At 41.0% G+C, this 144,179-nt stretch overlaps 1 protein-coding gene, 1 non-coding gene and 1 pseudogene across 2 annotated transcripts; all 3 read left to right on the top strand.

Moving 5' to 3' along the window:
• The first annotated feature begins 26,721 nt into the window (after nt 1-26,721).
• On the top strand, nt 26,722-38,560 carry LOC125919099 (dual specificity protein phosphatase 5-like; annotated as a pseudogene).
• An 8,019-nt stretch (nt 38,561-46,579) lies between these two features.
• Nucleotides 46,580-100,642, top strand: SLC28A3 (solute carrier family 28 member 3). Its single transcript, XM_049652742.1, has 18 exons — nt 46,580-47,372; nt 67,985-68,068; nt 72,880-72,962; nt 76,088-76,179; nt 77,592-77,781; nt 78,870-79,014; nt 80,249-80,362; nt 81,426-81,503; nt 83,667-83,747; nt 85,172-85,252; nt 87,202-87,327; nt 88,974-89,104; nt 90,263-90,431; nt 90,810-91,007; nt 97,395-97,476; nt 98,434-98,532; nt 98,772-98,892; nt 99,726-100,642. The coding sequence occupies exons 1-18, from the start codon at nt 47,295-47,297 to the stop codon at nt 99,850-99,852; spliced, it is 2,079 nt and encodes a 692-aa protein (XP_049508699.1). The 5' UTR covers nt 46,580-47,294; the 3' UTR covers nt 99,853-100,642.
• Nucleotides 69,876-69,980, top strand: LOC125928035 (U6 spliceosomal RNA). Its single transcript, XR_007459538.1, has one exon. It is a non-coding gene; the product is annotated as a U6 spliceosomal RNA (small nuclear RNA).
• Nucleotides 100,643-144,179: the final 43,537 nt, after the last annotated feature.

Here is a 144,179-nt window from a genome sequence, read left to right as displayed (position 1 = left end):
GAGAATGCTGAGTATTCCATGCCAAGGGATTGGCTTATAGGTGTTTATTTTATATTACATCTCATAACACACATGGTATTTTATTTATTCTTTTGGAGGTATAAAATATTTCATGATCTCCAAATGAAGTTAGCAAGACTTAAATGATTTAGAGGAGAAAGCATATCTCCCTTTCCCTCTGCGCCCCAATCCCCAGAGGACACCACTTCCAGAGACATGCTGTGCATATACAATTATAAATGCACATATGTACATATGGTACCATGGTACATGCAGCCTTCTGTATCCTGGAGTAGACTGTTCCATTATAATGTATTAGACTGTCTCATTCTACAGCCATTTTGTTTTCCTATTTAGTTGTTGAGTTCTTTCTCATTTATTTGTAAGAACTCCTTTTATTTTTTTTCAATAGCTTTTTCATCTGCAAATGCATTTTCCTCAGCTTGTCTTTTATCTCTCGATTTTGTTGATATTTTTCCACAGAAAACTTTTACCTTTTAATATTGCAAACTCATCAGACTCTTTCTGGGTTTGTTTGTGGTTTTCTTCATGCTTACAAAGGCCTTTCCCTGTTCAAACTTTTAATTCCCATATTTTCTTCTGACACTTTTATGGATTCATTTTTAACATTAATATTTTTTATCACTGCAATTTCTTGTGGTGTATTAAAAAACAAAACAAGGGGCACCTGGATGGCTCAGTCGGTTGAGCGTCCAGCTTTGGCTCAGGTCATGATCTCACAGTTTGTGAGTTCGAGCCCCGCGTTGGACTCTGTGCTGACAGTTCAGAGCCTGGAGCCTGTTTCAGATTCTGTGTCTCCCTCTCTCTCTGCTCCTCCCCCACTCGTGCTCTGTCTCTCTCTCTCTCTTTCAAAAATAAATAAACATTTAAAATAATTTTTAAAACAATTCAACCAGGTAGATTTAAAGATCTAATTGATTTTATTTGATGATTCATGAGTCAGACAGCATCCCACCTAGCAAGTAAAAAAGGAGCTCCAAGGAGTTATACAAAATGGAAGGATTTTATACGCAAGATGGATCAAGGAAGTTACGAGTGGATTATTTCAGATAACACTACCTTCCATTAAGAGAAGTGAGAGGGCCCCATCAGACAGATTATCTCACTAGTGCTGATCAGTACAGGCGAGCAACATTTGCCAACATAAAATATGTCTCTGGAATGTGAATTATTTTAGGCCGATTTTTTTTTTCTTTTTTTTAAGTTGGCTAACATAGAGCATATACAGTGTGTTCCTGGTTTCGGGAGTAGATTCCCATAATTCATTGCTTACATGCAACACCCAGTGCTCATCCCAACAAGTGCCCTCTTCAATGCCCTCAACTTTCCCCTCTCCCCCACGTCCCCCATCAACCCTCAGTTTGTTCTCTGTATTTAAGAGTCTCTTATGGTTTGCCTCCCTCCCTCTCTGTAACTATTTTTTCCCCTTCCCTTCCCCCATGGTCTTCTGTTAAGTTTCTCAAGTTCCACATATGAGTGAAAACATATGATATCTGTCTTTCTCTGACTGACTTATTTCACTTAGCATAATAAACTCCAGTTCCATCCATGTCGATGCAAATGGCAAGATAGGCTGATTATTTTTAAGAAACAGAAAGCTCAAGGAAAACCCTAGGTATTCTCCCAAACTCCATAAAAGAATGTAGATAAGAGGCTATCACCATAGATAACTATAGTATAATATGAACTAGGTGTGGTAGATAGGGAGGATCTTAGCAAAGTCTGTTTATTCAAATTCCTAAATTCCAATGTTTCTGAAAGGCCCAACAGGCATTTGTTTACCAAGCTTTTATTCTTTCTAATTCCTTTGAATTACATTCCTTCTCTTTGAAGTCCCAGACCCCTCCCCTCTTCTCCTTAGCTCTGGATGATTTCTAGGCCTTAATTGACTGCCTGTGGGCCTCATATTCTTATAGAACCACTATTCATACATAATTAAATTTGATTTTCTCCTGTTCACCTGTTTCATGTTAGTTTAAATCTTAGACCAGCCAAAAACACAGTAGAAGAAAAATTTTCCTAATATCAGAAAGTTCCTGACTGATTGGTTTAAAATTCCACTCCTGTAGAGGCTAAACTATAATCAGGTTAGGTATGAAGTCTTTCTGTGGCTTAGCAAAAGTGACTCCATTTCAGGCTTGTTGTTTCTTTTTAACAGGCATAAAAAGTGAAATTAGAATCTCACTATTTCTTTTCCTAAATGGTCATACCATGCACTAAATAAGTCATATTTTCCCTGCTAATTTGATGTGCCACCTTTTCCTGCAACAAATTCCTGTATGTATCCAGGTGTGATGAATGCATGTTTTCTCATCTGCTGGACTTCATCTGCTGTCAAGGACAACTTGTGTCCTTGGACCACAAAGCAAAGAAAGCTTGCCAACCTTATTTCCTCATTAGCTCATCAACATGGAACTACTAAGACCGCTAATTACAACAACTTATAAAAGTGCAGTGCAAAGGGCATCTAGATATGGCCCAACCTTCTCCAGGTCCAGTCTGTAATGATCAAAGAGCCCTTCCCAGGTTGGATTTCAACAGTTCCCAGTACAGCCTGATACTGGATTGACAAAGCATATGCTCTCCAGGCAGCCAATTTGCTGCTGATTCCCAGTATTAGCAGCATTTTTATCCATAAATGGAGATTTTGATCTCAGCCCTGAAAATAGGACTTCATCAAGAACAGAATTCTGCTTTGAATCAGTTGTAATAGAACCTTTCCTGAGATACCTCTCCCCACCGAGGCATTTTCTTCTTCCCTTGCCATGTAACTTAGCCTCAGAAACAACGTGAATTTTCTTTTCTGATGTCTTGGCAAATTCTGCTTTCAGTTAAGTTTTCTCCCAATTATATATAAAATATCCTTCTTCACTGTCAAAGGATGTGAATAACCTTTAGAATTCAAAGCGTGAATGTTAGGCATTCTGAATATCATGGACTCCATAACACAGCGCGCCCCCTACTACGTATAAGGTGCCATGTCAGGAACTATGGAGAAGATAAAGACAAACACGACATTGTCTTATTCCTCAAGGAGGTAATAACCCACCAGGTAAACAAGTAACAATAGTACAAGTTATAATATGACGAGAACCATTTACTCAGGGATGAGAAGTTTGAAGGCGAAGAGTCTTTCTGTATAAACATTAGCATGTGACTTAGTCTTTCGGGTGTCCCTCTTCTTATCTGAAAAATGGAATAAAACTTACACTTCTCTTGTCAATAAGAGGAACAAATGAAACATACATGTAGAGAGTATGCTCCCGTGCATGGTACACTTGTGGGCACCTGATAGGAGAAGCGTTCTCATCATTACAAAGTGCCTTGGGAATATAGTGAAGTAATGAATGACATTCATTACTTCTTGGGCATTCCAGGGTGAATAACTTTCATAAAATTAGAGACTTAGGATTCAGGAAAAGGCAACAACTTGGAGAGAGTACAGAGGCTAGTTAGAGGGATTCCAAGATGCCTGAAGCATGCCCTGCTTCCCAAGGTCAGTCTGCAAAGGGAGTAGAGGACAAAGAAGAATGTAGTCAGGAATTTAGCCATGATTCCATACACAGGGCATTAGCTCCTGGATCCAGCCCAAGAGTTCAGCAACCGGCCTGTGCTAAGTAAGAGAAAGCTTTCTTTTTCCTACATAATTATTCCTCTTGACACTTCATCCCTTGTATTTGAATTAGAAGCAACTCCAGCGCACTGCCAGTCACTACCCTACCTTCCCACGTGCATGATGCTAACCAGGTTCTCATTAGAAGACTATTTACTGTCTTTCCTTTTTATTCCACTAAATACTAATATCCTCCTCCATCCTGACATAATAAATAAATCACTGCCACTTTGTTCTTCCAGCCACATCAATTCTACTTTGCTTCCTCTTTGAGTGGCAGAGGTTAAGAAAACCCAATAAAAGTATGCTTCAATTATGCCGTCAGAATGCAGCTTTTCTAAGGCATTTATCGGACTTACAGGGGTGGAAGAGAACATAGGGGAAAGCCATATTTTCAAAGATTTAAAGATGCATGAAATTCATTTTTAATAAGAAACAGATGTACTGTAACTAATTGAGTGAAAGTTTTCTGAAAACAACAAGCCTTAACTGGAAACTACCAGAAAGGCCAAATTTAGAGCTGAGGGTGACAGGAGCAAAAATAAAGATAAATGGCAGCTACCATGGAAGAATAAAGATCTGACATCACCTATAACCAGGCCAGACAGGGCCAGTATTTAGAACTCATTAGATTTGCTGAACCTAATCAAAAGCAGAAGGTGGTCCTAAAAGCACATCAACCCAGAGAGGATGGGTTCAGTAAGTCTCCTCTCCACAGCAGCCACACTGATTTCTTTTAAAAAGTAAATCAAATCATATCACACCCTACAGGACCCTCCTCAGTCCCTCTTCACCTTCTCACCTCACCTTCAACCCTCTTCTGCACAGATCCACCACCTTGGCCAATCTGCAGATCTCCTGACAAAATTTCACACACCTGCCATAGAGTCAGTACCTTGACCACTCTTCTGCCAGACACCTCCTCACACCATTCTCAGTGAGGCCACCCTGTGAAGACTGAAGCCAGCCCTCCTGCCCCTTAGTATTCCAATGCCCCCTACTCTACTTAAGCTTTCCTTTTTTTTTTCCATACCACTGATCACTGTCTAGCAAAATATAATGAACATATTTTGTTATATTTGTTCTTTCTCTTCTATCTGCACCTCCTAGAGTGTAAGAACACAAAGACAAGAATTTTTGTTATTCCTTGGTCTACCCCCAGAACAGTGCATAGCATATAGTTGGTTCTCAATAAATATTGTGGGATGAATAAATGACATTTATACTAATAAAAGTATTGCTGTTTGTTTGTTTGTTTGTTTGTTTCTAAATAAGAGCCAAATTACAGTTGACCCTTGAGTGGGGCAGAGGGTTGAAGCACTGACACCCCTGTGCAGTTGAAAATCCAAGTATAACTTCCAAGTGCCCAGAAACAACTACTAATAGCCTACTGTTGACCAGAAGCCTTCCCCATAACATAAATAGCTGAACATATATATTTTGTACATTATATGTATTATATAATGTATTCCTATAATAAAGTAAGCTACAGAGAATATTCTATTAAGAAAATCATAAAGAAGAACTAGGTCACAAATCAGGCCTCAAGAAGTACAAAAAGACTGAGATCATATCATGCATATTTCCTAGCCACAATGCTATGAAAACTTGAGGTCAACCATAAGAAAAAATTTGGAAAGACCACAAAACATGGACGTTGAACAGCATGCTACTAAACAATGAATGGGTCAACCAGGAAATCAAAGAAGAAAATTTAAAAATAAATGGAAAAAAATGAAAACAAAACAAGTGAAAAAAACACAATAGTCAAAAACCTTTGGGATGCAACAGAAGTGGTCCTAAAGGGAAGTATATACAATACAGGCTTACCTCAAGAAGCAAGAAAAATCTCAAACAGCCTAACTTTACACCTGAAGAAGCTAGCAAAAGGACAACAAATGAAGTCTGAAGCCAAAAGAAGGAAGTAAATAATAAAGATTAAAGCAGAAATAAATGATATGGAAACTAAAAAACAATAGAACAGATCAATGAAATCAGGAGAAAGTTATTTCAAAAAATCAATAAAATTTATAAACCCCTAGTCAGACTTATCAAAAAGAAAAGAGGAAGGATGCAAATAAGTAAAATCACAAATGAGAGAGGAGAAATAACAACCAACACAACAGAAATACAAACAATTATAAGAGAATATTATGAAAATCTACATGCCAACAAATTGGACAACCTGGAAGAAATGGATAAATTCCTAGAAACATATAAAGTACCAAAACAGAAACATATAAAGTACCAAAACTGAAACAGGAAGGGGCACCTTGTGGCTCAGTCAGGCATCAGATTTCAGCTCAAGTCATGATCTCACCGCTCGTGGGTTCGACCCCCCAGCTGGACTCTGTGCTGACAGCTCAGAGCTCGGAGCCTGCTTCGGATTCTGTGTCTCCCTCTCTCTCTGCCCCTCCCCCGCTTGCTCTCTCTCTCTCTCTCTCTCTCTCTCTCTCAAAAATAAATAAATATTAAAAAAAACTGAACGGGAAGAAACAGAAAACTTAAGCAGACCAATAACTAGCAAAGAAATTGAATCAGTAATAAAAATCTCTCAGTGAACAAAAGTCAAAGGCCAGATGGCTTCACAGGTGAATTTTACCAAACATTTAAAGAAGAGTTAGTACTTATTCTTCTGGAACTATTCCAAAAAGTAGAAAAGGAAGGAAAACTTCCAAATTCGTTCTATGAGGTCACCATTACCCTATACCAAAAACAGATAGAGACTCCACTAAAAGAAGAAGAAGAAGAAGAAGAAGAAGAAGAAGAATTATTATTATTATTATTATTATTATTACAGGCCTATATCCCTGATGAACATGGATGCAAAAATTCTCAATAAAATACTAGCAAACTGAATCCAACAGTACATTAAGAGAATCATTCATCACAATCAAGCGAGATTTATTCCTGGGTTGCAAGGTGATTGGATATTCTCAAATCAACGTGATATACCACACTGATAAAAGAAAGGATAAGAGCCATATGATACTTTCAACAGATGCAGAAAATCATCTGGCAAAATACAACATCCATTCATGATAAAAACTCTCAACAAAGTAGGGATAGAGGTAACATACTTCAACTTAATAAAGACCACATATGAAAAGCCCACAGCTAATATCATCCTCAATGGGGAAAAACAGCTTTTCTTCTAAGTTCGAGAATAAGACAGGGATATCCATTCTTAACCACTGTTATTAAACATAGTGTCAGAAGTCCTAGCCACAGCAATAAGACAACAAAGAGAAATAAAAAGCATCCAAATTGGCAAGAAAGAAGTAAAACTTTCACTAAACGGTGGCATGATACTATATATACAAAATCCAAAAAACTCCACCAAAAAAAATGCTAGAACTGATACATGACATTGGTAAAATCATAGGATATAAAATCAATGTACAGAAATCTGTTGCATTTCTATACACCAATAATAAAGCAGCAGAAAGAGAAATTAAGGAATCAATCCCATTTACAACTGCATCAAAAACAGTAAGGTACCTAGGAATAAACCTAACCAAAGAGGTAAAAGATTTGTACTCTGAAAACTATAAAACTCTGATGAAAGAAATTGAAGGGGACACAAAGAAATGGAAAAACATTCCATATTCGTGGATTGGCAGAACAAATATCATTAAAATGTCTATATTAGCCAAAGCAATCTATACATTTAATGCAATCCCTATCAAAATACCAACATCATTTTTCACACAACTAGAATAAACAATCCTAAAAGTTGTATGGAATCACAAAAGACCCTGAATAGCCAAGGCAACCTTGAAAAAGAAAAGCTAAGCTGTATACATCACAATTCCAGACTTCAAGTTATAGTACAAAGCTATAGTGATCAAGAGAGTATGTTATTGGCACAAAAGTAGACCCATAGATCAATGGGACAGAATAGAAAACCAAGAAATGAACCCACAACTACATGGTCAACTAATCTTTGACAAAGCAGGAAAGAATATTCAATGGGAAAAAGACAGTCTCTTCAAAAAATGGTGTTGGGAAAACTGGTCAGCTACATGCAAAAGAACAAACCTGGACCACTTCCTTACACCAAACACAAAAATAAATTCAAGATGGATTAAAGACCTAAAGGTGAGATTGGAAACCATTAAAATTCTAGAGGAGAACACAAGGAGTAATCTCTCTGACATCAACCATAGCAACTTCTTACTAGATATGTTTCCTGAGGCAAGGGGATGCCATCAAAATAAAAAGTTTCCATACAGCAAAGGAAACAATCAACAAAAATAAAAGGCAACATACAAAATGGGAGAATATATTTGCAAATGACATATCAGGTAAAGGGTTAGTACCCAAAATATATAAAGAACTTATAAAACTCAACACCCAAAAAACAAATAATCAAATTAAACAATAGAAGACATGAATAGACCTTTTTCCAAATAAGACACACAGATAGCCAATGCACACATGGAAAAATGGTCAACATCACTCATCATCAGGGAAATACAAATCAAAATTACAATGAGAGGGGCACCTGGGTGGCTCAATTAGTTAAGCATCCAACCCTTGGTTTCACTCAGGTCATGATCTCACAGTGGTGGGATTGAACACTGCATTGGGCTCCATGCTGAGTGTGGAGCCTGATTGGGATTTTCTCTCTCTCTCCCTCTGCCCCTCTCCCCCTGCCACGCTCTCTCTTAAAATAAAATAAAAATTAAAAAAAAAACTATAATGAGATATCACCTCACACTTGTCAGAATGGCTAAAATCAGCAATACAATAGACCAATGGAATGGAATAGAGACTCCAGAACTGGACCCACAAAAGAATGGCCAATTAATCTTTGACAAAGCAGGAAAGAGTATCCAATGGAAAAAAGACAGTCTCTTTAACAAATGGTGCTGGGAGAACTGGACAGCAACATGCAGAAGAATGAAACTAGACCACTTTCTTACACCATTCACAAAAATAAACTCAAAATGGATGAAGAACCTTAATGTGATATAGGAAACCATCAAAACCCTAGAGGAGAAAGCAGGAAAAAACCTCTCTGACCTCAGCCATAGCAATTTCTTACTTGACACATCTCCAAAGGCAAGGGAATTAAAAGCAAAAATGAACTACTGGGACCTCATGAAGATAAAAAGCTTCTGCACTGCAAAGGAAACCATCAACAAAACTAAAAGTCAGCTGATGGAATGGGAAAAGATATTTGCAAATGACATATCAGACAAAGGGCTAGTATCCAAAATCTATAAAGAACTCATCAAACTCCACACCCAAAAAACAAATAATCCAGTGAAGAAATGGGCAGAAGACGTGAATAGACACTTCTGTAAAGAAGACATCCAGATGGCCAACAGGCACGTGAAAAGATGCTCAACGTCACTCCTCATCAGGGAAATACAAATCAAAACCACACTGAGATACCACATCAGGCCAGTCAGAGTGACTAAAATGAACAAATCAGGAGACTATAGATGCTGGCGAGGATGTGGAGAAATGGGAACCCTCTTGCACTGTTGGTGGGAATGCAAACTGGTGCAGCCACTCTGGAAAATGGTGTGGAGGTTCCTCAAAAAATTAAAAATAGATCTACCTTATGACCCATCAATAGCACTGCTAGGAATTTACCCAAGGGATACAGGAGTGCTGATGCATAGGGACACTTGTACCCCAATGTTTACAGCATCACTTTCAACAATAGCCAAATTATGGAAAGAGCCTAAATGTCCATCAACTGATGAATGGATAAAGAAATTGTGGTTTATATACACAATGGAATACTATTTGGCAATGAGAAAGAATGAAATATGGTCTTTTGTAGCAACGTGAATAGAACTGGAGCGTATTATGCTAAGTGAAATAAGTCATACAGAGAAAGACAGGTACCATATGTTTTCACTCTTATATGGATCCTGAGAAACTTAACAGAAGACCATGGGGGAGGGGAAGGGGGAAAAAAAGTTAGAGAGGGAATGAGGCAAACCATAAGAGACTCTTAAAAACTGAGAATAAACTGAGGAGGGTGAGTGGGTGATAGGCATTGAGGAGGGTACCTGTTGGGATTGAGCACTGAGTGTTGTATGGAAACCAATTTGACAATAAATTTCATCTTTAAAAAAAAAGAAATTTTGGATTTGATCCTTGGCTCTTCCACTTCACTGTATAAAACAGGGTTATTTGCTTGATAAAAAATAAATAAATAAATAAATAAATAAATAAATAAATAAAATCAGCAACACAAGAAACAGCAGGTGATGGTGAGGATGTCAAGAAAGGGGAACCCTCTTACACTGTGGAAATGTAAACTGGTGAAGTCACTCTGGAAAAAAGTATGGAATTTCCTCAAAAAGTTAAAAATAGAACTGCCTTATGATCCGGCAATTGCACTACTAGATATTTCCCCAAAGAATACAAAAATACTAATTCAAAGGGATACATGCACCCTAATGTTTATAGTAGCAGCATTATAAACAATAGCCAGATTATGGAAAGAGCCCAAATGTCCATCAACTGATGAATGGATAAAGATGTGGTATATATATACAATAGAATATTACTCAGCCATAGAAAAGAATGAGATCTTGCCATTTGTAATGACATGGATGGAGCTAGAGAGTATTATCCTAAGTAAAATAAGTCAGTCAGAGAAAGACAAATACTATATTATTTCACTCATATGTGGAATTTAGGAAACAAAACAATCATGGGGAAAAAAGGGAGACAAACCAAGAAACAGACGCTTAACTATAGAGAACAAACTGATGGTTACCAGAGGGGAGGTAGACGGGAGGATGAGTTAAATATACGATGGGGATTAAGCACTGGGTGTTGTATGCAAGTGTTGAATCACTAAATTGTACACCTTAAACTAATATTATACTGTATGTTAACTAACTAGAATATAAATAAACACTTATTTAAAAAATTAAATCATAAGGAAGAGAAAACACATTTGCAGTACAGTTCTGTACTGTATTTATTGAAACAAAATTCAAATATAAGTGGGCCCATGCAGTTCAAACTCACATTGTTCAAGGGTCAACAGTAAAACCCTCAAGTGTTTTCATCATGTTCAAAGCTGTAATTCAAGATGTTTTAAAAGTCTTATGTCCATATCTTCAAGTTTGAGGGGAAGAAGATAAGTGTTGTATTCTTTTTTTGTTAAAAGAAAAATCTAAGGATTGGACCATAGCATTCTCCAGTGTGGGGCATTGTGCCTGGTCTTTTCATTCACATGTGTCAACAGCTCCTGTAAAGACACAATATGTTTCTTAGGATGGTTGAGACATTTCTGAGTTTGACTTTAGTAGGGAGCAAAAAACTCCCTTTGGACAGCCACACTGAGAGTTAGAAACTCACTTAATATTGTTTTTATTTTAATTTTTTATTAAAAAAAAGTCACTCCTCATACATGTTGCAAGAATCTGACAATGCATACCTATATATCCTTCACCTAGATTCACTGACATTTTGCTACTTGCTTTCTTCTCCCTTATAATTTTTTGTCTGAGAACTTCTGAACATCAAGACTTCATCTTTAATTACTTCAGTTGTATTAAAATCCATTGTAAGGAGCTTTAAGGAGACAGCAAAATCACCTGAACTTCTCTGATTTTAGTATAAATGGAAGGTTGCTATGAAGTCAATAGTGTAGAGAGCTACAGAAAGCTGGAACTAAAAGGGAGATAAAGGATTACCAGGCTGACCCCTTTCATTTTATAGACAAAGGAAACAAAGTCCTCAAATCAAGGGTATCACAGGTCTCATTATGGGAGAGCCAGTAGTACTGAAGTCAGTCTAAAGACATTAGGATATGGGAGGAGCTGCAGAGAAGGTAGACAGAATGCACAATTGGCCTTGGTCCAGTTAAATAAGACAAGATACCCATTGCAGGCAGTGCTGTACAGGGTAATGAATCACCCTGGCTGGGTACTTTTGTGTGCTTGAGGAACTAGGGCCCTGGGCTTTGGGGTCAAAGAAGAGAAAGAAGTAGCAGAAAGATGGAGACCACCAGATATCCCTACATTGAGTGTTTTGGTGTGTGATATACTCAAGTTTGCATACTTTGAAAAATCATTATAATTTAAGGTGGCAGGTTTTGCAAAAGCTATGTTCTTCTGGCTGGTTTTATCCAAGAAGAGAGTTAAGAATTGGAGACCAAACTGAAGTCATTGAAGAACACTTTTACTTAGGCAGCCAAGGTTGAGCCAAGGTTCAGGGATAAGTAGTCAGCCACTTTTTATCAGAAAGGTCCCAGTCCAAAGGTTTCTTGGCCACAGGAGAGCCATTATGTTCAGCATAATGAAAGTCACAAATAGATTTTCATTGCTGAAGTTACTAGCCTTGGTAATCAGCATAAGAGTTGTTTAAAATGAGCTTCTACTTAGGGAAAGTAATGGTATTCAGGATATGTAAATTGGTTCAAATATTTCAGCGACTCCACCCAATCAATATAGCCCAAACAGAATAAAAGGATCCAGGGAGATCTGTCACTTGTGGTCTTAGGGACAATGCCCTAAGCTAAATCCCACCATAATCTCAGAGTGTGCTGGTTACCTGATGTCAACCAACAGTCTAACAGAATCCTACCTTTACAGCCTAGTCTCTCAACATTGGCACTGCTGTTATTTTGGTCCAATAATTCTTCTTTTGTGGAAGATCATCCTAAGCACTGTAGGATTTCCAGCAGCACCCTGCACCCAACCCTCTCTTTTAACAACCAAAAACATCTCCAGATATTACCAAATATTCTCGAGGGAGCAAAATTGCTGTCAAGTACTGCTATTCAATAGAATTTTCTGTGACAATGAAAATGTTCTAGGGGCGCCTGGGTGGCGCAGTCGGTTAAGCGTCCGACTTCAGCCAGGTCACGATCTCGCGGTCCGTGAGTTCGAGCCCCGCGTCAGGCTCTGGGCTGATGGCTCGGAGCCTGGAGCCTGTTTCCGATTCTGTGTCTCCCTCTCTCTCTGCCCCTCCCCCGTTCATGCTCTGTCTCTCTCTGTCCCAAAAATAAAAAAATAAAAAAATAAAAAAATAAAAAAAAAAAAAAAAAAAAAAGAAAATGTTCTATGTCTGCAAGGGTCCAACACAGTAGCCACTGCCACATATGCCTTGCTAACCTTTGATATGTTATTTATGTGCCCAAGGAAGTGAATTTTTAGTTTTAATATTTCGTTTCAATTCATTTACATTGAAATCTGGATGGCCGGGTGTGGCTAAAGACTACTACATTGGAGAAGCCAAGATGGCAGAACAGCATGGAAGCTTTTTTTGTGTCTCGCATCCATGAAATACAGCCAGACCAATACTAAACCATCCTGCACACCTAGAAAAATGATCTGAGGATTAACACAACAATCTGCACAACCTGAGCCACAGAAATCAGCAGGTACACAGTGTGGAGAGGTGAACTGGGGGAGGGAGAAGATTGAAGGGCAGGGAGCCCTTTTTGCACATGGAGAGAGGACTGAGACAGGGTGGGGTGGGGGAGAGAATATGGGAAAAGCACCTCCCCCCAAAAAGCAGCTGGAGAGAAAGTGGAAAAGTGGAAACAGCTGTAGGGACTGAAATAAAAAGGGAGAAAGGAGAAAGGAGAGGGTTTAAATTTCATTAAGACTGTATAAACAGGGGGAGCACAGAGTCTGAAATGCCACAGCTCAATACCTGGCAGTGCTCTGGTGAGAAGAGTGAATCCCCAGGAGCAGAGTGAAGTCCAGAGTTCTTCAGGCCACAGGGGAGAGGTGGTTCCCCTGCTGGGAGGACACCTGGGAGAGGATGTGTGACTCCCCCAAATGCAAAGGCCCCAGTGGACCCAGGAGAACAACCACATTTGCTGGTACTAGAATAAGGTTGCTAGGGGTGCAGCCTGGTGCCAGATGTGTTTTGTGGTTTTCCATAATCCCTGAAATGCTGCTGCTACACAATCATGCAAACTTTTTCTGGGGCAGGCTGGCACCCAGTCGCAGTCATGGCGTTGGCAGCAGCACAAGCCACGAACATTCCTGGGTGCAGCCGCGGCACCTGGCCATTGCTCAGTGAGACCCTCCCACAGAGGGGCAGAGCAGGTCAAAGCCACAGTTCCTCAGAAATAAGGGGTCGGAAAAAATAGCTGCGTCGGAGACAAAACTCAGGAGGGAGGTTCTGCCTGGAGCTTGGTTGTGGAGTGTGTAAAAGTGGGGAGTGGACAGAAGCCAAAGACAAAGGACAGGTGCTTGATTGCTTATCAGGGAGAGCAGAGTTCTGATGCTAGAGACTGGGTAGTTGGGTGACACCATTATCACCGCTCCTGCGAATGCGCATACGCACCTACAAGCACAACAATCCAACCAATAAGCTAAGCAGCGCCATCTAGTGAAGAATGGAGCAATTACACTAAGTCCCACCCAAGTGGGCCAACCTCGCTCTCAGGACCTTGAGTCGCTCCGCCTGCTTATTTTATGGACTATAAAGCACTTCATAGGTTGATTCCAGGGGAAAACAAAGTAATTTCAGTCATATTTCAGTCTGTTCACTGGTCCATCTATTCAATTTTCTTTTTTTCTTTTTTCTCTTTTTCATTTCTTTTCTTTTTTTTCAATAAGGAGACAGAAAGATTTTATTTTTATTAAAAATATTTTTCTTTAAGTTTTTTCACTATATTTTTCCTTTTGTGTAATTTTTTTCAAATTCTATTTTACTTCCATCATTCCATTTTATTCTACTTCAGTGTATTCATTTTTTCAAATTTTCAAATGATTTCCTTTTTTTTCCTTTCCCCTTTGTTCTCTAATCTGTCAAAACCCTTCCAACACCCAGACCAAAACACACCTAGAATCTAGCATCATTTATTCGATTTTGTGTCTGTGTGATTGCTTCTAATTTTTTAATTTTAATTTTTTTTAATTTTAATTTTTTTAACTTTAACTTTTATTTTTTTCACCTTATTCATTCCTTTTCTCCCTTCAAAATGACAAAATGAAGGGGGAGCCTGGGTGGCTCAGTCGGTTGAGCGTCCAACTTGGGTTCAGGTCATGATCTCATGGTCTGTGAGTTAGAGCTCCACGTCGGGCTCTGTGCTGACAAGTCAGAGCCTGGAGCCTGCTGCGGATTCTGTGTCTCCCTCTCTCTCTGCCCCTCCCCCACTCATGCTCTGTCTCTCTCTCTCTGTCAAAAAAAAAAATACACATTAAAAATAAATTTAAAAAATTTTTTTAAAAATGACAAAATGAAGGAATTCACACCAAAAGAAAGAGCAGGAAGAAACGACAGACAGGGACTTACCCAACACAGATACAAGCAAGATGTCTGAACCAGAATTTAGAATCATGATAATAATAATACTACCTGGAGTCTAAAATAGATTAGAACCCCTTGCTGCAGAGATAAAAGAAAGAAAAGCTAGTCAGGATGAAAAAAAAAATGTTATAACTGAGCTGCAATCTCCAGTGGATGCCACGGCAGCAAATATGGATGAGACAGAACAGACAATCAGCGATACAGAAGACAAACTTACGGAAAATAATGAAGCACAAAAAAGGAGGGAACAAAGGCAAAAGAGCACAATTTAAGAATTAGAGAAATCAGTGACTCATTAAAAAGGAACAACATCAGAATCATAGGGGTCCCAGAAATGGAAGAGTGAGAAAAAAGAGTAGAAGGGTGATGTGAGCAAATCATAGCAGAAAACTTTCCTAACCTGGGGAAAGACACAGACATCAAAATCCAGGAAGCACAGAGGAATCCCAGTAGATTCAACAAAAACTGACCATCAACAAGGCATATCATAGTCAAATTCACAAAATACTCAGGCAAGGAAAGAATCATGAAAGCAGCAAGGGAAAAAAAGTCCTTAACTTACAAGGGAAGACAGATCAGGTTTCCAGCAGATCTATCCACAGAAACTTGGCAGGCCAGAAGGGAGTGGCAGGATATATTCAATGTGCTGAATCAGAAAAATATGCAGCCAAGAACTCTTTATCCAGCAAGACTGTCATTCAAACTAGAAGGAGAGATTAAAAGTTTCCCAAACAAAAATTAAAGGAGTTTGTGACCACTAAACCAGCCCTGCAAGAAATTTTTAGGGGGACTCTCTGAGGGGAGAAAGATGAAAAAGCAAATACATACATACATACATACATACATACATACATAACAAAAGCAACAGAGACTAGAAAGGACCAGAAACACCACCAGAAACTCCAACTCTACAAGCAACATAATGGCAATACATTCATATCTTTCAGTACTCACTCTAAATGTCAATGGACGAAATGCTCCAATCAAAAAACATAGGGTAAAAGAGTTAATAAGAAAACAAGATCCATCTGCTGTTTACAAGAGACCCACTTTAGACCTAAAGACACCTTCAGATTGAAAGTAAGGAGATGGAGAACCATCTATCATGCTAATGGTCAACAAAAGAAAGCCAGACTAGCCATACTTATATCAGACAATCTAGACTTTAAAATAAAGACTGTATCAAGAGATGCAGAAGGGCATTATATCATAATTAAGGGGTCTATATACCAAGAAGACCTAACAATTGTAAACATGTGTGCTCCAAATGTGGAAGAATGCAAATATATAAACCAATGAATCACATACATAAAGAAACTCATTGATAATAATACCATAATAGTAGGGGACTTCAACACTCTACTTACAACAATGGACAGATCATCTAATCAAAAAATCAACAAGGAAACAGTGGCTTTGAATGACACACTGGACCAGATAGAATTAACAGATATATTCAAAACATTTCATCCTAAAACACCAGAATATACATTCTTTTCCAGTGCACATGGAACGTTCTCCAGAATAGATCACATACTGGGACACAAATCAGCCCTCAGCAAGTACAAAAAGATCAAGACCATAACATGCATCTTTTCAGACCACAACGCTATGAAACTTGAAATCAACCACAAGAAAAAAATTGGAAAGGTAACAAATACTTGGAGACTGAAGAACATCCTACTAAAGAATGAATGGACTAACCAAGCAGTTAAAGAAGAAATTAAAAAGTATATGGAAGTCAATGAAAATGATAACACCACAACCCAAAACCTCTGGGACGCAGTAAAGGCGGTCATAAGAGGAACGTATTTAGCAATCCAGGCCTTCCTAAAGAAGGAAGAAAGATCTCAGATACACAACCTAACCTTACACCTTAAGGAGCTGGAAAAAGAACAGCAAATAAAACCCAAAAGAGCAGAAGACAGGAAATAACAAAGATTACAGCAGAAATTAATGCTATCAAAACCAAAAAAACAGTAGAACAAATCCATGAAACCAGAAGCTGGTTCTTTGAAAGAATTAACAAAATTGATAAACCAGTAGCCAGTTTGATCAAAAAGAAAAAGGAAAGGACCCAAATAAATAAAATCAAGAATGAAAGAGGAGAGATCACAACCAACACAGCAGAAACAAAAACAACAATAAAAGAACATTATAAGCAATTATATGCCAATGAAATGGGCAATCTGGAAGAAATGGACAAATACCTAGAAACATATATACTACCAAAACTCAAACAGGAAGAAATAGAAAATTTGAACAGACCCATAACCAGTAAAGAAATCGAATTAGTAATCAAAAATCTCCCAAAAAATGAGAGTCCAGGGCCAGCTGGCTTTCCAGGGAAATTCTACCAAACATTGAAGGAAGAGTTAACACCTATTCTCTTAAAGCTATTCCAAAAAATAGAAATGGAAGGAAAACTTCCAAACTCCTTTTATGAATTCAGCATTACCTTGGTTCCAAAACCAGACAGAGACCCCCACTAAAAAGGAGAACCATAGGCCAATTTCCCTGATGAACATGGATGCAAAAATCCTCAACAAGATATTAGCCAACCAGATCCAACAATACATCAAAAAAATTATTCACCACGACCAAGCAGGATTTATACCTGAGATGCAGGGCTGGTTCAATATCTGCAAAACAATCAATATAACTCATCACATCAATGAAAGAAAGGACAAGTACCATATGATCCTCTCAATAGATGTAGAGAAAGCATTCAACAAAATACAGCATCCTTTATTGATAAAAACCCTCAAGAAAGTAGGGATAGAGGCATCATACCTTGAGATCATAAAAGCTGTATACGAAAGACCCAACGTTAATATTATCCTCAATAGGGAAAAACTGAGAGTTTTCCCCCTAAGGCCAGGAACAAGACTGGTTATGTCCACTCTCACCACTGTTATTCAACATAGTATTGGAAGTCTTAGCCTCAGCAATCAGACAACACAAAGAAATAAAAGGCATCCAAATCGGCCAGAAGGAAATCAAACTTTCACTCTTCGCAAATGACATGATACTGTATATGGAAAACCCAAAAGATTCCACCAAAAAGCTGCTAGAACTGATCCATGAATTCAGCAAAGTTGCAGGATATAAAATCAATGCACAGAAATCAGCTGTATTCCTATACACCAACAGTGACACAACAGAAAAAGAAATCAAGGAATTGATCCCATTTACAATTGCACCAAAACCATAAAATACCTAGGAATAAATCTAACGAAAGAGGTGAAAAATTTGTACACTGAAAACTATAGAAAGCTTATGAAAGAAATTGAAGAAGATACCAAAAAAAAAAAGGAAAAATATTCCATGCTCCTGGATAGGAAGAACAAATATTGTTAAAGTTTCAATACTACAATGAATACTACAGATTGAATACTACTAGATTGCTTTGTAGTATACTGGATTGCTTTGTAATACTGCAATGCAATCTACATATTCAATGCAATCCCTTTCAAAATAACACCAGCATTTTCCACAGAGCTAGAACAAACAACCCTAAAATTTATACCAGAAAAGACCCCAAATAGCCAAAGCAATCTTGAAAAAGAAAACCAAAGCAGGAGGCATCACAATCCCAGACTTCAAGCTGTACTACAAAGCTGTAATCATCAAGACAGTATGGTACTGGCACAAAAACAGACACTCCAATCAATGGAACAGAATAGAGAACCCAGAAACAGACCCCCAAACACATGGCCAACTAATCTGTGACAAATCAGGAAAGAATATCCAATGGAATAAAGACAGTCTCTTCAGCAAGTGGTGCTGGGAAAACTGGACAGCGACATGCAGGAAAGTGAACCTGGACCATTTTCTTATACCATACACAAAAATAAACTCAAAATGGATGAAAGACCTAAATGTAAGACAGGAAGCCATCAAAATCCTCGAGGAGAAAGCAGGTAAAAACCTCTTTGACCTTGGCCACAGCACTATTGGGACCTCATCAAAATAAAAAGCTTCTGCACAGCGAAGGAAACAATCAGCAAAACTAAAAGGCAACCGATGGAATGGGAGAAGATATCTGCAAATGACATATCAGATAAAAGGTTAGTATCCAAAATCTATAAAGAACTTATCAAACTCAACACCCAAAAAACAAATAATCCAGTGAAGAAATGGGCAAAAGACATGAATAGACACTTCTCCAAGGAAGACATCCAGATGGCCAACAGACACAGGAAAAAAATGCTCAACATCACTCATCATCAGGGAAATACAAATCAAAACCACAATGAGATACCACCTCACACCTGTCAGAATGGCTAACATTAACAACTCAGGCAACAACAGATGTTGGTGAGGATGTGGAGAAAGAGGATCTCTTTTGCACTGTTAGTGGGAATGCAAGCTGGTGCAGCCACTCTGGAAAACAGTATGGAGGTTCCTCAAAAAATTAAAAATAGAACTACCCTATGACCCAGCAACTGCACTAGTAGGTATTTATCCAAGGGATACAGGTATGCTGTTTTGAAGGGACACATGCACCCCAATGTTTGTAGCTCACTATCAACAATAGCCAAAGTATGGAAAGAGCCCAAATGTCCATCGATGGATGAGTGTGGATAAAGAAGATGTGGGGTGTGTGTGTGTGTGTGTGTGTGTGTGTAATGGAGTATTACTTGGCAATCAAAAAGAATGAAATCTTGCCATTTGCAACTATGTGGATGGAACTAGAGGGTATTACAGCTAAGTGAAATTAGTCAGAAAGACAAATATCATATGACTTCACTCATATGAGGACTTTAAGACACAGAACAGATGAACACAAGGGAAGGGAAGCAAAAATAGTATAAAAACAGGGAGGGGGATGAAACATAAGAGACTCTTAAATATGAAGAACAAACAGAGGGTTACTGGAGGGGTTGTGGGAGGGCAGATGGCCTAAATGGGTAAGGGGAATTAAGGAATCTACTCCTGAAATCATTGTTGCACTATATGGTAACTAATTTGGATGTAAATTTAAAAAATTTTTAAAAATAAAAAAAAAAATAGTGAAAAAAATCCCTACCCAGAAAAAAAAAAAAGAACTTGAACTTTGAGATTTAAATTAACATATCATATGTGTAAAAAGGAGGCACTTTGGCCCTCTCTCTGCAAAGGAGAGCTTAATAAACCTCTATCAAATCTGTAAAACAACAACAACAACAACAACAAAAAACCAACTATCACATTGGAGCACACAGCTCTAGAATATATCATATCTGCCTTGAATAAATCCTTCACGGAAGGTGGTGGCCAGAGCGTCTACAAAGAGAGAAAGCTGAGACTTCATTAAGGTGCCAAACAAGTTGTGGCACCTGGTTGGCTCAGCCAAGTGTCAGACTTTGGCTCAGATCATGATTTCACAGTTTGTTGAGTTCAAGCCCCACATCAGGCTCTGTGCTGACGGCTCAGAGCCTAGAGCCTGCTTCACATCCTGTGTCACCCTCTCTCTCTGCCCCTCCACTGCTCACACTGTGTCTCCCTCTCCTTCAAAAATAAATAAACATTAAAATAATTTTAAGTATTTAAAAGGTGCCAAACAAATTGTACAAGCTGTGTTTATGGCAGCTTGCTACCAAATATTTGTTTTATAGACTGAAAAGAAGTAAAAATAAAACCACTCCAACCAGATCTGTCCAGACCCTTTTCCTTCCCCTGTTTTTATTTTTTTATTTATTTTTTTTAAACAGAGGATCTGAAGTAGGCTCTGTGCTGACATTAGCAAGCCCATTACAGGGACTCAAACTCATGAACCATGAGATCATGACCTGAGCCAAAGTCGGGTGCTCAGCCAACTGAGCCACCCAGACGCCCTTCTTCCCCTGTTTTTAGAAAGGGGCTCACTATTTATGTACCTGTTTCCATCCAGCCACACCCTACACCATAATCAGAATCTTGCAGAGAAGTTTTCTTACACAAAGAAAAATGGAACAAAAGAACAAGAGCATAGGATTTGGGGATCTGTTAGACCTATTACTGAGAGATGAATCCTCATCTTGCTTTTCTCTCATATTCATAATTTTTTCAGTTTGCATTTTATCTATTCATTATCTAGTCTTGCAAAAAGTCTGGAGCCCAAAACAATAAAACTATGATCTGGCCTTTCATCTTTTATCAAAATAATCCTTCAGTATATTCAAATAACTACACCAGACAACTATAGGTATCAAACAGTGTCTAGATTAAGATTCTGACTCCTCCAGGAATAGAAACTGATGATTGGATATATTTGCAACAGTCATTCGGGAATTCTGATACAACAAAGTATTCTAACGTGGGAAAGGAGGAAAGCCAATGGAATGAATCATGTCTTGATGGGAATTATGGCAATCCTCATATTGTGAATGAGGAAAAACTAAGGTCTAAAAAGGTTAAATGACTCGTCCAGGACCGGAAAATCACATCTGTAAAATGGACTTGAACTTGGGTCTTCTAACCCCATATCCAGTGTTGCTGATGCTTCTATCTTTAGGCATATTATGGAAACAAGAGAATTTATCTTTATGATTGGTTTTTAGAATGTGTCCTTCCTTCCATCCTTGATAACTGGACTGATATCACCAAATGACCTCATTTTAGAAATGGAATTATCATAACATCCAAACTATGAAAAGAGTACTTTATTGATTTTATTAAAACTAATCTATGAAAAAGTAATTTTTAAAAAGATTTCTTCTTAATGTTTTTATTTATTTTTGAAAGAGAGACAGAGTGCAAATGGGAGAGGAGCAGAGAGAGAGGGAGACACAGAATCGAAAGCAGGCTCCGAGCTCTAAGCAGTCAGCACAGAGCCTGAATCAGGGCTCGAACTCAGTGAGGGGCCCAACGCGGGGCTTGAACTCATGAACTATGAGACCACGACCTGAGCTGAAGTCAGATGCTTAACCGACCGAGCCACCTAGGCACTCCTGAAAAAGTAGTTTTTAAATCCTAGCTAGTGCTAGGTTTCAAACTTTGGTCTATGCCAAAATCACTTGTGCCATTTATTTGAAACACAGTGGGACATGGGCACCTCCTGCCCCCATTCTGACTCCAAATGTGTATGGCAGAACCCAGTCATCTTTTTTTTCCTTAGTTAACAAAACATTTGTATGATTCTGATGCAGGCTAAATTTGATAATTATTATTCATACAGAGCATAGGAGAGAAAGAGCAGTGAGTTGGAAGGAAACCAAGAGTGTTGAGTCATAGAAACCAGAAGAAGGTGCTTCAAAAAGTGAAGTGGAAGTTGAGAGAGAGAGAAGAGATAAAATGTGAACTGACACTAAAAACAAAGGCAACAAGAGCAAAAAGAAACAAGTGGGGCTGTATCAAACAAAAAAGCTTCTGCAGAGCAAAATAAAAAATGAACAAAATGAAGAGGCAACCTAAGGAATGGGAGAAAATATCTGCAAATCATATTTCTGATAAGGGGGTAATATCTAAAATATATAAGAAACTCAGACAACTCTTTTTTTAAATCTGATTAAAAAATGGGCAAAGGACTTAAATAGATATTTTTCCAAAGAAGACATACAAATAGCCAACAGGTACATGAAAAGGTGCTCAACAGGACTCATCCTCAGGACAATGCAAATCAGAACCACAGTGAGATAGCACCTCACACCTGTTAGCATGACTACTATCAAAAAGACAACAGATAACAAATGCTGGGGAGGATGTGGAGAAAAGGAAACTCTCATGCACTTTGGTGGGAATGTAAACTGGTGCAATCACTGTGGAAAACAGTATCTAGGCTCCTCAAAAAAATTAAAAATAGAACTACCATATAACCCAGTAATCCTACTGCTGGGTATGTGTCCAAAGGAAATGAAACCAATATCTTGAAGAGATACATCTGCACCCCCATGTTCACTGCAATATTATTCACAACAGCCAAGGCATGGAAACAACCTATGTGTCCTTCAACAGGTGAATGGTCAAATAAAATGTGGTGTATGTATACAATGGGATATTATTCAGCTATTAAAAAAAAAAGAAGAAAATCCTACTATTTGTGACAACATGAATGAAGCCCGAGGGCATTCTGCTAAGTTAAAGAAGCCAGAGAAAGATAAATACAGTATGATATCACTTATGTGTGGAATCTAAAGAAGTTGAACTCATAGAAGCAAAGAGTAGATTTCATGATTGCCAAGGCTGGGTGGGGGAAATGTGAGACGTTGGTCAAAGTGTATAAATTTCCAGTTATAAGAGGAATAAGTTTTGGAGATTTAATGTACCTCCTGGTGACTATAATTAACAACACCATATTGTATACTTGAAATTGGCAAAGAGATTAGATCTTAAATATTCTTACCACATACACACAAAACTCTATGAGGTGATAGATGTTGTTAACTAACTTTATCGTGGTAATATTTTCACAATATATACATATATCAAATCATCATGTAAACTTATACAATGTTATATATCAATTATATCTCAAAAAAGCAGAGGTAAAAAGAATTTTAAAAGAATGATGAACAACCTTTCAGATCCTTAAAACAAACAAACAAACAAACAAACAAACAAAAAAACAGATCTAGGGCTCAGGAGCCAGGTCTAAATTCAGGCTAATATCCCTTCCCCTGGATAGACTATTTAACCTCTCCTGCCTCAATTTCATCTACTGCACAGGAGTAACAATAAAAGAATTGCTGTAATAATTAAAAGTATAAATACTGAGGGTCTGTCACAGAGTAAGTGGCCATTGCTTCTGTATTCCCAGCCTTAGAACACCTTGCTTGCTATGTTGTTGGAGTTGACAAAAATGGATGGATGGATGGATGGATGGATGGATGGATGGATGGATGAATACTGGGAATAGTCCAGTAGAGAAGAGTCTAAAATGTTGTTGTACACAGTAAATCCCAATTTACAATCACAGGATTATAAAAAAGCTCCCCCAGAGACATTTTCTTCTCTTGGCTTCTGGATTCTACCCTCTCTTGCCTCCTCTCCTACCTCACTGCCTGCACTTTCTCAGTCTCTTTTGAGCTCCTCCTTTGCTCAACCTCCTAATGTCAGAATTTCTCAGGTATTCATCTTAAGAAACTTGTTCTTCTTTATTTATATGCTAGTTGGTTTCATTGTGTTCTGTGGCTTTAAATAGCAGTCAGGGGATCCATGAACTGGACGGGGAAAATATCCTATTTTCACTAATCCCTAATTGAAATTTAACATTTTTTAACTCATGAATAAAGGAGCCAAGCACAGCAGTGTTACAATAACTGTGAATTTGTCACCAATAGAAATCACAAACATTTTCATATTACATTAGAGTTGTTCCAGATATCAAAGATATCACTTACTTTTTTAGTACCTTAAATTATGGTCATTAATTTCTCAGACCTCGGGTTGTTAATTTAACACATCGTCCTACTAGATCTGTTATTTAATGTATTAATACAGGAGCACATTATATTACTGTATCACAATTTTTAAAAACTTGTTTGTATTTTAATATGGTTTCCTGTGTAATCTTACACATTTTATTTTACACATTTAAAAACATCATTCTGATAAAAAGTCTAGTGGCTTCACTAGACTGCCAAAGGGGTCCAACGGCATAAAAAAAGTGAATCACTCTTGATTTAAGTAATAATCTTAAATTTCAATCTTCAGCTCTAACTTCGCACTAGTTGCAGCCTCATAAATTCAGTTGCCACCTTGACCCCTTCACAATGGGCATCCAGTAGGCATCTCAATATGAGGACCAGGAAAAAACACTAGCTCCTCTCCCAGTCTCCCCCTCACATCGCCGGAAGTTCAGGACCACCTGCAGAACAGCACTTGAAAGTCTCTAGTCAATAAGCTTCAGGAAAAAATAACAAGCCAGATGTCCCCCAGAAAAGGCAAATTGACTTTTTACTTTTGAAAGGAGCACAAAAGTATTAGAATTGCTAGGATGAGCCTCTACAGAGAATTTCCAGAACCAGAAACTTCCCTTAGTAATTACTAGGGATGAATGTCTACCCAGAGTCGAAAATTCATACTGCCCATCCTTTTGAGGTCTACCCTCAGGTGGGGCAATTCAGGATGTGTGGGGCAGACGGGAGGGTGAAAACAAACAGATCCTTTAAAATGGGCTTATCCACACCCAGCCAGCAGGACTCATAAAAGGCATTCTCAGAGGGTAGAAGTCATTATCATAGGTGAGCTGGGGAGCAAACCTGCATCTGGCCTTCCAGGCAGACCCACTGGCGAGGAGGCTCTGGAAAGTGTAAAGACCTTCTGTGGCTCCAGTGGTGATACAGAGAACAGAACTTCCTTCCCTGAAATGGTTTTCTTTGTGTAACTCAACAAGTGTGTGATGGCTCATATTCTAAATCAGCCTCATGACACCTTCTTTGCATGTTTATCCTTAAAGGTCAGCCTGGTTTGGGATTAATTGTTGACTATGGGCTCATTGAACAAATGTTTCTTCAGGGAAGGGAAACTGACATTTACTGAGCATGTGCTCCACTCCAGGCCCTATGTTGGGGGTTTTCAATGTGTGGTATCATGTAATCCTCAATGAAATGACAGAGCTCTTGGGATTAATCCTGGACCATTGTCTCCTGTTCACTCGACGTGTCTACCTGCTGTGAATTCATGTTTCCATCTCCAGCTTGGCATCTAAGGGCAAGCCTGAACCAACTCAAACTTCCTCCTCTACTTCTCTGCTCAGATCCCCTGTGAGAACCCTAAATATTCCCAGGACTCTCCATGTCCTGCCCAGGCCACTTCATCAAACTGCTAATCTCTAACATTACTTACCTAAGTAAAAGATTTCCAGATGACCTTTAAAGACTCCATATTTTTTCCACATTCCCACTACCTTTTGCCCCAGTCACCAAAATCGCTGGCCTCACAAAATCTTTCCAATTGGTATCCCAGCTTCCAGTCTGTCCCCTTCACCAGATCCATTCTCCTTCACTCAAAACCTCCCAGAATGACCCAGAACCATACTGCTTAGAGGTTTTAAGGGGACACTTCAGACTCTGGCTTTATTTTCTGCCGCTCTAGACACAAAGGCCTCGAAGGTTCCGGATTCCATCCTGTGTCAGGATCTTTATCTCCTCCACATCCATAGAGATACAACATGAGACTAATCTTTAAAGTTTTTGCAATTTAATGTCATTTGTTCTTAGGCTCTGATATTCATTGTAGCTTTCAGCCTAGTTACAAAGACATTTTAATTTGGAAACCATATTTAAAAACCCTAAAATAGGGTTTAAAATAAACCTTGATTTATATTTCTTTTTTTTTTAATGTTTATTTATTTTGAGAGAGCGAGCAGGGGAGGGGCAGAGATACAGGGGAAGAGAGAGAATCCCAAGCAGGCTCCAAGTGCTGTCAGCATAGAGAGACTCGATCTCACAAACCGTGAGATCATAACCTGAGCCAAAATCAAGAGTCAGACACTTAACCCACTGAGCCACCCAGGCGCCCCTTGATTTATATTTCACACACATGCCTTCAAACACACCCACAAATGGGATCACAGTCCAAATACTGTTCTTCAACTTACTTTTTGCAGAATCCTTTTATGGTCCTTACAGATGTGCTTTATTCTTTCTGTAGCTTACTCTCTCCTGGTAGGAGTGTACCATAATTCACCATTTCCCCTATAAGCTGTTCTAATGTTTTTCTTTTGTTAATACTATGGTGCACATCTCTGTATATGTGTCCCTGAGGACTTAAGTATTTCTGTAAGATTCCACAAGTGGAATGCTGGAAAGTATATGAAAAGCGCATTTTAAATGTTCATCTGTTATTGGTCTAGCTGCCCTAAACTCAAGTATTAGAGAGCATGTGGTCCATTGTGCTTTGTAACCCGAGAAGAAAACTTTGGAACAAAAATGGCCAGGCAGAACTGGAGATCAAAACAGAGCTCGGGGGACCGATTTGGAAAGCCCCCTGGTGGCGGAGGGACGGTTGGCCCTGAGAGAGACCACGTGGAGAGGAGCAGCGCCCTCCAGGGTCTGGAGAGGAAGAGGAGCTCTGCAGGGAATGAAGAGAACCCGGCCAAGAGCCGCGCCAGCAGAGGAGCCAGGAGCGGGAGAAGTTAAGAACAGCACCTGACAAAAGACGCTTCCAAGTGGTCAGGAGGGTTTTCGGTAGAGTGGTCTGGTCTGAATTCTTACCAAGGATGTGTCTGAGATCGCCAGCGCAGAAACGGGTACGGTTTACTGGCTGTTTACCCCTCCAGCCCTCTCAGCCAGCCTTGAGACAGACAGGTCAAGCACGCCCCCATCCATCACACAGCTGGTGAGAGCCTGAAGCCTCTTCTGAACCACAGTGTTCCCTCAACACAGGACGCTGCGTGTCCCCTGAACTCAGAAGATCCCAACTCCAAAAGCGTTGAGTTGGCTATAGTCTTCCCCACCCTCTAGCAAGGGTTTAAGGTGGTATCCAGGACCTCCAGAGCATTTCCACTTGGGGCTCAGGTCCCGCCCATCCCGGCCACCCACACAGACCACGCCCACCGGGCACACCCTCTCTGGGCCACGCCCACAACCAGCAGGGCTGAGGGGAGAGGAAAGTAATAGAACCGGCCTCAGGGTTATTGCGAGGATTACAGGTGTTAATATATGCGGTGAGCTTACGAGAACCCTGTTCACAGATGAACGAAAGCTGGAGGTGGTGGATACCGGGGACTGGATGGAAAGGCAGTGTGGTGCAGGCGCTCAGAGCACAGACTCTGGATCATGTCTGTCTGGGTTTGAATCCCGCCCTAACAGAGAACAAGCAAGCAATCTAACCCGCCTGTACTTCAGCTGCCATGAAATGGGATAATGAACAGCACCGCCGACTATTGTAAGGATCCAGTAGGCGGTGGCATTTAGAGCCATGCCTGGCACACAGCACCACGAAAGTGTTTGCGGTCACTCGCCATTCTGTCTCCAGCTGTCAGGAGAGAAGCTAGTGCCTGACGGGCACCCTACTTACTCAAAGGCATGATGAATTAATCATCTTTATACGACTTATTAGAAAATGTCTTCTTTTTGGTTCCTTATTTTGCACATTCATTCAAAAAATGTATTGAATTCTTTATGATGCTAAGTAAAATAAAACAGAGAAAGACAAATGCCATATGCTTTCACTTACATGTGGACTCTAAAAAATAAAACAAATACATCAACAAACAAAAAGCAGAAACAGACCCATACATACAGAAAACAAACTAGTAGTTTCCAGAGTTGGGGAGGGGTGGGAGTGGGCAAAATGCCTGAAGGAGAGTAGGAGATGCAGGCTTCCAGTTGTTGAAAAAAGAAAAAATAAATAAAGTACTGAATTCTTAACAATAGAAAGGTATTACCTTGTTTGCCTGTTGTTAAGAATTCTTTCTTCACTGATGGAGAACTTCTGGAGTTTTCCTCCTAGTTAGTACTGTGCTCTAAGGAAGATCTGGGTAGAAAACCACTTTGCTATCTTGTTTAATCCAGGGGATTAATCCAGGGGATTAAACAAGCAACAGGAGATTTCAACATGTAACACATAAATAAATCTCAATATGTAACAGTGCAATGGATGATACAGATGAAATTAAATGAGTGAATACCACCTGTGAATTGTAAATTTCGCCACACACCCCCTTCACTCCCTTTTAGTTTGGGAAGATGTGGATGCCCAGACCTCTGCATATCAGCTCTCTTTTTGATCCTTCTATTAATCTTGCTTCAGTTCTTTATACGTAGAGCCAGAGTGCTGCCCTATGTAAATCATTTAAGGATGTAGAGCCTCACTCCAGTATGAAAGGAAAATGCAGTATAAGAGGGGTGTGAAACTTGGAGTGGGTACCTAGGTGGGCCTACCTGGGAAGTGGGCAGATCCCAGGATCCTGGCTTAATTCACCTGGGAAAGCCAGGATGTATAACAGAGGACACATCCCTTGAAGGGGAGGCTTCAAAGGTGGGGGGGTGGGGGGTGGAACTTTGCCTGGTGGATTGGATATAGAAAATGAAGGGGAAGGTAAGAAGATGGAGGTGATGTTCCCGACAGAAATTCCATGTGCAAAGCAGAGCAGGAAAGCTTAGCATGTTCTGGAGGCCACAAGGAGTTCAGCATTGCTGACCAAATCATGCTGGAGAATGGAAGATCATGGAAAGTGGTAGGCAAGGGCCAAGGCCTTCCTTAGCTGGCTCAAGTGTCTTTTTCTGTGAGCAATGGGGAGACCCTGAAGAATATTGGACATGAGAATGACAGGAATGAATGTCCATGTATGAAATACTTCTTGGGCAGCCACGTGAAAATAACTAGACAAATGAGAGGCAAGATGTTGGCAAAGAAACTCTGGCTATGGTTTAGGTGAGTATCTGAACTGGGCAGGTGCTGAAGGGTGGAAAGAAAACAGGGGACAGAGAGGGAAAGCTGGTGATTGGTTGGGTATGAGATGTGAGAGCAAATTAACAAGCTAAACTCTCCCTCCAGGCTCTGACTTGGGAAGCAGGGTGAATGGCAATGCCAGGCACAGGTGAAAAAAAAACAGGAACCGGAACCTGTTTGGAGGGTTGATTTCCGTTTTAGTCACATTGTTGGAGGTGCCTGTGGGATCATCAGGTGGAGATGTCCAAGGGGCAGTTTCCTAATATGGGTGTGGAGTGCCTGCCACCTGCAAATTTGGGCTCCACCTGTGTCCTTCCCTCATTTCCTCCTTCCCCACCCCACTTCTTATCGATTCCTAAGAATGATGAGAGTTCGAGACCCTTTCCCCAGGAAAACACACCAGTCAGACACACACAGAAGAGACACCTGTTCTCTGCCTGTGCTTCCCCTTGACTCACACAACTATCAGCTCACAACACTGCTGACACCGGATCTGGGGCTTTTCCCCCACACCAAGCAATCCTGTGACACCAGCTGGGTGTCCTACAATTTAACTCAATTCTGACACCATCTACCTGGAGATAGTGTCAGATCCCACAGGTGAAGGGCTCAGTCCCACAAGACTGCCCCCCACAGACACACCTCAGATGCCGGTCACAGGTCCAGTCTGTCGTCTGTGCTTCTGACCGATAGACTCTAAACCAGAGGTTTCCACGACCCCCTCCCCAGGGGGTCAATTAATTAATTCAATTAATTGATTAATTAATTAAATTCAATTAATTTGCCAGAAGGTTCACAGAACTTGGGAAAACAGTTTACTTACTATTTGCCAGTTAATTAGGAAATGATATGATAATAGATACAGGTGAACATCCAGAAAGAAGAGAGGCATACAGCAAGGTATGTGGGAAGGGGTGCAATGCTTCCACGCCCTCCCCATGCACACCACTCTCCGTGTATGTCTATGTGTACACCAGCCCAGAAGCCTTCTGAACCCCATAATATTGGTGTTTTTATGGAGGCATGATCATATGCAGGACTGATGAATTACTCCATTTCCGGCCCCTCTCCCTCTCTGGAGAATGGGAGTTGGAGATGAAAATCCCAAGCTTCTAATCATGGCAGGTCTTTTTGGTGACTGGCCCCATCCAGGAGCCATCCAGGAGCCCACCCAGAGTCACCTCCATAGAACAAAAGATGGTCCTAGTGCCCTTATCACTTAGAGATTTACACGGGTTTCAAGAGCTCTGTGCCAAGAATAGGAACAAAGACCAGATGCATTTTTATTTTCATTTTTATTTTTATCACAGCATGCATGCAAATGTTTCGATGATTTCAGGAGATACCATGCATTGATCTCATCTAAGAAACTGAGTCACGCACCAATGGCAGAGTAAAAGGAACCCAGCCCTAGGGACACCCCAAGGGCGGGTAGGGGAAGGGGAGTCACAAACGCAACTAAGAGGGAGTGGTGAGGGAGGAGGACCGAGGGAAGGGTGGCCAAAGTGCAGGGCAACTGGGCCAGGGAGGGCAGAGAGCCAGTATCTGGCCAGGGAGGGCCAAGGCTTCACGGATTTGCAAGGAGAAGTCACTGGTGACATTGGTAAAGATTCTGTAATGTGATGAGGCACAAAGAACTAAGAAGTGACCTGCAGATGAAGTGGGTTTAGTGAGTGTAGACTCTTCTCTCAGCTGGCGTCTGATTAGATCTGAGGTCATTATTCACAGAACGGCACAGAGCACCCTGCACACTAACTGCTTCCACGGGCAACACATGACCGGTAACCAATGTTAATTTCAACAGTTCAAGCCTCTTAGGAAATGAAAGTCAGGTTTAAAGTGAGAATACTTTGAAGAAATAGTGAGGAAACAGAGAGCAGTGACTGGAGAAGAAAAACAAAAGGTACAAAGAGATATGAGTCACAGAGGGAATTATGACTCAGTCTATGTGCATTCCTGAGTATTTTCCCTCTAAAGACTAAAAGCTGAGCTCTTTGCTTTCCTATTCTAAATGTGAAATCAGAAATGAATAAACATGCTTGGAGGTGTCATTGAACTTCAGAGACAATATACAAATAAGATGTAATTTCCTCTCAGCAAAGATAGTAGAAATGCATTTGGTTTACAAACTAATTGAAGGAGGAAAAAACAGCTTCAAGATACACACTCATTTAGGGGCACCTGGGTGGCTCAGTAGGTTAAGCATCTGACTTTGACTCAGGTCATGATCTCAGGGTTCACGAGCTCAAGCCCCGCATTGGGCTCTGTGCTGACAGCTCAGATCCTGGAGTTGGCTTAGGCTTCTCTCTCTCCCTCTCTCTCTCTGCCCCTCTCCTGCTCACACTCTGTCTCTCTCTCTCTCTCAAAAATAAATAAAAACATCAAAAAAATTTTTAAGATACACACTCATTTAAATAATCCACATCTGTAGTGAGGCTAATCCACTAATCATCCTTGCATACATAGATGGCAAGGGTGATTACTGAAAGATGGCAGCAAGGAAACAATTGAAAGAAAGAAAGAAAGAAAGAAAGAAAGAAAGAAAGAAAGAAGAAAAGAAAAAGAGAAAAAAGAAAGAGGAAGAAAGGAAGAAAGGAAGGAAAGAAGGAAGGAAGGAAAGGAGGAAAGAGAAGGAAGGAAGGAAGGAAGGAAGGAAGGAAGGAAGGAAGGAAGGAAACTTACTGTGTAGAAAGGTATGAAAAAGCCTGTGTCTTGCTTCCTGGAATTCATGCTTCCCGCATATAAATTATTAATTCTTCCTAGAACCGCAAGGAAGGGCTCTTTTTTTTCCGGGATGTCACTGAGGGAATCATGTGAACACTCTGCGCATCCACACAGCAGGTCTCCCCTCTACTCCTTCTTGCTCATGGTCTCACAGTACACTCCACACATGGGCCCACGTAGAGGGAGTCTTGGGAACACGGCAGAACTCCTTTGATCAAGACTGCAAGATTTCTTTGCAATTATAAAATCCTATGAATCTTTTGTTGATTAATTTATAATGACTTATAACTATATTCTTTTTAAAAAAATTTTAATGTTTATTTTTGAGAAAGAGAGGAAGAGAGAATGAGAGTGTGCATGCGCAAGCAGGCGAGGGGCAGAGAGGGAGGGAGACAGAAGATCTGAGGCAGACTCCGATCTGACAGCGCAGAGCCAGCCCCATGCAGGGCTCCAACTCACAAACCCTGAGATCGAGACCTGAGCCCAAGTCAGACGCTTAACCGACTGAGCCACGGAGGGGCCCCTACTTATAACTACATTCTTAATTCTAGGAACAATAACAGCTAACACTTCAATAGCCCTTAGTTATGTGCCAAGCATTCATCTGGGCACTTTCCGTATAACCTCAGCCCAATCTTTATAACATGAAAAAAGAGAGACTGGCTGAGTCACTGGCCAAGGTCACACAGCTAATAAGTAACAGAACTGGAACTGAACCCAGGTAATCTGTTCTTAACCACTACCTCCTGTTCTAATCTATATGCTTACCACACAGAAAGTGCAAAAGTAAAATAATAAACACCCATGTTCCCACCAGCCAGAACTGGCTACTAACATTTAAGCCAGTTGGTACTATAACATTTCTTTTCTAAAGAATCCAAACAGTGGGGTGCCTGGGTGGCTCAGTCGGTTAAGCGTCCAACTTTGGCTCAGGTCATGATCTCACAGTTTGTGAGTTCAAGCCCTGAACTGGGCTCTGTGCTGACAGCTCAGAGCCTGGAGCCTCCTTTGGATTCTGTGTATCCCTCTCTCTCTCTGCCCCTCCCCCACTCATGCTGTCTCTATCTCTCATAAATAAACAAACAAACAAAAATAGAAAGGAAAGAAGAAAGGAAGAATTGAACACATAAACAATTCTGTTGTCAAGGACCCCTTGGCCACTGACCCATCCTTCCTTCTCGTGCTCTGCACTTATTGCCACAAATTTAATTCATATTCTTCCAATCTGATTTGTAGTGGTGCCACGGGCACTTACAGGTGAAATGGTCCCCTTTATTTTCACCCGACTGCTGCCTGTCTATTGCTTAAAGACCACTACACTGCAACCCCTCCCACTCAAAACTCCTGCACTTGGGATTGCATTTGAACCAACCAAAAATGAGAGCCATTCTTGAAGCAAAGATTGAGATCGAACTGAAGTACAAGGACTGATAGATAAGGCTCCATCTGGAGAACAGCTTTTAATGCTGAGACGGATTGTGTAGTAGAACATTCTGGGGGGACAGGGGAAAAGCAAGGAGTCCTTCTACAGATGTTTAAAGAGCTGGACTTCCGTCTCTGCCCTGAAGGCTGCCCGCCACAGACTCCCCCATCTCAGGCAACTGTGACTCCATTCAGGAGCTCAGGCAAAATTTGCTGCAGGACCTTTCAGCCCTTTGTCTCAAAGTCCATGTCCCACAGTTCAGGTCAGAGATCTTTCTTCGTTTTGCTCGCTGATGCCTGCCAGGGGTCTAGAATGGTGAGTAACTCATGAGTAACTCTGAGTAAATATTCGTTAGGGAGTTGGAGATGCCAAAGGAAGACAGGGAACAGCAGGAAAAGCCCAAGTCTTCAAGGCAGACGGCCTGAGTTGGGTTGTCTGGGAAAAACCCAACCTGCTTGGCGGTGTGACACGTATTACACATACTTACATCAGGCCTCACCCACACTCTTAAATAGCTCTGTTGTTTCCCTGACTCAAAACAGTCTTGGGTGGAGACAAGTGAATATACCCATTTGACAGGCTGCAGACATAAGCCCCATATGTTATAAGAGCAATCAATACCCATGCTAATAACTTAGTAAGGATTTGTGAACAACTAAGATAATATACGCCAAGGGTTACCTGTACACCAGGTACCGCTGTAAGTGTGGGGATGTATGAGCCAGCAAAATAAAGATCTCTGCCTTCGTGGAGGTTACAGTGTAGTAGGGGAAGCAGGCAATCAATGTAGTCCTTGTACTGTTGTATAAGGGGATAAGGGCAAGGGAATTTTTATTCTAGAATAAGAATTATCATTAAAAATTTAAAGGATTTTTCTAATGTTTATTTTATTATTGAAAGAGAGAGACACAGTGCGAGTCGGGGAGGGGCAGAGAGAGAGGGAGACACAGAATCCGAAGCAGGCTCCAAGCTGAGAGCACAGAGCCCGATGCAGGGCTCAGACCCACGAACTGTGAGATCATGACCCGAGCTGAAGTCGGACGACCAACCAACTGAGCCACCCAAGCGCCCCAAATTTAAAGAATTTAGTAAACAAATATTTGTTCACTCAATCCTGGAAGGGATAGAATCAAGGCAGCCCTCAGTTTTATTTTGGAAATTTTAAGAAAAGTAAGGTCAGTGTGCTGTCCCCTGAGTGGGGGAAACATTACATTTTATCTTATATACGTTGTCCCCTGGGTCACGCTGAATAATACCTTCCTACCAGGTTTGCGTCATCTTTCTCCCTCACATGCCACACGCTCGACACATCGTCCACTCTGCCCACCTCTTTTCTAGGCTCATGATGAGGAAACTGAGTGACTCACTCAGGTTCTGCAGGTGGGTTAGTGATGAAAGAATATGGAGCCTGGGTTCTGACACATTTATAGGTTTTCAAAGTATCCCCTGCTAGAAGTCTAGAATCTCATGGGCTGGACTGGGTTGGGTGAAGGGAGAGGGGAGGTACATAGGTACAAACGTACATAGGTACATATGGCTACAGTATTCATTTATTCAGGAAATAATTATTTACAATAATAATAAAGCTAATTTATTGAGTGTTGTAGGGTCCAGCCCTAGTCCAACAATTCCACAAATATCCTTTTTTTAAGTGTATTTATTTAATTTGAGAGAGAGGGAGAGAGATAGAACACATGTGCCAGCAGGGGATGGGCAGAGAGAGAGAGGGAGAGAATCTCAAGCAGGCTCTGCCCTGTCAGCACAGAGCCCTATGCAGGGGTCGAACTCAAAAACCATGAGATCATGACCTGAGCCGAAATCAAGAGTTGGATGCTTAACTGACTGATCCACCCAGGCACTCCTTCACAAATATTCTTATTAGACCTTCACAAAACCCTATGAAGTCTAGGAAACTGAGGCTCTGAGATGTTGCATAAATTGCTCAAGATCCCAACCCAGAAGTGAGAGCATCAGGAGAAAAACCAAGCAGTCTCATTTCAGAGCTCTTGAGAAAAAAAGAAACCGTATGCAAATGCAAATGCAAAAAAAATGCAAAAAAAAAATACATATGCAAAAAGAGAAGTGATAATACACACTTCGTATTATCCCACATCAAAGGCTCATAATAGCTGGCAGACCCACTTAAAAAAATGATAGACCCATTTGCATCAAAACTGGCTTGAGCTCGGGGAACCTGGGTGGCTCAGTCGGTTAAGTGTCTGACTTCAACTCAGGTCATGATCTCATGGTTCATGAGTTCAAGACCCATATCAGGCTCTGTGCTGACAGCTCAGAGCCTGGAGCTTGCTTTGGATTCTGTGTCTCCCTCTCTCTCTGCTCTGCTCCTGCTCCTGCTCATGCTCTGTCTCTCTCTGCCTCTCAAAAATAAATAAACATTGATTAAAAAAAAACTGGCCTGAGCTCTATTCTGCTACTTCATGGTCCCCTGTGCCACTATGTCACCTGCACGTCAAGACTTTGGCTCCATATAATGTCCAGCACTTCACCAACTACCCACCAAATAATTTAATGCCAACTGATCATCCTTACTCAAGGAGTCTCCAAATCACACCTTTTGAATCTTACCATTCCTCTTATATATGATGCCTGCATTGTTATGTAAAGTATAGCTCAACTAGGCATTTGGTTACTTACCTTGAAATGCAATTCCTGCCAGACAATATAAAGCCTTCCTTTTCCCCTTAACTACTTTCACAGTAAGGAATTAATCCTGCTTAAGTCACAGCAAATATGAGAGGTGTTTTCTAGAGTTTTCTTTTTAAGAATCATTATGGACTCATGAATTTTCATGTATTTGATGCCTTTCCACTATAAACATTGCTCTTTTTGGTGTTAAAATCGCCTTGACTTGACTTTTTTGGAAACCTTTGCAGATCACTCCTTTAGACACACCATCAGCCAGGCTTAAAAGCTTCCTTGTTTCCAGCACAAGTTTTAGGTGCACCTGTCAGGTTCCTTTCAGGGGGATAACATAAGGAGTCAAGATCCAGGCCTTCAGAGCTGCTATATAGCTCCTCTCTGCTGCCCCCAGGTTGGGTGCCCGGACAGGAGATTCTATAGTGCAAAAGACGGTCTGAGTCCTCAACTAGAGGTGGGTTACCTAGAGGACTCAGAGGTCTAAGACAACCCACTGGGGAGCTGAGGACCCAGCAATGTGAAAGAACCAGTCCAAGTTCAGGTGAAAATGCTCCAAGACCAGAACAGAGTCCAGAGGGCCTGGAAGATTTGTAAGCAAGGATGAGAATAGAACAAGGACGAGTCAAGGCCCAGGCGTTTCTGCCCTGTTCCTCCACCAGCGGAAAACAGTGGTGAACAATATCTCAGTGTGTGCAATCCTCAGAAGAGGAAGCAGGGAATAGGATTACTTTTGTTTCAGTTTAGTCATCAAAATCTGCACCGAATGAATGAGTAGAAGTTACCTGGAATTTCTGATAAGTTCTGGATCCTGCTAATGAATGTTAACAAAGCACATGATAAGTAACAGACTAAAGTTAACAGAAAAACTCAGAAACTGAAGTTTTCTCGCCTGAGTTTACATAGTTCTGGCAATTTGTGATTGTGATGGTTTCAATGCATATGTAGAATATAGTCCTTTTCTGCTCATACGTTGTTTCTAGCACAGCAGGTCAAATAGAATAAAATATCAATATTTCACAGTGTCCCCAAATAATAATACAACTTCAGATGTTCTACTACCTGGTTTAAGAGCTCCAATACTATCTCAAGCTTCGCCAATACATGAAATAATTGGGTTGTGATAGGTATGGCTGAAAATGTAATTGAGCTCAAGATGTGATTTAAACATTTACTTTTACACTGAGAGAAAATGTTAGAACAACTTGCATTTGGGCTACCCCCTTAAGTTCTTTAAATTCAATGCCACCAATTTGAAATTTAATGTCACTGTTGGCATTTCTAGAATTATGAGCCATACTACTTGACCAAGTAATGACAAATATTACCATTTCAGGGATATGTTATGTAAGAGGAAACCCCATACCAAAAATCTTAACCTCCATTAATAACTGAATTTTTGATGTTGTCATTAATATGTCTATCCCAACTCTGAACTAGAATGATAAAATTTGCATGGAATCTGTATTTAACCACATAGGAAGAAATATGCAGGATAATGTATAGATTCAAAGTCTTAAAATATATAGATCAGGGCTTCTAGGTGTGGTGAGCAGCTAGTCAGTAGATGAACATGTCAAGTCTCCTTGGTGTTTCCTTATTTTTTTTTTAGTAATCTACCCACAACGTGGGGCCCAAACTCATGACCTTGAGATCAAGTGTGGTGTGCTCTGCTGACTGAGCCAGCCAGGCACCCCATCCTGTAGCTGAATATGCCAGGCAGCACTGAACTCCATCCGCTGGCTGCAGCCCTGAGGACTTCCTCAAAGTGGGATGTGAGACCTTTTACTCAGAATATCCTCAGTATTATGTGGATGTCCAGCCCATTTCACAAGAGAAGATTGCAACAAGAGAGACCTCATCAGCCAGTGTGGTCAACATCAGCTGAAGGGCAGCCTACTTGCACTCTTGCCTTTTCCTCAACCTCGAAAGTACCTACCAATGCATCCAAGGGCAAGGTCCTCACCAACCTGCTTAGCATGTATCCAAGTACAAGGTCCACACTAACCTGACTACCATGCCTCCAAGTGCAAGGTCCACACCATCCCCCACATCACAGTCTTACTGAATGTCTCACAACAGAGCCCTGAGGCCAGCATGGTCCACCTACACTACAAATGGATCCCTGAGGAAGACAGCTATGTGGCTGACATTAGTTCTCACTTTCAAGAAGCATAGTCTCCATTAGACTGTGTTTGGGGAAAGGGAGGCAAGGTTCGTGTCCATTGCAATGCCAGGATCTCCTGTTCACCCAACTCTGCATGGGTTATCTCCTGAAGACCAAGTAACTTGCCTGAAGGAGACCTTACATTATATCAAGCAGAGAAGTATGATCTCACCCAACTTTGGCCTCATGGGCCAGGTCCTGCAGTATGAATCTGGGATCCTGCCTTCCACAGCCACCCCAGGCTCCCTCCAGCCAAGGGGAGAGAGCTGGCTCTTCATTTACAGACTGTTTGCAGTCACTGAGCCCTGACGTGCAGAGTTCCTACTGCACACACCCTACCTCGGTGCTCCACCAGTGCCCACCCACTCAATGGGAGTCCATGGGCACAGACACATCCTGCTAAAGCTAGGATGGGGGGACCAGCCCAGCCTCAAGAGCAACAGTGGTTTTCTTTCTCACTCATGTACATTTCATACCTGTGCAATACTAAAGACCTCACTCTGTTCCCCTGCCCCAGTGGGATAGTGAGCAGTCACCAGGCTTGCAGTCAAACTTCAGACTAACCTCAGGGATAGGTCCTCAAGGCTGAAGGAAGAGCCAAGTCGCTATAAGAGCACAGTGAGCACTGACTCCTGTTCTTCCAGCCCCCTGCGTTCTCAGGGCTGCCCAATCTCTGCACCTAAAGTTACCTTCTCACTCCAGGCATAAGGTAGCAAATACCTGCAGCAACAGGGAAGAAAGCAGTTGCTAGACCAGGAGAAAAAAACAGTCACAAGAACAATTCATTCTGAAGGAAGCATAATTTCAACCTCAGTCTTTAAATTTGGCAGCCTCGGTATCAGTCTCTGTTGCTTCAGGACATAACATGATCACCATCCAAGAAAGTAATCCTACAGGGTTTATAGGGACATCATTTATATGCTGATTTGACCCCTCAAATTTTTTGAGATTCCCTTTTGAGTCCAACAGAGGCAGTTGGTTGAAGTAGCAAGACATTGACATGCTGAGTTTCCTTTTCCTTAGAGGCTCTTTCCCGATCTTGAACTTTGGCATAATTCTTATTCACATTTGGGCATTTCTCTTTGCACAACTCCTCAAAGACACTCTTGTGTCATTTGAAAAGCATTCTTCAGACCATAGACCGAAAACGATCCCTTTGAGGTGGCAGCGGTGGATGCCAAGAGAAAAAGGGTACCTACTGTGTATTCCGGGTCAGTGGTGTTGAAGACAGAAATGACAGATTTCCCCAGCTTATGGTCCTGATGTGCTTGTCCCATCTCCTGTGACACACTTGCTTTCTTCCCTGCCCCTGGGGGTCATCTTCAAGCTACTGACTGCGGCACTCACAGATCTCACAGTGTGGTGCTACTTTTTTTTCTGTGGGCTATTTCTCCAGGGGAAAAGGCAGTCATTTCCTAAAATCCATATGAATGGGAAGAAAAGCACTGTTATTGGTTTTTGTTTTCCATATGCAAAATAAAACTAGTAAAAGAGGAAATATATATATATATATATATATACACATATAAATATATAATTAACCATTTCACTGTCTACATACATAACTGAGACTAAATTTATACATTTGTAAGTATGAATAATTTATAAAACATCTATTTTTTATAACTTTTTACTACTCATCTCAAACTTACAGAAAAGTTGCAAGAATAACAAAAACTCCCATAACTTAATCAGATTCACCATTAACACATTGTCTAATTTGCTTTTTTAAATTTTCTCATATACTCATATACGTTTACCTGTCATTGCTTTTTTTCCTAAGCCCATTCAGGAATAAATTACAGACATCATGCCCTTCTATTCCTAAAGACCCAATGTCTACCTAAAGACATTCTCTTACATGACACAATATAGTTATGAAGATGAAGAAACTTAACACTGACACATGCTGTGACCAAAATTCAAACATGGCCAGTTTGTCCCTGTATTGTCCTTTCTAACACTGGTCTAGGACCCACTCTAGGATGATATGTTGCATTTATTCACGCTGTATCTTTGGTATCCTATAATGTGAAATGGCCTCTCTGCCTTCATTGCCTCCCAAGACCTTAACAATTTTTAAAAATACAGGCCAGTTATTTTGTAAAATATCCTGTGATTGATTATAACATCCTTATTATTAGATTCAAGTTATACATTTGGGGCAGAAGTATCACAGAAGTGATCTGTCTTCTGTGCAGCCTATGAGGAGGCACGTGATGTAGCTTTGTCCCATTCTTCTTCTTTTTTTTTTTTTTTTTTTTTTTTTGCTTTGTCCCATTCTTGATGACCTTTTGGTTAAGATGGCATCTTTCAGGTGTCACAATTATTAAATTTCAACATTATAAATGCTCTTCTCATCAAAGTTTTCCAGCTAGATTTAACACCTGTTCATGATTCTTGCCATCATGGTTACAAAATGATAAAACACTTTTGAGTGTTTTCTTTTCCAGAAATTGCAATGTTTCCCCCCGCCCCATAATAGCCTTGTTTAGCTAACCATCCCAAACCACCCGCCATTCCCTCATGAACTGTGTCTTGTTTTCTCACCTGTGAAAAGGGACAGTGAGTGTTTCCCACAAGAGAATGACCAGCACTGTGGTCCTTAGAGAGTGATACCTAAGTGTTCAAACCTTGGGCTGGGTCCATGGACCTTTAAATCACACAAGATCAACTCACCTGACCACATCAAAAGAATGCAGCTGGCACTACCGCCAACCACTCTTATGGGTGAGAACTGGGGAAATTTTACACACAGACCCAGCCCAGTATGAAGCTTTTCTGCAGACCACTCACACAGCTGTGTCTTTCTCTGAACTAACAGAATAAAGGGGAAGATGTTTATCTCTGGAAATCTCAAGACTCAAGAATCCTAGACTCAAGAATGGGCTTCCTGGAGAGCCTTTGGTCATCCACAAGGGCTACGTTGCCATTACCATAACCCAGGCAAAAATCACTGCTTCTTCGTCACTCTCTTAGTTAACCTTATTTAACCACTTACTCTACTAGACACTTAGCAGGCTCTAGAGGTCCACTCTGAGTTGCTTTCTGGGAAGCGACTGGCAAGTTTTCCTTGGAATCTTGAGAATGTACACTCTTACTCTCCAATGTGAACCACTTTCCACAGCAGGCCTGTTGTAAGATAGATAGAACTATAAACCTCATTTTTCAGGTAACCACAGATGTTTAGAGAGATTACTGGTAAGTAACTTGCCTGAACTTCTAGCTAGTTAGTATTAGTAAGAGTCAAAGCCTTGGTTGGAAGCTGAACTGAGTCTGGAGTCTGCACTCTATTTTTTTTAATGTTGTATTATTATTATTTTGAGAGACAGAGAGACACAGAGCACAAGTGGGGAGGGGAAGAGAGAGAGACACACACACAGAATCCAAAGCAGGCTCCAGGCTCTGAGCTGTCAGCACAGAGCCTGATGCAGAGCTCGAAGTCACGAGCCATGAGATCATGACCTCAGCCAAAGTCAGATGCTTAACCGACTGAGCCACCCAGGCACACCCAGAGTCTGTACCCTTAACTCCTATGTTATACTAGTCCAAAATAAACTCATAGATTGTTCTTGGCGGGGCCAGAAGCAGGGTGAGCTGAGCAAGGTGCCTAGGATGCCAAATTTAAGAAGGCTTTCACTACTTTCAGGTGCTGATCCTACACTTGCAAGGCACTGAGAGGAGTGCCTTGTTAAACTTTGTACCCTAGGCTCTTTGTTTACCTCACCCCACTCCCAGCCCTGGTTCTTGGGGAGAGCTGGCCAGTGTGAACTCATCTCGCTAACAACTCATTGTGCAACTCACAAGTATCTCTGGGCTACACGGAATGTAAAGATTTCAGTTTTCTTCCTTTGAGCAATGGACAAGCTATTTAGCCTTGAGCCTATTCTGTCCCAGAGCACTGAAGAGAGAGCAGGGACTAAGATGGCTAAAGCCCTCCCATAGCTTGTAGCCCAAACATTCATTTCCAGTGGAATCAATATGGCAGGCCAATACTTGGGCCTTCTAACAAATCTCCTCAACTAAGCATTGGCACATTTTTTGAGGATTTCAAAGTACACAGATGGATGAAACTCTGCTATCATGAGAGTGATACCGTATCATTTTTCCATTTTATTCACTTTTTTGCATTTAGCATGGTTGTGGTTTGCTTTCCCCACTGATAGAATGAGCACTTTTAGGTATTAACTCAGTTGTACTTCCCCTGAGTTTTATTTCTTTACAGAACTTAGAACTCTCGATAGAGGCAGGGTTCAAATTAGACTTTGCCATTTATTAATGTTCTTGGAAAAATCAATTTGTGTCCCTGAGCCTCAGGTGTTTCATCTGTGAAATGGGGATGTTAATACCTCATTTGCAGGGTTGTTCTGAAGACAAAATGGAAACAACATAAGTACTTAAAAGGCACTTGGCAGTGCTCCACAGACACTAGTTCTCTCCCTTTCTTTATTGGTCTGCGCTTGGGCCAAGGTCATCCTTCCCAGGATTTTAACTAAAGTGGTACAGACATGGGCACCTGGCTGGCTCAGTCAGGAGACCATGTGACTCTTGATCTTGGGGTCATGAGTTTGAGCCCCTCATTGGGCATAGAGATTAGTTAAAAAAATAAAAATAGGGTGCCTGGTTGGGTGACTCAATCAGTTGAGCCTCCTACTTTGGCTCAGGTCATGATCTCATGCTTCATGAATTCAAGCCCCACATGGGCTCGCTACTGTCAGTAGCCCACTTCAGATCCTCTGTCCCCCTCTCTGTTGCCTCTCCCCCATTCATGCTCTCTATGTCTCTCTTCCTGTCTCTCTTTCTCTCAAGAATAAATAAACATTAAAAAATAAAATACAAATACAAATATAAATTAAAAAATAAAGTGATATAGACAGCCAAACAATCTTAAGTCACAGGTATTACTCAGGTTGCATATCTTCTGACCGATCTCTGACTACTATAAATGCCTATGGCTGGCCTCTTCTAGTACCCCAAACAGTGGGAGTGTTGAAAAGCAAAAGGGATTTTTTTGTTGCAAAACGTCCCAAAGTATTTCTTATCTCAAATATACATTATTGTTTTGGGTTTTTTTTTCTCATGAATGATCTGAATAGTTAGAGTCAGTTAATTAGGTTAAGCTTTGTAAGCATCCCAGGATTACATTTTTGGTTTATTAAACTATAAAATGTATAAACAAATGTTAATCTGTAATACATGAAATGTTCCTTGGTGGAGAACAGCAGGGAGCAGATAAAACTCATGCTATAACATATTATACATCATTCTTAACATGGGACAAATGTTACACACGATTTTTAACAATTAATTTTACTCCTTTTGGAAGTACTGTCACCAAAAGAGTGACCTTAGTATAGAATTTCATGCACAAGGCAAGATACATTATCATGTATTTCATTTTCTTTTTACTTTCATTTTTTTTTTAATTTTTAAAAAATATTTATTTATTTTTGAGAGAGAGAGACAGAGCATGAGCAGAGGAGGGGCAAAGAGAGTGGGAGAATCAGAATCTAAAGCAGGCTCCAGGCTCTGAGCTGTCAGCATAGAGCCCAACGTAAGGCTTGAACTCACAGACTGCGAGATCATGACCTGAGCTGAAGTCGGACACTTAACCAACTGAGCCACCCAGGCACCCCATTTTACTTTCATATTTTTAATAAATTTGGAGGAGCTTGAGGTTATTTTCATTTGCTTTTCTTGAATGAGCTTGTCCACACAACCCATGGGTTTTCAGTCTTCGGAAGCCAACTCTTGGGGAATGGAATATAGAAATTATTTGATTAAAAATCCCAGTAATTTGGTCGCTACACAATGATTTCAAAGTTTAAAATTGAGTTTGAGGGACACTACGAAAACAGCTGAGACTCAGAAGAGTTAAGGGATCATTCCTTTGGCCTTTGGCACAACTTATTCCTTACAAATAATGATTCTGCATGACTGGGGAATGATTTAAAATGTGGTCTTGTAAAGTTGAAAGGGTCCTTCACCTCATTTTCTGATCATGATTTCTATGTGCAAATTGGGAAAAATGAGCCATCACTTCTACCAAGGTACCAATCATTTTAAGTGATAGCCCCATAACTCAAGTTAATTCTTAGGCTGCAAAGAAAGTCTGAATTTTCATTAGGTCTTAAAGATCTTAACTATAGGTTTAGATAGATAGCATTTTAAGTCCAAACTTCCCTGTAACTGACCATCATTTTTATGTTTTAGCATCACAGTTGTATGTATAATTTATTCTAAGTAGGTCTCCATGTTTCCTTTTCACTGGTGTAGATGGAGTATGGAAGGGGCAGGTCACTGTGTCTTTTAATCAACACTATACAGTGCTCTTGCTTGCACAGTGATGTGTTCTCAAATACTCTTGCACTCTTCAAACTAACGGGCTTAACAGCCTAGGGACAGAGAAAACACTGGATTGTGCATTTTAAAAGGTTCATAAAAGCGTATCAGCAGGAATTTCAGGTATTTGAGCCAAGCTTCTGCACTTATAACCGTAAGTGACAATAAACGGGGGTTTTTTCCCCTCCAGAGAGTAAAAATCTTCTGTAAACCTGAACCAGATTGAGTCTTTGAGTTTATGACAGTTCTTGATATCTAACTTCAGCAACTGGCTTTTTCCAACAACTTTACAATGAAAGTTTCCCATATCGGAGCACCTGGATGGCTCAGTCGGATAAGCATCCAACCTCAGCTCAGGTCATGATATTGCAGTCCGTGGGTCCGAGACCCACATCAGGCTCTGTGCTGACAGCTCGGAGCCTGGAGCCTGCTTCAGATTCTCTGTCTCCCTCTATCTCTGCCCTTCCCCTGTTCTCTCTCTCTTTCTCTCAAAAATAAATAAACATTAAAAAAGAACTTTTAAAGAAAGCTTCCCATATTATCTACTTTCTGTTTATCTGCACCCCTCTTGATCACTTCCAATGGGACTTTTTGCATTGGGTTACATGGCAACAACTTATTATGGCATATCACAATTATGGGGGAGAACTGGTAAAAATTCCTAAGTCTCCATTCATCAGTGAGAATCATTAAAGAAGGAAAGCATAAAGAAAGCTCCGATGGTGTTGATAAATGGTGAGGACTTCGACCAGGGTTCCACAAGCACACAGTGAGAAGTCAGAGGTCACCTTTTCCATGCTGCCAATATGGTGGGGATTTGGGGAGAGACTGACCTGACCACCAGTCTGGTGGGGGTGCTATGCTTTCCTATGTAGGGGGCAATATATCACCTGCTCAACGACAGGTGTACCTGGCCTCAGGGAGAAAGCCTGTCCCTAAAGCACATGCCCACTACTGTTCAGAGATCATTGTGCCTTTTCTTTTTAAGGTTTTAAGATAAGCATTACCTTATCACAATTTTATTATGTGCCAGGCACCATTCCATGTGTTTTTAAGTCTATTATCCCATTTTGTCATCTCAGTAATATACAGTGTGAAACAGAACTATTATGTCCATTTTATAGATGAGGTATTGAGGCACAGAGAACACAGTACCTTGCCCAAATTCAACGTGGTTAGTAAGTCAGGGATCCACACAGATTTTCTGTAAAGAGCCAGGTAGTGAATATCTTGGACTTCCAGCCATGCAGTCTCTGTAACAATCACCCAGCTCTACTCTTGTGGGGCAACAGCAGCCATAAATGATACACAAGGGGATGGGCATGTTCGTGTTCCAACAAAATTTTATTTCTGGGGCCTGCAATTTGCATGTGTTGTATAGTTTGCATGTGTCATGAAATATTCGTTCTTTCGAATTTTCCCAACCACTTAAAAATCTAAAAGCCATTCTTAGCTCTTGGGGTTTATGTTTAAAAATATGTCACTGGCGGGGCACCTGGTGGTTCAGTTGGTTAAGCGTCCGACTTCGGCTCAGGTCATGATCTCCTGGTTCATGAGTTCTGGCCCTGCTGTCCCGGGGCTCTGTGCTGACAGCTCAGAGCCTGAAGCCTGCTACGGATTCTGTGTCTGCCTCTGCCTCTGCCTCCCCCCGCTTGTGCTCTGTCTCTGTCTCTGTCTCTCTCTCTCTCTTTCAAAAAATAAATATTAAAAAAATTTTAAAAAATAAAAACTAAAAATAAACAGCTGGCTGGGTTTAGCTCTTGAGCTGTGGTAAGTTGTAGAGCCAGGATTTGAACCCAGGCAATGTGGTTCCAGTGAGCTTTTAATTATTATATAGTCTATATCATGATAATAATAATAAATCATGGTCTTTATAGAAAACTCAGCAAAGAAAGAGCAAATAAAAACCAGGCATAAAAACCACAACCCAGAAATAATCATAATTACATTTGATATTTTCTTCTATTCTTTTATCTACTGTATGCAGTATTCCATTTATTAATTCTAGCTTTTCACTTATCATTAGCATTTTTCACATTTCCTCAGAGGCCACACAACTATATTCATTTTAAGCGTACTAGGGGAAACTGCTATTTGAAAGAATCTTATAGCTAATAATTTCCTAAAGTGAAGAATCCTTTTATTAAGTGAGCAGTTGGTCACGTTCCATTTATCTGCTGCATATTTGCATTTCTAGGAATTGGTTTTTTGAAAGCAAACCGATCTGTAGACAGGGATGTAGTAAAAAGACTTTGAGTTGACTTCTCACTGTCCCTTTATTAGCCAAATGACCCTGAGCAAATTGTTGACTTTACTTTATCACATCTCAGTTTTTGCTTGTCCTGAAGATAAACCAAAACAACCGTATACAAAGTACTGAGCACGGACCTAGTAGAGAATAGTGGTCAATTGGTAGCAGCCAGCCCTTATGTTCCTTGCCACCCCACACCATTCCTAGTCCCCAATACCACCCACAGGAAATAGATTATTTCACTGGTGACTGTTGAGAAAGTGTCTTTTTCTGCTCTGTGTACTGAGTTTTCCAAAGTAAAAATGGGCCAGCAATCCTAAACGGGAAGATTAATGAGGTGGGTGGACCTGAACTGGAGGCCTCACCCCACCCACCTATCACTCCTGCTCCGCCCCACAGATTGTTAAGTTTTCAAATGTAAGCCGTGCCCAGGTTCCTACAACAGCAGGTGGCATTCTGACATCAGCAGAGGCTGATGTTCCTTCAGGTACGGAGGAAACTCTAGACCAGACACCTGAAAAGAATTCAGAGCCCAACCAATGCCATGAGCAGCGAAGACTTCGTGGAGCTGAAGAGTAGGACGGCCGCCAGAGCGGAGGGCTACAGCAACACTGGCTTCCAGGTGAGCGGAAGTTTTATCTTGTGTTTGAGACCAAGTAAATGGACACAGTGCTCATTTCTCGCAACCTTGGCAAATTCCCAGACAAAACCAGTGGGGTTCTTGGAACGCAATAAGAGTTTTTCATGACACTCTTTAAACCTATGATTTTTTCCTTTTGGGCTGACAAACCTGAAAAGTCTCTTTTAGTACAACTTGTTTTGATCCCTAACTTGCCCTGTCACTTAGAAACAAGATTGTCTTCTCAGGCTTTTGTTTCAGGTTCACAAGCCCTGCCAATATTTTCCAAAGAGCTGGTAAGAAGGAAAGAATGGAGAGACTCCAGATCCTGGATGTAGGGAGCACTTCAGGCTTTCTTTCTCTTACACCACCTCCCAAAGCACCTGTCAGATGGGAGCCTGGGTGCCCGCCCCAGTGCAGCCGGGTTATGCAAACCAGTCTCATGTCATCAACCAAAACTCACTGAGTGATTAATGCTGCTTAACTTGGAACTGGGTGCTGCAGAGGCCTAGAAAGAGTCCTGTCACAGGGAAACACCAGCCTGTTCTGACTGGCTCTGGGATGAGAGTTTTTCAGGGATGTCCCTAGCTGTGCTTCCTTTCCTAAGCTGACTTGGCAGCCCAAACAAACAGGTGTCAGCAATCTGTTGGGATTCAGAATCACCAAAAAGGCAAAACAAACTTTTAGGCACTAACAAAGGAGGGAACAAGGAAGGTAAAAGAGCTTTGGCACAAGTCCTAAATCTTTTACACACATGTGACTGTAACTTCCTTGAGCTTCAGTTCAGTTGTCTACACAGTGGTCACACTGAACTTCATCTCATAGATCATAAGTGTAAGGGAGGAAAAGTCTTTTCCTCTACCCTCTTAGATTCAGCACCTGAGATCTGCAAATTAAACTGAGAAATGGCAGATTAACCAGAGAAGGCTATACAAATTTTATTAATATTCTTCATTTTATATTCATGCAGCTTCACAGAAAATAAATGAAAAATTCAAAGAAACATTAAGACTCAGGGTCTTATGTACCATTTTAACAAAGGACAAAAAATTGTGGAGCAGTGATTAGACCAAAAAAAGAGAGGTTAAGCTCTTAGGGCCAAGAAATTATGGGAAAGTGATGAGGAAAGACATGGGGGCAGCTAATGGGAGATAAGGTTTGGCAGTGAGGTTTATGCAATCTTAGCACCATCTCTGTTTCCAGTGACAAGTGTTGTTCTCCTCTGCCTGTTATGGGACACCTACACAAGGGAAAGTTCGTCCCTGCTCTAGACAGAGAGAGGAAAAATGAAGAGCTCTTTCTGTGTTTGTTTTTTCTCAGTTGCCTTCAGCTCAAGATAATTCTCATGCCAAAGTGGTAGATTTGGGGGCAGCATGTCCTGATTCCCCTCATAAGGGTTAAATGAGAAAAAAAGCATAAAGCAGAGGGCCTTTTATGGCTCAAAAGAATAGAAGGGCTAGAATGGAATAGAGTCAAAGTGAGTATGACAGCAAGACAAAGATGTCTGCAAGGGAGGCAGGTCCATGTCACCAGCAACTGGTAGCCCAGTCAGTGAGGAGGACACACATCCACCAAAGATAGTCCTCTTTTCTATACCTCATTCTCTTCCATGAAAAGAAAAGGAAAAGAAAGGAAAGGAAAGGAAAGGGAAAAGAAAAGAAAAGAGAAGAAAAGAAAAGAAAAGAAGAGAAGAGAAGAGAAGAGAAGAGAAAAGAAGAGAAGTGAAAAGAAGAGAAAAGGAAAGAAAAAAGTACCTCTAGGTCTCAGGGTGCAGAACACGGCATCTCAAACCCAGCAGAATACCACATACCACCACCAACGAGCAGAAACAAGGTTATTTCTTCCAATGCCTGCTGCTTGACAAGAATTTCCAGAGACACATATTTACTCAGCAAAACCATTAACTGCCCCCTAGATAAGACCACTGCTGGAAAGGGATACCAATTCAAGAAGGAATAATACACTATTCTTGCCCTCCAGGAACAAGGCAGGCTGAAACCAATAAGCAATTACGTGTGATGTAAAACAAAAACAAAAAACAATGCTGGAAGTTGGCACCAAGTACACTATAAATAAATAAGCAGGTGGAGCTGGGTTGACTGGGGAGTCTCTGAGGTGAGCAGGGATTTCCTGGTTGAACAGGGAGGGGTGTCAGCAGAGCACTGCAAGCAAAGAGAACTGTCTGCACAGGCCCAGGGGCCTGAAAGAATATGTATGCTGGGGATAGAGGAGATGAGGAGCAGGGGCTCCAGGGAAGGTACAGGGGACAGGCTGGCCCCAGATCACGGGGCCTCCAAATGGCTAAGGCATCAGGAAAGAATAGATCAGAATTCACACTATCAAGGGGTGCCTGGGTGGTTCAGTCGGTTAAGCATCGGGCTCTTGATCTCAGCTCAGGTCTTGATCTCAGGGTTGTGAGTTGAAGCCCAAGACGGGCATGGGGCCCAACACGGAACTTACTTAAAAAAAATAATAAAAGAATTTACACTATCAAATTATTGATACCCCCATTGAAGGTGGACAAAATGGAAAGAGATTTATGTGTGGTTGGGACGACATTTAGGAGGTTGGTATGATAATCAGATTATAGCTTAGAGGTGGTAACAACCAGCACTGGACAGAAGTACCAATACTCGTAGGAGGCCCCCTTGGCCATGCAATTAGCATTGAGTCAGGGTGAGTTAAGAGCTGCTCTGGCGATGAATGTTTCCATTTTCTCCTCTCTAAAGTAGGATAATAATACCATATCCTGGTGTTGAGAGAATTAAGTGAGTTAATACATTTTTTTTTAAGTATGTAATATATGTTTTAAAAAACTACTGTTCGTTCAGGCTGCTATGACAAAATACCACAGACTGAGTGGCTTATAAACAGAAATTTGTTTCTCATTATTCTGAAGCCTGGAAATCCAAGATTGTGACACCAGCAGAACAGTGTCTGGCAAGGGCACACTTCCTCATGGACAGCCATCTTCTTGCTGGGTCCTCACATGGCAGAAGGTGCAAGGGAGATCTTTGGAGTCTCTTTTATAAGGGCACTGATCCCATTCATGAGGGCTCTGCCTTCATGACCTAATCACCTCAAAGGCCCCACCACCTAATACTGTCACATTGTGCATTAGATTTTCCAAACAGGAATTTGGCAGGGGGTGGGAGGGTAGGTAAGGGGACACATTCAGACCATAGCAAGTGCCTAGCATGCAGTGTGAACATAAATAATAGTATGTCTCAGTGCTGGGGCAGATTAAAGAGAGTCAACATTTCTAGCCTGAGATTTCAACTTAGAAGTGATTTTCTTTATGTAGACTGGAAAGACAGAAATAGGGCTGGAGCAAGGAAGACCATGAGTTCATTTTGAGGTTGTTGGTTGAAATTAGGGTGATTTCATACCCCTAGAAGAAAATGGAGAGGAGGCAGGAAGCTCTAGGGATAAAGGCACCTGGAGTCCCCTGGAGGGAACATCATGCATTTGGGGGCTGATCACACAACAATGAGCCAGTGGCATGGATGACACCAGGAGGAAGGAAACCCAGGAAGCCCCGGTACTTCAGGAACTGGAAAGTTAGAGCAGTCAGAGGTTGGAGCAGAGAGGCCACAAGGAGGGAAAGGGGAGAAGCACCAGGAGAGGGAAGGGTCTGGGGAAGCCAAGGGAAAAGAGAACTACAAGGTTAACAGCAAAGACAGTTCATGTGATTTTTCAACCAGGAGGTCACTGGTGACCAGGGGTGGGATGGGGGGCAGTTTGTGTGATGAGTGGGAGCTGGGAGACTGGGGAAAATGAAGTCAGAGAGGAAGTTCCCCTGGTGGAGAGAAGAGCAGGGAAGAGAGGCTCAGAAGAGGCAAGATTGGGGCTGCAGGCAGGGGGCTTTTTTATTTTTTAAAAATTCATTGTGAAATATAACATGCAGAAAAACACACAAAGCCAACTAGACAGCTTATTATAAAGTGCCATCCAGATCAAGAAATAGGACATTGCCATCCCTCAGCTCTGACACACCAATCCTGCACATCTGTCACAACTGCCCCTGCCCACAGGGGTGACAATGACCCCAACCTTATGGTAATTACTACCCTGCTTTGCTTTATACCTTAACGTATAGTTACGAATCCCCAAGCACTGTTTTTGCCTATTTTTGAACTTTATATAAATAGAAAGTTACAGGAAAATTCTTTGCTTATTTTAAAACATTTATATAGAACTAGGCAAGACAAATCATTTTGTACCTGACTTCTTTTGCTCAGTTTTGTATTGTTGACACTCAGCCATACTGTTGCATGTAAGTGGAGTTCATCCAATTTCACTGATATACGGTGTTCTCCATAAACATTACACAATTTATCTGTTTTCCTGTTGGTGGACATTTGTGCCATTATCCTTGGAGCTTTTAGGAGCTTCTAGAAACAAATGCAACTATGAATACTCTTAGACATGTCTCCTGGCGCATATGTAACAAATTTATTTGGGGTTACATTTAGGAGTGGAATTGCTAGGTCATGGAGAATGCATATATATTTTCAACTTTAGTAATAATGCCAGACTGGTTCCTTAAGTGGTTTTACTAATTTATATTTCCATCCACAGAGTGTAAGTGCCTATTACTCCATAGCCTCACCAATAGTTATCTGGCTTCTTAATTTCAGTGATTCTGGTAGATGTGTAGTGAGTAGTATAACATTGAGATTTCATTTTAATTTTCCTATGTTATTGGCCACTAGATGCCAACTTTGTGAAATGCTTTTTCATGTCTCTTGCCCGTTTTCTCTACTGGATTCTGTCTTTTTCCTACTGATTTGAAAGAGTTCTTTAAATGTTCTGAATATAAGCCCTTTTCCAATTATATGGTTTACAAATGCCTTCAACCACTGAAACTGTCTTTCACTCTTTAATATTTAGATGCACAAAAGCTAATTATTTGGGGTCCATTTATCAGGTGTTTCTGTTTTATATATCCTGTTTAAGACATCTTTTTCTACTCTGCAAGATCATAAGGATACCCTCCCATATTTTCCAAAAGCTTGTTATTTTCCTTCTACATTGAGGACTCTACTCTCCCTGAAGTTAGTTTTTATGTATAGTGTGAGGCAGGCATCAAGTTTTTGTTTTTGGGGGTGCCTAGCTGGCTCACTCAGTAGTGCATGTGACTCTTGATCTTGGAGTTATGAGTTCAAGCCCCACATTGGGTATAGAGATTACTTAAAAAAATAAAATCTTTAAAAGCAAAAAAAAAGTTTGTTTCCTCTACATGGGTATCCAATTATTTCAGTGTTGCTTTAAAAAATATAAATTTTCCCCACTTGACAAATACCACATTTATCAAGTGTCCATATTTAGGGTAAGTCTTTTTAGAATAGGACAACCAAAAGATTTTTGCAAAGTCAAAGGAAGAAGAAGGATCCAGAGAAGAGGAAAAGAGGAAAGCAAGAGAGTCCAAATAAAGCTCAGAATTTCTAAGGGTGAAAATTCAGGCAATTTTTGAAAGAATACTTTTACTAAATGATGTTTCTTAGAATCCCAAATGAAGTTTCCTTCTGCCTATGAGTAAGTATCGGTTGTACCACATGTGGCCCTCAGAGCCACAGAACCCATGCTCACTCTTAAGCCAGCTGGGTGTGGACCCACTTACAAAATTTCAAGACAGAACTCGATGGGAAATACGTCTCCACTCTGCACACACACACAGAGAAAAGCTGACCTATTCCAGGAAATGTCTGGTGAGTCAGTGGGGTTTAAAGAGTTTGTTAAATGGAGGTCAAAATTTGGGAGGTCATTTAAGTCCAAGAATGTTTGGCCTAGATAATTTGAATAGAGAAATTCAAGGTTGGTGGTGATTATGCAAAGTAAAGAGGAAGAGCATTGTTTCTCTCTAATCCCCTGAGGGAGGTCAACATGAATCACACCAGGTGGATGAGGGGTTTCCACTAATTCAGGACAAGTTTGGCTACAACTATCTAGATGTGTTTCTTCCACAGGTGAGTTGAAACACAGAAAACACATAACAATAATTGTCTTTGTGAAGAAGGTTAAAAAAAAAATTTTCTCCTCTATCCTCAAATCAGGTCATACCTAGACTTATTTCTAACAGCCTAGATGACTAAGAACTCAAGGCACTTCCATGACATCTTAGAGGGGAAAGATTTAGGGATTTGGTTTCTTCCACAGTCCCTGAATTTATTATTTTTCACGGTGTCTTAACTTAAAATGAAGGTGGTGGCACCAACTGACCCATCTCATCTAGACATTGTTGATGTTGATGAGAAGCCGGCCCTGGACGCTAGCTGAACTGTCATGTGTCAAACTGAAAAAAAAATCAGAAGTGGGAGTATTTGGACTTTTATACAGAACAGATTATTGTGAGCAGGAGCCCCAAGTTTCTATCGTGCTACAGAAGTTTAGAACTGTGTCTTCAGATTGTAGATTTAGGCAGACGTAGTATATGATTTTCACTCAAAGCCGGGATCTAGATTTGGAGGCATCTAATTCTACTCCACACGTGGGCAAAGGTATTTGACCCAGAAGCCACTTACAGCCTTGGCGTGCCTAATTGTTTCTTCTTTTTCCTGGAAAGGAAAAAAAGTTAAAAAAGAAAGAAAGAAAGAAAGAAAGAAAGAAAGAAAGAAAGAAAAGAAAAAGATGACATGCATGCCTTGTGTCTTCTGGAAGTAAATAAAGACAAGTTTCTTAGGAAAACACTATGAGTCACACGGTGAGAGAGCCTCCTGTGGGTGTTCAGGAACAAAGTAGATGATTACCAGGAATGGTTCAGTTGAGAAACAGGGAAATGTAACTGAAGACTTCCCAATGTTCCTTTCAATCCCCTAGTTCTGTGATTTCAAGGCTTTGCTTGCTTTTCCTCCAAGAGCCAAAACCCATTGACATAAAGCATGACATTTATTGACTCAACGAAAATGTATTGACAGTGTGCCAGGCATTATGCAAAAAGCAGGAAATACCTGCTTTACCATTTGGTTAAAATTAGTTCACAATGGCAAATCAGCACAACACAGTTTATAAAAAGTGTTACTCATGACACAAGATGGTGGTCTCATCTAGACAGGGAGTTGGGGAATATTTCCCAAATATTCCCAGTGAACACTTCCAGGCTTTAATTCATTAATTCATTCAACGAATATATAGTGAGCACCAACTCAATGGGCACTAGGCATAAGGAAAATAACCAGTAAGACACAAATAATTCCACAAGCTACCATATCAAAAATTACTTTTTTCCATATGGCACTATGTGGAGAAGTCAAGGCCCCAGATGAGAAGATATGCAACACATGTACAGGGAAACAGAAAAGTAGTAAAGAGAGACAGACAGGAATAGAGGCCAGTTCTGATTCACCTCAAGACTCTTCACTGATTTCAAAATCTTGGTCCCAAGAATCCGAAACCAATGATAAGTTTAGGTTTAAAACTGAATTTCTACTCTCTGCAGATTCGGGAACATTCTACAGTAAACTAGCCAGACAGATGATAAGGGGTTGTAAGCAAAGTAATGGTGTAAACTCCTCCATGAAACATGGTCAGAAAATAGCCCATTAATGTGAGGCGAGGCTTTTTGCACCATAAGAAAGTGTCAGTCATAGTTAAACAGAAGCCAGGATAGGCATACCTGCTTCCCTGTGGATTCTCCAGCTGCCTTACTCCCTCCACCTGCTCAACTGTGGGAACATAACATAGTTCCAAACAGCACAATCTATAAAGTTGTGCAGCTGTGCCCCAGTGGGTCCTACTTGCCTCTCAGTGTCCCTCCCTTTGGATTATATCACTTCTTACAACATTTCTAGCTTTTAAAGTTTTTATTTTTCTATTTTCAAATTACTGTGTCCTAGTTTCTCATACACCTGAATCCGTTGCTTCAGAAAACATTTTGCAAGGAGGAAGCTGATTAGAGGGCACTGGCCTAACTTGTGCAGTAGGAGGATTTGAAATGTAAATTACTTAATTAAGGGCCAGACCCATGCAGATAGAGCAGGTGGGAGCAAAGGTCTTGTTACATGGTATGCTGGATCCAGCAAGGAAGGGAAAAAGAGACAAAGACACACACAAAGCCAACAGAGACATTTCCAGGAGCCAGCAAACATTAGGCTTCCTGTTGACCCAGATGGCTACTTCCTTGTTTCCCTGTAGAACATGAGGTCTTGAGGTCAGAGAAGAGGGAAGAAAGAAGTAAGAGTGGAAGCATTTTGAAAGCACACGTGGAAGAAGACGTGGTCTATCATGGTCCAAGAACTGACTGTACTGCATGTGACTTTGATCTTGGCTGAAGATAACAAGGGGCCCCTTCTTAAGGAGGAAGTGGAGAGGAAAGAGAGGTGAGCTTCTGAGAAAAGTCAGACTGGGAAGGGGTGGGGGTTAGCAGGGCACAGGTTAAAAGTCACATAGTGAATCATTATGAGGAAAGTAAAACATAAATTCTTTGGGTGAAGAGTTGAGGCTTCAGAACCAGACTGCCATTAGGCAGTTACCTAACTTCTGCATCTACTTCCCCATTCAAAAATAGGTCCATAACACCCTGCATCAAAGGACTAAGGGGAGATTAGTGGAAAGCACTAGCACCTAGCAAATGCTCAAGTATCAGCAACCATTAACCAAACCATTTAGCTGGGAATGCTATTTTGGTGCAGGGGCCAAACCAAAATTTGAAACCCATCTATGAAGTCCGCCTCTTTGTATAGTAGATACTGGGATCTACTGATGGATAACTATGGAAGACACCAACAGGCAACTCTGAATTGTTTTAATGGCTGTCAAATGTAAACGTCAAGCCCCTTGGGTCCCTGCCAGACTGAGAGACCTTGGCTCCCTCCCAGCATCTGTGTCTCTTCCAAAGGACTTTTATAAAGTTATTTTTCAAATACTTTGGTTCATTATGATCCATACCTTACTTACTCAAATGCATCTCTTAAAAAAAATTTTATGGGCTCTATCCATGTATTTATAATTAATTTGTATTTATTTAGTCAGTGCTCTTTGGGAAAAGGTGCTTCATGACCAAGGTGATTTTAGGAGTCGCTAAGAAGCAATGTTTTTCCAAACGTAAGCAAATTCAAGTGTCCATGGTGCATGTATCCTCTTTCATGCCTCACTGTTAACTATTGTGGCATGAAACAGTCTGGTAAGTCTGATAATGGTCTGATGAGACCAATACTTAGGAAGTGACCATGACTTCCCAAAATAACACAAGAATAAGGCAGGCCCGAGCAAATAAGACTTCATCTTGCAGGTGATTTAGGCTTTGGCATGAAATGCATTTTCATTAAAAAAAAAAAATCTATAATAACCTTTGATCCCTTTAGGCAGACTGGCGATTTACCTATGAAAAACAAATCAGAGAAAGAAATGAGAATAAGAAGAATTTTAGTTTCAATTGACAGAGTCAAAGAGATTATATCTTTGTTTCTTTATTTTTTTTCTCAACTATAGGAAGATGTTTTGCTGTTAAGAGCATTTCTGTTTCCCTCATGCATCTTTGGAATTTCAGACACAGCCAAGTCCATTCTAATCAATCTGTAAAAGCATTATAAGGTGCAGGACTTGAACTTTTTAAGTCTTTATCATGATTGTAAGAAAATAATTAATTGTGTTATTATTATGGTTGGCATCTTCTAAATTCCCTGAGAACAGAGACCAGCAACCAGCATAGGAACCATTGCCTAGTCCATAGTAGGTACACAAAAAATATTTGTTAGAGGAGTGAATGAGAATGCCTAAGACAGAGCCCCAAGGAACTATATGTAACATTAAGGGTTGAGTTGAAAGGCTGATATGGTACAGGAAATAGAGAAGAAGTCTGGGTGACAAGAGGAAACTAGCAATGTGTGATATCACAAGTTGGACAAGAGTATTTGAAGGAGGAAACAATCCCTTGTGGATGATGAAAACTGGATTTAAGCACATGAAAGCCATCAAAGACTTGGGCAAGGGTGATTTCCATGGAGTGGTAGGAATGGAATACATATTGGAATGAGTGGGAGACAAAATGTGGCAAGAAAATGGAACTAGTGCATTTATCTGGGCTGCTATAACAAAATACCACAAGCTGGGAAGCTTATAAACAACAAACATTTATTTCTCACAGTTCTGAAGGCTAGAAGTCCAAGATCAAGGCACCAGCATGGGCCCATTCTAGTGAGGCCCCTCTTCCCAGTTCATAACCAATGCCTTCTCACAGTGTCCTCATATGGTAGAAGGGGTCAGGGATCTCTGTGAGACCTCATTTCTAAGGGTACGATTCCCATTCATGAAGGTTCCACCCTCATGACTTAAACACCATCTCCTAGCCCTGACAGGCATCATCTCCTAATACCATCATCTTTGGAGGTTAGAATTTCAACATGGTGAATTTTAGGGGCACACAAACATTGACCATAGCAGCCAGCAAGTGCAGATGGAAGACTGGTTTTTAGTGGAAGGAGAAAGGATGCTTACCTATGAATTGATAGAGATGCAAATACCAGAGAAGCAAGGGTTAAGTATGGCAGTGTGTGAGGAAGTGCAGAGCACTGTGCCTGGCCCAGTAAGGAAGGAGTCCAGGCATTGTTATATTATTGCTCTAAGAACAGCTTGTCCGGGCTGAAATCACACATTTACCAAACACAAATTATCAACACAAATATCACAGCTACAATAAGAGTGAAAGGCAACCAGGCAGGAGGTCAGTGGTGTCTTGGAATGTACAGTTCTATCTTTATATGACTTTTAGGTAGCTTCAGCTCTGGAAATACTGCATGTAAAAAAATTAAAAATATACATAATGCATTTGTAGAAATTTAACTCCACTGTTGTGGTGATGACCTGGTTAGGATGGTGATGAGCACAGCACTCCATTACCAAGGCATGTTTCCCTCTTTATTAATTAGTAAGTAATCTGTTGGCGGGGGGTAGGGGGGCGGGGTGACATTTAAGGCTATGTGAATATCCAGGTCCCCAACACATTTCACCCAATGGTTTTTGCATCCATGGATGACCCTTTCCTGAATCAATTAGTACTAGGGAATTGCAAAATGGGAGTTTTCATTTCTTCAATATTCCTTCCCTGACATTCTTCTGAAAAGAATAGACTTATCTTTGATCATATTTCTCTATCTGGATTAACATTCCCTTTCTTTTATTACATATTTTATAATCAATTACCAACATTTTTTGCTTCTTGCAACATTATATAATGATTTTTAAACATATAGGAAAGTTGAAGTGATTTCATAGCAAACACCTATATATCCGCCAACTACAGTCCATAATTAATATTTTACCACACTTGCTTTCTCATTTTTTTTTCATCTACACTCTATCCCCCCATTAGTCCATCTTATTTTTTGACACATGTAAGTTGCAGACATTATTCATATTTTCCACTTTTTAGTGCTCAACTTGTCCTAAACTTGGCCAGTGATCGCAGAATGCTTTTTGATAAGGATTCAATTTATTTATTACATACAACCATTCTAGACAATGTATGAAGTAAACATTTGTAGTATATAAAATTGTGGCCATGTTTTAGCATATTAATGCTTTTAACAGATGGCCAGAATTAGAAGTGGGGCCAAGCGTTGGCCTTCATGGTACCTGTATCTTACAGCCTTAAGTGGCTCCACCCAGTGGACATTTCATGCAGCAACTGCTAGTGTCTGGCCTACATGAACGTGTCTGGTCTGACACCAGAATTACATTGGAAGCTAATCTGCATTTCATCTTCTAAACATAACCCAAGACTCTAATGAATTCTGATAGAAAAACAACTACTTTTAGAAAAGCATATGACATCAGCCCCGGTTAAGCAGGATACTTAAACATCATTCATTTGCGGCTTATTTCAAAGCAAAGCTTATTTCAAGCCTTTATTCCTGGGTATTATTTGATTTCCCCCACTGGTAGATTTTCTGGACGATAATAGGGACAGACCCAGAAGTAAAACCAAGATATCCAAGTGCAAGTAAGAATAAAGGTCCATATTCTCCCAGATGTACTTATGGTTGCTTCATAACTAAGAGATCCACAAGGTGGAAGATGAGTGGGGATGCCTTCTCCGTGGTCCTGACAGAGAAGAATATGCTCCATCACACAGACCAAGAGGAGGTAGAACCGCTTGTTTGAAATGAATGCGAAAGGTGCAAAAGAACCGTCACTACGTTGAGTTAATATATACAAGTAGAAAAAAAAAGAATTGATATCTGTTTCAAATATCTCCAAATATAATTTACATCCATGGCATTGCAATTAAGGCAGTCATTCACACTTGCCACAGGACCTTGTTGGGTTTTTTTTCTTGTTTTTTAAAGTGTTGAAAAAGATGTTTATACACTATCACAAATTAATTTTAATACTTTAATAACTAGGTTTCAATAAAATTATTTCCTTTTTAATATTATATTTAATTAATATAATAAAGGAGTTCACAGGCTCCATCAACTGTCCTGCTTTGGGACACTTCTGAGAAGCTGCATGTAGCTTCAATCACAGTGGCAGAATTCAACCAGAGCCACAGGGAGGTCAGAAATGTACCTCTATTCTGTGAAATCTCAGGCCCAGCTAAAATTCAGAGCCCTATATTTAAAGGAAATAGAGAAAGATAGATATCAGGGACACCTAGCAGTCTTGGCCACAATATATTTCCTATTGGAGTTATATAATTCAATAGATGCTAATCAGATTCATATTATTTATTGTCATCTTGGTCTTCCTTATTCTTACTTTTGCCCATTTGATCTGTCATAGACTGAAAGAGTTCTATCAACCTCTTTCGAAATGTGTTTCTAGATATTTCTTCCTCGATTCCCTTTACATTAATCTACACCATTTGTACACAGATAGCCAGGCTTCTCAGAGCATTAGATTGTACTCTGACCATTGTTTCTTTTGGAACACCTGAATTGCTTTTTTTAATCCTGTATACAGCCTTGGTCAATTACGATCCTGACCACTCCACGTTTTATCTTTCTGAGTCCCTGAGTCATTTCCAGGACAGAATCTCCTCAGTTTATGATGGGATTATGTCCCAATAAATCCATCATAAATTGAAAATATTGTATGTCATGAACGCATTTAATACACCTCATCCACCAAACATAGCTTAGCCTACCTTAAATGTGCTCAGAATCCTTATGTTAGCCCAGAGTTGGGCAAAATCATCTAATACGAAGCCTATTTTATAACAAAGTGTTGAATATCTCCTGTAATGCATTGAATACTGTGAAGTGAGAAACAGTGGTTGAATGGACACAGAATTGATTGTGGACGCTAGTGATATCATGGCTGACTAGACAATGCCCAGCATCACGTGTGAGGATCATACTGCATATTGCTAGCCCCAGAGGAGGTCAAAATTTAAAGTTCAACGTACAGTTTGTACTGTAGTAAATGCATGTCTCTTACGCACCATCATAAAACTCAAAGACATAAGAAGGTGTCTGTGTGTGGTTACGTGTCCTTATTACCCCCTCTGACTCCATCGAATCCATTGATCTGCCAGATGGGTGTATTTGTTCTTAGCTCCTCTCATCATATTTTATGTTGTGCTTTGTAAAAATCTTTTCACATATGGTTTGCATATTCTTTATTTTTGTTCGTTTTCTTCTGAAGATGTATTTTTTTGTTGTTATCTTAATGGTTCCTTTTATAATGAGCTTAAGATTATAAGTAATCACAAAATTAGTATATTTTTCTAATTTCTGGGGTTTTTTTTTCCTTCTCTTCCACCACTTGATTTTAGCGGAATATATATATTTTAGCATTTACCTTTCCAAAACACTGCTGCTTATAATGTCGTTCAGCTCTCAGAAATTAAAAGATAAGAAGATTGGCCTGTTCACCCTATCTTCTACCTTTTCTTTTATTTTCTTTCTTCAGCTAAGTGTTCTGAGTATCTTTTCTACACTGTGAGGGGTTAAAATGTCTATAATTTCTTCTGGAATCTTAATCCCTGGATTAAGGTTTTAATTCATTAAATAGATTCACAACATACTGTCACTCCTTTTGCCATAATTTTTCATTAATCTTTTGTTTGGCTGAAGTTTCTCCCCTAGACGTTTCTCTAAGAAAACTGTGGAAGCCATTTCTAGGAGTACTTGCAGGCTTAAATTTATTTTTATAAATCTGATCATTCTAAACCTTCCCCTAATTTTTCTCATTTGGGTACAGAGCCCTGCTTTTCCCTACTTTCCTGTACTCAGGGGTTTCACTAGCTCCTGGCTCACAAAGATCACAAAGGGAGAATGTTATCAATGTTCTGTGGTCCTGCTTCCTTGCACCCAATTCAAAGCTCCCTTCAGATCATTCAGAAGTGACAGAGAATTATGCCAGGGAAATGTGATGACGAACTACAGGCTGAGCAGGCATTTCCCCTCTCGCCATACTGCTGCTCCTTAATCCAGTCCATAAACCCACACAGGCTGGTGAGAAAAACAGGAACATCTCAGGAAGGAATGGTCTAGCTAGTGCCCATGAACTACATTAAGGATTCTGTAAACCAGAGACTTGAGGCACAAGGCTACCTGAGCCAAAAGGGTCACATGCCATACAATAAGTAAAGATCAAAGACTTCTGGAATACCACCTTTGAAAATGCCATCATTCCAAGGCAAAGCCCATGCAATTTAGAGGGAACATTATAGAGTAAATGGCCTTAAAATATTTGACATGAAGTAAAACATAAATAAATAAAGGGGGAGCTATATTCCCAAACAATGAGAAGAGATTAGATTCATGCAACAGATGTTGACTTTTATATGCCGAATTTCAACCATCGAGAGCAAAGTGGCTATAAATGCCCCAGAGAAGCAAGTAGGTAGCAAACTCAACAGTAAAACTAATATAAAAGTCAATTGACAAAAGTCAATTGCTATATATGGCACTAGGTAGGTAATGAATGTTACACTCCTATATGGTGATGAATATGGCTTCAAGACATTAAGCTTGGAGTTGAACCCGGAAATGGCGATGGAACCCAAGCCTTTATCACAATGCAGCACCAATTAGTATAGATAATTTGTCAATATTCCTGAAAGCAGTCGTCTTCAGGTTTTTGGTGAGCCACTTCCTATGATCTATTTATGTTGCACTTTGGAATTTTAAGTTACTATTTGAAACACTTGCTCCAGCTAGTCCCATTCCATGTTCATAGAAATGGAGACAGAAAAGTTAAATCAGTCACTTGAAACTCAAAAAAAAAAAAATTGGAGGTGTATTTCTGGTACCTTCATTCAGGCATCTCAGGCATAGAATATTAGAACATACAGTAACCTTCTTGGAGAAGTAGAGAAAGCAGTCCCATACCATTTTGTCTCTACTTAGTTGTAGAGACACAATTATAGCTTCACTATAATAAGCCTGTAGGAATATCTTTCCACTGAAAAACAGTCACCAAGCACTTCTGTGCTGCCATTGTGTTATATACATGGTATTCAGCACAGAACAGGGGACAGAGAATCCGGCTTCTCAGCTTAAAGTCCAATGGGTATAATATAGATTTTTACATATTTACACAGTTCCAAGTTTTCCAAATGACATCCATAGCAATATTTTAAGGCATCACTCCTCAGAAAGTATCACATTGACTGTTTCTTAGGAAGATTGCTTTAAAGATGGGGAGATGGGGAGATAGGTAGGATGGATGGATAGATGATAGGTAGATAGATAGAGATAGATAGATAGGTAGATAGGCACACACACATACACACATAACAAAATAAGCAAATCTGATCACCAACCTAAGTCTGTTCTGATAGTATAAAGCCTTCCAACCAAGGTATTTTAGCAAACACTTTACAAAACTTGCTGTGAAGTGTCAAGCTCTAGAACCAGTTAAGGCTCTTCATAGTGGGGTGCCTGGGTGGCTCAGTAGGTTAAGCATCCAACTCTTGATTTCAGCTCAGATCATGATCTCACAGAGCCCTGAGTCGGGCTCTGTGCTGACAAGTGCTTGTGATTCTCTTTCTCTCTGCACCCCAACTCAAAATAAATAAATAAACTTAAAAAAAAAATCTCTTCCTAATGACTCCTCAGGGTCCTTATCAACATCATATTTGCCTGATGAGCCATTCCCATCTGTCATTAACCAACATGATGTATGTCCCACCAGAACTCAGGTTGAAAGTCTCTCCAGGGATGAAGGTGTCTGTTCTTGCCCCAGGCTCAAGCCCATCAGTGTCCCCCTCAGCAAGACCAACCATACCGTCAGAGCACACCAGGCCAGAGTAGTTTCTGGAAAGAAGGTTGAAGAAAGTCTCCCCTGGCAGAGTGGTGTTCAGTCTGCAGCAGAGAAACCCCCCGCCACAAAAACTGAGAAATGGAAGCCACATTGTGCAATCAGGGCCACAGTGGGAGGGAGAGACCAAGTAAGCGAAGCAGACATGGTTGCAAGAGAAAGCATCAGACTAATCACGGAGACAGACATGTCCACAAATGCAGAAGTGCCCGCTTGTGTATTTAAAGAATAGCATCTACTTAAAACCAGTCTATAGAGTGAGAGGCCCACTATCCTGGGTTGGGAAATGACCACCAAAACCTAAATATAGTTTAAAAGTGGCCACAAGCATTTCAGGAAACTTTCAGCACCTCTGTCAAGTCTACCTGGTCTTTTCTTTTCTTCTCTTTTCTTTTCTTTTGTCTTTTTTTTTTTTTTTGAGTATACACAATGTTACACAATGATACACAATGTTACATAAGTTTCAGGTATACAACATAGTGATTCTACAAGTTTCTATATTATGCTATGCTCACAAGAGTAACTACCATCTGTCACCATTCAATACTATTATACTACCATTGACTGTATGCTGTACCTTTTATGCACATGACTTATTCATTCCATAACTGGAAGCCTGCGTCTCCCATTCCTCTTCACCCATTTTGCCCAACCCCCCACTCCGCTCCCCTCTGGCAACCATCGGTTTGTTCTCTGTATTTATGGGTTTGATTCTGCTTTTTGTTTATTTACTTATTCACTTGTTTTGTTTTTTAGAGTCCACATATAAGTGAAATCATACAGTTTCTCTTTCTCTGTCTGGCTTATCTCACTTAGCATACTACCCTGTAGGTCCATTCATGTTGTCCCAAATGGCATAATCTCATCCTTTTTATAGCTGCATAATATTCTGTTGGCTATAGATATAGATGACGTCTTCCTTATCCATTTGCCTATAGATGGACACTTAGATTGCTTCCATGTCTTGACTATTGTAAATAATGCTGCAATAAACATAAGGGTGCATATATCTTTTTGAGTTAGTGTTTTTGTTTTCTTCAGATAAATATCCAGAAGTGGAATTGCTAGATCTTTTTATCTTCATGAGGTCCCAATAGTTCATTTTTGCTTTTAATTCCCTTGCCTTTGGGGATGTGTCAAGTAAGAAATTGCTGCAGCTGAGGTCAGAGAGGTTTTTCCTGCTTTCTCCTCTAGGGTTTACCACTATCTCTTTAGACATTCCCAAGACCAAAGGGTCCTGCCCTGAGGTCTAAACTCTACAGGCATGATAGTCTGGGGTTGGACGGTCTGAGTTCAGATCCCATCTTGGCTGAGTTATATAACCTGAGTCATGCAATGCACTTACGTTTGCCTTAGTTTCTTCATCTGTAAAAATGGAGATCATTGGATCACAGGACTTCAAAGAGTTTAACCTTGTGTCGTGTACCTACTATGTATTATATCAATCCAGGTGCAAATAAAAACAAAACCAAAACTAACAAGGGAGAAGCTTGTATCCTGCAGATAAAGGTCGGGAAGTAGGTAGTATAGAGCTGGAGTGGAAGCACTACTCTGGGTTTTAGGAACCCAAGAGCCCTACAACTCACTCACTGCTCTAACATCCCCAGGATGGGGCTCTCGTGTTCATGTTCATGGCCTGGCTGGAGCCATCCACACACAAGGCAGCATGATGTAGGAAAAAATGTAAGGGACAAAGAGCACCTGCCAGCCATCTCTTAAGGCATATTCCTGAGCTGCCCCACTCAGGGTACCACATCTATTTGTACTTCATTGGCCAGAATCTAATTATAAGTGGAAATGTCACCATTTTTCTGGGTGGCTACATGTTCAGCTATAATTCTATAGAAGGGAAATACCTTAAGTAGATGGGGAGGAAATGGTTTCAGTGATTTCTCATGTTTTAGAGGTTGAATGGTTTAGAAACTGAAAGGAATAAATAAGTAAATAAATACATAAATAAATAAATAATTTTAAACACCTCTGTCCATCTGTACTCACTGCAACACCCACTGTGGACCTGTAGTTGTTCGAACAGCATGGAAAGTTCAGGATGGAACCCCAGGCTCAAGGATCTGCCATTCAGAGCATCTCAAGCCAGAATGGAGTACACCCAGCAACTAACCCTAACAAGAGAAATTACATGGCATGCTGTAAGCTGCTTACAATATTGTCACCCATTCAGTGGAGTGACAAGCTTGCATTTATAACACAATATTCATTGTAGTTCAGTGTACTAAGATATCTAGTAATCTATACTAATGTATCTAGTAATCTGAATTGCTAAGTAGATGGTCAAAAACAACAGGCCAAGAAGTAATTATGGACCGACCACCCATTCAGGCCCTATGACTGCAATTTGACAAGAAGCAATAAGACAAAGCAAAGCAATGTCTTAAGGGTTATTTTTCTAGCGCCAATCAACACCCACAACACCCCCATGGTTTCGGTTGGAAATCCTCAAATGATAGACATTGTTCCTCCTGAAAACGTTAAAAAGCCAAGGCGTACACTCTACCAGAGGTAAAACAATCCATTACATGTTACAGAATACGTCCACAGGTGCCCTTCTCAACACTTACATCTATTCTACCCCACCCCCAAACACAACACACACACCCACACACACACACACACACACACACACACACACACACCCCATTTCCTATTTCATCCTTGTGTTCCACAAGTTTCAGATTCTGCCACCAGGTGGCAGGAGTAATCAAGAATTAGCAGGAATTACCAAGAAGGTCCCAGAAAATGTCAGGATTCTGGAAGGGATCATAAGAACACTGAATCAAAACTGTGGTATAGATGGGTAAACTGAGGCTGCAAAGCATCACACATGGAATTAGGGATCCCAAGGACCAACACCCTCTGTTACCTGTGCCCTGTATTTCCACCAACTTACACTGGGTTTTATAGTAAAACCTTGGATTGTGAGTAGCTTTTTTTGTGGGTGTTCCACAAGATGAGCAAATATTTCTAATAAATTTTACCTTGATAAACGAGTGATGTCTTGTAATAAAAGTAGTATGTGATGCCAAACGTCACATGATCACAACTGAGCCAATGGTTCTTGAAATTTGCTTTGATATACAAGTGCTTTGGATTACAAACATGTTTCCAGAAAGAATTATGCTCACAAACCAAGGTTTTGCTGTACTTGTAACTTTTCAGCTTTATTTACGTATTCATTTTTATTTTAAAATTTTCAGCATCCATGAAAGTGAGAATAGTAAAATGAGTCCCTGAGTGCCCAATAGCCCACCCCAATCAGCAAGCTTTGTCATCTTTCCATACCATACACAGAGCCCCCTACTATATTTTTTACCAAATACTCAGCTGTATTATGCCATACCAGTTAATGCAACATCAAAATTTCTGTGGTTCATTCATTCAACAACTAATCATTAGCAACAGCAACTAATGATGTGTGGGAGGCACTGTGCTAAAGTAAGATATGCAGCTGTGACACAAAAAGGCACTGAGGCAACCAGGCTTTTATGCATAAATCACATGTACGCTGCAAGTTAGATTTTATCCACATTTTATACACTCTTGTATTTTAATAGGTGGAAAATGCAACACGAGTTGGAATTGTAATTTTTATAGATCCTTGGGGCCAGACAGATCTAAAGTTAATATCAAAGTCATACACTTGTTCTTCTTTCAAAGACAAGGTCACAGCCGACAGGCCAAGCAGGATACATTTCCTGAAAAGCTATGGGGACCTACCTGACACGGTTTATCTACCTTGTTGCCTTACGTGGAACGAATTACCTTATGAAGGCAAGTTGGGATGAGATGGGAGAAAGATTGACCCCCTCAAAACAGGTAAAAGAGCAATGAGCGAGGGGGTGTCAGTCATATGTCAAAACAGCAGCTCAGGGGTAAGGACACTCCTCCAAGAGAACAGCTGACTCCCATCCAAAATGTAAAATCAAGACAGCTTGACAAAAGAAGGCATTTTCTGATTCTCATTACTAGGAGAGATTGCTTTAAGCTAAACAAAACACATTTTAGCATTTCAAAAATCTAATATCTAAGAAGAAAACTACCTGGCCTACATTTTTCTTTATTTTATAAGTTGGAAACCTGTGGTATGTGATGCCCCCTAGCCTCTTCTCTGCTTATTACAAAGTCACATGATTTAGATGGAGGCACCTGGTCCTCCTTTCTCTCTTCCTCAAGCTGGACCACATCATTCCTTCCATCAGAACAGAACAGAGATCATCTGTTTCTTTATAAGCCTGAGATTCACTGGTCCTTTCTTTTTTCAGCTGACTCATCTAAACACCTCCTCTTTGCTGTCCCATCCCTCAAAATTCTTTTGGTACCATTTTATGAAAAGAACATTTGAGTTTCTTGATTCTGAAATTGTATTTTTGCAATCTGTACTTTTTCCTTAGAATGAAGATGACTTCGATGAAAAACAGAACACATCAAGAAACAACAACTCACTAAGGTGTAGAGCTGTGCAAAACACCCAGCAGGTAGGGCGGCGATGGTTGAGTGAATCTATTACCATAGTAACTGCTGTGCAACAGGGACGGACAGTGTGGGGACAGAATGCATGTGCTCAGCTGGCACTCAGAGGAATGAATTAACTGGTAATTAGAATGTGTAAGGCAGAGTCGTGAAGAAAACACACATGCTCAAACAAAGAGATTTTGTGTTTGTACACCTGTCCCCAGAGTTTTCTGCTGGCGAGAGTACATAGGCTTTCTCGGACACGTCACTATTACAGATGCCAAACTCCCATCGCAAAGCATAAAGCACTGGCTTAAACCAAAGCATCTCGATTTTAAAGTAAGTGAGGCAGATGAAGAAGGTTCTAAGATGTGGTTCTAACACTATCCATCATGCCTCTCGAGTTCCTCAGATGCCTAAGCTTACAGCAGGCTGAGGCACTCTGTCGCAAGGCTACTTTTATTTCTTTTATATATTGAATTCTGGGTAGGATCTCATTTGGAGAAAGGCTTCTGTTGCTAAAAATCAAGCAGATTATTCATGTAGATCATCCTTTTTTGGGTAATTCTGGGTGCCTAATATCAAGCCATCTATTGGAGGGAGTTATTCTCATGATAAAAAGTATAACTTGTTTAAAGTAGAATATGTGGGAAATTATTGCGGCAAAATTTGGAAGACAGAAAAAGTGACCTGTATAATTCCAGGAAAAAAATCAGTGCCTAACATCTTAAAATGTGGCCTTTTAGTGCAAATATACACTGCCATGCACATGTCACTTATATTGGGATCATGCTATCCATATTCTTACTGTCTATTTTACTTAATATATTATAAAAAAGTGTCCATTTCCCTATTTATGCAACAAAATAAGAGAAAACAATACTTCTGTCCATATAAAACCTGCACATAGAAGTTTATAGTAACATTATTCATAATTGCCAAAACTTGGAAGCAGTCAAGATGTTCTTCAGCAGGTGAATAGATAAATGAACTGTGGTTCATCCAGACAATGGAATATTCTTCAGCACTAAAAAGATATGATGAACCCCCAAGCCATGAAAAGACATGGAGGAACATTAAATATGTATTACTCGTTAAAAGAGGCAGTCTGAAATGACTACATACTGTATGATCCCAAATATATGACGAAGGAAAAGGGAAGACTATGGAGACAGTAAAAAGACCAGTGTTTACCAAGAGGAGAGGGTGGGATACATGGGCAAAGCACAGAGGATTTGGGGGGCAGTGAAACTACTCTATGTAATACTATTATGGTGGATACATGTCATTATGCATTTGTCCAAACCCATAAGATGGACAACACCAAGAGGGATCCCTAATGTAAACTATACATTTTGGGTGATAATGTGTCACTGTAGGTTCATCAATTGCAACAAGAGGCGGTGATCATGGGGGAGGCTACGCGTGAGTGGGGGCACAGGTGTATGGGGAATTTCTCCTTATCATTCAATTTTGCTGTGAACCTGAAACTGCTCTTTAAAAAAATGAAGTCTTTTTTTATTGTTTCACAAAACAATCAAAAACAAAAAAATTTAGATAATTTACTGTTATACACAAGAACATAAAGACTGAGGAGGATCCGCCACATTGGGCACCAATGGTCGTTGGGTGATCTTGGCAGAGGCCATCTCAATAGAAGCCTGATCACAATGGACTGAGTGAGTAGGATGTAAGGGTCACTAAAAGTAAAGGCAACTCTCTCCAGCAGTTTGGCTCTGAAGAGAAGGAGGGAGGGTAGATGTCCTATGACTATGGGGTCAAGGAGATTTTGTTGTTGTTGTTTTCGGTTTGTTTTAAAGATGAGGATGGGTGCTCACTGTGGCAGCACACATATAAAATTGGAATGACAGGAAGAAGACCGGCAGGCCCCTGCACAAGGATGACATGCAAATTCATGAAGCTCCCATATTTTTAACACACACAAACACACACACAAATCCCACAAAAAAAAAACAACTAAAAAATGGGCAGAAGACATGAACAGACATTTCTCTAAAGACACAGATGGCCAATGAACGTATGAGAAGACACTCAACATCACTCACCATCAGGGAAATGCAAATAAAACCACAATGAGATATCACCTCACACCTGTCAGAATGGCTAAAATTAAAAACACAAAAAACAACAAGTGTTGGCGAGGATGTGGAGAAAAAGGAACCCTCATGCACTGTTGGTAGGAATGGAAACTGGTGCAGCCACTCTGGAAAACAGTATGGAGCCTCCTCAAACACTTAAAAATAGAATTACCATATGATCCAGTAATTACACTACTGGGTATTTGCCCAAAGAATATGAAAACGCTAAATCAAAGGGATACATACACCTCTATGTTTATTGCAGCATTATTTACAAAGCCAAACTATGGAAGCAGCCCACGTGTCCACTGATAGAAGAATGGTTGAAGAAGAGGTGAGATAGATAGATACACAGATACATAGATAGATAATGGAATATTACTCAGCCATAAAAAGAATGAAATCTTGTCATTTGCAGCAACATGGATGGATCTAGAGAGTATAATGCCAACTGAAATAAGTCAGCCAGAGAAAGACAAATACCATATGATTTCACTCATATGTGAAATTTAGCAAGCAAAAGAAATGAACAAAGAAAAAAAGAGACAAGCCAAAAAACATGCTCTTAACTATAGAGAACCGGTAGTTACCAGAGGGGAGGTGGGTGAGGCATGGGTGAAATAGGTGAAGGGAATTAAGACTACACTTATCATGATGAGCACTGGAATTGTTGAATCACTATATTATACACCTGAAATTAATAGAACACTGTGTGTTAATTATACTGGAATTACGATTTTTGAAAAAGAAAAAATCTTTAGCAATCTGATAGGTAAACATTAATTAAACAAACAAATAAAGATGGGAATGGGTGTGGGAATAAAAGAGAATAGTTAATGCCAGGCATTGCATTGATAGTAGGTAACTTGAGACAATTTCACTGTAAGAAAATAATAATCATGATTATTTAAGTCAAATAATTGTCAAACTTTAACTACTGGCTAAGCTAGGTGTTAGATGGGAATGAAATAAATAAGGCTTATCTCTACCCCTATCCTCAGCAGCTGCAGCTTGGACCCCACTGGTCTCTCCTTCTGTTATCCTTCACCAGAAATGAAGTTAGTCTAAATGTAAAGTATAATGGAGTTTGGCAGCAAAGGACTCTATGATCTTTGAGAATCCTTTCAGCTCAGAGATATGCTTGTGACTTATTTCGAGGAATTCTCTTACAGTCCAGATCAATCAATGGCCACCTGGGCTATGACAGAAAATAAAAGCTGAGATATGACTTTATCTGTCTTACAGCACATTCAAACCACTCCGCATTTGCATACTTCTTTGCCACTTTCCCTCACCATTGCTTACGGTAGCTGGACCTATTTGAGATATTATTGCAAAGTGGTGGAAGGCAGGAAATCCTCTATGATATCCTGAGAACAGGACGGGTCATGGATATTTAAAAGTTCAAACAGTGGGGGGCGGGGGTGGCACCGGGTGGTTCAGTCAGTTAAGTGTCCAACTTTGGCTCTGGTCATGATCCCGCAGCTTGTGAGTTCAAGCCCCATGTCGGGCTCTGTGCTGGCAACTCGGAGCCTGGAGCCTGCTTTGGATTCTGTGTCTCCCTCTCTTTCTCTCTCTCTCTGCCCCTCCCCCACTCGCACTCTGCCTCTCTCTCTGTTTCTCAAAAATAAATAAACATTGAAAAAAAATTTTTTTGAGTTCAAACAGTATCTAGAAAGATAGCCCAGGTATATACTTCATTAATTAGAGCAAGGGTTAGCTAACAAAGGGAAATACTTCCCTTTAGCCCAACTGATAGGACCCTAGTTCCCAAGGGAAAGTTAATCAGCTCTTGATGATACTAGGCTAGTGGTCACATCTGCAGGCCAAGCTTTGGGCTGTCAGGAAAATAAAGCCAGCCTTGGTCTCAGTCCTTTGGAAAACAGGGTTGACAGAGTTTAAAAGGAGATTTATACAGCCTCTGATATAAACTCATTTAGCACTTGCCTGAGAACAGAGCAGGGGTTGAATGATTACAGTAGAGAAAGGAGCAAAAAGCATAGATATGAGCCTATTCCCTAAAGGAAAGAAGAAAATACCAACAGTTCCTTTGGAAGAAAAAGGAGAGAGAAGTGTGATCCTGTAGGTTTTGTGTAAAGGGAAAAATGTGCAAGTAGATAATAGGAGCTATCTTCTTGCATAATAATTTTAAAAGACCTTTAGAAAGTCCTTTGCCAATGAAAAAGAATGAAATCATGCCATTTGCAGCAACGTGAATGGAACTGGAAGATATTATGCTGAGTGAAATAAGTCAGAGAAAGACAGATATCATATGTTTTCACTCATGTGGATCTTGAGAAATTTAACAGAAGACCATGGGGGAAGGCAAAGGAAAAAAAATAGTTACAAACAGAGAGGGAGGGAGGCAAACCATAAGAGACTCTTAAATACAGAGAACAGACTGAGGGTTGATAGGGCTGGGGGGTTGGGGGATAGGGGAAAATGGGTGATGGGCATTGAGGAGGGCACTTGTTGGGTTGAACACTAGGTGTTGTTATGGAAGCGATGAACCATGGGAATCTACCCAAAACCAAGAGCACACTTTACACACTGTATGTTAGCCAATTTGACAATAAATTATATTAAAATAAATAAATATTTAAAAATTAAAAAAATAAAATTAAATGCAGTCCATAAAAAAAGTCCTTTGCCAAAATTCTAAGCAAAAAGAGATCAGGGTTCATTATGCCCAGAATTCTCATTATTTCATCTCTGCTGCAATGTTTGATTTCCAGGACGAAGAGCAGGTCACCATTGAGCAGGATTCTTTAAGAAACAAAGAAGATGTGGAGGATGATCCAGAGGCACATCAAAAAGGGTACAGGCTTAAACGGAGAAATAACCATACTGACCTCCTTTTTGGTTTTGCCACTTTGTTTTATCTTCATCTAATTTTAAACATTTATTATTATTTATTGGATATTACCACCACTACCACCCATTTCCCTTCCCCACTACCCGCCCAACACCATTTCCAGAAAAATTAATGGATCTCTATGATAATCACCATGGTAAATTCAAACTGCTAATGTCCTGGGAACCGAATATCCAGGACAGTCTTCTAATTAAAGGCATAAATTACCAACTAATTGCTCCAGTCCATGCAAAAGTAGTTAATTCATCTTCTCAGTGTCAATCAATAAGCAATTGATTTCTCAAAACCCAATCCACATTAAGTCCCAACAAACTTGCTCTGACTGTAGTATCCTGAAGGTATTCCAAGTTCTTACTGCCCATGAGGTAAGAGAGGCAAATTATTTTTATTTTTTTGACCAGGAAAATGAACCTCAGAAAAGTGACTTACTCAAGGTTAGCTAGAGAGGAACAAAGATAACTTAATGTCAGCTTCTGGTTCCTAGCCCAAGATTGTCTGGTACTCTGTCATAACACTCAAGTATTTATCAAGTTTCTAAATTCCTATTTAAATTTTGTTTAAATTTCTATGTCTCTGAGGAACTTTATTTTTATGCATCAGAAGATATCTCTGGAGTTGGTCAGAACTAAGATTAAAAGCTCTTGTCACATTTACATCATCAAAAATATTTACTACCTCAGAAACCTGAGCTTTGTTCCATCTTTTATTATGCTTTACGGACCTCTGACTCCAGGGGCTGAGTAATTCTCTTGGGTGGTCAGGTTTCACTACTGTTAATGGGATGGAAGTAATCACCAAGAGGCTGGGAGTTGCCTAGCCATGATAACCAAATGGCCGAAGCCTCTATTTCTAGCTACTTTATTTTATGCAGTGTGAGCTGTCATGGACCACACATATTCCCTGCAATTAAAGAATCTGATCAATCCAACCCAAAGTATATGAATGTGTCCAATGAAATGTCACCCTCCACCGCTGCCACTTTGAAACACTATCAGAAACTGAAGATGATGCATCATCAACCTTTCCTAAATTAGACGATGAAAATTTAGTCTTTACTGAACTTTGATTCCCTCAATATCTTCTGGATCAGTGTTTCCAATTCTCAGTACATGTATTCACACACATACACAACACCAAAGTTTTCATGAAATAAGACATCATTACTGTGAGTGATATGCTCTTATCAGTCCTATTCTTTCTTATTAAAGATGGGTGTCAGGGCATCTGGGTGGCTCAGTCAGTTAAGCGTCTGACTCTTGATCTCTGCTCAGGTCATGATCTCAGGGCTCATGGATTCAAGCCCTGTGTTGGGCTCTGCACTGTCAGTGTGGAGAATCCTTGCTTGGTATTCTCTCTCTCTCTCTCTCTCTCGCTCTCGCTCTCGCTCTCGCTCTCCCTCTGCCCTCCCCTCTCTGCCCCTGCTCCTCCCTTTCTCTCTCAAAATAAATAAATAAACTTTAAAAAATAATAAAAGCTGTACATTTATTTAAAAAATAAAATAAGGGGCACCTGGGTGGCTCAGTTGGTTAAGCGGCTGACTTCGGCTCAGGTCATGATCTCACAGTCCGTGAGTTCGAGCCCCGCGTCAGGCTCTGTGCTGAAAGCTCAGAGCCTGGAGCCTGTTTCAGATTCTGTGTCTCCCTCTCTCTCTGCCCCTCCCCTGTTCATGCTCTCTTTCTGTCTCAAAAATAAATAAATGTTAAAAAAAAGTTTTAAAAAATCAAAAAAAAATAAAAAATAAAATAAAATAAAGATGAGTGTCACACACTGTGCCTTCGCAACCCACTAATGGGTCCTAACCCACAGCTGTAGCATACTATTCCAAATAAGCAACACACACTCCCACTTCATTTATCTAGTAATTCAACAAATGCCCATCAAGCACACTAATGTCCAAGGTCCTAGTGCCATTGGGCTCACATCTGCTCTCCAGGAAGTTAGCCAGTCAAGCCTTTATCACAAAATGAAATCAAAGGAGACAGTAGGAGTAAAGCACAGAGGAATGACTCTGTTCAAGGAGATGCAAGAAGGTGTTGTTGGAGCAAGGGGCTTGGGCTGTGCCCTGAAACTTGCACAGGGGCCGAGACTTGGACATGGACGCACAGCTGCTGCAAAATGGACAAGTGGAGGCATTTGCAAGTGAGTCCTTTGGAATCCCAGAGATGAGGAATCTCCTACATAGGACTAGAAGTGACCTAGAAGTGGCAATGATTGTGTGAATAAATTCCTTCCTCCATTGGGAGAAGAGGTCTCTGTTAGAAGGGGCAGTGAGAAAAGAGGCAAATGTATGGAAGCCAGACCTCAGGGGAGGCACGGAGGGAACCAGGAGAACCCTGGGAGAAGCAGAGCATGGTCATTGTGGGTATGGGCCTGGGCCCCTCCAAAGTCACTTGCTGATGGCCACCATCCCCCCAGCACAAGTGCCCAGATCCACATATTGCTCACTCACTACCCACCACCCCCTAACAAAGCTCTGGACAGGAACAAAGATGTGCCAACAATGCCAGAACTTTTGAGAAAGCTACCTTACAACTTGCTGGCTAATAGCTCTGAAATCCACAAAATCCTCCTTTATATTTCAAGCACCCAGTGAAATCTGTCAGTCTCCCACTAAAAAACATGGTGAGCCAGGACAGGGAACCACCAACTTACTCAAACTTTGTGAGACCAAAAGGGATGACAATTCCTTAAATCAACGTTTCATATCCGTGACTTAAAAGCTATCAGAGGCCCACATAGTCCCGTGAGAAACAGTCTTCTCCTACCATTTATTTCCAGCTTTTGGTTAGTTATCCATTTCTCCTGCTCTGTTTTCAGAAGCATGTTTTCTGCATCTCTGTAAGCCCTCAGGGCTTGGCACATCCACGCAGCAAACATTGATCCAAGCTATGGCTGATTATAGTCTAAAAGGAGATGAGTATCCCATTTCTATTTTGTAGGACATCCACTTCATCCATCTGTTCGTTTGCTTGCTTGATTTACAAAGCCTCATCTAGCTTAGTATGTCAGTTTATTTCATGTTTTTGATGTTACCTTCTGCCTGCCTTTTTGCTCTTGTGTTGTTACAGGTATCTGGAAAGGAAGTATGATACAGTTTGTGATTTTTATAAGAAACACAAAACCACCCTTCAGTACATCCTCTGGGGCATCTTAATAGTAGGTAAATAACAAAAGGGGGGTGGGTGCCAGTGTCTTTGTTTGAGAATATTCCAAATAGTAGCTTTCTATGGAAAAAAAAATAAATCTTTCTGTTACCCCTGGACCTTGGTGAATCCAGAGAAGTTAATCCAGAAGCTCCTGAGTGGTGGGTCTCAACTGTGGTTGCCTATGCAGATTGTTTCCCTGTTTGGTTTATGTAGCTAGCATCTAATTAGGTTCCCTACTCTTACAGCCTTGGTTGTTGTGATATGGATTTAAGGGCTAGTTCATGCAAATCCAGGTAACTAGAAAACATGGTGATAAACACAAGATGGGGACCTAATCACAGGGGACAATATAAGCAATTAATACTTCATGCAAATGCAATGTGAGCAGGAGCCTAGGGTCATGCAGGTCACCCCTCCTGCCTGAAAGCAAGACCACGCTATCTTCATAGATGAGCAGGTCCCCTATTTTTACTCCCTCCAAAGCAAAGAGTTCTGCAGCCCATTTTGAATAACACCCCTGTCTATAAAATGTGAACCGTTGCACCCAAGTCCATAGATGTTAACCCAAGACTCTTGCACCTCCAAGGTCAGTGGCTTCGTTGGTGCTCAGATATCTGAAACAAGGAAAAGCAGGGTTTAAAGCTTCCTCTACACTGGGCCAGGTAGTATTTTAGGCTTTTCAGGCCATGCGGTGAAAGCCACACAACTCTGTCCTTCTAAAACAAAAGTAAACAGACAGGCGTAATGGTGTTTCCATGCAATTTTATTTGTAGATTCAGACACAAGTATACAAATACAACTGTACTTGCAACCTACAAAGAGAAGTGGTAGGCCCGATTTAACCTGCAGACCATGTTGGCTGACCTTTCTAGGACACCCTGTTCTTATCCTAGAATCTCCTCTTCAAAAGCAGACACCTTGGTAATTATCCCTCACCCCTTTCTTTAGAGATTCTTTGGAACTCAGAGATGGTTGGAAGGCCTATTTTCCCACTGAAGCGTAGGCCAAATCTGAGCTGCAAACCAGGAGAATCAATACCTTTTTGCCAGTGGTTGCTTCAACACCTAGCCTTTCTCTGATAGAAACTCCCCTGCTGAGTCTGAATACCCAAAAATAGGAGTTAGTACTGAGAGGCCCAACAATCAAGCATCAAGATTCAAGAACTTGAGGTTCTGTGAGAAAACAGACCTAGCACTCTGTCCTTCCTGCATTCATGGTGAGACTGTTAGGGAATTACTGTGAAAAAAACAAAATCCTAAAAATATATAGTACAGATAATTACATGAGTCAATAGCCCTATCAAGAGCAATCCTGCATTCAATGGTTTCTTGATTGAACCTCCCCTTGGCTGAGCCCCATCAGTGCTAGAGGCTGGTCTGCACCTGGTGTTGGTGATGCCCCCTGTGTGTGCTTGCTTTCTCGACAGGTTACTTGGCAATGGTGATTGCAGCTTGTGCGCTGAACTTTCATAGAGCCCTTCCCCTTTTCGTGATCACCGTGGCTGTCATCTTCTTTGTTGTCTGGGATTACTTTATGGCCAAATATGAGCATCGAATCAATGAGTACCTATCTCCTGGCAGAAGGCTCCTAAACAGCCATTGGTTCTGGATGAAGTGGTAAACTCACTCCGTTCCCTTGTTGCATTTGAGAGAAATGTTAGTCTTTTCCAACACTGTTTCCAAAAACGTGTTCTGAAATTGGTCCCTCATTTATAGGCTATTGAAACTAGAAATAACCTGGGGAATAATCTGCTATAATACCTTCATTTTACAAACAGGAAATCAAAGCCTAGACAGGGCAATGACTCGTTCAAGATATGTTCAAATGTCCCTGCAAACTGCTTTAATTCCAAGTGCCACTAAATGATAAAATATTGTCCAAAAGAAAGGACAGTTCTTACTTGGGGAGGTGGCTTTCTGATCTGGGCTTGAAGCTGGCCTCTTTGAAAGTAAGACCCTCTGAATATAAAAGTTGACTCTTTCCTATAAGACCCCCTATCCATATCCAATGAGTGACCGCTCAGGGCTTTTCTTTCAGCCTTTTTCTATGGGACCTCCTCTTTCTCCAGGTGACCCTAGTGGATTAGACACAAGACAGGTTCTCCCCAGAATGGCTCTCAAGGGATGTACCTGGAAAGTTCACATATCCTTGACCTAACAACGTAGGATTATTCAATCCCAACACAGCACACTTTCTGGCTCTGCCATCCAAGCTATGAGTCAAACTTGTCATGCCCACTAGATCCGCCAAGGAGTCATAACCCTTCCTGAAGTCCAACTTACTCTGTGAGGTTCAGCTGAAGTCCTCCAACTTCAGAGAGCACATTTCAAGTTCTCCCCTAAAGGGCAGAAGGTTACATCTCTCCCATCTCCCAAAATGGACATGAGAACTCACAGAAGATCTCCCAAAGAAACCACTAGACTTCCCTCTCTGAACACCCTTTCTCATCTCTGACCCCTTTGTATGATCTTGAACGAATGAAGAGCCCAAGAGTTTTGGAATGTGCTTAATCCAGTGCTTAATTTTTGGCTATCCTCCTTAATAGCCACAACCAAAGAGGGTTTGTGCCATGTCTAGAAGCATAACTTCCTGGTGCCAGGGTGTTACTCTTAATAAATTTTTTGTTTATTAGTTTAAGTCTGATTTTAAGATTTTCAAGTTAGCAGAGCAAACGATACTGATGCCCCCTTTCCAATTTTCTTAGGGTGATTTGGAGCTTACTGATTCTGGGTATTATATTCTGGCTCATCTTGGACACCGCCAAACTGGGCCAACAGCAGCTGGTGTCCTTTGGTGGGCTCATAATGTACGTTATCCTGGTATTTATATTTTCCAAGCACCCAACCAAAGTAAGTATGAAATCAATCTTTTTCAGCTTTTTCCCTCTTTTTTTCCCTCATGTCTAAATTGCTCAAAATAATGAGTGTGAGAGAATTTCACTGTTACTCAATATTAGTCTTACTTTGTTATGCTCTTTTAAGTGGCTAGGGCACCTTCCTTCCTGAACTTGCTTAGTACTAGTACTCTCTCATTTTTAATTCTCAGTAATTTTCCAGTTACACCACCAGTGAGGTGTTCTCTCCTGTCAAGTCTAATTTCTACTCATGTCCTCCACCTCCCTCCATCAAACATGCTAAGAAAATTCATCTGTTTTGATCCCGATCTCCCCGGACCAGTAAATAATCTAATATTCTACCATTGGATTCTGTAGTTTATCATATTTCCACTTGCAATTTAGGTTATTTTACTGCAAAAATCTGTCCTTAAACAGACCAGATTTGTTCCCACTGAATTCAATCCCTATCCTCATTCTGACAGCCTGTAACCCGTTAAATGGGCAAGAATTTGGAGACATCCAGGCTTTCACACATGACTCAGAATGGCAAACTCCGGAACACTTTACTGGCTGAAAGGTTGGCCCAAGAAGAAGGTCACGTAATAAGATCCAAAGTCCTTGCCCTGCTAGGGTCAGCATTGCTGCTGATTGGTCTGCCTCCAGTTCTTCAGTTCTCGGCAGCCCACTCGTCTCTGCACCAAAAATGAAAGCAGATGATTGTCCATTACTGCTGTACTCCCTGGGTCTGCATTAGAGTTAATTGGTTCCTTTTACAGTGAAATGAGAGCCCCTCAACAGGGAGGAATTTCACTTAATTCACTTACAAATTGTCAGATGAACAAACCTTGGGCACACAGAGAAGTCATGCTCTGCCTTTCCATTTTCCAGACAGGGGAAATAATTATATGTCTCTCACATTTATAGCACAACTAAGAGGGCCAGATCCTTCCTTCCTCCTTTGATTGTCCTTCTAAGACTACTCTTTGTGTCTAAGTCATTTTGTCGTGATATAATGATAATTGCATACCTTCCGGAGACTGAAGTCTTCGAACTCAGGATTGGGATGATGGAATGCAGCCCCAAGATCTGGGGCCGTGATTCTCTGCTCACAAGTGCTTTGGCCTCTCAAAGATGGATCACAGGCCATGTGTGAGAAGCTTCCGAGGAAATAGTAATCCTCTGGGTGTTTATGCTGAGCTTAGCCATTCATTTTCTAGTGACACCTATCTCTTCATCTTTCTGCATAGGTTTACTGGAGGCCTGTCTTTTGGGGAATTGGGTTACAGTTTCTTCTTGGGCTCTTAATCCTAAGGACTGAACCTGGATTTATGGCTTTCGATTGGTTGGGTAAACAAGTTCAAGTAAGTTGGGTTTAAATGAACACCTTGCTTGTAAATTATTTTTTAACATTTGGATATAATCCTTAAGACATGTCAGAAATAGGTTTATTTAACTGCATTAGTTGACCCACATTTTTGTGTAGAATATGTTAATCTGTCTAGTTTATTAATATTACAGTTGTCCCTCGCCCAATCATCCACTACATCACTCCCCATCCTGATTGCCCCTTCATCCTGGCCCAGGGGTGTCACACTTCTAAGATGGTTCCACAAATAGAGAAACAAGCTTTCTTTGCATGGAGTGATAGCTAGTGTCACCTATGTCCCATCTATGACTTGCTGGAACAAATTGCCACACCTGGTTCCTTCTTGAGTATCCTGGAGTCAGATTAAATGTCACAAGTGACAGGAAATCTGTATGCAGGTATATTTCAAAAATACACTTCCTAGGGCACCTGGGTGGCTCAGTCACATAAGCATCCGACTCTAGGTTTCGGCTCAGGTCATGATCTCACAGTTCATGAGTTTGAGCCCCGCGTCAGGCTCTATCTCAACAACACAGAGCCTGCTTGGGATTCCGTCTCCCTCTCTCTCTCTGCCCCTCCCCTGCTGGCTCTCTCTCTCTCTCTCAAAAACAAATATATAAACATTTTATTTTTTTTAATTTTTTTAATGTTTATTTATTTTTGAGACAGAAAGAGACAGACCGTGAGCAGGGGAGGGGCAGAGAGAGAGGGAGACAGAATCCAAAACAGCCTCTAGGCTCTGTGCTGTCAGCACAGAGCCCAATGTGGGGCTTGAACCCACGAACCGCGAGATCATGACCTGAGCCAAAGTCGGATGCTTAACCGACTGAGCCACCCAGGCGCCCCTTTTACTTTATTTTATTTTTTAAACATTAAAAAAAAAATACACTTCCATGCCATCCACTGGAGGGGGAGAAAGGTTGTAAAAATTTACTTTCCACCTCTATCCAGCAAGTTTGCTGGGCTCCCCTTCTGCAGAGCCTGGGAGGTCCTGTGGACTGTAACCACCAGTTCCATGGTTGTAATGATCATGTGCTCTTTTCCTTTCTTTAACTCAGACCTTCTTGGAGTATACTAACGCTGGGGCTGAATTTGTCTTTGGTGAGACATATGCAGACCACTTCTTTGCATTTAAGGTAAAGCTAAACCCCTTTTCTAAGTATTACTTCCTTGTCAGTAGCTTCTCAATTTTGTAGATGTTCCAATAGAATCTGACCCGAAACCAGATATATACCTGCTGGGCATGTCCTACATGGATAGCACATCACCACCTTTTTCAATTTATCTGATTTTATCTGAAGTCAGTGGATTGTAAACATTTTACTTTGTTTCTATAGCACTGAGGGAAACATCTAGAAATATACAAAATATACAAAAACTTTTGAGAGGGCTCATAGCATTGCCTGAGATACTTTTGAGAAATCATATGGGGTAACAGCATCTGAAGCATCAGGGAAAAGAACATTTGGTACCTGGCAATGAACAGGCATATGGCCACTGATAGCTTCCAGGCCAGGGATCAGAGATAGCCTTGTGCTCCGGAACCCTGTTTCCCAAAAAGAGACAGTTGCTCACTCGTATCAACCTCTGTTCTTCCAGAGCCATCTCCGTGCTAAACCTTTTGTGTCTTTCCTTCAGTACCGCAAGCCTGGAGGCTGGGCCTTCTCCCAACCAAAGGAGGGACATTATTCTCCAAGGGAAAGGCAACCTGGCCTCCCAGTGCTCCCACAAGCCCCAGGAAGCTCACTGTCCCCAGTGAAGCCCCTACAAATACTTGTTGATGAGTCAGAAAGATAAATTTGGCTTTGCCTTCAGCATTCTTTGTTGTGGTGTTATTGTTCCTACACATCTAAATTGTTTTCTCACTTAGGGTCTCTAAGTTTACCTCCAAACTACCCCATCTTCAGTTAGGCCAACTTTTATGCTGAATCTTTTTTTTAATTGCTGAGTTTTGTTTTTTTTAAATGCTGATTTGATGCTTTGGTTGCTAAGATGACAAAGCCATCTCCCAAAGGCCAAGTGTTTACAAACTGAGACAGAAATATGCTCATATCATGAATTGAACCCAGAATTGGAAAAAGAAAGTCACAAGGAAGGCATACCTTGATGCCCAGACTACACCAGTGTCTTTAGACTTTACCTACCCACCCATGCACCCACCACCTCCCTCTCCCCCAGAGAGGTGGCCTCTGTCCTCCCAGCCAAAGCAGAATCCCTGTGGGAACATTCAAGAGATAAGCTCCTTGAATTCCCCGAAGCTTTCAGGAAGGCACTGCTTGCCCATTAAAGCCAATAAAAGCACAGAAGTGACTGAGCTCTGCATAATGGCACAAAATGTCTTTTGATATATATTATTAATAAATTTTTCTAGATCAGATCCTGTACAAATTGTCCTCAGTCATTCTGTGCCTCTGGTGGCAGTATGTCCCTGGCCATTTAGCTGGGGAACAGAGGAGAAGGGTTACAGAGGGGTAGGAGTGTGGGGGGACCCAGCCCACAGCTCTGTGTGTTCTCTGCAGGGTGGAAACTGCTCACTGTAGAAACAGGCTATCTTGAAGGCACCCAAAGAGCTTCAGGGAAATAGGGTTCAGAAAAAGACGCTTGTGGTATCACGCAATAAACTATTTCCAAAGTTTATTTTTTAGCAGTTCAAAAACTCCATGAGTACAATAATTATTCTCTTCAGAGCTAAGTGAATGAATGCTTACCCTATGGGAGGCAGTTTGGGTAAGCACCCACCATGCTGTATCTGGTCTGTGCAACTTCTACAAATAAAGATCTGAGGCTGCTCACACTCTGTTTCGACCAGGATTCTCTGCCAATGAGGCTATTTAATATCAGAACTTCAAGAATATCTGCCAGTGGCCCTCGGTGTGTGGATCTAGTTATTACAAACTACCCCCTCATCGAACTTCATTCCTTCTCTGAGAAACTGAAGTAACAGCAGCTCATCATTGCCAAGAAACAAACAAACAAACAAACGAGTCATGCTTCCTATAAAATATCCTCAAGCTGATCCAGAGCAAATTCAAATAAAAGACTGTAGATGGGGAAGCTGCCTGAGAAAAGTGTCATTTAGTTCAAGAGGAGTGAACTAAATGTGTCATTTAGTTCATTCAAGTGTCATTTAGTTCATTTAGTCAAAAGTTCAAGAGGAGTTTCTAGTAGTTTTATGATGTTTCCAGGTGGGGCAGGGTTGGGGAGAGGGAGGCAGAAAAGAGACCTGATCTGAAACTTAACTAACACAACTGAGGCAACATCAACCCTGGATTGCCCTCAAACCCCCATCTCACCCCCAGGTCCTGCCAATCGTGGTCTTCTTCAGCACGGTCATGTCCATGCTCTACTACCTCGGGTTGATGCAGTGGATCATTAGAAAGGTACTGGGTCTTGAAGGGACTGGCTGCTTCTTTCAGGGACAAAGTCTTAGATGCCTTTTATCCAGGATTTTCCAAAGTGCCTTTCTGTTTGTGCCAAGATCCGCCACCACCACCCCTCCACCCCAAGGTATTAGACCCAAACCAAAAAATCTTACATGTAGCCACAGAGGGAATTTTATCTTGGGGATTTCTAATGGGGCTTTGACTTACAGCCAGTGGTTACCGGCTATCTTCATAAAACCTCAGTAATTACTTCTTTAGCCAAATAATTGACTCCAGCAGACCTGACACCTGTGGAGAGAACAGCATCCTTCCTTTGTCCTGGCTGTCTACCCTGTGCCTTACACAGAATCCCTGCTTATCCTCAGGACATTGCAAAAGTGGAGACTCCTGGTCTAGGAGTGGCTACAGGATCAAAGCAAGCAAACTTTTTGTTTCTGAGGAAGTTTTATAAGCACACACACACACACACAAGGTCTGAAAATTTCATCTCATTTCTGCCACCCCAGCGTCAGTTCTACGCTTGTGTTAAATTGCAACATGAGGAAATTTGCAAGTTAGTTCAAATGCACACACACAAACGGGGCAGTGCATACAGAGTTTGGGCACAGCCATTGCCCTCCTTTGATCCTTGTAAATAAATAAAAGAGAGGGAGGTAAGAAGGGAGAGAGAGAGAGAGAGAGAGAGAGAGAGAGAGAGAGAAAGCAACAGAACACCAGCAGAATCCAGAATGTCAGCAAGAGTGTGCCAGGACCCGTGATTTTCTGATTGCTGACCTGAACACACAGCATTATTGTGCTCATGTCTAAGCAGAAAGGAAGGAGAGAATGCAACAGGAAGTTTCCATCCTGAGGTGGGCACCACAGTCTCTAGTTGGAAGGGCCAGTAGAGAAGCAGGACCATAAACCATGTTCATTTGAGAGTTAAGTAGAAAGGGCCAAACCTCATTCCACTACTTATTAGCTGGGTGATCTTAGACAAAACAACTAAACTGTTCTATGCCTCAGATTCCTTTTCTATAAAATGGCCATAATTATAGGACCTCCGTCAAAGGGGTATTATGATAATTAAATGCATTACATGGATCAAGAGCTTAAAACAGTGCTTGGAATGCAGTAAAGCCTGTCAAGAATGTAAGCAATTATTAGAATTTATTATTCTCATACAGTGTTTCAGTACAGATTTGTTTCTATAGTGAATGTATAAATTCAAGGCAAATACAATGACTCAGCCTTATCACTCAAATAGGAGGATTTGATGGGCCTACTCTGTAAACTGTAGATAAGATATACTCACACTTAGCACCATCACTGGCCTGCCAACAATTGTTGAAGGCATTTTCCTCCAAAGATTTTCATCCCTACTTTGAAGTTTTGTGTATACAAGCAACTCTTCACTGACTTTGTCCCTTATCTCTTTTCAGGTTGGATGGGTAATGCTAGTTACTATGGGATCATCTCCTATTGAATCTGTAGTTGCTGCTGGCAATATATTTGTTGGACAGGTAAGTTGTAATCTCAAAACAAAACAAAACACCTGTTGAAATGGATACTCTTACCAGAAATTAGAGTAAAAAATATAATATTATAAATATACTGGTGTTATTTTTTTTTATATGTCAGCAGAAGGGTGTCAAAATAAGGAGCCCTCAGCATTGACAATGTCCAGATTCCAGCGAGAAAAAAGAGTGTACGAGAATGATCCCTCCCAAGTGTCCCAGTGCACTAGTGTAAAATTTGGGTTCTTGAAAGTGTATGGAGAAGAAAGACGGAAAATCATTTTATCGAATTAGCAAAGCACTGGGCTCCTCCCGTTCTCAACCAATCTTTTCTGAATTAATTGAATTGTTGAGGTCTCTGATCCACCCTTCAGAGGCTAACAGGTCACCCACTCCTGTGGAGTTCACCACTTACTCTGAAGCTGCAAACATGTAACAGGGAGCCTCACATTCTGTGGTATAATGCTTGTGGTAATGAAAGAGACCAAGAAAGACTTTCCACCAATAACCCTGCAGCCGTATGAATACTTGAGTTTATTCTCAATTTGTCTGAACTGGCCAACAGTCTGTCTTGGCTGGGCCTGAAGAAAAATGCTGATGAGCAAAAGCATTCTCATCCTTCTGATCCATCACATGGATAAGTGTTTTGCCTGAAGCCCATTTAAGCAAGGAAGTATGCTGCTAGGGGGTGTCCTTCAAAACAGCAGCATTCCTATGGGGAGAATAAGTAAGATATGGTAATCATCCTCAATGCTCAGGGTATGTGGCTTTGGGAAAAATGGAATCACACACCCAAGAACCAAAGTATGAATGCTTGCCAGCACAGCTACCCAAGGAAATTGGATTTGAAGCAAAAAGCAAGTCACCCAGAGAAGCACATGGCTCCAAGTCTGAGGCTTAGAATTGTTCCAGGCAGGCTGAGCCTTATTGGTAAGCCCAGCGTGCTAGCCTGGAGTATAGTCTTTAGGGAAGGGCCCAGACTTCCTTCCCTAGGAGTTGAAATTATTATAATTATAGTCATAAAATCTCTCAGGACTAATTAGAACACCATCTTGACTTGATTACTCCTACCTGCGGGGTCAGAGAACTCATGTACTGAGTTTCTATTTAGTCCATGAAATGAAGCTCAATACATTCAATCTTACAGAACAATTACAAATAATGAGGGGAAAATTGTAAAATTGCACACATGCTTCTGTGGTGCTCAATGTTATACTTAATATGCTAAAAGTACAGCTATTATTTATGGAGAGCCCTACATTGTGGGCTGTCTGTCCTCCTTAATGGGATTCAAGCCTTTACAACTACACCCTCTCTAATTCCTTTCCACCCATGGGGAAGAGTGGGGCCTCTGTATCTCAACTAGGAAAGCACCTGTGGGCACCTGCCCTTGCTATTGCTCGTATTTTTTTTATACTTGTGTCTCTACTTCCCTGTGCTTTAAGCAAAGAGGTTTATGGTCTGTCATAATGAAGCTGGAAGATGGGAGATCACAGTGACTTGGAAATCACCAGTTCAGAAGAGCAGGGCATAGTTACTTGGGCAATAGTGTTCCAACCTTAGAAAAATGTACCTGGCCATCAGACTCCAATCCTAGGTTGGTGGGGGCCGTATACGAATTGGCCTTGCAAACTTTGCAAACCTCACACGTAACTCTATATGCACACTGACAGAGTTCAATGACCCAGACATCGATGGTATGGGTTCTCAAATGAGCATGCCTCAGAACCACCTGGAAGGCTTGTTCACACACGATTGCTCGTCCCATTCTCAGCGTTGCTGAAGCGATTGAGTCTGAGAATTTGCATGCCTGACAAGTTCCCAGGTGATGTTGATGGAGCTGGCCTGTGGTTCACTCTTAGAAATACTGCTTTAGAAAATGGAATCTTGAGTAGATTGGCACACCTTCCTAAGGTTTAAAAGGGGACGTTTAACCTGGTCTCACTTTGTTCCAGACAGAGTCTCCGCTGCTGGTCCGACCCTACTTACCACACATCACCAAGTCTGAACTCCATGCAATCATGACTGCTGGGTTCTCTACCATCGCTGGAAGTGTGTTAGGTGCATACATTTCTTTCGGGGTAAGAATGTTTGAAGATAAATTTATGGAAAATTCAACTTCTTTCTTTGCTGCTGTTGTTTCTGTGTTTTCTCTACCACTGCTACTGGATAAGGAGGCCAAAAGAGTGTCCTTTTTGCTGAATATTTGGTCGTGGTTCCTTTGGCATTTGAATGGAGAGACCCTGAGGAGCTTTGTGGCTTCACTTTCAAAACCCTGCCACCTAAACGTGCATTATATCCGAATGTGGCAGAATGAAATCATATTATGAGCTTATTTTGGCTGAACATTCAAATATGTAAAAACAACAACAAAAAAAAACCTTATTACTGTCTCTAGCAAAGGCAGTGTAGACCAGAGGTCAGCAAGGTATGGCCCCTGGGACAAACTCGATTGCTCCCTTTTTTGGTAACTAAAGTTTGACAGGAAACCAGCTACTTCTCTTCACTTCTCTTTGGCAGCTTTCATGCTACAGAGTTGAGTAGCGTGGCCTGAAAAAGCCAAAAATGTTTACTCTCTGGCCCTTCATAGAGAAAGTTTTCTGACCTGTGGCTAGTGCAGTGGGTTTCAAACCTTTCTGCACATTAGAACCATCTGATGCCCAGGCCCATACCACAGAGTAACTAAACCAGAATCTCTTAATATATATTAATATATTAATTATTAATTAATATAATTAATATAAATAATTAATATATTGATAATTAATTAATATAATTATTAATATATATTATTGACAGCCAGTTTGAGAGCTAGTGGTCTGTGGCATAGGGCTGCAGAACACAACTGATGCATGTGTCCCAAGCACAGAGCTTATAAGCCATGTGGCTTATAAGTGGAGAAATAAGCCATGTGGCTTATAAGTGGAGAAATGGAAGAACATGCAGCTTTGTGACCCAGGTGACTTATACTTCTTATAAGATAGATGGGCTTTTTTTCCTCCATTTCATCCAGGCCTCAGAGAGCCAACCAACAGGGACAGGGAAGAGAAAAAGGGTGAAAGTGATCTTAGAATAGCAGTTCTACTGAATCCCTGGATGGTCCACTCTGCCACAACCGTAGGAATGCTGCCAGCAAAAATGTGCAGGATGGAATAGGAGCGGGGAGGGATGTATGGATTCTAGAATTCTGAAAATACGAGGAAGAGAATGCAAAAACAAAATAACTTACAGATTAAAGGGACTCTGGATAAATGAATCTGGTATAAAGGCACCAAGGATTTCAGGAAAGCAAAAGGAAGACAGAGAGGGATCTATCCATGCCTGCATCCCCAGATATTTCCCCTATCTGCGTTGATGATGTAGTGAAATATGGGCTTTAGGGACTATTTAAACATTCAAAAGGTCAACAGAGAGGTAGAGGAATCTTCTTTGGAAGTTCTTACAACACAGGATTAATTAATCCTATTCTGAAATGATTGGATTTCGGTTTTATGCTTCTCCCCAAAGGATGTGGTCAATTAACACAAATTCCTCCCTTCCCCCTCTGACTCTCCAAGGTCATGCCGACTTGGCTCACTGAGTGTTTCCAAGCCTCCAAAGAAACCCTTTTCTGGCATAGGCTCAATTCCTGCCCTTCTCTTCTCTTGTAAGCCTTTCGGGCCATTTTCATTCTGAACACAACAGAAAGACTACACCTCAGTTGGTCTCCTTTCTCCTGAAATCACAGGTTTCAGCCTCCCACTTGTTAACTGCCTCAGTCATGTCCGCACCTGCATCATTGGCTGTGGCTAAACTCTTTTGGCCTGAGAGGGAAACACCTAAAATAACCCTCCAGAATGCCATGAAAATGGAAAGTGGGTAAGTGGGATGCATTCATCTACTTAATACAAGCTGGGGAGTTGGGGGTGGCGGGGAGGGGGTCCAAATTCAAAATACAGCAAAAAGTTGCTAATCGGAGAGCACAGTGAATTATAGTATTAAAGTGAATTTAATTTCCCAGTGACTATTAGACTTTACTAGACTTCCACAAAAATCTCTTTTCAATTCTTGAAAAACTTCCCAAATATTTGAATGTCAATACATTTCCTTAACTGTGCAATGTAGATATTTCATTTTAAAAATATATGTTTATTGAGCCCAGACTTAAGACCATCGGAAAGACATGGGACAACCATTTCTGGAAGTTTCTTATATAACAAGGAGAATTAAGGTGTGGTATAAGTATCTTTAACCCCTCTTCAATTCATTCTCTTTTGCCCTGTGCAAAAGAAAGAAAAAGGGGTGAAAAAGACAAAGGGATTTAGGATAGTCAAAAGAATTTAATTAAATGACAGAATCCACCAGTGAACATGTTGCTGAGGTTCATTCCTTGTCTGTATGTAGGGACAGTCAGAACCATGAGTGACAAGCAAGTTGTCAAAGAATACACATAGTGAATATGTGTGATTCCACTTATAAAGTTAGCAAATGTGTAAATATACACAGCATATTATTTAGGCATAAAATGATGTAGGAAAAATAAAAAGAAGGGGAATGATGAGCAATTTCTAGGGAGCCAGTTACCTCTGAGATTAAAGAGAAGAGAATGAGATTAAGGAAGCAGAGGCACTCAAAGGTGATGGTGATATTCCATTTCTTAAATGAGGTCATGGATATTCAGGCCTTCCTCGAATTATTAGTTCTTATACTGTGAATATTTTATAAATATTTTCTAGTAGCTACCTTCATACAATTTTTAAATCTACAATATTTTTATCTTTTCACAGATTTTTAACTATAAATCCTCCCCCCATTAACAGAGTAGTATAACAGTTAGACACCCATATACCCATCACCTACATTCAGCAATTATAAATGCCATCATGATTTCATGGAATTTAGAAGAGTATTTTGACCCAGGCCTGAGCCTGAGAGTTTGTCCAAACAAGTGAGCTCTGATCGTGCCATTTCTACAGCTGTGATGTCCGTCTGCTGACAACACCTGGGTAATTCTGGAATTGCTATTTTTTAATAAAGTGATTCAAGGAACCTCCTAGAAGCCGCAACGCAGGGAGCATCCTCATCCATCTCCCTAGTGGCAAACATAGCTGTGAACTTGATTGCCTTCCTGGCCCTGTTGTCTTTTTTGAATGCGGCCCTGTCCTGGTTTGGAAACATGTTTGACTACCCACAACTGAGTTTTGAGGTATAATTCTATCATGTCTCTTCTCCATTTTGTTTCTGCCTATATTTGTTTAAGAATAAAATAGGTTTGTGAATTGCCTTCCCTAACAACCTATAGTATACTCTTACATAATGCACATGCCTGTCATGTATCTGCCACCCCCTATCACCCTCCTTCCCCCAACATACAGCCATTCTCTCCTGACCTCATGCCAGGAATCCAGGTTACCATTGCCGACCTTGACTCCTAATGGATAGAGATAGGTCAGACAATGTGAAGGGATTTCTGTGCTTAAAGGAGACACAGCGGCAGGGGTGGGTGATCTTATCACAAGTGTGAGGCAGAATAACCAGAAACAAATCAACATTCTAATAAAATATCTATTTTTGGGTTTTATAGATAATATGCTCCTACATCTTCATGCCCTTTTCCTTCATGATGGGAGTGGACTGGCAAGACAGCTTTATGGTTGCCAAGCTCATAGGCTATAAGACATTTTTCAATGAATTTGTGGCTTATGAACACCTCTCAAAATTGATCAACTTAAGAAAAGAGGCTGGACCCAAATTTGTGAATGGTGTGCAGCAATATATGTCAGTGAGTAAATGCTTTGATTTCTCAATACTTCTTCATCACATACATACACTTGTCGAACAGTACTAGTGCTTCTGTGTATCAAGATAGGCACTTGGGGATACAACAGAGGACAAAACAGTCTCTGATCTCATGGGCTCATAGTGAACATAGTAACTCATAATTTTCAATGGCGTTGAACTAATCCATGTGTGTGTGTATGTGTGTGTGTGTGCGTGTGTGTGTGTGTGTGTGTGTGTGTGTGTAGAGAAACACAGCTAATCCTTACGACTGTGATCATTTACTTTTGAGAGCTGTGGATCCGAACATAGAGTCATATGAACTGGGACTGGAATCAATCAATCAACAAATATTTGCCATATGCCTCCTATCTGCAATGCAGCTATGCACTGAGGGAAGGAGTACTAAGGCATCTGCCCTCATGGGCTCATAGTCTAATCATCTTGAAAGTCTCTTCCTTCCAGCTTTTGAAATTCTATGAACTCTGAGAAACTGCCCAAATGCAAGACAGTCCCTGGGCATCTTAAAGAAGTAGTGAGACACAAGTGGATGAGGGAAGAGAAAATCTTGGAAAGTGGTCTGAACTTTGGAGACAAACATCCTGTAATGGTGTCAGGACTTCAGGTCAATAGGCTGTAAGGAGATGGTCATGCCCACTTGGCCTTGGAAGGGCTAAGGGAACTCAGGGGAAGCCATTACTTAGGTCATATTATATAGCCACATCTCCAATGTTTACTTTCCTGAAGAACAGAATTGTCACACATGTGGAAAGTCTTAGGGAAATGGTGGACATTTCTGACCACCACCATTACTCATTGAAACAAGCCACTTGTGGGGCACCTGGCTGGCTCAGTTGGTTGAGCATCCAACTTTGGCTCAGGTCAGGATCTCATGGTTTGTGGGTTCAAGCCCTGATACACGCCCTGTGCTGACAGCTCAGAGCCTGGAGCCTGTTTTGGATTCTGTGTCTCCCACTCTCACTCTGCCTCTCTCTCAAAAATAAGTAAACTTTAAAAAACAAAATTAAAATTTTAAAAAGCCACTTGTAATTAAGGTTCTAGGCCTGTATTTGGCTTTAAAAGGAAAGAGGAGGAAAATCATGCTGCCCAAGGCTCTGAAATCGCCTGCCACTGAACAACACTATCATCTTCCCAGCAAAGTACCAAACATGCAAATTTACTCACATATACTACACAAATGGAACTGCCCACTCCAGGGGAGTACTGATCTGTGTTTTATGGTCCAGGTCGTTTGACCCACACATCGGATACAGTGGCTCTGTAGGTCTCCTGTTTTTCAATGTCTGTTCTTCAACTGGCCATGCAGTGCAGCTTGGCAGAATGTCTTCATTGTTTGGATGCCACCACAAACCAGTGTGCTTCCGCGCCAAAAGTAAACAATAGGCTAAATTAAGTGAATTGCTTTCCATCCCAAACTGTCAGTTGCCAGGAGAAAGTAGTTTTGTTCATGAGCTGAGCAAGCTCACGATCCCAGCAGTGCTGAGCGGGCTTGTGAACAATTAAGAGAACAGAGACACAACAGTAGAGCTGATTTGGGTTGAGGGTGAGCCCCCACCAGAGTCCGACCCACAGGAGAGATCTGGAGACAGGAATTCAGTAGCTTCTGCTACTGTCGAGTCATAATGGCAAAAGCATTTTGTTTTTTCCCATTTCTTATTTCCAGTCGACAAAATGGGGATGAGTCCCTGCAGTTTTTGTTTACCAACCAACAAGCAGTGGGGATGTCACAGCATCTCCTGGAAAAGGCAACACATGACTGAAGCATAAGATCTGGGTCCCTGAGGCAAAACCCAGTGTTGTCCAGGTCAGAATATGTACGTAGCATGTCATCTGCAAAATGAGCTCTTCCTTACCCCATCGTCTTTTCTTTCCCAGAACAAAAGTAATACTTTGTGGCATAAAAACAGACACTCAGATCAGTGGAACAGAATAGAGAACCCAGAAATGGACCCACAAACATATGACTAATCTTTGACAAAGCAGGAAAGAATATCCAATGGAATAAAGACAGTCTCTTCAGCAAGTGGTGCTGGGAAAACTGGACAGCGACATGCAGAAGAATGAACCTGGACCACTTTCTTATACCATGCACAAAAATAAATTCAAAATGGATGAAAGACCTAAATGTAAGACAGGAAGCCATCAAAATCCTCGAGGAGAAAGCAGGCAAAAGCCTCTTTGACCTTGGCCCCACAGCAACTTCTTACTCAACCCGTCTCCAGAGGCAAGGGAAACAAAAGCAAAAATGAACTATTAGCACCTCATCAAAATAAAAAGCTTCTGCACAGCGAAGGAAACAATCAGCAAAAGGCAAACGATGGAATAGGAGAAGATATCTGCAAATGACATATCACATAAAGGGTTAGTATCCAAAACCTATAAAGAACTTATCAAACTCAACACCCAAAAAATAAATAATCCAGTGAAGAAATGGGCAAAAGACATGAATAGACACTTCTCCAAAGAAGACATCCAGATGGACAACCAACACATGAAAAAATGCTCAACATCACTCATCATCAGGGAAATACAAATCAAAACCACAATGAGCTACCCCTTCACACCTGTCAGAATGGCTAACATTAACAACTTTGCGCTGCTGGTGGGAATGCAAACTGGTGCAGCCACTCTGGAAAACAGTATGGAGGTTCCTCAAAAAAAGTAAAAATAGAACTACCCTACAACCCAGCAATTGCACTAGTAGGTATTTATCCAAGGGATACAGGTATGCTGTTTCAAAGGGACACATGCACCCCAATGTTTATAGCAGCACTATCAACAATAGCCAAAGTATGGAAAGAGCCCATCCATAGATGAATGAATGGCTAAAGAAGATGTGGTATATATATACAATGGAGTATTACTCGGCAATCAAAAACAATGAAATCTTGCCATTTGTAACTACATGGATGGAACTAGAGGGTATTATGCTAAGCGAAATTAGTCATACAGAGAAAGGCAAATATCATATGACTTCACTCATATGATGAATTTAAGATACAAAACAGACAAACACAAGGGAAGGAAAGCAAAAATAATATAAAAACAGGGAGGGGGATAAAACATAAGAGACTCTTAAATACAGAGAGCAAACAGAGGGTTGCTGGAGGGGTTGTGGGAGAGGGGATGGGCTAAATGGGTAAGAAGCATTAAGGAAATCATTGTTGCATTATATGCTAACTAACTTGGATGTAAATTATAAAAAAATGTTTAAGTAATACTTTGTATATTTATTTATTTACACTTAATTTATACATACCATCATACAGAATTCAAAAGTCACAAAAAGGTGAAAAGGAAAAGGAAGTCACCCCCCTATATCTCTGCCACTCAGCTCTTCTCCCTGTAACCATAACGCTCATTGTTCTTAAACTTGCTCTTTGCACATAATAACCTATCTCAGATCCCTTTCCCCATCAGTGTCTGTGAAATAGTATTCTATGGTATGAACACACCATTATCTAATTTAACCAGTCCCTTGTTGATGGACACTGTTATCCATTTTCTGCCATTGGAAGTAATGCAATGACTGTCCTTGTACGTATGGTATCTCTGCTCATGTGCAAGAACTGCATGATGCATTATTATTTTCCCAGTGCAGCTCTTCCCATCACGTAATCTTGCACATTTATGGGGGAAGGCAAAGTGGAATCGTTTCAGCCTCCTTTTCCTCTTATTTTAAAACCTTACATGGCCACATCTGTGTATCCCCTTCCCACAGAGCTCCAAAAAGAGGAAAGAGGAATCTCAAGCACTTTGTGCCATCTTCTTCCCCACAGTCTCTTAATAAGCCTACCTGTTTTTGAAGCTTATTGAACTAAATGAAAAGCACTAGAGACAGCAGAGAATGACAATGAGCTTTTCCGGAAACAGTGGACTGCTCAAATACTTGAAATATTTTTTCCTGCCTGCAATATGCACACTGATTGAAAATTTCAACAAAGGCATTCTCAGAAACCACGAAAGAGAAGAGGGTCCTTATAATCAACAAAAAATTTACCATGACCACTTGAGTCTTGAATGTGAGCTTTAAAAAATCCAGTTAGGGGCGCCTGGGTGGCGCAGTTGGTTAAGCGTCCGACTTCAGCCAGGTCACGATCTCGCAGTCCGTGAGTTCGAGCCCCGCGTCAGGCTCTGGGCTGACAGCTTGGAGCCTGGAGCCTGTTTCCGATTCTGTGTCTCCCTCTCGCTCTGCCCCTCCCCCGTTCATGCTCTGTCTCTCTCTGTCCCAAAAATAAATAAAAAACGTTGAAAAAAAAATTAAAAAAAAAAAATCCAGTTAGTTGGGGAGGTGGGGGGTGGAGGATAAAAAGGCACCACTACTTTTGAATGTAGTATTTTCCTGGTCTGTTCTTTAAACCAAATCATAGATTTTTCAGGATTTTGGAAAAGAAAATAATTGCCTCAGTTGTGTGGGTGCCTTTGCCAGATTGGGTGACCTTCTGGTGGACCATAGAGTCCACTTAATCTTCTGAGTGTCCTGTGGTCAGTCCCTCAACCTGAGAAAGAATGATCTGTCCTGAGCAGCACCTCCTGGCTATCAGAATAGAGCCAGAGGACTATGTTCACGCTTCTAAGAATTTACCTTCCATCTTCCTACTGCCCTGTGAAAGGACTCATTCATTCTCCTACTTCTAAAGGGGCACCTAATATTCCTATGGGATGGTTAGAGCTGGGGACCAAAGAAAGGCAAGCACACTACCACAGCCAGCATGAAAGGAACTCCTAAGATATCTGTGAGTTTCCATTTTATTAATATAATTCCTTTTCACAGAAGTATAATTCACATACCAAAAAAGGCCCTTTTGTGGTGTATATACAAGTTTTGATCAATGTATCATCTGTGTAATCACAACCACAATGAACATATAGAACATTGCTATCACAGCTAGGAATTTTCTCTCCTGGCAAGTTGCAGTCAAAAATACCCCCACCCACCTCCTCATTCCCAGACAGCCTGACCCTTCTTTCACTCTCGATTACTTTTGCTTGTAAAATTTCATACAAATGGACTCGCTCCATCTTGTTTCATGCATCCATTATTTTCCTTCCTACCACAGAGTAGTATTCTGTCTTATGGATATCCATAATTTGTTGATCCACTTGCCTGTTGAAGGACATTTGGGTTGCTTCCAGCTTGAAGCTGCTATGAATACAGCTGCCATAAACACTCACGTACAATCTTCTTGTGGACATATGTTTTTATTTCTCCCGGGAAAATTCCGAAGAGTGTTATTGCTGGGTCATACAGGCTATGCCTATTAACTTGATAGAAACTGCCGAGTATGTTTGTATTTTATAAACAGGCTGTGTCCTGTTACATTCCCACCAACAATGTACAAGATTTCCAATTGTTCCACATCCCCATCAACACTTGGTATTGTCCAATTTTTTTAGCCATTTTAGTGGTATCTTATTGTTTTGATTTGCATTTCCCTGGTGACTAATGATGTCAAATATCTTCTCGTGCTTTTTGACCATTTACATGTCTTTTGTGAAATCTCCTTAACTGTTTTTTATCGGGTGCTTGTCTTCTCATTAAATTATAACAGCTTGGGGTACCAGGGTGGCTCAGCTGGTTGAATGTCCAACTCTTGATTTTGGCTCAGGTCACGATCTCAAGGTTCATGAGTTCAAGCCCCATATTGGACTCTGTGCTGACAAGACAGAGCCTGCTTGGAATTCTCTTTCTCTCTCTCTCTCTCTCAAAATAAATAAATAAATAATAACAGCTCTTTATACATTCTAAGTAAGTCCTTTGTCTCACAAATGTAATGTGAGTATTTTCTGGGACCAATTTTATATCTTCAGTAGCTAGCACTGTGCCTGGCACATTATAGCAGGTGGCCAGGTCATACTGAACATTAGAAGTTTTCATCAGGGACACCTCGATGGCTCAGTCACTTAAGCTTCCGACTTCGGCTCAAGTCATGATCTCACATTTCACCAGTTCTAGCCCTGCATTGGGCTCCATGCTGATAGTGCGCGGCCTGCTTGAGATCCTCTCTCTCTTTCTCTGACCCTTCTGTGCTCTCTTGCTCGCTCTCTCTCTCTCTCTCTCTCTCTCAAACTAAATAAACTTAAAAAAAAGTTATCATTGGGCAGAAAGTAGCGTTTGTAGAGGCCAAGACTACCAATTCCAACTCCTTTATAGAGAGTCTCCGAATCCACACAGCCCCTTTCTCTCTCTCAAAATTCAAGGGGAAATGGAAAAAAAGAGTCTACAAACCAACAGGTGTTTGACATCACGCACTGCACATTTACTCGCCAATATTGATTTCATAGTCAGAAAAGGAAGCCTATTAGGATATCAGATTTACTAAGCTGGGTCACACCATGTATACATCTATATGTTTATGCTTATTTACAGATTCGTTCTGAGACAATTGCCACTTATGCTCTCTGTGGCTTTGCTAATTTCGGTTCCCTAGGAATAGTGATCGGCGGACTCAGTAAGTGAAAAGAATATACTTCAACAATGTATGTAACATAAACATACTTTCAATATCCATCTTGCTCTGTAACATTATTTGTGTCAGGGGAAAAAAAGGCCCTGGGACAGGAATAAATCCTTTGGGGTCCATTTTTTATCCCTGCTCTGCAATATAGTTTTCCCATGTATATCCAAGCCAACCTCAGGAAGAATTTGTCCAAATGTACAAGTTCTTCTCCACCCAGGGGTGAGATAGGTTCCACTTTGTATGCCAATTGCAGTAGATTTCTAACGGCCAGGTGAGGAAGGATTCTGAGGCCCAATGAAAGTGGGAAAATGCTGTGAATAGTTAGTGATGTCTGCACAGAAGTAGATGGTGACGATGAGTTGCAGATCTTTGGATCTTTCCTTGAAATTTGTTTGGCCTTGCATGCCATATATACTGTGGTGAAATTTAGGGTAAAACTTAGGACTTGTTTCCTCTGTAGAAAATGGAAGAGTCTGGGGTGCCTGGGTGGCTCAGTTAGTTGAGTGTCCAACTCTTGATTTCGGCTCAGGTCATGATCTCACGGTTTGTGAGTTTGAGGCCTGCGTAGGGCTCTGCACTGACAGCCCAGAGACTGGTTGGGATTCTCTCCCTCCTTCTCTCTCTGCATCCCCCTTCCTCTCTCTCTCTCTCTCTTTCTCTCTCTCTCTCAAAAATAAATAAGTAAACTTAAAAAAAAAAAAGAAAATGGAAGCCTCTGGGCCTTCTGGTATGAACAAGTTTCTTCCCTTCCTCCCATGTGAGAGAACTTCTCTGGACATGCAGCTAATTCATCACTAAGCTCTTGAATCTTGATTTTCCCAGCTAATTTGGAAAAAAAGAAAAGTCACTGACCTGACATGCCTAGCCTCAGAACAGTTCTCAGAGTCTGGGAATTTGGAATTCTAATTAACGATCTCAACATTAATCTCATATTTTCATGTTCCCCAGCATCCATGGCTCCTTCCAGAAAGCATGATATCGCCTCAGGGGCAGTGAGAGCTCTGATCGCTGGGACCGTCGCCTGCTTCATGACAGCCTGCATTGCAGGTACCGCCTGCCGTCCTCTGTGTCCTATCTCCCCAAATCCACAGAATGGCAGCTTTTGGGGGGGGGGGCATGCCTCCAACCCAAATGTGCAGCATATGCCACTGCAGAAAGCTGAGAGGCAGAGCTGCTGTTGAGCATATTGCCAAGTGAAATGTGCAGAGCATGGTGGAGAAGCTAAGAACAGAAGGAAGGCTCGGTAACATTAATTAATAAAATAAATGGCACTTTTCCACTTCCAGGGATGCTCTCCAGCACCCCAGTAGACATCAACTGCCATCTCATTTTGGAGAATGCCTTCAATTCCAGTTTGCCTGCAAACACCACTGAGGTGGTATCTTGTTGTCAAAGTCTATTGAACAGGTAGTGTATTCTTGGTTATAACTTCTGCCATTATTAATAGACATATTAGGCCTAAAGATGCAACCCACTTCTTTTTATAACTTTATAACTGTTTAAAAATGAGAACTTGTGCAGCAATTCTAAACCACCTTTCATTTTGACATTTCTCAGCTAAGACTAGGATCTATAATACTAGCTAGTGCTGCGCAAGCATTTCTTATGCCCCAGCTTTGCGATAGGCACTTTGTATGAATTCTCTCACTTAAACCTTGAAACCACAGCATAGGTTAGGAACTATTGCTCTTTTTAGTGTTTGATAAAATTGGGGCTGGAGAAGGCTCTACCACTTTCCCAAGCAAAATGAATGTAAGCACAATCAAGATACAAAATTTAGGTTTTTCTGCCCACAGAGCCCATGCCTTTGACTAGCTAGCTGGCACTGCCTCTCTTTCAAGGGGATCAAGCCGTGCAGGCTGTCCTGACGACATGGTGACAGTGATGATGTTGGGCTACAGTGCATGACGGACCACCAGTGACCCTTACTGGCCACTCTCACCCTCTATAGTTTCTATCTGCAAAATCAATATCCCTACCCTAGGTGCCCTTCTTAAGGTGCAGGTGTTTTATGAGGATTGATTCTTTGTTTATTCTGGAAGACAGAGGGGGAATCCTTGAGTCCAAACAGGATTTCAGAGTCAAAAACTAATTCTCTGGTGCCTCTGTCCTTAATCCAACCTATGTGGGGGAAGAAATCAGCTTCCTGCCCTTTGCTACTTTTAATGTGTCATCTTCTGCTCATCTACTGTCTCTGTCTTCCAAGACTCAACTAACTGTTTTATTCCACTTTCCACCAGCACTATTGTCAATGGTCCTGGTGACGTCATCCCAGGAGGAAACCACACCTTGACTTCTTTAAGGGGCTGCTGCATATTGCTGACTCCACCAACACTGAACTGCAGTTGGATCCCTAATGCATTTTGAGTTCAGCTACTTCTCCAACAGAACTCTAGGTACAGTTGCTGAATTTTCTACTTTGGGGAGGAAAAGAAAAACTGTTCTTCACAGATGGAAAGTCCCATCATGGAATCAGCTTTCATTGGAAAGAAGAAAAACAGGAATGAACACTGCAGATCTCCAGCGTCATCCCCCTCTCCGGCCCTCCCTTCCCCAGACCCTTCCCCACTGACAACCACTATGATATCTCAAGATGTGTCTCCAGTCCCAGAGATGTTTTCTGACCCTAGAATTTTATGATAGTTTGACCAGAATACAGATATAAATGGTTGCTCATGACAACAGGACTATGGCTCAGCCACACCCAGAGTGGCTCACTTCTCAAACATCTCAGGGGAGGTCACTGCATTCACCTGGACCTTGAATCTCACATGGAGAATCGTTTATCACCCAGTCATTGCCTGCCCTGGGGAGGTCCTACAGAAATCAAGAGTGCACCAGGATTACATTTAGACCGTTCTAAAACCAGGTTTTAAATCCCATGTGCTTAGTTAGACCAGTCAGCTTACCCCCAAACTATGGTGTAATAACAAATAAGCCAAAAACCGTGGTGACTTACAAGTTTATTTTTCCCCTCACACCATACGCTTATGGAGGGTCGATTTGGGCTGTATTTCATGTTGTCTTCACTTCCAGAACACAGGCTAAAGGAGCAGCCACTATGTGGGGTATACTGGGACAGGGGGGAAAGGTGGCCCTTAAATTTTCTGCTAGGGAGAACCCTTCACTTCTACTACCTTCCATTACCTGAAGTTAATCATGTCAATGATTATGGATGAATAACCTGAAGTTAAACAATGTCAATGGTTATGGATGAATTATCCTGTCCTCCGGAGGGATAGTGAGTATTTTGAAGAAACAACATGATATACTATGTGGATGCATGATTTCCATGTCTCCCTTCAATGTGTCAACATGTTATAGAGTGTAACTGAAAGCCTACTCATGCATAAATTTGGTTATGTTACTGGTGACAACACTGGAAAATGGCACAACTTTTCATTCAAAAGGCCACTTAAGGACCATTTGAGAAGAAGAATAATTCCTGGTTATTGAAACCCTTCCACCAATACTTCCATTAACCAGGAAAGAATCAGCATCAAAGTCGCTTACTGAGTATCAAAGAAGAACCTTAATGGGTTCTGAGATTTGATATGTGTCAGAAGAAGAATCCAGAGTCAATGGCAGGGTGCTCTTTAATGAAATGCTCATTGCCAATTCTCTTAATAGCTCAAAGACCACATTGTGTGAGGAAACACAAATACCAATGACTGAGCCAAAAGGTGATTCACAAGTAAGAAAAAATGCGGGAAAAGTTTTGGGAATACCTGAAGTACTTTATTTTATTTATGCTTTCTTTCTTGTTCATGCACAATTTTTTGAAATATATATGTAAATACCTTGGGGTGTGTGTGTGTGTGTGTGTGTGTGTGTGTGTGTGGCGGTGGTGGTAAAGGATGAAATTAAATACCCAAAGGATTCTTAAATTTTTTTTAATGTTTATTTATTTTTGACAGAGAAAGAGAGAGAGTGTGAGGGGGGCAGGGGACAGAGAGAGAAGGAGACACAGAATCTGAAGCAGGCTCCAGGCTCCAAGACCTGAGAGAAAGTCAGGCACTTAACCTACTGAACCACCCAGGTGCCCTGAAAAGACTCTTTATCTTAAGTATAATATACTAGGATATTTCTAACTATTGATCATTTGTATCAAATTATTCTTGGAACTCATGTGCCCTTGCAAAATTTAGACTTTATTTTAGGAAAACATATTTGCATGACTTTTCCCTCTGCTCTCTGTGTTTTTTGTGTCACCCTTCATAAAAGCCCGTGATGTAGTACGTCAAGGGTGCCAGTTATTCATATGTTGGTTCTCTCTGGTCTACTATGACTATTGTTTTTCTAACTCTTTTTTTCCTCATTTTAATTCTTTGTATTTTCCTATGTTGTTTTATTCCTGACACTCTCTTCTTATTCCTTCTCAAAGAGATTTGTTGTTTCTAGTGTGCCTCTCTGGCCAACTAATTTGCAAAGTCCGCCTGTTGCCATTATCGTTCTTTGGATGTTGATGGCTCTTCTCCACACTCTTTTATTTCAAGGAAAACTTAATCCTCACTGTCCTGTTTTTTCAAGTCTTCTTTTTTCAAGTGCAGAATGCAATACCCATTTGTAATAAAAAGGGACAAACACACACAGACCTTTCTTCAAACACACATAAGAGTGTTGAGGAGTTGTTGCTTCTACATAGCTAGAATGAGTCTACTTACATATCACCTTCAACTTCTTTTCACTTGGCAATATACTTTGGACATTCCTACCAAGTTATTATATATAGTTCTAGCTCTAGCCTTCCCTTCCCACGTGTGTGTGTGTGTGTGTGTGTGTGTGTGTGTGTGGTGTGTCTGTGAGAGAGAGAGAGAGTTAAATATCTTATTTTCTTTCTCCTTCCCTCCTCTTCCCTGTCTTGCCTACCACACATGGGTAACCCTAGTTAGATAACCTGATATTTGGCTTTCTGTACTTTCCTTTCACGTTCGGGTCATATTTTATAAACATATCTATCATTGAGGAATTTACCATACTGGAGCTACTCACATTTCTCTATAGTTTACTTTTCTTCTATAATAATACTTTGTGAATATTCAAGTCCACTGGCAAAACTTCAATAATTTTTTTCAAAGGCATCATAATACTCCTTGACATATTATGTATCTGCATTAACCACTCCGTTCAGGACAAGGATCCACTTTGGGGGTTTGATTTTGTTTGAGGACTACTTTGAATCGTATCTGCCCACTTACTTTGCATATTAGTGATTTTATTCTATAGCAGTGCTATCTGACAGAAGTATAATGGAAGTCACATGTGATATAAAATTTTCTAGTGACCACTTTAAAAATGTACAAAGAAACTGGTAAGATTAATTTTAATAATGTATTTGACCCAATATATCCATGATATTATCATTTTAATGAATTATTTTATATTCTTTTTATTGAACTAAGCCTTTAAAATCTAGTATATATTTTATACCTAGAGCATACACTAAGACACTATATTTTCATTGGCAATACTCGGTCTGTATTTGGATTCCATAAAATTTACAGTTGAAAAGGAAATGCATACACCCAAATTGTTCCAAACACACTCAAAAGCTTTCCAATAACTGAAATGAGTATCAGTTGTTAAAGTAAAATTTTAGTTCCTCAGTTCCACATATGAAATAGTTCCACAATTCAATTATTAGTAGCTACCATATTAGACAGTGCAATTCTATAAGATGGTTTTCTAGGTCCACTAAAGTGCCACATGTATTTGGTGTTAGTATATGTTGCCAGATTGCTTCTTGGAGAAATATGTTGTCTTGACTTTTACCTGCTTTGTGATATAATCTTTCCAATGTGTTTTATTCATCTACCTCTGTGTGTAGGTGTGATATTTCTTGTCAAATGCTACATGTTCACATAAATCTCATGTGGATTTCTTTTTTAATACTTTCCATCCTTGAACTGAGGAGGGCATACCATTCCTGAGTCATATGAGAAAAAATAGTAAGGGTACAGACCAGACGAACGAGTTGGTGACCACTTTGGACTTGTTGCATCCAGAAACCTTATCAATCCCCTGTCCATGTTGAATGGCTCGGGACTGGTTGAAAGTTTCCCTCCTCCCAGTGAAACCACTTCATGGAATTTTTGGTACATGGTGATGTCTCCACTTTTCTTTGGCAAACATAAAAGCTAGAGGGCTGTTTGTTCCTCCTGGTTTGTCCTACACTGACCTACCCATAGTCCTCTAAGATGGCAAAGTTGGGACATTTGTATGCTTCCTATATGTTCATTCAATTGTTGTCTGAGGTCACTCAATGCTGACAGCATGTTGCTGTGAATCTATGCACCCTGAGCTTCTTTCAAGACAAGGCTGTGACATCTATTTTGAAGAATTCTACACTCTGTCTAGTCTGGCCATGAAATTTGAAGTCTCCAGACTTCTCTCTGTGTCTATCTTGACACCAATACAGCTTTCACTAATCTGAAAGCCCTTTTTTCAAATGTTTTTATTTATATTTGAGGAGAGAGAGACAGAGAGAGAGAGAGAGAGAGAGAGCAAGTGGGGGAGGGGCAGAGAGAGAGGGAGACAGAATCCAAAGCAGGCTCCAGGCCCTGAGCTGTCAGCACAAAGCCCTATGTGGGGCTTGAACTCATGAGCGGTGAGATCATGACCTAAGCCAAAGCTGGACGCTTAACCAACTGAGCCATCCAGGCGCCCCTGAAAGCCCTTTTTTAAACACAGTATTGTGGGTCCAGCTATGAGTGTTTCCTACTTTTAATGAAAATGAAAGTTTGCTTTTCTGCTGCTTATTCTCATTTTCCGTCGGTTTGCAAAAGGAGAGGGAACCAGAAATGGCATTTCTCTCACCAATCCAGAAACTATGGTTCCAAACAAATTCTCTGGGCCTGCGGAGGCCTTACAGTCCCAGCAAAGAATAAATTGTAGCCATGGGGTATGGAGAATTTTCTTTGATTTTTTTTATATTCCATTGGTAAAATCAGTATACCCAAGCAGTGAAGTCTGAGTGAGAAGGTCTCCGTAACTACCCAGATTACTAACATGCATTCATTTTGCAAATGCTCCCAACTCATTGCTTTATATTTCTGTAGTTTCATGAGGCTGGTAGGCCACTGTGAAGGGCTTAAAGTGTACACTTGCCCAGTGAGACTGACTTCCAATTACAGAACAATTCCCAAATCAGCCCTGCTTGTAAAGGAGGTATTGACGGACACAGTGTGCCAGGAACTACCCTAAGTGTACTGGAGGCCGGGAAGGGGAGGCAATCGTTCACATTTTAAACAGGCAGGAGCACAGGACTTAAGAAATGTCTGGAACAGGTGCACCATATGGTGCTAATGAACCATATGGTCCTGAGAAAAGCTACTTTTTTACAACCTGTTACTTAATTTTGAAAAATGTTTTAAGGTCAGGCAGGAAGGAAAGTATACACTTAGCCCTTCTTTTTCTGGACCTTAAGACAGCATAAGCTTATGATAATTATGTTTCCTTTTATACTACAAGGCAATGTGATTGACCTCTGGATGTAGAGTGATTAATTTCAACCTCAGTCATTAGTGGACTACTTGGCATTTTCATTTCAAGGGACTCTAGAAAGTAAAACAATGAATCTGCACCAAGCCATCCCCTTTTACAATTATGCCTTTTGCAAAATGGGAGGACAAGTTTCTAATAGTGGGGATACAGCCTGTAATCACAGAACAGAGAAAAGCATTTAAATGACAACCTCTTAATATAGTCCTCTGGCAATGGACAACCAACCACTTTACCATGAGAAACCAAGATTAGGGAAAAACCTATGTCTTGCAAGCTACGTTAATATGCAAGATCAGCCCTACATCTTCCATGTGCTGGGCATGCTCCCAGTAATTTCCATAAAATAAGAGGATTGCAGAATCCTAGGTCATTCAGAAATGTTTCCATCTCCTCTAGCCACCCCCTACCCCAGTCACATTAGAGTCACCAAACCCGTAGATTATAATGGCTAAGAGCAGAGTTGGGGGCAGTATTCCTTGGTCTAATCTAAGTCCCTTCAACTGCAGACTATCCACCTCATTCCATAATTGTTTGCCTATATGTCTGTCTGTCCACTAGACTATCAATTCCTATGTGTATCTCCAATACCTAGCACCTAGCATCTAGCAGACATTCAATAAATATCTTCTCATGCATTGAATAAACAATGACAAAGGTCAGCCAAATGGCTGACTTTCACATAAGCAGGAACAGTTAATTGGATCACTTTTAAAAACTTTTAAAAATCTCATCAAAAATTCATACTCGTAATGAAAATTGCAAATGGTATGCAAGTGTATAACTGAGAGATTGGAAACTTTCTTCCAACCTCTATGTAGTCCCCATAGTTAGCCACAGTTAACACTTTGGTGTCATGGCTAATTTTTCTCTTTATGATAAACTACAGTAAGTTGTAACAAACTAAACTGGATGAGTCTTCTTTCAAGCTCAATGCCTGAATCACTTTCATATTCCATCTGTTGGCAACATCAGGTACATCTTGTTTGCTTGTCTTGTAACACTGTATGGTACGATGATTAGCAAGCCAAGTTCAGGAGCCTGGCCTTCCTGATAACCTGCAAGGCCAGTCTACTATTAACTAATGTTTCCTATGTTGAAGCTAAATGGAATCGTTAAAAGCATCCTAATCCCCGCTTCAAAAAAAAAATTTTTTTTAGCAAATTTTAAAAAATCCTAATCCCCAATATAAATAGGTGTATTTTAAACAGCCAGATTCCTTGTGCTTAAATGAGCAACTGTTCTGCTATTGGATTTGGAAAAGCTCTTATAGAAAATGGAAAACAACAAGCCGTTGGTGCTGCTGACAGGGGTGGGAGGGAGTATGTTTCAGCAGCTAAGAATCCACCTCTGGAGCTGAACTGCCAGGGTTCAAACCCTGGCCCTGGACACTTGTTCCATTACCTTAGAAATTCCAATGACCTCTCTATGCCTCATTTTCCCCATCTGTAAAATCAAAATCAACCTATCTCCTTCCCCATATTTTTTATGACAAGTAAATGAGTTAAGTCATGTAAAGCACTTAGAAGAATGCCTCCCTGAGAAAGGCTATAAAATACACTCCTTTTCGTCATTGAAGTATAATATATATATGGTAAATGCACAGATTCTAAGTGTACAGTTTGATGAGTTTTGACAAACGGATGCACCCGTGTGGCTATCATCCCAATCAAGATGGAGCATGTTTCCATGATTTCAGAAAGTTCCCTGGGAATCTACCCGCCCCTCCCAGAAAAGCCGGATTTTCTTTTCCCCCTCCCAAGATTGGTTCAGATAAACAGCTCAGATGGAACTTCATATAAATGGAATCACACAGCAAATGCCTGCTTGTCTCTCACTTCAGCATAAGGTATTTTAGCTTTATCTAGTGGGCTACTCTTTTATTGTTGTCATTACATCATATGAATGTACCACTATTTATCTGTCCATTCTGCTCCTGATGGACATTTAGGTTGTTTTCAGTTTTTGCAGAATACACATTTTTGGAAAAAAAAAAAAAGCTTCCATTTGCCACACATTCTTAGGTGTTTCAAAAGACTTTAAGCTTAGGAAATATAAATTGGAATGTGAAGAAGGCATTGTTTAGCCACATGGGGGTTGGTTTGCTCCTTATCGCCCTTTCTCTCCCTCATAATCTTGCTGAGTCTTTTTATTTATATGTTGTTCTTCACGGGGATTTTCAAGATGGTTGGCTTCAGGTCACAGACTGGAAGATCAGTGATGATGGAGCTTCGGAAGGGAATAACAGGGAAGCTAGAGCACCAAGAGTGACCTCTTGGCTGAAGAAAGTGTTGGTTTGCTTGAGGCTATGCTACATAATGGTACTTTCACTGTACTGCATTTTGAGAAAATTCACTCGGCTTTTCTAAGTCTCAAATAAAAGTAAAATTTACATTAGCATTTGACCTCATAGAACTATAGTGCTGGAATATGAATTAAAAATACAAATGAGGGGCTCACTCGGTTAAGCATCTGACTCTTGATTTCAGCTCAAGTCATGATCTTATAGTTTGCGAGTTCAAGTCCCATGTGGGGTTCTGCACTGACAGCCCACGGCCGGCCTGGGATTCTCCCTCTCTCACTCTATCTGCCCCTCCCCTGCCTGGGCTCTCTCTCTCTCTCTCTCTCTCTCTCTCTCTCCCTGGTTCTCTCAAAAATAAACTTAAAATTTTTTTAATAAATAAAAAAAAGTATATGTATATGTATATGTATATGTATATATGTGGGTATATATATGAACTGTAAAAATACCTCATATCTTGAAAGTACGGTAGGAAAGCCTGATGAGCATGCAAGGTGAACTCTGATCATACCATAGCAGATTCTGGCTCCAGCAGCTTGCAAGTTACAGAAGCATCCATCAGCTGACATATTTGTTACTTAGGAGCTATAATAAATTTAATCCCATTGATGGGAAAGGTTGGCCAGCTCTTAAAGCACTTGTGCAAAACAAAGACTCTATTTCTCATTAGAATTCACCCATCAAAATACAATCTGACCTTTCTGAGAAGGACACCACAAAGAGTTAAGAATGATTTGCTCTCTTTGACCATCCATTCATCAATGCCTGGCCATGGAAACAGGTTATCCAGAAAGTGAAGGTTTCTGTGTCTACTTGGACCAAACAGAACCAAACGGAAGGAAACAATATGTTCTTGGGGACTCAGGAGAGGTCCTCCTGTGGCAATCTGACTTGATTATTGTTTCCATAGCAACGGACTCCAAGGTTCTCAAACAGGCACCATGTGCTCCCAGGAAGCTGCAGCTGGGCACTCAAGAAAGTTCTTTCTCAAAAGCTACTGGAGATTTCAGAAAGAATTCAATCGAATTCCACCTGAAATTGGCAGGGGGCTTGCCATCTAGATGACCTGAAAATGAAATAAATTTCTTAAATGTTTTCTCCTCCCACTTAATAGGAACACCAGGAATATGCTTGAGGTGGGGGTGGGAGGATATATTCAGGTTAGAAGTTTTTACAAGTGTCTCTGCTCAGGTGGATGGCACAGACATTTTCCAGACATCAATAGCAAGGAACAGGGCAGAGATCCAGAGAGTTTCCCCAGCAACTGGCCAGTACCCACAAGAGCCTGGAAGGACAAAAAGAGATTCAGGTTCTGGAGGTGGGTTCCTGCATCAGACACTACAGCTGAACCAGAAAAAGCATTCACAGACATTTTTGCATCTATTCATTCTCAAAACATCTTTTATTAGATGCTTTATTGCAAAAGCAATCATATTTGTTTTAGAAAAATATTCATAATCTCAAGAAAAAATAAAAACTTTACCCATATCACAAAAATATAACAAGTGCTAATAATCCGTGGTGTATAGACATTCTGTGTGTGTGTGTGTGTGTGTGTGTGTGTGTGCGCATGTGTGTGTGTGTGTAATACTTTTGAAATGAGATCACTATTGTGATTTATTTTGAGGACAGCTTTTCTCCCCTTAATATATCATGAACACTTTTGAATGTTAACTTTTCTTCTACCTCGTCATTTTTAAATAGCTGCAAGGCATTCCATTATATGACTGTACCATAATTTAATCTATCTCCAATGATTGGCCATAGTGGATGTTGCCCATGTTTCATGATTAGTAACACATTTGCAATGAACATTCTTGTAGTCAAATCTTGGCACAAATTCACAGTGACTGCCTCTCAAGACATACAGAAATGCTACAGACACATGGAGACTTATCTCCCAAAAGAATGCTTCTCATCTTCTGCTAAGCCTCAAGGCAAGGCCAAATGATCAATCTTTGATTGGACAACATATTTTCCACACAAAGCTAGTCTACCTGTAATCAAAATCTCAGATTATGCTAGCAATCGAGAAGGTAGTTGAAACATGAAAGCAAGCCTGGGCTTGTCGGGATTTCATACACTGATCACTGGTACCCACTTTGTAAAAACCCTTGGTGTATGACATACCAGCTTATCTTTATCTGATTAAAGATGAATTTTCCAGTTCCAAATGTGGAACTGAAAGCCATTTCTCTATTTCTTCAGTGGGCTTCTATAAATGCCAACACAGACTAATCGAGTATGAATAAAACAAAAGTAAGTGTGAACGCTAACTCCCAACAATCTTTAGGCCCGCGTCCAGGAGGAAAGAAGTCTTCATCTACAAAGAATCAAAAAGTATGGCTCTCACCACTACAGGTGGGCACAGGCATGCTGATGGTGAGGGAGAAGGGTGAGCACTGCATGAGTCCCTGAGGATCTAGGTCTGTTCACCCAGGTAGGGGAGGACCAGCAATTTCACCAGCAAAAGCAGGACCAGAATCGTGTGTTCTATCTACTCAAGGTGCCCAGGAGAGCACCTCCTGGATTCTCCATTGCTGGGAGAGGGGTCAACTCCCTGTACTCGTGATTCACAAATGACAGCATACTATGCACACTGTTCTGTACCTAGCTCTTTCTTACTTAATAATATATTCTAAGGGGACACCTGGGTGGCTCAGTCGGTTGAACATCCAATTCTTGATTTCAGCTCAGGTCACCATCTCACAGTTCACGGGATCAAGCCTCGCGTCAGGCTCTGTGCTGACAGTGGAGCCTGCTTGGAATCTCTCTCTGTCTCTCTCTGCCCCTACCCCACTCAAGCACTCTCTCCCTCTCAAAATAAATAAATACACTTTAAAAATCCTTTAAAAATTAAAAATATATATTCTAGGGCACTTTCTAAATTACTACATGCAGATTTCATTCTTTTGTACATATCATATGGATACTATAATTTATTCAGTAGTCTTCTATTTATGTTGTATCCCATCTTTTGCAAGAAAAAAAAAGCTGCAGTAAATAGCATCTACATGTGTCACTTAACACAGCATACTCATAGGAGAAATCTCTAGAAATGGAATTGCTGAAACTTGCACATACATTTAAAATTCTGGGGGAGGAGCCGAGATGGCAGAACAGCATGGAAGTTTTTTGTGTGCCTCCCATCCATGAAATACAACCAGATCAACACTAAGCTATCCTGCACACCTAGAAAACTGACCTGAGGATTAACACAACAATCTGCACAACCTGAACCACAGAACTCAGCAGGTACTCAGTGAGGAGAGGTGAACTGGGGGAGAGACAAGCCATGGAGGGCAGAGAGCTGTTTTTGCCAAGAGGAGAGAGGACTGAGATGGGGCAGGGGAAGAATACGGAAAAGGCACCCCCCCCAAAGTAGCTGGAGAGAAAGTGGAAAAGTGGAACAGCCGCAGGGACTGAACTAAAAAGGGAGAAAAGAGAAAGGAGAGGGTTTAAGTTCCATTAAGACTGTATAAACAGGGGGAGCGCAGAGTCTGAAACGCTGCAGCTCAGTACCTGGCAGTGTTCTGGTCGGAAGGGTGAATCCCCAGGAGCAGAGTGGAGTCCGGGGTTCTTCAGGCCACACGGGGAGAGGCAGTTCCCCTGATGAAAGGACACCTGGTAGAGGATATGTGGATCCCCCAAAGGCAAGGCCCCAGTGGACCCGGGAGAACACCCACATTCACTGGTGCTGGAACAAGGTCCTTAAGGGTGAAGCCTGGTGCCAGATGTGTGTTGTGATTTTCCATAATTCCTGAAACGCTTCTGCCACACAGTCATGTGAACTTTTTCTGGGGCAGGCTGGCACCCGGCCACAATCACTAGGCATCGGCAGCAGCATGGTCCTGCAATGTTCCTGGGTGTGGCCGGCACCTGGCCATTGCTCAGTGAGATCCTCCCACAGAGGGGCAGAACAGGTCAAAGCCGCAGTCCCCCAGAAGTGAGGGGTCGGGAAAAACAGCCGCATTTGAGATAAAACTCAGGAAGGAGGTGCTGCCTGGGACTTGGTCACAGATTGTGTAAAGGCGGGGAGTGTACAGAAGCCAAGGAAAAAGGACGGGTCCACGATTGCTGATCAGGGAGAGCAGAGTTCTGGTGCTGAAGACTGGGTAGCCGGGTGACACCATTTTCACCACTCCCTCGCATGCGCATACACACCTACAAGTGTCACAACAATCTGCCCCAGTAGGCTAGCAGTGCCATCTAGTGGAGAAAGGAGATGTTACACTAAGCCCTGCCCAACTGGGCTAACCTCGCTTTTCAGGAACACAAGTCGCTCCACCTGCTTAGTTCACAGACTGTAAAGCAATTCATAGTTTAACTTCTAGGGGAAAATGAAGTAATTTCAATCATATTTCAGTCTGTTCACCAGTCCATCTATTCAATTTTATTTTTTTCTTTTTTCTCTTTTTCATTTCTTTTCTTTTTCTTGAATACAGAGAGAGAAAAAAATTTTTATTTTCAATTTTTATTAAAAATATTTTTCTTTAATTTTTTTCTACTATATTTTATACCTTTGTGTAAATTTTTTCAAATTCTATTTTACTTCCATCGTTTCATTTTATTCTACTTCAGTGTACTCATTTTCAAATTTTCAAATGATTTCCTCTTTTTTTCTTTCTTTCCCCTTTTTTCTCTAATCTATCAAGCCCCTTTCAACACCCAGACCAAAACACACCTAGGATTAGGATCATTTATTTAATTTGTATGTGTGTGTTGCTTTTAATTTTTTAATTTTAATTTTTTTAATTTTAATTGCTTTACCCCATTAATTCCTTTTCTCCCTTCAAAATGACTAAATAAAGGAATTCACCCCAAAAGAAATAGCAGGAAGAAACAACAACCAGGGACTTAACCAACACAGATACAAGCAAGACGTCTGAACCAGAATTTAGAATCACAACAATAAGAATACTACCTGGAGTCAAAACTAGATTAGAATCCCTTTCTGTGGAGATAAAAGAAGTAAAAGCTAGTCAGGATTAAATAAAAAATGCTATAACTGAGCTGCAATCTCCAATGGATGCCACAGTGGCAAGGATGGATGAGACAGAACAGACAATCAAGATATAGAGAACAAACTTATGGAAAATAATGAAGCAGAAAAAAAAGAGGGAGACTAAGGCAAAGAGCCATATTTAAGAATCAGAGAAATCAGTGACTCATTAAAAAAGAACAACATCAGAATCATAGGGGTCCCAGAAATGGAAGAGTGAGAAAAAGGAAGGGTGATGTGAGCAAATCATAGCAGAAAACTTTCCTAACCTGGGGAAAGATACAGACATCAAAATCCAGGAAGCACAGAGGAATCCCAGTAGATTCAACAAAAACTGACCATCAACAAGGCATATCATAGTCAAATTCACAAAATACTCAGGCAAGGAAAGAATCATGAAAGCAGCAAGGGAAAAAAAGTCCTTAACTTACAAGGGAAGACAGATCAGGTTTCCAGCAGATCTATCCACAGAAACTTGGCAGGCCAGAAAGGAGTGGCAGGATATATTCAATGTGCTGAATCAGAAAATATGCAGCCAAGAACTCTTTATCCAGCAAGACTGTCATTCAAACTAGAAGGAGAGATTAAAAGTTTCCCAGACAAACAAAAATTAAAGGAGTTTGTGACCACTAAGCCAGCCCTGCAAGAAATGTTTAGAGGGACTCTCTGAGAGGAGAAAAAATTAAAAAGTAAATACATACATACATACATACATACATACATACATAACAAAAGCAACAGAGACTAGAAAGGACTAGAAACACCACCAGAAACTCCAACTCTGCAAGCAACATAATGGCAACACATTCATATCTTTTAGTATTCACTCTAAATTTCAATGGTCTAAATGCTCCAATCAAAAGACATAGGGTAACAGAATGGATAAGAAAACAAGATCCATCTATCTGCTGTTTACAAGAGACCACTTTAGACCTAAAGACGCCTTCATATTGAAAGTAAGGAGATGGAGAACCATCTATCATGCTAATGGTCAACAAAAGAAAGCCAGACTAGCCATACTTATATCAGACAATCTAGACTTTAAAATAAAGACTGTATCAAGGGATGCAGAAGGGCATTATATCATAATTAAGGGGTCTATCCACCAAGAAGACCTAACAATTGTAAACATGTGTGCTCCAAATGTGGAAGAATGCAAATATACAAATCAATGAATCACATACATAAAGAAACTCATTGATAATAATACCATAATAGTAGGGGACTTCAACACTCTACTTACAACAATGGACAGATCATCTAATCAAAAAATCAACAAGGAAACAGTGGCTTTGAATGACACACTGGACCAGATAGACTTAACAGATATATTCAAAACATTTCATCCTAAAACACCAGAATATACATTCTTCTCCAGTGCACATGGAACGTTCTCCAGAATAGATCACATACTGGGACACAAATCAGCCCTCAGCAAGTACAAAAAGATCAAGACCATAACATGCATATTTTCAGACCACAACGCTATGAAACTTGAAATCAACCACAAGAAAAAAATTGGAAAGGTAACAAATACTTGGAGACTGAAGAACATCCTACTAAAGAATGAATGGACTAACCAAGCAGTTAAAGAAGAAATTAAAAAGTATATGGAAGTCAATGAAAATGGTAATACCACAACCCAGAACCTCTGGGACGCAGCAAAGGCGGTCATAAGAGGAACGTATATAGCAATCCAGGCCTTCCTAAAGAAGGAAGAAAGATCTCAGATACACAACCTAACCTTACACCTTAAGGAGCTGGAAAAAGAACAGCAAATAAAACCCAAAAGAGCAGAAGACAGGAAATAACAAAGATTACAGCAGAAATTAATGCTATCAAAACCAAAAAAACAATAGAACAAATCAATGAAACCAGAAGCTGGTTCTTTGAAAGAATTAACAAAATTGATAAACCAGTAGCCAGTTTGATCAAAAAGAAAAAGGAAAGAACTGAAATAAATAAAATCAAGAATGAAAGAGGAGAGATCACAACCAACACAGCAGAAACAAAAACAACAATAAAAGAACATTATAAGCAATTATATGCCAATGGAATGGGCAATCTGGAAGAAATGGACAAATACCTAGAAACATATACACTACCAAAACTCAAACAGGAAGAAATAGAAAATTTGAACAGACCCATAACAAGTAAAGAAATCAAATTAGTAATCAAAAATCTCCCAAAAAAACAAGAGTCAGGGCCAGATGGATTTCCAGGGGAATCCTACCAAACATTGAAGGAAGAGTTAACACCTATTCTCTTGAAGCTGTTCCCAAAAATAGAAACGGAAGGAAAACTTCCAAACTCTTTCTATGAAGCCAGCATTACCTGGATTCCAAAACCAGACAGAGACCCCACTAAAAAGGAGAATTATAGACCAATTTCCCTGATGAACATGGATGCAAAAATCCTCAACAAGGTATTAGCCAACCGGATCCAACAATACATTAAAAAAATTATTCACCACGACCAAGTGGGATTTATATCTGGGATGCAGGGCTGGTTCAATATCCGCAAAACACTCAATATAATTCATCATATCAATAAAAGAAAGGACAAGAACCATATGATCCTCTCAATAGATGCAGAGAAAGCATTCGACAAAATACAAGATCGTTTCTTAATAAAAACCCTCAAGAAACTAGAGAAAGAAGCATCATACCTTGAGATCATAAAAGCCATATATGAAACCCCAACACTAATATCATCCTCAATGGGGAAAAACTGAGAGCTTTCCCCCTAAGGTCAGAAACAAGACAGGGATGTCCACTCTCACCACTGTTATTCAACATAGTATTGGAAATCTTAGCCTCAGCAATCAGACAACACAAAGAAATAAAAGGCATCCAAATAAGCCAGGAGGAGGTCAAACTTTCACTCTTTGCAGATGACATGATATTCTATATGGAAAACCTAAAAGATTCCACCAAAAGCTGCTAAAACTGATTCATGAATTCAGGAAAGTTGCAGGATATAAAAATCAATGCACAGAAATCGGTTGCATTCCTATACACCAACAATGAAGCAACAGACAGAGAAATGAAGGAATCGATCCCATTTAGTTGCACCAAAAACCATAAAATACCTAGGAATAAATCTAACCAAAGAGATGAAAAATCTACACACTGAAAACTATAGAAAGCTTATGAAAGAAATTGAAGAAGACACCAACAAATGGAAAAATATTCCATGCTCCTGGATGGGAAGAACAAATATTGTTAAAATGTCAGTACTACCCAAAGCAATCTACATGCTCGATGCAATCCCTATCAAAATAACATCAGCATTCTTCACAGAGCTAGAAAACACAATCCTAAAATTTGTATGGAACCACAAAAGACCCCAAATAGCCAAAGAAATCTTGAAAAAGAAAACCAAAGCTGGAGGCATCACAATCCCAGACTTCAAACTGTACTACAAAGCTGTAATCATCAAGACAGTATGGTACTGGCACAAAAACAGAAACTCCGATCAATGGAACAGAATAGAGAACCCAGAAATGGACCCACAGACATATGACTAACTAATCTTTGACAAAGCAGGAAAGAATATCCAATGGAATAAAGACAGTCTCTTCAGCAAGTGGTGCTGGGAAAACTGGACAGCGACATGCAGAAAAATGAACCTGGACCATTTTCTTACACCATACACAAAAATAAACTCAAAATGGATGAAAGACCTCAATGTAAGACAGGAAGCCATCAAAATCCTTGAGGAGAAAGCACGTAAAAACCTCTTTGACCTTGGCCACAGCAACTTCTTACTCAACCCGTCTCCAGAGGCAAGGGAAACAAAAGCAAAAATGAACTATTGGGACCTCATCAAAATAAAAAGCTTCTGCACAGCGAAGGAAACTATCAGCAAAACTAAAAGGCAACCAATGGAATGGGAGAAGATAATCTGCAAACGACATATCAGATAAAGGGTTAGTAACCAAAAATCTATAAAGAACTTATCAAACTCAACACCCAAAAAACAAATAATCCAGTGAAGAAATGGGCAAAAGACATGAATAGACACTTCTCCAAAGAAGACATCCAGATGGACAACCGACACATGAAAAAATGCTCAACATTACTCATCATCAGGGAAATACAAATCAAAACCACAATGAGATACCACCTCACACCTGTCAGAATGGCTAACAACTCAGGCAACAACAGATGTTGGTGAGGATGCAGAGAAAGAGGATCTCTTTTGCACTGCTGGTGGGAATGCAAGCTGGTGCAGCCACTCTGAAAAACAGTATGGAGGTTCCTCAAAAAATTACAAATAGAGGGGCGCGTGGGTGGCTCAGTTGGTTGAGCAGCCGACTTCAGCTCAGGTTATGATCTCACGGTTTGTGAGTTAGAACCCTGCGTCGGGCTCTGTGCTGACAGCTCAGAGCCTGGAGCCTGCTTCTGATTCTGTGTCTCCCTCTCTCTCTGCCCCTCCCTGACTCACTCTCTGTCTCTCTCAAAAATAAAATAAAACAAAATAAACATAAAAAAAAATTACAGGGGCGCCTGGGTAGCTCAGTCAGTTAAGCGTCTGACTTCAGCTCAGGTCATGATCTCACAGTTAGTGAGTTCGAGCCCCGCATCAGGTTCCATGCTCACAGCTTGGAGCCTGGAGACTGCTTCGGATTCTGTGTCTCCCTCTCTCTCTGCTCCTCCCCTGCTTGCACTCTGTCTCTGTCTCTCTCTCTCAAAAATAAATAAACATTTAAAAAAAATTTTTTTTAATTACAAATAGAACTACCCCATGACCCAGCAATTGTGCTACTAGTTATTTATCCAAGGGATACAGGTATGCTGTTTTGAAAGGACGCATGCACCCCACTGTTTACAGCAGTACTATCAACAACAGCCAAAGTATGGAAAGAGCCCAAATGCCCATCGATGGATGAATGGATAAAGAAGATGTGGTATATATATACAATGGAGTATTAATCATCAATCAAAAAGAATGAAATCTTGCCATGTGTAACTACGTGGATGGAACTAGAGGGTATTATGCTAAGCGAAATTAGTCAGAGAAAGACAAATATCATATGACTTCACTCATATTAGGACTTTAAGACACAGAATAGATGAACACAAGGGAAGGGAAGCAAAAATAATATAAAAACAGGGAGGGGAGCAAAACATAAGAGACTCTTAAATATGGAGAACAAACAGAGGGTTACTGGAGAGGTTGTGGGAAGGAGGATGGCCTAAATGGGTAAGGGGCATTAAGGAATCTACCCCTGAAATCATTGTTGCACTGTATGCTAATTTGGATGTAAATTTTAAAAATAAAATTTAAATTAAAAAAATTAAAAATTAAAAAATAAATTAAAAAAAATAATAAAATTCTGTAAGATACTGGGGCACCTGGGTGGCTCAGTCAGTTGAGCGCCTGACTTTGGCTCAGGCCACAATCTCATAGTTCATGGGTTCGAACCCACATCGGGCTTTGTGTTGACAGTTCAGGGCCTGGAGCCTGCTTCAGATCTGTGTCTCCCTCCCCTCCCCTGCTTGTTCTGTCTCTCTCTGTCTCTCAGAAATAAATAAAAGTTAAATTTTTTTTTTTTTAATTCTGGAAGATACTGACAAAATGCCCTCTTTTGGAGATTAGCCTGATCGATAGTCTCACCAGCCAAACACAATGCACCATTTTATTAAACTTTTGAATTTTTGCATAATGCAAAGAAAAGGGCAACTCAGTGTTGTTTTAATTTACATTTCTCTTGTTAAATGAGGCTGAGTTTCTTTCTGAGTGTTTAAGAGCCATTTGCATTTCTTCTAGAAATGGTCCATTCTTATCCTTCATCCATTTCTCTGTTGGTTAAGTTTCTTTTCCTCAGACATTTGTGGGTGCTTTTTATCTATCAGAGGGCATAACCCTTGTCTGTGATATGAATTGCAAATATTTCCCCAATATTGTCATTCGTATTTTTACTTTTTTGTGGTACTTTTTTGCCATGTGAAACCTTGTCCCAGGGTGCCTGGTTAGCTCAGTCAGAGGAGCATGTGACTCTTGATCTCAGGGTTGTGAGTTTGAGCCCTATTCTGGGCTTAGAGATTATTTTTAAAAATGTTCATTTTTGGGGTGCCTGGGTGGCTCAGTCAGTTAAGTGTCCGACTTCAGCTCAGGTCGTGATCTCACAGTTCATGAGTTCGAGCCCCACATCGGGCTCTCTGCTGTCAGCACAGAGCCTGGAGACTGCTTCAGATCCTCTGCCTCCCTCTCTCTCTGCCCCTCCCCCACTTGTTCTCTCTCTCTCTCTCTCTCTCTCTCTCTCTCTCTCTCTCCTTTTTCTCTCTCTTTCTTTCAAAATAAATAAACTTTAAAACTTACAATAAAATTACATTAAAAATGTTCATATTCTCCATTTATTTGAGATGTCACTTTTATCACATAACGAATCTCCATGTATTGAGGTATACATGGACTTTCTGTTCAGTTCCATTGATCTATTTATTCCAGTGAGGATCAATTGATGCTACCCCTAAAGATGCCACTTTAGTATGAGGACTGTTTTGAACTGAAAGCAATTAGTCTCTGCCCTCTTCCTTGGTGTCTAAAAGCAGGGCATTAATTTCCATTTGTAAAGGTATCTCTCTCTCTGTTTCTCTCTGTGTCTCTCTCACCAGAAGAGGAGCACGACTCAATCACTGAAGATGGCTCTTACCAATGGGGAAGGCACCCACTTAAGTCTACGTAACAAATCTTACTGAATACTGTTTTTCGTCTATTAGTTCCCTGTATATTTACCTTCCCACAATTAACTGCCCCTAGAACTACATTTTACTGCCAATTCACTTCCCACAATCAACCACCTTCCTTTGTCTACTTCTTTCACAATTGATCGCTCTTTGTTAAAATGGTATAATCCCAGGTCTAACCACTTTCTGGCTTTTCACTTCTTTCTTCTGAATCCCCCCTCTCCATGGGAAGTTAACTGTTTCTCTTGTTAATCTATCTTTTATAAGTTTATTCATGATCTCTGGCCACAGAACCTAACAGGGCAAAGGAAAAGATCTTTCCCTCCCTTACAATCTCGAAAATGGAGATTGTGATATTCCCCCCTAGAATTAGCCTTAAGAATTAAATGAATGTGGAATGTTTTGCCCATAGAAGAACTCGATGATTTCAGCAATGATAATGAGGGAAGAAAAATACTGCCTACTTCACTCTCATGCAAAGAAAGGCAGATATCCAGAGGGCTTGTACATAACAGTAGTCTAAAACTTTTCCATTGTACTCTGTCCTAAAGGCTCCTTTACATGTGGAAAATGATATTATCAATGACCTTGTTACTAGGTTTGAGATGATCTTAGTGAATTTTTCACTGATTCAGTTAAAAGGGATCTCAGGGCTGTTATTCCTCCTGGAATAACCGGCCTGCCAATGCAGAATGTCAGAGAAGACAGGATTTGAACTCTAGCTCAAATTCTAGTTCAGCCACTTGGAGCCATGACTCCATTTCCTGTCATTAAGAGGGATACTTTACCTCCTTCTCATCCTGACAAATAATGAGATGGTAATATAAGAAAAGTAGCTAGCACTGTGCTTACTATACATGTTCAACACTGGTAGTTTTCATCACCATGCTCTTGTTGTAATCGTTAAAGATGGTGGCTTTGGGTGGATGAGGACAAATGAAGGGAGCGGAATAAGACCAGAACTGAAAGAAAAGAAAGGAGGAAGTAATAATCATGATATTAAAATCCAAGCTATCCCCAAAAATAAGAGGTGTTGATTATGGGAAAATTTGCTGTATGTTTAAAAAAGTTTGTATGTTAAAATGTTGGGAAAAACACAAGGCTACCATCCCTCTCCTTTTTTTTTTAAATTTGTATTTATTTATCTTGAGAGAGAACATGAGTGGAGAAGGGGCAGATTGAGAGAGAGAGAGAGAGAGAGAACTCCAAGCAGGTTCTGTGCTGTCAGCACAGAGCTCAATGCAGGGCTGGAACCTACAAACCGAACCGTGAGATCATGACCTGAGCCGAAATCAAGAGTTGACACTTAGCTGCCCCTAGCTGCCCCATCCCTCTCTCCTTCTAGTCCTGATTTTACCATAACCCCCTACAAACACTCAACGGCAAAGGATGATTGATTTTCCTTGTGTCTGGATATTTCACATAGTGAAAAACTTATAATTCCCTCCCGGCCTAAATTTCAAGCTGTCTTTATGAGTGTGATGTCCTCCCTTCCTCCAAGACTCATACTTCCTATTTCCTGCGGTTCGAGCTGACACCTCCAATTTACACACATCTGCCACCAATAGCTCATGTCTGCGAATCCACCCCCCCCGCCCCCCGCACCCTATCTCTGTCAGGTCCCCAATTCCTAGAGTCCAAAGAACTTTGCACCCAGGAAACTGCAGAGAGGAAGAAGTCAGGGCGTGGGACAGACACCCTGTTGCCAGAGCACTTGGAGTGCCAAAATCAACAGCAGCTTCCTCCTGTTGCTATGACACAGGTGACCCTAGAGAGTTGCCAGCTTGGAATCTGACAGACACATATCAGTGTGTGCTGGTTGCCATGGTGAAGAGGGACTTAAGAGTGCTTTCTCCAAGCCCATTGGTGCCTGGCCTGTCAGGTGCCCAGGGCTGCAAGCCAGTGCTATAGGCCCCTCATCAAATCATTAACATTTAGGCAGGAGTTCAGTTGAGCTCAACCATCTGAGGGTCCTGCTTCACAAAAGAGACTGTGGGTGGGGAGAACTGCTGGTCGCTTTAGATACCTACAAAATTAAGTATTTAAAGCAAACTGCATTTTTAAATGGCTTGTTTTTCAAAGGAAAGTGTAATTACTCCATTTAGAAATGTTTAACTTCTAGACAATCAGCATCCTCTAGCCCAGTATTTGTGAAAATGCTGTCCCCAAGCTATGGACTCAGAATCTCTGGGGGTGGGTCGCAGGTATCTGCACTTTTAACAAAGTCCCTAAGGTCCTGAGCACATTGAAGTTTGAAAGATACTGCTGTAGTGTAGCTGTATAAATTTGAAATTGCCTGACAAGATGGAAATCCTAGCCAGCAGCATCCAAAATCTTTTTTCACTCTTCTGAATCCTTCTGTCATGTTTTTCATCCCCCTTGCACCCCAAGAGCCATGCTGTTTGAAAGATATCTGTCTACCAAACAAGTTGCACGTATTGAATAATTCCCCTCTCTTTTTTTTTTTAATCAAAGATTTATATAACCCCGAACCTGACTGGCAGAGAGAACCATCTTAAGCTATTACGTTGATAGAAATTAAAAATTCACTTCAAATCAAAGAAAATGTATCTTCCTTTACAGCTTCAGCATGGGTGAATCTACATGGCTCATGAAGCTTTCAGAGATCAAAAGAATAACCTGTGTTCACCTGTGTGACCTCTGTCAACAGTTAGTGATCTGAGCATCCCAAGATAGGATTCACAGAAACTGTTCAGGAACTCCATGGCATCAGAGCCCGTTCTGAGAGTCTGACACCTGTCAAACAGAAACAGTAACAAGATCTGCCCTCCTACTAAGGAATGTAATCTTATGCAATTCTTTCATTTACTTATAACCACCCCTGCCCCAGTATGGAGACAATTTAAATTAATTCACAAAGATCCATTATATAATCTAAATTGCAAATAGATCTACTTAGCACACAGCCTGTTACTTCTTTCCCAAATACCTCATGTCTCCCCTTCCTCATTTTTAACTAAAATACATGGCTAAGGACATTTCCCAGCTGTCTTTACAGCTTGCTGAAGTAATGTACTAAGGTCTGGTCGATTGGACATAAATGGAAGTTGTGCATGTAACTTCCAGGAAGTATCTTTTTTTTTAAGGTTTATTTATTTATTTTGAGAGAGAGAGAGAGAGAGAGAGATAAAGCATGTGCAATGCAGAGAAGGGAAAGAGAGAGAAGGAGAGAGAGAATCCCAAGCAGGCTCCACACTGTCAGGGCAGACCTCAATGTGGGGCTCGAGACCACGAACCATAAGATCATGAGCTGAAATCAAGAGTCGGACATTTAAACACACTGAACCACCCCGCTGCCCCTGGAAGTATCTTTTAAAGGGAGGATTGGTTGTGTCCCTTTTCTCTTCTATTCTCCTTCCTGCTGCCTGGATGCAGACATGATGGTAAGAGCCGAGGCAGCTGTATTGTACCATGAGTTGGAAGCTGTGTGTTGAGGGAAGCTAATGAGAGAAACACATTAGCATTCTGGATTCCTGATGATCATGGAGTTGCCATTCCAAACTTGGACCACCTACCCAGAATTTTACTGAAGAGAAAATGAAGCTTCTATCTTGGTTAAGTCACTGGCATTTTGGGTTTTCCATTCCTCAGAACCAAACCTAATTTTTACTACTAGTGTAAATTGAGGTGGAAGAGCAAGGAGTGGGGAGTAAAAACATACTAAGAGTCAGAAATAAACTTAATACAAAAATATATATCATAAAGTCTTTATATTTGCTCTGAATGAGTTGCAAATTTAGCTTCGGGCTTATAGTGGTTAATGTGACAGTAAAACTTTTGAGGACACAATTCTGTGTCATAAGTTTTCTTTTTTTAATTGTCCAGGAGAAACACCCCCTGTTCCTGCATGAACTGCATGAACAAATTAATTTATCCTAAGATTCTTCATAAAGAGGATATCCATAATGTAATGTAATTAACAACATTGCAACAACTTCCTTATGGAAGAAACGATGTGTTTCATGACGTTCTTCAATATAGACTGGGAGAACAGACGTGTAGATAATTTGAAATCACCCTGTGTACAGGTTTATGTAGTATACTAGAGTTCCCCTCCCTCACAAACACTAGCTAGGTAGAACTTAGAGAAGTAACTTCCGGGATGTTAAGAAGGCCAAGTTCTTATACACTTAGCCCATATCCAAGTTGTCTACTGCCATCACCATCACCATCAATGAGAAATAGGCAAAACCGACATGTCCTCCCTTTCGCATACCCCATTCAACCTTTAGTTTTATGATTTGTTTTGTCCTTCAATATACCCTTGAAGTTATATAAGTTTAATTCTATAGGTTATGTAAAACCTATTAAAAATTCTGTGTGTGTGTGTGTGTGTGTGTGTGTGTCCTGGGGAGGAATTCAATGTGCATTTTTTTTCTACTTTTAGTCCCTGTAGATCTCTGAATATACAATATAGGTAGATAATAAGATTCAGCTATGCAAGATACTCACATACCCATAAAACATAGGCACCAAAAACATAGATATTTCACTTGTGGGTCATGGTGTCCCAACTGTGAATACAAAGTGGTGAATGTCAGCAATGTGTATCTACGAAAGGAAACCAAAACGGTTTCCAACATACCATTCCTTTGCCGGGGGGAAGCAAGGAACTCCCGCCTGAAGCCACAGGGATACGTTTTCAAAATCTCTGATGGATCCTCATGTCTGCTCCATTGATTCTACAGCCTATCAAGCAGGATCCTACCCTCCAAAGACTTGCTAGTCAACCCGGGCCTTTTTCTGCATTTATCCTGTTGAAGGAATGATTTGTGAGAACCGTGTGTGGGTATGTAAGTGGTGAATATGTGCTACCTGAACCAGACGCTTATATACTTTGCACCCAATGTGGTCCCTTTATACTCTATGGCTAGGTTTAGTTAGTGTATGCTTCCTGATAGCCTTCTCTAACGTTGGCTTAGAGAAAAGAAGGACACATTGCTTTTTGCTTGTTGGGTTTTACTCCGAGCATCACTTATTTTCATGCTACACATACTGCACTTACACTGGTAAAGCAGACTGATGGGTGTGTACGTGCAGGATACCAAGTAAGTCCCACTGACACAGAACACAAAACGATGTCCTCCTTATCCTTTAGAGAGAATGACTACACATCTTTTATTCCTTCCTTTATTTTACATTAACTATCCAATTCACCTAGCAACAGGCCAAAACCTCAGAACTTTATCACACGGTTCTAGTTGTTACCCCCAGTGGTCCAAAGCCAGCCTTTAATTTATATATCGAATTTACAAACAAATTAATTTCCCACAAATGGAATCTCTAATTAGGATCGGCTTCATCTGAAACCATGCAGCAAATGAGAAAAGGAGAGGATTAGAGAACAGCATTAATAGCAACTGCAAACAACTCTTTAATCAATGTGCCTATTCCTCTCCAAGAAGTCACTTTTCTCTTCCATTTAGGAAATAGACAGTCTTTGCCTGCAGTTAGCAATAATCTCAACAGCGTGCATAATAATAGTAATAATGATAATTTTTTAAAATGTCAACCAACGTCTGGGGAAGTCTTTTTTCATTACAAAAGTGCTTTCATTTGCATTATCTTTTCCTTTGGTCTTCCATCTGCTTTGTGTGCAGGAAAGTGGGTGTTTTTACTTTGTTTCACAGACACTGGACAGAGGGGTTCAGAGTGGGGACTCATGTTACTTAACTTTGGCTCTCAGTTCTACTTTATGTCACCCGAGTGACCTTGGACAAGTTACTTAGTGTCTCTGAATCTCCATAAAGCTATAAAATGATAAGAATAGTACCTACCACAGACAGATGCTGTGACAGGTGGTCACAGACCTGGGGGAACCCTGGTGAAATGCTGTAGCTGTTAGCTGAGGACGGAGGGTGAGGGGATCTTCCCAAAGGTGGACAGTTTGATCTGAAGAACCAGAACCAAGAAGAATCTGGCCTCTCAACTCCAGATCTGGGACTTACTTGAAGCAAGGATCAATTTAGGAGCAGAACCAAGATCAGAATTTCCAACACTTAACTTCTCTCCCGTTTCTGCCATCCCACCAGCTACATGAGGATTCTTAAAGAATGAAAGGAATATTGGTTCTATTTGGGGAAGGATGCATTAAAAATATTTGATGATCAGTAAAAGAGTCAATAAATAGTGAACAGAACCCACAGAATTGGGCTTGGAACCCTGAAGCCTGGAAATGCCTGTCATAAATCGCTTCTCCACCAGGGGCTCAGCTTAGAGGAGCCTGCCCTTAGGGAACAATGCACAATGCTCAAGTCTACAGCTGGCCACTAGGTGGCAGGATGTCCCCAGCAAGGATACTCAAGCCCAACCTTCATTCTGGAGCAAATATGTGCTGAAGTCCAAACTTCACAGTGGAGCAAATGGGGCCAGGGCCCTGAGTGATGTCTGATGCCCAAGATGACAGACTGAACTATTCTAACTGACATTAGTCCTGAACATACACTAGTGCCCAAATTTCTGCAAATGCCATTCATGTGTCTAAATGCTCCGGTCTGAGTCAAGACATTAAAACAGGCACAACAATCTTCATCCACAAAAAGGAACCTCAAGATGGCCATAAATTTATTCCAGTACAAATGACTACTTCTGTTTCCATGAACCCCAATTTTCAAATGTATAAAGGAATTGAGAAGCTTTAGGTGTCAGAAGCATACTCCAGAATTTCCAGAACGCTCTTATTAAAATATTTTCTTATAAAGATGAAAATATCTCAAAAAGAATAGTCAAATCTAAATGATTTCCATATAACTCAATTACTATATGCATTTTCATACCTGGATTTTCCTACCAACCTATTCCTGAGCTATCTTCTCCCTTACTCCTTACAAAAGTGAATGTTTAAGGATCATAGAATAATTTAGAAAACAACCTGACGACATCCAAGGTTTTACATAGACTCGTATTGTTTTAGAGTCAGATGACTCCATCTGGCAGATTATCTGCTTTTACACCCTCAATTTCCCAAGAAAGAAACTAGTATTGCCAGAAGCTAATAAATTTGCCCAAGACAACACAGAAAGTCCTTTCAGAACTGAGACCACAACTTCTGTGACTTGATTTTCAAGACAGTTTGGACTAATTTTAATCTTTTATTTAACAGTGTCAAGAAAGTCAAGATTTTTCTTTACCCTATAGGACAGAAAAACACCAACGAGGAAAGCAACAAGGAGAAAAAGTATCAGTCCAGCACATATGTGTGATTAGCAGTTCAGCTGGCTGTGTTAGAAATTCAATAGTGGTTAGGACAGAAACTATCAGAGGAGCATTGTAATTACTACAATAGTAACATCTCCGCCACTACCAAAAATAAAAGAAAAATAATAAATCCTAATAAGTGATCCAGGGTGAAGTCTCTCTGGAACCTGAAAAAGAGCCTCTCAGGTCACAGCCACTCAAATGGGATATGAAATTGAATTAAATGCAGACAGGAGGAAAAAAATGCCTCTCTCTGGACTCTGGAGGAGACCCTGAGCCCTGTCTCACAAGGTGTGACTATAAAGTAATGTGTGTGATTTTAAAAGAAACACAACCAGAGCTTTCTAAGTGAGCCCTGTGTCCTCTAAAGCAGTCACTCTGGGCAGCTGCATATTTGTGCCAGCGACGCTGCCACACCTCAAATATTAACTCTTATTTGGGACTTGCCTTCAGAGACTCAGCGTGTTCTGCAAAATATCTACCATGGCATAAATCTCGGTGGCATGAAGGGAGAGGGTGAACATTTCCAGAGTCAACTTAGGGAAAAGGTGGGTGGTCACGGCAGAAAATAACATTTGGGGATAAAACGGAGTTGCATATGGTCATGGAAGTTCATTTCCACTGTGGTTCATCTAGTGGAAAAGATTCACCCTCACGGAAGCCTTCAGAAAAAATCCTTAAGGCTTTACTAATATGTGTGTTCCTGACTTCAAAATAAAGCCTTCTTAAGTCTAGTTCTTAATCATTTTGCATCTATTTATAAGTTACTCTTCTGCCTCTCAACTCACGTTTAAGTTCCTGTAAGCAAAAGGCCACTTATCAGATTGAGTCATATGAAATTGCTGCCTTTTGACCATATTTGACCTACAAAAATCCTACGGTTCAAGCTAACATATCTGTGATCTTAGTATTTTAGCACAGTGGCTAAAGGAATTCAACAGTGCTAATGTTACCTAGCCAATGTGGACAACACCAGCGTATAATGCTGACCCACTTTGCAGGAGGTATACATCACTTTTCTCCCTTGGTAGTTCTCCTTTTTATGCATTTAGAGGTTTTTTTCACTAACTAATTTAAACAGCACATCTTAAGGATGAAAAAAATCTGCCAAGCCCACCAACAAACAGCCTTTCCCAAACAGAGCTTTTCTGAAAGGAATATCAGTCTTATCCTAAGTCATAATGTGCATGTAATAGCCATAATCGAAGGCAGGTTTGTCGACTTGGTACCTCCGGGTCCTAGGACTCAGCTACACAGGGCAGACGATCTGATTTGAACATAATCGATTTTGCTAAGGAACAGAGTGTACCCTTGGCCTTCCCACCTCCCTCCCGCAGGGCAGAGGTGACCCTGCAAATCAGGTTTGAAGCCACTCTGCTATAAGCCATCTTTCCCCTCTGGTTCTTCTGTGCCTCATTGCTGCTTATGTTTTTCCTTATCCTATATTTACCATCAAAGCATGATCAGAGAAGCCACTCTGTTATTCATTCATTTGAGTATTCAAGAGGTATCATCCAGTATCTCTAACCTGCCTGAGACAAAGGACACATTGGTTACAGCATAGAGGTTTCTGGCTATTATTTCAGTGTAAAATGTCATTTAACATTTGGGCAGAAAACAGTGTGCCATCCATCTGCCTCTTACAGAACCCTCCTCTTAGGAAAAGCCTTGAGTAAGGAAAAACGTCACTGATAAAACCTGGCCCTGAGCAATTTCCCAGGTGATCAACAAAGCTATCAAGATCCTATGCAGAAGAGGCACTTCCCATGTAGAACCAAGCATGTCCTGAGCAGAAGCAGGCTGGCCTCATGGCCCAGATGGTGGAGAGCATGCCCTGTGCCTCAATCCCAATGGCCCCCACGTCTCCAAATCCGTCAGTAGGAAGTCACTCTGCACTTTCAATTATATTGTGACAAATTTTAAATTGTTCACCTGTGCCTCAAAATGAAACTAGTGGGGGCTACGTGGCTGTAGAATTAGGATCTCTGCTGGGGTCTTCCTGCTAAGTCCCAGGCAGGCAGGGACGTGTTCACATGTCCTTTGTGTCAGCCCACGAGCAACTGAGCCAACCTGGCTTCCAGGTCCCTTTTCATTATTTCTGCCCGGAAAGGTGTTTCTTACTTGTTTTTCTTTTTAGCAATCTTTTGTGATTGCAAAAGTAATATCTTTTCAATATTAAAAGTTAGATCGTTTTGCAAAATATACATATATCAAACCATCACATTGTATACCTTAAAGTTATACAATGTTATAGATCAATTATATCTCAATAAAGCTGGGAGAGGATTAGAAAATATCAAGATTAAAAAAAAGGAAAACTAAAACATTATGTTCTTATTCCCCAAGATTATCACTATTAACACCTATGTGTCTATCCTTCCACACTTACTTTATGCACATATATATGTATCACATATATATCATATGTTTACATACTGATATATATAATCACTCATCTTTCCATGTTTATAAAGTTTCTTCTAATCTAATACCTTTCAGATCCCTGCCCCCCAGCATTGACCCCAAAGTGTGCTGCTTTAGCTAAACCAGCATCCAATCCAAGTCCATGCATTATATCAAGTTGTTATGTTTCCTTACATTTCCTTTCATCTAGAACACTTATCTCTTATTGCACATCACTGAGTTGTTGAAAAGGGCAAGCACTTGTCAAGCTAAAGACCTATCTTCTGGATTCCTCTGGATTTATTTGCCTTGTTGCTTCCTTAGGCTATCCGTCATTAATCTTGTTCTCCCATTCCCATGTTACCTGTAAACTGGAAATTAGATCCAAATGATTCAATTCAAACATTTCCTGGCTAGAATTCATCAGAGGAGATGTGGGATACTTCATATCATGCCACATCAGGCCACGCACAACACTTAGTCGCCCACCATCGGTGATGCTGGGATTGCCCACTGGATTAGGGGCTTGATCCATCCGGCCAGGAAGTAACTTTTGAGATGTTACTTTGGTAGATTAGTTTCCAGACTCTAAACCTTTCTAGCCAATGTCTGGATCCCAAAACCATACCATAAGTAGAGAAGAACAGACTGGACTAGTTTGAGACCCACAGCCAGGGAAGGGTAGGTAAGTGGGGAAGACTGCGTAAAGGCAAGATTTTTGCTTAGTGCTCAGAGCTGGCAGGAGTATTATGGCATTTTATGCTGCCTCCACTGTCCATAGTAAATGATAGACATTGATGAAACATGGCCTCTCGTCACCAGCCCCGGGGCCTTGGGTGATGCTACACAAGTGGTAAAGCCAGTACTGGGTGTGGTGTAATTTTTTTCCTAAGGAGTTCTTCAGAGGACATCATCCAGGACTCTGATTTCTCTTTGAACAGTCATTAGTCAAAGTTAAAACATTAGGCTCACACGTGCAAGTTCTTCCAAAACAGGAACTGAATTTAATCCTCCCCAGAGGAGACTGATCTAAGTACCTGCTTCAGCTGCAATCTCACGGGCTGGATATTGTCACAGCCACTCAGCAACAGCAGCCTGTGCCCGTCTCCCCACCTGCCTGCTTTTGTTTCACTCTCCATCCTGGGGACAATAACTGTGACAATGACCCCCATTCAATGCGATTGTTGAACCATGGTTGCTGAGACCACAGCTAGAGAGGGGACATCAAAGGGGCCCTCTCATCCGCATGTATCCTATCAGCACCCACCACCATGGGGAGCAAGGGCAGGGACCCAAATGTGATCTGGTGGTCTTGTTGGCCGTGCACAATACATACTGTCCTGCTTGCTTTTTCAAGATGAAGGTGGCATGATATTTAAGACAGCAGGAAAAACCTGAATTTGTCAGTCCTGTAAGCAAGTACAACTGGAAAGTCCCAGAAGGAAGATGTGCCTGAAGATGTTTGTCTCTGTGGCCCTGACCAAAACATTCACGCAGTAACTCAGAGCCGAGGTGGCTCTGTCTGCGACTGCCAGGATGGCCTAATTTCCAGAATAATAACAAAGACGTGCAATTAACCTGGATAAGGCAAATTGGCCCAGGATGAGAGAGGGAGAGAAAATAAATACCACATACCCCAGAGGCCACACACATACACACACACACACACACACACACACAGCCAGAATTTGGCCTCAAGCAAATATAATAGATGTCAACAGTCTAGTTCAACTGAAACTCTTTGGATATCTCCAAGGAAGCATCCCCATCTTCCCGACCATATAGAAGGAAGGCTTGCTACGACTTCTGGGGCCACTTGACGAACATCACACCACAGTGGCCTTCTGAGTGCTCAGAGTTAACCGGGAGTTCTTTGCAGGGTTAGCGGACCCACAGCCTGTGGTCAAATGGAGACTCAGTAACTCTGTCTAAATGATCCAACCAGGTACATTTCCTCCTAATGGGCATCAAGTTGAAAATTAAACGGGAAAAAAAGAGCACAGTATTTAGAAAAATGGGTCCTACAGGCTGTTGTACCTGCTGCGTCAACCCCAGGGAGGCTCCCCTAGTCTCTGCTTTTAGTACAAGCTTGTACAACCAGTTCAGCTAGAAGCGTGCCTGCCGTCCTGCTAACAGCCCTCATTAGCTGCCTCTGACCTGTTGAAAAGCTGGAAATAGAACCTTGAGCCATTTTCTGTGCAGCTCCACTCTTAAAATTCTGTCTTTCTAAATATTAGCAGCAGCCCCGTTATGCCATCGCTTTAAGGTACTTGTCCCTTCCTGCCTTTTTGGACACCCTCGACCACCACATTACTTTTCTTTGGGAAAAAGCTTTTTATGTAAAGGGTGACGTGTGTTTCTTTTTATTTGCTCTTCTCCCTGTGTAGCTAGGGATGCTATTTTTCTTCTTGATGGCTTTTATACTTGGTTAAAATCACCTGGAAAAAATCAATAGGGAAGAATAAAGTATTTCCTTAGTTACCCATTAGCCACAGTAACTAAAGTCCACAGAAATCCATTTCCCACTTCCTATTAAAATTTTAGAAGCATTTAAAATATTCACTTGGATGCTGTGTGTTTTTCTTTTGTATCTCAACTGAGCTGTTTTCCACCCTGAGGTCTCAAGCCTGGCTGATTTTCCTCAGTGGCTTTATTCAAAATAAAATTGTTTTTGACTAATAAGTAAATGCCCAATTCTGTTCATTAAACCAGTGACCTTTGAATTTCTAACATGGTTCTGCTCCTAAGCTGGAGCCAATCCTTGACAACGCTTCAGTGGGTGGGCACATGCACATTAAACTCTCTGCCCCAGGATGTATTTTTCTCCCTGATTTAGAAGGATTCATTATATTAAAGGATAGGCTTGCTACAAATCATAACCAAAATTCACCTCAGCTTGCCTTTCCCAGTTTTTTTAAATGTTTCCTTATTTTGGAGAGATAGCATAAGTGGGGGGAGGGGAGGGGCAGAGAGAGAGGGAGACTGAGGGTTTGAAGCAGATTCCGTGCTGTCAGCGGTCAGCCCATCACGGGGCTCAATCCCACGACCCATGAGATCATGACCTAAACCAAAGTCTGACACTTAACCCACTGCATCACCCAGGTGCCCCGCCTTTCCCAGTTTTAAAGCTGATATGAATGGCCACTCTTGCACATCAGTGGGATATAACTGCTCCAGCCCCCCAACATCACTCTCTAGATCCTTATTTTAAAGGGACCTAACCCCAGCCAGACTGAACACATCTTGCAAACCCTGAGAGGCTCGCAAAAATCAGACTTCTCAATGATCTTACTTAAAACACAGATTTCCAGGCCCCACCTCCCATCTAATCCAGGAGGTCTTACAGGGGTCTATGAATCTGCCTTTTCAAAAACCTCCTGTCCCCACTCCAGGTAAAGTGACCCTGGAACTCACTTTGACAAACCAGTGACCTCTGAGTCTGTCTCAAAGGCTTTTGATCAATGCTGTGTTTATTCATTTATTCAACAAATAGTGACTTACCATGGCTAAGATGTCACTGAAGAAGCAGATAGATTTCACATGGGTCCCTACCCTCAAGAAATTTATAGTCTAGTGGGAGAAATGAGACATGAACATACATAACCATCAAAGGGAGTAAGAGATTTGTCATTAGAGAGGAACAGAGTTCAGTGGAAGAAGAGGTAGCATTCAGGGAGGGGACGGGGCTTGGCTTTCTGGAGAGATGACATATGCCTTATACCTGAAATAACACGTAATATTTGGGAACATAGAGGTAGTGAAGAGGAGACATTTGAAACACAGCAGGTGTGAAAGATGGCAGAGTGGAGAGGGATGGCAGCTGTGTGGGGGAGGAGGGTCATTTGATTGACTTCAAGCACGGAGCATAGGAAGGGGTATAGAAGGAAATGAGCTCATAGAAGAGGGATGTGGCCAATCCTGGAGGGCTTTGAATGTCATGGTCACAAGGAAGAGTTTGGGATATAGCTGGCAAAGGGGTGGACTATGGGAAGAGTTGTAAAGCAGCCTTAAGCTGCCCAAAGCATGTAGCAACATGGTGGCCCTGGGCATTTGCCCAGTGAGGTGGAAGAAAGTGTACTGAGCTCTTCTCTGTAAGGATCGCTCAACTCTGAAGACCAGCCAGGAGCCTCATACATTATTCCTCAGGACAAGATGTCCAGTGTAAGCTCTCACCTTGCCTTGCACTAACCTATTAATGTTCAAAAGGAGCTAGGGCTTTTTTGTCAGTGCATTTTACCACCACCGAGCCTGTAAATGCATCTTGAGATGGAAGGATGAGGAAAAATGTTGAGTGACAGTGTGCCATGCTCTCACACTTTTATCCTCTTGAGAACACCGCTACCTCTCCAGTCACACTGCAACACACACACGCACGCACACACACACACACACACGCACACACACACAGTTAAAACTTAAGGGAGTCTGAGCTATTCTCTGCTGGCAAGCTAAAAATAAAAACACAGTGGTATTGAGACTAGACTTTCCCTGGAACTATTTCCCATATCCAGTTTAATGAATTCATTTTATTTATGTATATAGCACTTTGCAGATTTGCAGGGGGGTTGCAAATTCTCTGATATCGGCCCCGGGAAAAGCTTGGCCATAACCATTAAACGTATCATTCTTTCTGCGGTCAAAATAGTTCTACCTCCAGCACACCACTCCCCACCTCAGATAAGGGCCCTCCACTCAGAGGCCGACTGTCCATCTGCATATCAAAAGATTCTGCGAAAATCCATAATTAGAAGGCTAATGCCTCTAAATGCACTTCAGAATCATCAACAGCATAAATTACATGAGCAAATTATATCAATATATTCAGCTGCCACCCTATTTTTCACCTTCTGTGTTTCTAATCAGAAATACAGAACAACATGTGCGAGAGAGAAATGAATTACAATCAGAAGCAGGGACCCAGAAGAAGCAGATGGACGTTAGGATTACTGGCCCAGGTGATGGGTCATTTCTCCAGGAAATCTAATCAGAGGCGAGAATAACATGTACTTTTTCAGGGAAGGGGGAGGGCAGGAGGGGTTTTTCTGCTTGCTTTGTGACAGCAACACCACCATTAGCAAGTGCAATTTGTCTCCTGTGACCTTTTCGCACATCTAATACTATGAAGGTCCCTTATGCGAGGAGTTAAGACTACAGCGCCTGCAACTCTCCGCTGGTTTTCCTCCGGATGCGGAGGCCATGCCAACAAATTAAAGAGATGTATTAGCCGCCTAGTTGTGTAGCCCCCCTGTCCGACGCCCTGGGTAACCTGGTAACTGTGGATGATGCTCTGGGAGAGGCCCGGAAGAATGATCTGAATGCTCATGTCCTCTTCTGTATGAAAGCGTACTGACATGGCCTCAGCTCAAGCTTTCCGTATGTTTCTGCCAGACTTTCACTACATTGTGATGTTTCCCCTCAACCTCATGAAGCACTGGCAGAAAATGCAACCTCTCAGTGTAAACGGGATCCAATGAAGATTCAGGAGGTTGCTTCCTGCTCTGCCTCCTTGAAACATGATCATTTGTCATTCCTCTTTCAGTCTCTCTATGAAGTGTCAGCACAGCCGTGCTGCAATCCTGGGGCAGCCCCAGTGCAGGTGCCAAGGCAGGCGGACCGAAGAGGAATATGGGACTGTAGTTAATACGGTACTGTGTACTTGAAAGTTGTTCTGAGAGAACAGCTTCAATGTTCTCACCATGACGACAACATCAAAATGGTAATTATGTGAAGTTAGCTAACCTTATTGTGGCAAACATTTCACAATATATATGTGTATCAGAGCATCGTACACCTTAAACGTATTCAATGTTGTAGGTCAATTACATCACAATAAAGCTGGAATAAAAAAATTAATTTAAAAAATGGAATGCGGACCCTCCGCAAGTCAATGCTGGCCTCTGCAGAGCTGTGGAAATAGCTGCTGGCCAAGATTGGCAAGACTGGGGCAGTGATAAGGGATCTTTAGCAGGAGATCAATTTGCAGGCTGGTTCCTGCTGGGGGGACATGTAAGACCTGTAAAAAAAAGGCCTCTTCACCCCCCGCCCCGGGGCACCTGGGATGTCTGCCAAGGCTGCTGGCCCTCACCCACTCCCTCAGGCATAGCATAACTGTTCATGGAAGTAACTCTCACATACACACACATACGGGGAGGGGGGACACACACCCACACATACACAAACTGCCACTTGCTGGAGATAGAGGGCTGGAAACATGGCTCCTCTGGAGGGATGCTCTGCAGATGCCACAATCCTGGGGCAAAGGGTCTGGAACTATGCTTCTCAGTATGGTAGCCCCTAGTCAGGCATGCTGAGCACCTGAAATGGGGCAAGATCTGAATTGAGATCTGAGCTGGGCTTGAAGTGTAAAATACACGTAAAGCTTAGAGGACTTAGTGTGAAAAACAGCAAGTGTAAAATATCTCGTTAATAATTTTTATGTGATTGGGGCACCCGGGTGGTTCAGTCAGTTAAGCATCAGACTTTGGCTCAGGTCATGATCTTCTGGTTTGTGGGTTCAAGCCCCACATGGGGTTCTGTGCTGACAGCTTGGAGCCCCGAGCCTGCTTCAGATTCTGTATCTCCCTCTCTCTCTGGCCCTTCGCCGCTCTCTCGCGCTCTCTCTCTCTCAAAAATAAACATTAAAAAAATTTTGATGTATGAAAGAATAATTTTTATGTGATTAAATGTTGAAATGAGAATATGTTGAATTGTGTTGGTTTCTTATTGCTAGTGTAATAAATCGCTACTAAATTTAGTAGCTTAAAACAACACCAATTTATTATCCTACAGTCTTGCAGGTCAGAAGTCTGAAATGGGTCTCACAGAACTACAATCAAGGTATCAGCAGGTCTGTGTTCCTCCAGGCTCTAGGGGGAAATCTTGTTTCCTTGCCTTCCCCAGTTTCCAGTGGCTGCCCACATTCTTCATCTCAGGGCCTCCCTTCTGCATCTTCATAGCTATTGGCAATGTTCCACCTGTCTGACCGTTCTTATGTAGTGACATCTTCCTCAGACCACAACCAAGAAAGGCTTCCAGCTTTTAAGGATCTGAATGATTAGATCAGGCCCAGATAATCCAGAATAACCCAGAACTGCCTTTCCATCTCTTAATTTAATCATGCCTGCAGAGTACCTTTTCTCATGTAGGGTAACACAGCACAGGTCGCAAAAAATTGGGATGTGGACATCTTTGGAGGGCGTTATTCTGCCCACCACATGGATATGGTATATTCAATACAATATATTATTAAAATCAGTTTTGCTGGTTTCTTTTCATCTCTCTAATGTGTCTACTAGAAAAATTTTAAATTACATATATGTGGCTCCCCTTGCATTTTTATAGGACAGTGCTACTCTAGAGCCTTTTAATCACTGAACTTCACTACAGAGACCAGTTTACAGTACTTAGATTCTCTTGAGGGCATGGGGTACAGCCCTCAGGTGACCTCTACTCCTAGAACACAACCACATGGCATATACTCAAGGTTGTATGAGTGTCCTGTGCTTAGGGTGACCCTGTGCCCCTGTTTACAGAACAGTCCTGGCTTATACAAATGCCCCAGCAGAATTATTCCTAGAAGTCCCACTAACTCTCAAAATATCCTGGTATGGACGATACGTTAAATGTGTGCCCTCCTAATGCATCATATGTGAATACGAAGCTCTTCGCCCATCGTCAGTCAAGAGGAACCGCCAATCAGCTTGCTAGCCATAGTATTGGGTTTGCATTAATCTGCACACCCCACCCCCTGGCCTTTCTCAGTCCTCCCCATGAGCAAGGACTCCGTTGGCAAGCACAGCTGACCAGCACATGTACCTGCAGGCCCCAGCAGACTGATCAGCTGTCAGCTAATCAGCTTCCGGGTTTTAGAGTACACTTTGTTGGTGTTCTGTTATCATTACAAAAATAGCACACCTTATACATATAAATCATGACAATAATCCATAATGTGAAAACGTATGTCTCCTGCAATTCTCCACACATGCCCCCACAGCTAAGCACCCTTAACTGTTTGCTGAATACCTCTTCAGGTGTTCTCTTCTCTGGGCCACAGGAGTGGTTGAATAGTCTTGGTTCAGGGAAGAACAAGGAGAAGTTGGCTCCACTGTTCTTTGACAGGCTCCCCATACCCATTCTGCCTCACAAGGATGGAATGTAGTTCAACCAGTTAAACTCAATCCTGCAGTAATGGTTAAATCTCCAGTTTCAACTTCCTCTCTCTCTAGTGAAATTCAAGAAGGGTAACTATTGGTGATCAGTTCAAAGTCCCAGTCTTTGTTTCAAGATGCTTGAGGTGGAGAAGGGAATTCTAGACCTACCTCCTCATGTCTCTGAGGAGCCCTCTAGTATCTGTTCCAGCACTGCTCCTAATGGTGTGTGTGTGCACACGTGCACGTGTGTGCATGTTGCACATTTGAAAGGTACAGTCCTCTTTCTGATGGTCACTGCTCCCCTTCTGTGAAGAGGTGACTCTGGAAAGCTGGTGCTGTCTATTGGACAGTTGCTCTCCCAGCTGCGCCCTCCTACACATAACCTATTTTGTGACTACAGGCATCCCTCTTGAGACATATTCCCCTAGTTCTTGGCATTTACATTAATTATACATAATTACTTCAACTGTCAAATAAAATACACAGATGATTCTCAATATTTATGTGATTGCAACCTAAAGGCAAAAAGAAAAAAATTGAAAGAGTAGTGAGAGAAGAAGAAACTAAGGCAATCTTGCACGGATTATCCCCATCATAAACAAGCAAGCCATAGACAACCTGAGGGAGAAGTGACACCCCAGGCCACTCGGGGGCTGTCTGTTGCAGCCCTCAGCTGCTGGCAGGACCAAAACATAAAATAAAATGTATCAGATATGTTAGAAGTGGGAGTCAGGAGAATTACCCAGAGAGAACCAAAAAGAAAAAAAAAAAAAAATGTACTAGAAGAGGTGGGAGATGAGTGTTCTAGAGAAGTCCAGCTCAGGAAGTTCAACATCCAATGAATAGAAGTTCTAACAAGAGAATGGACCAAGTGGAGAAACACTGTATGGTAGATGTAAGTTTTTTTCCTTTAGACCTTTTGGAATTTTGCTAAGTTTTCTTCGATTAAAATACATTGATTTTCAGGGCACCCAGGTGGCACAGTCAGTTGAGTGTCTGACTTTTGATTTCAGCTTAGGGCATGATCTCATGCTTCATGGGTTCAGGCCCCACCTCGGGTTCTGACCTGGCAGCGCAGAGCCTGCTTGGGATTCTCTCTCTCCCTCTCTGTCTGCCCCTTCCCTGCTTATACACACTATCTAGCTCCCAAAATAAATAAATTAATTTTAAAAATACATTGATTTTCTAATCAAAAAAAACCGTTTAAGAGAGATTTTTTTAAACAACTTTGGCAATGCATTTGGGTTTTAAAACGAGATTCAGATACTAGTTTGATAAAACTAAAAATTTACTTAGAAAAGAAAATACTTAAAAGAGGAAAATTAAGAAATAAGAAGATTGGAAAGGCAAAATGCCCCTGTATTGTATGATAATATTTGATTTTTCTAAGTGACTCAAACCTAACATAACACATTTCAAAAGCATTTATTTCATATGTTTTGTTGTAATGAGACTCTCATCAGATGTTCCCCCAAATGAATGGCCACAGGCTGAGGATTAGAAATCCTTTGTCACCAAGGGCTAGTATCCAAAATCTATAAAGAGCTCACCAAACTCCACATCCGAAAAACAAATAACCCAGTGAAGAAATGGGCAGAAAACATGAATAGACACTTCTCTAAAGAAGACATCCAGGGGAGCCTGGGTGGCTCAGTCGGCTAAGCGTCCGACTTCGGCTCAGGTCACGACCTCACTGTCCGTGGGCTCGAGCCCCGCGTCGGGCTCTGTGCTGACGGCTCAGAGCCTGGAGCCTGTTTCGGATTCTGTGTCTCCCTCTCTCTGACCCTCCCCCGTTCATGCTCTGTCTCTCTCTGTCTCAAAAATAAATAAACGTTAAAAAAAAAAAAAATTAAAAAAAAAAAAAAGAAGAAGACATCCAGATGGCCAACAGGCACATGAAAAGATGCTCAATGTCGCTCCTCATCAGGGAAATACAAATCAAAACCACACTCAGATATCACCTCACACCAGTCAGAGTGGCCAAAATGAACAAATCGGGAGACTATAGATTCTGGAGAGGATGTGGAGAAACGGGAATCCTCTTGCACTATTGGTGGGAAGGCAAATTGGTGCAGCCACTCTGGAAAACAGTGTGGAGGTTCCCCAAAAAATTAAAAATAGATCTCCCCTCCCAGCAACAGCACTGCTAGGAATTTACCCAAGGGATACAGGAGTACTGATGCATAGGGGCACCTGTACCCCAACGTTTATAGCAGCACTCTCAACAATAGCCAAATTATGGAAAGAGCCTAAATGTCCATCAACTGATGAATGGATAAAGAAATTGTGGTTTATATACACAATGGAGTACTACATGGCAATGAGAAAGAATGAAATATGGCCCTTTGTAGCAACATGGATGGAACTGGAGAGTGTGATGCTAAGTGAAATAAGCCATACAGAGAAAGACAGATACCATATGTTTTCACTCTTATGTGGATCCTGAGAAACTTAACAGAAACCCATGGGGGGGAAAGGAAAAAAAAAAAAGAGGTTAGAGTGGGAGAGAGCCAAAGTATAAGAGACTGTTAAAAACTGAGAACAAACTGAGGGTTGATGGGGGGTGGGAGGGAGGGGAGGGTGGGTGATGGGTATTGAGGAGGGCACCTTTTGGGATGAGCACTGGGTGTTGTATGGAAACCAATTTGACAATAAATTTCATATATTGGGGAAAAAAAGGAGAAACTGCTTATACAAAAAAAAGAAAGAAATCCTTTGTCACCTAGAGACTGCTCAGTGTGATGGTAAGTGCTAGAACATAAAATGGAGAGAAGCACAGGGTTGTCTCCTACCCAATGTATAATTCCAAGAAGAAAGGGAAAGAGAAGAGAGTAAAGTGCTAGCGAAAGTCCTTTTTCTCTGAAACTGTTCCCAGATGAATGTAAGGAAAGCAACCAAGAGGCCCATAGATGCATGGATCTCCACTTCTAGGCTGGAGGCATGGTGATTACTCAAAGGACTGTGCAGTTTCATGTCAGAAGGTGGCTTGATGGAACCCTCTTCCCTCACTGGTAATTTACTTAAATGCCAAAAACCTTAACTCAGCCTGTCAACAGCTCCATGTAACATTTAACACGCATGACCTCACTTGAGTCTCTGACTCTCTTTAAGTACTTTAAAAACACATTATCATCTCATCTCAATTTACAGCAGGGTCTTAAAGAAATGCCATTTCTCGAAATGAAATGTTACATGAATCACAGCTGCAAAGTGCTGTGACAAAGCCCGCCTGATGGCCTGACACCCCACAGCACACTTAAGGCAAGAAATCTTCTGCTCTCAAAACAAAGAGAAGACATGCCTGTCTATTATAGAAGTCCCGGCATCCAAGAGTGGCCTCGAGGGGGGGAAAAATTTCTGTTCAAAAACAGAATGCAGATTTCTGGGTCATCTTGAAATGTTTCCCAAATCACCACACAACCACTTGATCCAAGTTTGGGGAAAGCTTTTAGAACGGCCTGGAATCTGAGGTGTCTTCCAAGGCCATGAGACTGCCTAGGATAGAGGGGTATGGCTTAAAATGTCTCTAGAAAGTCTGGCGCAGTACTCAAGAGCACTGACTCTATCTTTATCTTGGGATAAAGTTCTGAAAGATGGCTGACCTGAGCCTGAAGCAGATTCTCCAGCACTTTCAGGCAAGTTACCCAAGAGGTCTTCAATGATAATCTACAGGGTCTCCAGACAAGAATAGCCTCTGAGGAACCCTGACACTGAAAGGAACTCTGGCACTGGAAGGGATAGAATGTTTCATGGCACAAGGTACAATAACAGACTCTAGAATAACCTGGTGCTTCCTGGAGGCCATGCCTAGCCCCAGAACTTGTCTTCTACAGTCACCACATTCTGACAGGCATTGATCAGAACCTTTCCCTGAGTGCTGCCTGTGTCCTAGATGAAACTCAAATGTCTGCCCAAGGGTTTCGCTCTCCCAGCCATACTCTACCTCCATCCCATTGCCCATTGTACCACCAGATATACCCCCTAATGCTTCAGCCTCGTGACCCAACTCTCCATTAACCAGCTCCCTCCACCACCATTGAGAGTGCTTTCCAAGCTATGTTTTGCCAAACTACAAAGTAGCTTCCAACTAGACTCCCCTTGATTAGGAAGTGCTCACCTATCCACTCTGTCCCCGGGGCTCCATGCAGGATGGGTGTGAGTGGTGTCACATGTCTTTTATTGCCTAACTGAAATGCAATCCCTTTTAGGCACCCACTCTTCTGACCTGGTGGGAAGTCCAAGTCTGTCCCTTTTCTTTTCTTTTTTTTTTTAAATATGTTTTGATTTATTTAATTTACATCCAAGTTAGTTAGCTTATAGTGCAACAATGATTTCAGGGGTAGATTCCTTAACGCCCCTTACCCATTTAGCCCATCCCCCCTCCCACAACCCCTCCAGTAACCCTCAGTTTGTTCTCCATATTTATGAGTCTCTTCCGTTTTATCCCCCTTCCTGCTTTTATATTATTTTTGTTTCCCTTCCCTTACGTTCATCTGTTTTGTCTCTTAAAGTCCTCATATGAGTGAAGTCATATGATATTTGCCTTTCTCTGACTGACTAATTTCGCTTAGCATAATGCCCTCCAGTTCCATCCGCGTAGTTGCAAATGGAAAGTCTTTTCTAATTGCACTTTTCTAATTACACTTCCCTTCCCTCCAGTTATCAGGGGCCTACAGAATCCAGAGGTGGTGGAGAAACTCTTGGCACCCGGTTTCCTGCCTGCCCTTGCTCCTTGCAGAGAGCAAGTGGTCTGCCACTTGGCCACTCTCGTTGTTCTGCCAAGAAAAGGTTTCCTAAACCAGCGTGTGAAACTTTCCACAGGCCCCCAGGCCCAGCCTGTTCCGGAACACTTCTGGTCTCCCCAGGTCCTGCACCCTGGGAGCCAGGCTCAGGGATCTTTGGGATTTGCCACACTTGCCTGAGCTCTGTCCTGTCCAGGTCCTGAAATCCAATCCTACCTTGGGGCCAGCCTGCTTTTCGGACCCTGGGTATACAAAACCTTTATTCCCTCGCTTTTCTTTAGTTAAGGGGTTTAATTACCAGCCAGAAGGCATTTGTTTATCCCAAGGGGCAGATCCCGGACCCTAGAATTGGAAAAGGTTGTTTATATTCAAGAAAGACAAGAAAAAGAAGAGAGAATAAGATCACTGTAGATGCACTACAAGAGAAATTTTTAGATGTCACTTCTATAAAATGGGGTTATTTTGTAATGTGTGTGTTTATTCATCAAATATTTATAGAGCCTGCTATAGGCCCATTAAAATGCTAGACCTACCCTCAAGGTAGGTTTCTGGAAGCATCTAGAGAACAGCCATCAGCGACCACTCCCATCCACCATGAAGAAAGGCTGTTTATTATCACTTAAAGCCACTTATTATTACTTGTCTGTAGGCACATAGCATAAATTTCCACATCTTAAATTATCTGTTAGTTACTTTGCTTTTTACAGAGTATTGTTGATTAGATTTCCTTAGGATAAAGCCCACTCAAAACCAACAATGCATGAGTTTTCATGGACTTGTGGCTATGAAATGTAAAACTTCACTCACATCACTCGATCCCTCTTACAGAATTACAGGTGGCAAGCTGCAAGTCCTCTCATTACATTTTATCAAGAAAGAGCAAAGCTCAGAACAGTTAGTTAATTTCTAAGGAGTGGGCTAACCCACAGGGAAAGGGCCAGGTATCTAACCAATGACACATCTATATACATAAGCAACCCCCCACCCCCAATTCACAAAATTATGCTTTGTTACTAGAAACTGAAAGAAAGCCACAAGCACTGAGCTGTTGGAAGAGTGAGGTTGAAAATTCAGGGGTGGTGTCATCAGAGAGATTTATCATGAAGTTCATAAAGCTTAAGCTTCAGGGCCCTCCACTTGCCCAAGCTCCTTTGGAGGCTTATGATACACAGAAGTAATCCTTCATAGGCATTCCAATTAGGAGACTATAATTTCCCACTTGTTTTAAACTTGTCATCCGTTGAATTCTGTTCTCTTGCTTTAAATATTTGAATATTTGTTTGCAAATAAAAATTTGCTGAAATTTTAAAAATTCTTTTCTTTAAATAGTCCCCAAAACTATGTAAGTTCCAAGCAACCTGGCTGGCCCCACGGTTCCATGCTTGCTCAGCAAGAGGAGGGTGGTTACAGGGTACTGAGGCAGAGAGAAGGGGATCTTCACCTCACTCACCCAAAAGGGAAACCCATATGTAAATAGCACTTACAGTTAATTTTAAAAAACACCCATTAATTGACTTCTTACCCATCAAAGAATAGAACAAAGACTACCGGTGCCTAGGGGAAAAAAAATTGCCATGCAAGGCAACACCCACTAGTGAATAAAGTAACTGAGGAACTCAGAGAAAGGGGAAAGTCAGGGATTTTTAAGTGTAATAAAAGATGCTTCATAGAGGTTGTGCTAATTCATGATTGAGAACTCTTCAGAGATGCGCATTAGTAGTCCATAGGTTTGCATACTGGTTGGTTAAAACGGCCTCATTGTTTATTAATTTGGAAAATCTAGGGATTTTCCAAATTAGGGGTGTCTGAGTGGCTCAAGCTGTTAAGCATGGGACTCTTGATTTCAGCTCAGGTCAAGATCTCACAGTTCATAGGATCGAGTCCCTCATCAGGCTCTGTGCTGCTGCTGTAAGTGGAAAATTTTCTTTTCACATGCAATAAACCAGGAACAATAAAGTACTCCACTTAGGGCTAATCCACCTGACAACTGTGAATGGTAAGTGATTAAATAAACTTCAAATGCTTTCAGCAGTGTCTGCACATAGCAAGCACTACCTTGTCATTTTGCTAATATTATTGTAATCATACACATTTTATAGTTGGACAAACTGGGATCCAAAGAGGTCAAGTAACTTTCTCAACATCACCCAACTAGCAGTGATAGAGCTGGATTCCCACTTCAGGGCTCCCTGACTTCAGGGGTGGTATTCCTTCCCTAGCTGAACCTGCCTTTTTGCACAGAAATACTGACACACAGAAGTCCCTGGATAAATGTCCAGTTTCCTGCAATCCTATGAAAACTATTCTAGAAAGAGCTCTGAGCATACACATTCACTACCACAGAGGGCTCAGGACACCATTTTGGTCTGTGAAAATTAGGAACAGGAAACCTCACTAAAACGAAGTCCAGAGGTTCCAGCAGAGGGAGTTCACACACACTACCATTTGTAGTCAATCACAGACCCAAAAGGAAGAGACAGACTTGACCTTATGCAGACTTCACCTTGCATGTGGATAGTACTCCACCTACTATTCCAGCTGGAGGAAGAGAAGCTTTTCTTATACCCTTGGACAACAGCTCAGCCAATGAGAAGCTGCCACACTTCAAACTTATAGTTTACGCCAATTAACCTTTAGTTTATAATAGCCTTCCCAACTTACCCCTTTTCTCCTTAAAAAAGC

The sequence above is a fragment of the Panthera uncia genome, chromosome D4 (genome assembly GCF_023721935.1).
Source record: "Panthera uncia isolate 11264 chromosome D4, Puncia_PCG_1.0, whole genome shotgun sequence".
Taxonomy (NCBI): domain Eukaryota; kingdom Metazoa; phylum Chordata; class Mammalia; order Carnivora; family Felidae; genus Panthera; species Panthera uncia.
The sequence above is the reverse complement of the archived record's forward strand: the minus strand, read 5'-3'. Positions and strand labels throughout refer to the sequence as shown.

Bases quoted from the DNA above. Each gene is read 5' to 3' on its own strand.
- SLC28A3 (XM_049652742.1), top strand. From the start codon at position 47,295: ATGAGCAGCGAAGACTTCGTGGAGCTGAAGAGTAGGACGGCCGCCAGA. The intron at 47,373-67,984 runs GTGAGCGGAAGT...CTTTTTCCTTAG, and splicing joins ACAGCAACACTGGCTTCCAG to AATGAAGATGACTTCGATGA. The intron at 98,533-98,771 runs GTACCGCCTGCC...TTCCACTTCCAG, and splicing joins CATGACAGCCTGCATTGCAG to GGATGCTCTCCAGCACCCCA.